General features: G+C 43.6%; 3 protein-coding genes across 8 annotated transcripts; all 3 read left to right on the top strand.

The window, feature by feature from the left end:
* Positions 1 to 2695: 2695 nt before the first annotated feature.
* Positions 2696 to 69272, top strand: PIR (pirin). The gene is made up of 10 exons (XM_058659232.1): positions 2696 to 2785; positions 4657 to 4778; positions 8678 to 8770; positions 19543 to 19626; positions 21430 to 21636; positions 44936 to 45020; positions 56218 to 56262; positions 60510 to 60592; positions 66733 to 66799; positions 68976 to 69272. Exons 2-10 carry the CDS (start codon positions 4683 to 4685, stop codon positions 69089 to 69091), a joined length of 876 nt encoding a protein of 291 aa, XP_058515215.1. The 5' UTR covers positions 2696 to 2785; positions 4657 to 4682; the 3' UTR covers positions 69092 to 69272.
* A 243-nt stretch (positions 69273 to 69515) lies between these two features.
* On the top strand, positions 69516 to 94323 carry VEGFD (vascular endothelial growth factor D). Of its 2 annotated transcripts, none has more exons than XM_058659230.1 (7): positions 69516 to 70035; positions 81777 to 81987; positions 84445 to 84635; positions 87766 to 87914; positions 89151 to 89251; positions 93114 to 93309; positions 93888 to 94323. In XM_058659230.1, the coding sequence occupies exons 2-7, from the start codon at positions 81792 to 81794 to the stop codon at positions 94012 to 94014; spliced, it is 960 nt and encodes a 319-aa protein (XP_058515213.1). In that variant the 5' UTR covers positions 69516 to 70035; positions 81777 to 81791; the 3' UTR covers positions 94015 to 94323. The 2 variants fall into 2 exon arrangements, with proteins under 2 accessions (XP_058515213.1, XP_004597569.1); XM_004597512.4 differs by lacking the exon at positions 69516 to 70035 and adding an exon at positions 70376 to 70528.
* A 7594-nt stretch (positions 94324 to 101917) lies between these two features.
* Positions 101918 to 115262, top strand: PIGA (phosphatidylinositol glycan anchor biosynthesis class A). 5 transcript variants are annotated; one of them, XM_058658377.1, is made up of 6 exons: positions 101918 to 102264; positions 104788 to 105567; positions 110105 to 110237; positions 111084 to 111216; positions 111361 to 111567; positions 114261 to 115262. In XM_058658377.1, the coding sequence occupies exons 2-6, from the start codon at positions 104850 to 104852 to the stop codon at positions 114525 to 114527; spliced, it is 1458 nt and encodes a 485-aa protein (XP_058514360.1). In that variant the 5' UTR covers positions 101918 to 102264; positions 104788 to 104849; the 3' UTR covers positions 114528 to 115262. The 5 variants fall into 5 exon arrangements, with proteins under 5 accessions (XP_058514360.1, XP_058514362.1, XP_058514363.1 ...); XM_058658379.1 differs by having other exon boundaries at positions 101924 to 102264; positions 104788 to 104868; XM_036497788.2 differs by lacking the exon at positions 101918 to 102264 and adding an exon at positions 102710 to 102918.
* Positions 115263 to 119815: the final 4553 nt, after the last annotated feature.

The raw sequence follows: 119815 nt of genomic DNA, 5'->3' as shown, positions 1-119815 counted from the left end.
CGTGGGAGACCCGGAAGAGGTTCCTGGTTCCTGGCTTCGGATCGGCGCGCACCAGCCCGTTGCGGCTCACTTGGGGAGTGAATCATCGGACGGAAGATCTTCCTCTCTGTCTCTCCTCCTCTCTGTATATCTGACTTTGTAATAAAATAAATAATTCTTAAAAAAAATAACTAACAACTATTGTATAGCAGGTAAAGCTACCACGTACTACCTGTAAGGAGTTATTCCAATACCCGTCGCCATTCCTTCTTCCTCACAGCTCATGAAGTTCGCGCCGGCCTAGCTATCCACCAATCAGATGTAACCTGGCTTTCCACCTGAATCCCACCTCCCAATCTTCCAGCCCCTTCCCCAAACCCGCCCACTTGCCAATCATCCCCAGGCATTCACCTGCAGGCACCAATCCCCTGGGGGCCTGGCCTCAATCCCTCCCCAATCCCCACCCCCTATACCTGGCTGACAAAAGGCTCCCCCAGGTGCGGCCCGCTCTCTTACCTCTCTTTTCCCGGCTCTTATCCCTCCCCCTCTTAGCCCGCTCTTACCCCTCTCTTCTCCCTCTCTTCTCTCTCTCTCTTCTCTCTTGCTTTTCTTTGCTCTCCCGTTCCCCTCTACCCATTCCTGCTCCGTTGGAATAAAACCTCCTAAGATATACCTCGTTGCGTCTGGTGTGTTTCAGCTCACGGTAAAGAACCAGGTTGTGGGAATTAGCTGCGCGTAATAATATCGGGATAATATCGTAATATTATATGAACTAGAACTCTCAAAATTTTTTTAAATAACTAACAGGCTCTGCCTACACGTCTGCTGGAGGAACATCCGGCTCACACACTGTGGAAGAAGAGTGTGTGAACTGGAAGACACTCTTCACACCTTAGGGTATGCAGTATTCCATAGGATAAACACTGCAACTGTGAAGTCATGTGTAGGTGTGCTGATTGCCAAGGCAGACCTCACCCAGATTGGAGGGAACAAGCCCTAGAGTGTTATCCAAAGAAGTGATATGGAAACGGAGAGCTAACTGAAAGATGAATGGTCCTTGAGCAAGCATGAGAAGGGTGAGGTAAGATCAAGGACACCCTAGAATTTTCTTCTGAGGATAATGAGAAGCCACGGAGGATTTCAGGCAGCTCTGATTCCATGTGCTATGATTTTGGACAACAGATGTGCCAGTGGCAAGCGTGGAGGCCAGATGACTGGGGTGGCTGTCAGAAGAGAGTGAGTGTGGCAGTCGGCAGGAGGACTGGCTGTGTTAAGGACTCAAGATGATGGGCTTTCCGGAGGCAAGGCTATGCATGCAGTGAACGCCTCGCTGTGGGAGGTTGAAGCACTTACCAAGGGCTGCACAGAGGGCCAGTCCAGGCTCCTGCTTCACTTGCAAACAATCGGGAGAGTGATTACATAAACACCAACACTTTATTATTCCATGGCACCTTTTTAAAAAGATTTATTTATTTTTATTGCAAAGTCAGATATACGGAGAGAAGAGACAGAGAGAAAGATCTTCCATCTGGTAATTCATTCCCCAAGTGACCAAGGTGCTGCTCCGATCTGAAGCCAGGAGCCAGGAACTTCCTCCAGGTCTCCCACGCGGGTGCAGGGTCCCAAGGCCTTGGGCCATTTTCCACTGCTTTCCCAGGCCACAAGCGAGGAACTGCATGGGAAGCACGGTTGCCAGGATTAGAACTGGTGCCCATATGGGATCCCAGCGCGTTCAAAGCAAGGACTTTAGCTCCTAGGCTACTGTGCCAGGCTCTCCATGGCACTTTTAATGTTCATGTGTACTATCTCATTTGGCCTTGAATCATCCAAATGATATGGAAAGGGTAGGTTTAAATCCCACTGATTTATGTGGAGTCCAAGGAAAGGTCTCTGGTCCTTACGAATCTACTGTCTCTTCAGAGCAGGTGTCTATAAATTAGACCTGCACCAACATGGATAGCCCATCATCTATTTTTGTTTAGCCTGAGTGAAAAGGATGCAAATTACAAATTCTCTGAATCATCCACATTTTCATTTTAACATCAGTAGTTAAAGTTGCATGGAGATACAGTCACACCCATTTATTTCAGTGTTCTCTATGGCTGCTTTCTTGCCACCAAAGCCAACCGGAACGTCTTTCACAGAGACCATCAGTGGTCCGCCAAGCTGGACGTGCTTAGAGAGTTGCCTACTTTCTTCTAGAGGCAGTACTCCTGTGCTTTCTTAAGCCCTAGTGTTGAGACAAGAGGCCCGCTGCCACATTTGCCTCTCTGCTTCAGCAGTCTGCCAATGAATCAGACCTGCTACTGGCTTGTAGCAGTTGCTCATTCTCCCGGGCAAGGTCCTCCACGTCTGCCCACTGTAGTCCAACAGCCGAGCTCTGGCCAACTGTTTTGCCCCTAGAGTGTGCTCTCTTCAGGCAGACCCAAGATGGCCTGGTTCAGTCTCCACAGCAGGCAAATAGCAGGCCGGAAACCAGCCCCCCCCACCCGACCCCGCTGAAGCTCAAGTTCACAGCAAGTGGCGCTACAGGACAAGTCGGAGTGCCTGCTGGAGCCCCAGCCAACCCGGGCCGCACAGCCCTCCCGGTGCCCGCCCGACGGCCCCCCAACTGGCCAGCATGGGCCCGCGGTGCGCGCGGGGCCGGAAGGGCAGCGAGGTGGGGAGGGCGGGGGAGCCGCGCGCACCGCGGGGCGTTCCCCGAGTGCCGCCCCGCCCACGCGCCTCCCGCGCCGCGAACGGCTGAGTCACGCCCGGCGCCCCGCCCAGCGTCCGAGCTTCGCTGCCGCCGCCGCTGCCGGAGTGAGTGCCTGTGGCCCCGCGCTGGTGGGCTGGGGGTGGGGGGTGGCGGCCAGCCACATCCCGCTGTACACAGCTAGCGGAGTGACCGAGGACGCCTCGGCCTTCCTCCGAGGCGATGTAGCCGGTGCCTCTTCTCCAGCTGTTCCCAGGACCCAGTTGATTCATTCTAGGAGTGGCGAAGGACACGCAAGTTGTCGCTGAGGGGTTACAGCAGTGCTTTTTCGTGTGTAGCTAGATAGCAACTTGCAGTTGGAGTATTGATGTCAATTCTGGGGCATCCCATCACTGCTGCCAGCTTGGTGCCATTTTGGGAGAGGCCTTGGCTACCAGGAAGCTATAGCTTGGCAGAGATGCACACCTGTCTTCATCCAGAGACTTATGTTCAACAACTGATTTAAGCCTTCCATCTTTTAAAGAACAAAACCTTTTTAAAAAGATTTACTTTTTTCTTGAAAATCAAACTTATACACACACAAGGAAAAACAGAGAAAGGTCCTCCATCTGCTGGCCCGTTCCCTAAATGGGTTGCAAAAGCCACAGATGGGTTGGCGAGAAGCCAGGAGGCAGGAGCTTCCTCAGGGTGTCTCAGGGAGGGCAGCTGCTCCAGGTCTTGAGCGTCCTCCACTGCTTTCCCAGGCCACCAGCAGGACTAGAATTGGAGTCCAAATGGGATACCGTCGCTGCAGGCAGATGGCCAGCTTGCTATGCCATTAAATGATCAATCATCTATTAATTATTTGAAAGAGGGCAGAGAGAGAGAAAGAGAGAGAATGAGAGACTGTGACCAGCTTCCATCTGCTGGTTCACTTTCCACATGGCCACAGTGGGCCCAGGCAGAGGGAACTCCATCTGGGACTGTTCCACACCCAACTCCCCACCCCCCACCCTGGGTGACAGGAGCTCAATTTCTTGAGCCAGCACTTGCTGCCTCAGCAGGTGTACGTTGGCAGGTAGTTGGGACTCTGGCATGGCATGTGGGCATCTTAGTTGCCTGGCCAAATGCCTACCTCGAGGGGTCTGCCTTTCTTAAAACAGCTCTCTTGACTCCGGCAGGGCTATTGGCAGGAAGTGATTATGTTTTGCTCAAAGAAGAGACTTAGCAGGTCAGGACTTCTGTGTGCAAAGAGTTGCGGTAGAAAAAAGGTTGATATATTTGTCTTGTGATAGTCCATTGGCTAGAGTTTCAACTCTCTGAAGAGGAAATGGGGGACAGGTGGATCCTGAAATACAGGCTGCATTGTCAAGGGAAGTTTGTCTATAGTTGTCTATACACTAGGAGATGTCATGGGAAAGCTCAAAGGTTCCTTGGCCGAAAAGTTGGCCTTGAACTTTTGGGCTAGAAGACGGCTTTCAATGACAACCTTCTCAGTATGTTCTGGTACGAGTCACCAACTTGAGTGTGCTCTGTGCTCACTGTGGTGACACACAAATCTCCCAGCCATGGACCTCATTGGTGACACTTACCCTATGGGGTGCTACTGGAGGCGGGGTTGTGGGGAGGTTCAGAATGTTCAGTGAGGTGGAGCAGATACAATGCTCACTGAAGGCCCTTAGTAGGTATCCAACAGTGTTTGTTGCTCACCCTTGTGGGAGGGTGGCTCCCAGATCACGTGAGAAAACAATTTTAAATAGTGAGTGGGGTACCAGGTGCCCACTAGTACTCAGCTTCACTGCTGCTGTTGTTCAATATCACTGTTATTGTGTGAAGGCACCAAACACGGGCCCTGTGTGCGGGAAGCAATCAGTGAGCTCCAGCTGAGACTGTCTGGGGTAGATCTCATTTTGATGTCCTTTGTTTTTCAGTCCTTGGACTCCCTTCTCTGTCACTTATTTTTGTTTTATTCCCTCTTTTGTCCTCCATCGTCTACAGCTCAGCATCACAACACTCTTTGGACGTTAACATGGCGTCCTCCAAGAAGGTTACCTTCTCGGTCCTCAGCTGGGAGCAGCCAGAAGGGGTTGGAGCACGCGTGCGCAGAAGCATTGGCAGGCCTGAGGTATGCTGCAGGTTGGGGGAGTCTGGTATTCTCTCTTGGCGGACATGGCTGGTGATTTAGGAAGAAAGGGCCTAGAGCTTGTGAGCTTCCTGGTGGGACTCCATGGGAACCAGCCCAAGCCTCTGGGGGGTTTCTGTGATGTGGGACCGAGGTTCTGGCAGCGGGCGCAGCTGAGCTTGCAGGCCTGTGTGCAGCTCTCTCCCAGCCTCATCCCAGCTTGGCCCGGCTTGCTTTCTGCCTCAGCATGCGCAGTGTCAGTGATGCCCATCCTGCAGTTTGTATGCCCACAGTTTGCAGCATAGGGAGCCACTACGTGAACTATTCCTCGTTCCTACGAGAGAATATGATGGGTGAGGCCTGTTCTTAGAATTGTATTCATAAATCACATTGAATCTGTTAAAAAAAACTAATTTGAATGAAAAAAATAAGGACACAGAGTTATTTATTCTAAACAATCCCCACGATTTAAAATATGCAGCTCTATGGAAGCCAAAGGCAACGTCCTCTCTTACCAGCTGTTAAGCTAGGAGTTTAGGGCTGCTGCTGCCCAGGGCTTTTTCCTTAGGGGAGAGTTACACTGCGACACAGGCGCCCGGACCTGCGCGACCAGGGCAGTGTAGAAGGAACAGACTTTCTGCCAGGGACTTATCCTTATAGACCTCAGTGAGGTGATAAACTTGGACTGGAAAAATGTTACATCACCAGTTTAACCCCTAATGAACTTTTGCCTCAATTTTTAAAACTGGTTTTCATGTGTATGTAGTTTGTATTTTAAGTGTAAAATTTATATTGAAAGCATTCTAAGTGTACAGTTTAGTGGCCTTGAATTTGTTAGAGTGCGACCCTAACCGCCACTGAAGACCAACCTTTAACATTTGCTTGAGCTCTGTGTGCTGTCCGTGAGCGGCAGCAGGTTACCCACATCTGTGCAGTCGCAGTGGATTGAGCTTGTGGAGAGGTATACACCTCACAGTTTGGAGATTAGGGAGTTAAGACAACTGCTGCCAGCTCTTGCTAGCTATTAAGTCACTAGCTTATGAATGGATTTTTTTTAAAATTCTGTTAACCACATTTAAGGAGAATTTTTTTTCCTTGTTAATCCTGTGTGTTTTATGTCATGTATATAAGAACAATATTTTGAGAAGGAATTGGTAGGTTTTTCCCAGTCTGTGAAAGGGGTTCACAGAACCAAATTCACAAGATGTGTCCTCGACAGATGAACCAATTAAAGTATTAGCCACCCTTGACATATAGTAATGATTTACCCACAGGTGTCTTTAGGGTCTTTGAATTCTTTCCAGTTACCCTGTTGCTGATGTCAGCCAGTTGACTATGACATCGTCCCCACCTGCGCTCGCATTTAGTCATTAGAACAAACCAGTTTTTGTGAATGCTTTGGAAGACAATGTTTGCCAGAGCCTGAGTGACATTTGGAAGTAAGCAGGCGGAAGTGATGGAGGCACATGCAGGGAGCTTGGTGGGGCTGCTCACAGGCTGCTGGCACTGGGTTCAAGTCAAAGAAGCTGGGCCACAAAGATGAACAGCACAGGATCTCCCTCACAGGTAAAACCTCAAACAGCAGGGGCGGAGAGAACAGTAGCTCCCAGGAGCAGAAGAGGCAGGAGAGATGCTGTACAAAGCATACAGTTTGTGACAGCTATGTTATTCTCCATTGTAGGAGCATTCTGTTTTGCTCCTCTACATAACCTTGCCAGAAAGGCAGGCCTCTTACCTTCTCATCCTGAGAGAGTGCAAGCATTTGTCTCAGAATTTCATTTATAAATCTTTTAGTTCATGGATCTGTAAGAAAAGTTTAATCGAAATAGATGCAATGTCATTATCATAATTAAAAATTGAAAGAATATCTTGATATCATGAAATAGCCTTGATGATGCTTGGTCTTCACTGCACTGGCCTCTGTAGATGGTCCTCACCATTTGCAAAGTCTGCAGATACTGAGCAGGGTAGAGGGGCCTGGAGTCATGGCTGCATCCCTACCTGTCTGGGCTTCGGGGCAGCAGGACCCTTTCCCCTTCTGCCGGGTTCTGCCTGGCACCCGGCAGTCTAATGTGGAGGGTCTTTTCTGCAGCTGTGTAGGCCTGGGGTAGTTGGCCTGACTCCAGGCTGCTACCACAGGTAAGACTGCCTTTGTGTTGGCCAGGATGCACTTCCACTGTGTGTGACAGAATGCATCTGCCCAAAGAAATGGCCAGTGGAAGTGTTTGGGTTTCTCTTTGCACAGCCCCGGAACAAGCAGTCTGGGCTGGACCTGGAGGCACCATACTTGCCAGAGACACACACACTCTCTCTCTGTCTGGGGTTATAATTCTTTGAATTTTCCTAGCATTACTGCAAGTTATTCACATGCACTCTCTCTGTGTGTCTGTCTCTCTCTCTCTCTGCCTCCCCTGCCTCTCAGCCTCTGCCCCCCCCCCCTCCGTTTGCTTTTCTATCTCTGGAGCAGGATTGCACATTATATGCATGGCGTCAATGAGTGCTGTAGGAAGACTGTGCCCCCTTTGCTTACTTAGCCATGTTTCGTGCTTTGACCAGTTAGTTGGGCACGATTAGTGATTGCACACAATTCTTTTGGCTTGTTTTTACTCTTGCCCTTAGTTAAAAGAATAGCATGACCTTGATAACTGTTTCAATTTGCTTCCCAGAATGAGAATGTAATCCACACAAGAGGAGTTGGAGGACCACCTATCTCCTTGGTAATCAGGAGAGAGAGTAATGTTTCCTCAAAGCTGTCCTTGAGGCCCAGAGAGGGAAAGCAGGTGGCAGAGAGAGCTGTTAGAGCTGCTTTTTATTTTTAGTTTGTAAGACCACCATGCACCACTTCCAAAGCCATAGCACCCCAAGCCCAAAGGGTGTGGCTATCTTCTACCTTAGGGAAAATGAACACTGCAGAGTGGAGGTACCTGGCATCATGTGTAGGGGTGGGCACAAGCTTGTGCAGGCACAGTTCAGAAACACGTGATGGTAGCAAGGTGTCAGCTCCTTCTGGGATCAGAGGTCTTGGCACTAACATTTGAGAAAGGTTAACTGGAACATTTGTACATACTCTGTTGTTTTGGCCGTGACCATGACTAGTTGCAGCTTACTGAACTGTGACTGGACTGCTCAGGCTTGTGCCCACTCCTATACATGATGACAGATCCACTCTACCTTCAACTTAAGTCCTACATCTATTTCAAGAGCAAGGTCAAGGGGCCAGCATTGGGCATAGTAGGTAGAACCACCTCCGTGACACCAGCATACCTTGTGGGTTCTGGTTTGTGTCCTGGCTTCTCCACTTGGGATCTAGCTCTGTACTAATGGCCTGGGGAAAGCAGTAGAGGATGGCCCAAGTGCTTGGACCCCTGGTACTCAGAGAGGAGACCCACCTGAAACTCCAGGCCTTACCCTAGCCTTTTTGGGGAGTGAACCAGTGAATATGAGATCTTTCTCTCTCTTTCACTCACTCAATCTCACTGTCTTTCTAATTCTGACTTTCAAATAAACAAATAAATCTTTACAAACAGCCAGGTCAAGTATGAGTCCTTGGGGTCTTCCCTGCTACCACCACACTCTGAGCATTTATCGTGATATACAATAAACTTTTTGGTGTGTTCCCCTTGAGATTATGGATCTGTTTAGAGTACAGATAATATCTTGTTTGCACTTTGCTGTTTCTATCTTAGATCATGAATGGTTGTCCAAATGTTAACTCTCTTGCATACTCAGTGAACCCCCATGTGTGTTTAAGGGCCTCTGACTGAAGGTGATTTTCATTGCAAGAAGTTTCCCACTGGCTATGTAATTTTCTATGAGTTTTGCCAGGTTTTTTCATCAATGTTATGCCTGGTAACATAGCTTCAAAAGTTTGTCTAAGCTGTTGGGTTTTATTTTTGTTTCAGTTAAAAAATCTGGATCCCTTTTTACTGCTTGATGAATTCAAAGGCGGTAGACCAGGTGGATTTCCTGATCACCCTCATCGAGGTTTTGAAACAGTGAGTATAATAAGTTGGCTGTAGAAGTGGGTGTATTATACCTTGCTTCTGACTTCTAATAGAATGTTCAAGTTTAAAGGCAATGCATAATAGGCTAAAATTAATTTATAAGTTACTGGATATAGGCTATCTACTATAATAGCATATCTGTTTTCCAACTATTATATTTGAGTTTGAATATTGGATGTTTTTAAATATTTTTTCCAATTTGTGCCCCCTGGAGATATTCCTTTTTGAGCTATTAATAAGGAATAAGAATTGACTGGTCAGATCATTATTTTTAAGACTTATTTATTTATTTTTATTGGAAAGTCAGATTTACAAAGAGAAGGAAAGACAGAAAAAGATCTTCCATCTGCTGGTTCACTCCCCAAGTGGCCGCAATGGCTGGAGCTGAGCCAATCCGATGCCAGGAACCTGGAGCTTCTTCCAGGTCTCCCATGCAGGTGCAGGATCCCAAGGCTTTGGGCCATCCTTGACTGCTTTCCCAGGCCACAAACAGGGAGCTGGATGGAAGTGGAGCAGCTGGGATGTGAACTGGCACCCATATGGGATCCCGGGGTATTCAAGGTGAGGATTTAGCCACTAGTCTACTGTGCCAGGTCCATTAATATTTTCAGAAGTAAAAAAAAAAATTGACTAAAACTGTAAAACTATTGAAGAGATCATTAGGATTATTTTATGTAGGAATCCTGTTTCTATGTGAGACTATTGAGAAATATTTAACCTCATATAACCCAATACTATCCTCTCCTGAAGGTTTATTGTAGAATTAAGGAAGTGAGTGATGACATGGCCACAGACACAGTGACTCAGCAGTCTGTTAAGGAAGATTAGAGACCCTGCTGAGCACTGGTGTGCAGTGTGAGTAGCACGATGCTATGCCACTGCAGGGATTTCCCCACGTACAAAGACTCTGCGAAAGCCCGGGGGCAGTGCCTCCTGAGCTAGCAAGTGCAGCCAACTGCCCCTGCCATGGGGATGTGTGAGGGAACCCATTTTCCGCCAAGAGTGCCCACACAGTATCTTTACCTACCTTTTGAAATCCATACCATTTTTTTTTAAAGATTTATTTTATTTTTATTACAAAGTCAGATATACTGAGAGGAGGAGAGATAGAGAGGAAGTGGAGCTGCCGGGATTAGAACCAGCGGCCATATGGGATCAAGGCAAGGACCTTAGCCACTAGGCCACGCCGCCGAGCCCAAAATCCATACCATTTTGACAAGTGAAAACAAACACCTCATCATGGTTTTTATTGATGTTTCTCTCATTTGAAGGTAGTTAGCTTTCAAACATTTGCTCACCAGGTTTATTGGCATCTTTAGCTATTCCCACCCTCCCCCATGGTGATACGTTATAGATAGCATGTGAATGCTAAGTCTTTTTTGTTTGGAATCTAAGTTTATTGTTCTTGATGTTGTTTGACAATAAACTTAGGCACAAACCAACAGAAGGGTGAGTAATGCAAGGTACAATAGGCCCTGTCGCTCAAGGGCCTATGCAATAGTATCGTTGGTCTCGTGTGGCATTGCCCTTCCCTACCGCCCAGCTGTGGCCTCAGGTCAGCATTTCAGCATTCCCGAATGATTGGCATGCACATTAAATGTGAGAAATGGGGTTTGGAGGACCTTGAGATAGAAATATTGAGCTTCTGTAAGACAAATCGGAGCGAGAACCTAGTTCTGCAGAGCCAATGGCCAATCATTGTTCTCGGCTGAACTAAAATCTGGCTAGCTGATACAGATGCCGTTAGAGACTTGCGTGGAAACAGGGGAAGAAAGCCCGGCCCTGGGGAAAGGAGGCAGAGCTGTGCACAAAACCCAGCAGCCAGGGCCCTTGGTGTTCCTGCCAGGAGTCCATTGTCTGCCAAAGCTCTTGTGGCCTTGCTCTGCCCTGTTCTGGTAAGGCCTCTCGTCACCATTTGTGGAAGTCATTAGAAACAATGAACGCTCTGAAACATGGACGAGCCTTGCCAAATTATAGTTTGGCTCACAAAACAGAGCTGCTTACCGTTCACACCCCATTGGTGAAGCCCCCACCTTCACCAGCACTAAGAAACGTGTTTTGTGTTGTTCAGAACTACCCTTCGCATACAGACTTGAGACCTTCCAGGTTTTAAGACTGGGCATGCCATGGGCCAGGGAACCTTCTAGGCCAGGTGGAAGGCGTGACTCTTCCTGTTTACTGACACTTGCACCCTGTTAACAGTTAACTACCAGGCCTGCTTTGCCAGGACATTTTAGAATGCTTTTGTCCATTCTGTTCGTGATTGGGCTGAGAAGTGTTTTTAAAGGGTTTCCACTGCAAGTCCCAGCAGGTTCTTTGATTTTGTTCGGGAGAACAAGCCTGTGCTGTTTCCAAGGGTGTGCCCATCAGAAAAGCCACTTTGCTGTTGGTTGGTCGGAAGCCAGCAGCACTTGCTAGCAGTGCCTGAACAGTATCGCAGAGAGGAAGGGAAAGGTCCTGGTGATTCACGCCTCAAGCTTGTGAGCCGATTCCTGCTGCTTCTCGCCTGCAGTGCGCCTGCTCCTGAAGGCAGACCTTCGGGACTGACGGCAGGAGGCTTGATGCCATTCAGCGTCCATTTGGGGAAGCAAGAAAACACCATAGGAGAAGTGCACATCGTCACGACCTTCCGTGGTTAAATGAGATTTAACACTGAGACAGAACCTGGGTGCCTGTTAGCATGAGCAAGAAGATGAGTCCCCAGTAGCACCCTCTGTCTGGCTCTGCAGGCTTGAGGGCTGTTAGTAAGAGCGGTAATGACTGGGAAGGAAGACAGAAATGATGCGGTGCTGGGTAGTATGATAGGAAAAGGCAAGCCAGTGGCTGAACCCAGCTTTGGTTGGTGATATGATTGGAGGAGGGGCAAGGGCAGTCGTGCTTGGTGTCCTGCCATGGAGGGACAGTGGGGCACATGGACGTTGGTGTGCATAGTGGCTTGGGGTGAAGGAGGTAAAGCCACCCCCGCCTCCTGCCTACTCTTTGGCACCACAGTACTAAACCTCTTAATGAATGGCCAGACATAAAACGTGTAAAACCCATCACTCTGCTGTAGAAAAGCAATAATCAGATGTAAGTAGGAACACATCACATTTGTAACGGCAGTCAGGACCGCTATAATTCCAGAGGAGAAGTTATTCCCTTTTAACCCAGTAATCCTGCTTCTATGAATGTGGTCATTTTCTCGGAGGGAAAAAACCAGGCTAAGAAGAAAGGATTATTAGCCAAATGTATTTTTGCAGTACATTTTTTTAAAAAGGACAAAGTATTTGAAATAATGGGGGCAATGACCTATCTGTAAATTATAAAGAAATTATATCTGGAAGCCAGAAGATTATTCAGCACTGTTTATAAAGACAAATATTGGAAATAATTTCAGTGTCACTGATCATGGGATGATTACATTGGAGCTTGTGTGGCTGAGCAGAGTTTGCCTCTTGAGTGGCGCAGTCCTAGCTGCAGGGAGCTGTTGCACGCGTTGGAGCCTCTCCAGCATGGCCCTGGCCCACAAGGCAAGCAGCACCTGCTCCTCCGCAGCAGGTCCCCTCCCAAGAAGAAATTAAAGCTGTGTGCACGCACCTGAGTTCCGAAGTAGGTAGGCAGAATCCCAAAAGTACAAATATCATATGTTCTCTCTGATATAAGGCAACCTCCATGCAAAATACATGATTAATAGCTAGAAGATTACATGTACATGCGGTTGCCTAGAGGAACTGGGTCATAGAGACGATTAGGTAGCAGTGTGTCAATGAAGATACACTGCAGTATGCATCTCTACTCCCAGATCAAAGATGGACTCCCAGTGAGACTGTTATCTTGACAGCAGGATGCTGGACTCTCTGCCATTGTCTATACCTATAATATCATGACACACTTAAATAGCACAATGATGGACTTGTGATTGTTTTCGAAGGACTTTACTATTAATAATATTTACTTATAAACTTTACTATTACTAGTAATAATAGAGGGGAAATTGGGGGGAAGGGAGTTGGGGAGGTAAGCTGGGAAATCCCAGAGCCTGTGGAACTGTAATCATAAACAAACAAACAAATAAACAAACAAACCAAAGTCGATGGGCAGGACCCTGCTTGAGCATTAGAATATGATTCATTAAGGCCGGCTGAGAGGTGTCCAGTAGGAGAAATTGCACATGCCGAGGGGGAGGTATCAGTGCTGAGGCGCCGAGAGAAATGTGGAGTGTTTGGTAGGCTGGAAGACATACGTGAAATTTGGAGAGTGGAGGTAACGGTGGAGGATAGGATCTGCGCATGTCATAGAAATGGGGGCTGGTTGGCCTGGAGGCCTGGATGTGGGGGTAAGATGGGAGATGAAATCTAAATGCACATCGGGCTATCGTGGGCAGGCCTTCACAGCTGAGTGGGAGCTCTGTTTATGAATGAGTGGCCCATGGTTTTCATCCTGAAACTCCCAAGAGAACACAGTTGTGTTAAGAAGCACAAGCCTTAGTCTAAACGTTTGGTTTTCAGTGATTACTGCCAGTGTCCCTTGCTCTCTCTTGAGGACGATTTTGCCCACCTGAGTCGTGCTAGGGGCTGGTTGGTAGTCACAGCCTCAGGGTGCTACTGCCATCTAGCGGTTGTAAGCCTGCCATGGGTAACCATCCTTCAACGCACATGCCAAAGAATTAAACCCTGGCCGTGGTCAACAAGTGTGGGTCCCATGTGCGAAGCAGAAGGTTAACCACATTTTCTTTCAAAGAAATAAATTCAGACATAATTTCTCCACTCACTCCACACAATTAGAATCTGTGTCTTAAAGACTACTTTCCTAAGAGAAGGGGAGACATTCCTAGGACTATATATATATATATATATGAATACAGTCGTTTAATATATATATTTAATATATATTTATATATATTTATATTTATTTAATATATATATTAAAAAACGTTTTATTTGAAAGGCAGATTTATAGAGAGAGAGAGATAGAGCAATGTCTTCCAATCTGCTGACTCACCTTCCAATCTGCTGACTCACCTTCCACATGGCCTCAATGGCCAGATCTGAACTGATATGAAGCCAGGATCCAGGAGCCTCCTGTGGGTCTCCCATGTAGGTGCAGGGTACCATTGTCTACTGCTTTCCCAGGCCATAAGCAAGGATCTGGATTGGAAGTAGAGCAGCCAGAACTAGAACTGGTATCCATATGGGATGCTGGCACTATAGTCAGAGGCTTAACCTGTTATACCACAGTGCTGGCCCTCTTAGAGTTCTTAAGTAGAATAATTGGGGATGAAGAGGAGTTGGTGCGGGAGTTAGAATCACAGTGCTTCCAAGACCTACAGCCCCTATGCAAACGCCCAGACTCCAGTCCCGGCTCTTCTCGAGATTCCAGCTTCTTTGTGATGTGCACCGTAGGAGGCAACAGGTGATGGCGCAGATCCTTTGGTTCTGGTCATCAGAGTAGGAGTCTTTGTTGTGTTCCTGGCTCCCAGTTTGCCTTGGCCCAGCCCTTACTGTTGCTGGTGCTTAGGGAATGAGCTAGTAGATGGAGGCCCCTGTTTATCTCTCTATATATTAAATTAAAATTTAAAAATAAATCAGGAAAGGGAAATGATGAGATTATGACTACAAACCAGTAATTAAAACATTATGTCATCTTCAGCTGTAGTTAATGACCTAGGTTACATTGTACCTAGGCAAGTGTTACACTGTTGGGAGAGGAGCAGCCAATTGCTGGTGGGCATCCTGGGCCTAGTTTTGCTGAATTTGTGTTAACAATATTATTGTGCTAGCATAGTCACCTGTTCTGGGGTTTTTTTTGAAGATATGTTGGGGGCAGACACTGGCACACCAACAGACAGGGTCCGGGGACCTGCACCTGAGTGTGCATGGGCCCTGGGTAGGCTGGCATGGCACACCACCGGAGGACCGGGCATAGAGAGCTGTGGATCGCTCAGGGAAGGGGGAATCTGCATATGTGTGGGAGGAAGGATTGTTGAGGGATGACATGACAAGTGAAGAGTGACTGCTAGGGTCTCCCACCAGCCTGGTGACTCAGTGGTTTGGAGAAGGGGAACCAGGGGACCTTTCAGGACAGAGACCTGAGCTGGGATTGTTGGCGTCAACCACCATCTACTAGTACATACAAAACCAAGCCTGGGGGTGGCTACCTGGCAGGGGTCGACCATAACATCTGCCAGTTGGCATGGGGGGGTGGGTCATGTTCGACCAGCCCATGACACTAACCAGCATGTGAGAGAACTGGGTCTGGGAGCAGAGTCTTTGGGAGATTTGTAGGTTTACTCCTGTGGAGCTACCGTACCAGCTGGTTTGCTCAAGGGCCGGGGTGGTGATGGGCTGAGCTAGATATGACCATGGAACTCACCAAACACTCTTCCACAAATCTTCAGTCCTATTCGTAATGTCCTTCAGAATTAAGCAACCAATAGACTTTTTCCTGGTGCAGGGCCCCAGTCGTCTGGGCTGTGCTCTGTTGCATTTCCCAGACGCATCAGCAGAAAGCTGGATCAGAGGTGGCATAGCAGGGACTCACACTGATGACCACGCATTTTTAGAAGTATTCTCGTATACCTGGTTGGGTGAGGTCTAGTTGCAGTGAAACAGTAGACGAACCTCATTTGGGCCAGCAGAGGGCTCTCTTAAGCAGCAGTAGTTCTCACAACCCACTTCCAAGCTGGATGCAGACAGAATTTTGCAGATGGGAAATTTGAACAGTCATAAAAGTTGGCAACCAACCCACTCCTTTGAGGTCCCTTCAATATATCATGAGAGTGACCCAGTGGATGGAAGATCTTCGTCTCTCCTCTCTGTAAATCTACCTTTCCAATACTATGAATAAATCTTTTAAAAATGAGGGAAGGGAACCCCTTGGCCATGGTTTTACAGATGGACGTGGAGCAAGTTAGGAAGCCAGGCTACCTGAGTGCGTGAGGAGCCAGGGATAGTTTGGCTGAAGAGAGTCACTATAAACTTGAATTTTGATCTGGGTTTGAAGAGGAAGTAGTAATTCCTGGCTCTGGGGTTCTAGAAGCAGCTGGTAAGTCTGAAGGAGTTGTACTTGAGCTCACAGTGTAATTAGGTGCAAGAATAGGATTATACAGAACCTGCTGTGTGTCAGAAACATCAGAATGAATGGAAATTGAGTAGGTTTGGGAGATTTTGAAAGTGAAACAATGTAAAAATTGAAGAGGAAAGTAAGTCAGCTCTTCTTTTGGTTGTTAAACACTGTAACTCCCCACAGTCTAACCAAAAAAAGCTCCCTTGATCACCTCCTCTCGGATCCTGTGACTTGCAATCCCTCCACCCGCCTCACTCCTTCCTCTAGGAATCATGCCTGGCAAATGCTGAGCCCAGGGTTCAAAGCTGGTTCCTGAGCCGAGGAGTTGCCAGACTGCCCTGCAGTGGGTGAGGTGCAGCAGGAGATCCTGAAGTGTGGCGCCTTTGCAGGCTGTCACAGGGAACTGGCAAGCCCGGATCCAGCAGAGTTTGAACTTGCTTGGATTTGTCCATTAAGTATGAGCCAAGATATTCTTTTCTTCCCGTTTTGTTAAAACTACCTTTGGTGCTCGTGAAGGTGTGTGTGTGAGGTCAGGAGTGGCTGAGTCACTTCCACGGGTCGATTGTTCAGATTGCTCAGTGATTGCTCAAGTTAGTCAGATGTTTTTGCAAAAGAACTTGGGGCTGTAACTATGGACTCGGACATTGTGTTTCTGTCCTCCAAGCGCAGTTAGCAGCCTCTATTGTGCAACACGCGCCTTGCTGGTGGCGCTCACTAGCCATGACCTCAATGCAGCTTTTTGTTTTGTTTTCCTCTTTTTCTGCTCAGCTCTTCTTAGAGGAAAAGAGCCACAATTTATAGGACAAATAAAGGAAAGCATCATTTGTTTTCAAGAATGTAAACTTTTTGCTTTAAAGAATAAATCTTGGGTCTTATTCCCGCTTATTTCCACTGAGGTATTCACCCTCTTTCTAAATATACGGCAGTAAGAAACAATAAGCACTTTATCCCATCTGTTGTAATTCTTCACAGTGAAGTAATAGCTTCTTTTTTTTTAAAGATTTTTTTTTATTGTTATTGGAAAGCCAGATATACAGAGAGGAGGAGAGACAGAGAGGAAGATCTTCCGTCCGATGATTCACTCCCCAAGTGAGCTGCAACGGGCCAGTACGCGCCGATCCGAAGCCGGGAACCAGGAACCTCTTCCGGGTCTCCCACGTGGGTGCAGGGTCCCAAAGCTTTGGGCCGTCCTCAACTGCCTTCCCAGGCCACAAGCAGGGAGCTGGATGGGAAGTGGAGCTGCCGGGATTAGAACCGGCGCCCATATGGGATCCCGGGGCTGAAGTAATAGCTTCTTAAGGTGTGTCTTTCCTGGGTCTCGCAGGGCAGGGGCCACTTCTCTTTCATCACTGTTCTAGGTTTCTGTCCTCCTGCTCTGCCAAACACAAACGCCCAAGGAATTACAAACTGACAAGAACGCAAAATTACTTACTAAAGACTTCATGGAAAGGATTAGAAGGAGCAAAGAAGGAGGTGGGGCCAAGAAGCACATCAAATGCTAAAAAAAAAAAAAAACCCACCTGTTTCAGATTATAATTTTTTTACTTAATTAGACGCATACAGCTCTTGAATTTGAATATAGCGCTCAAAATTTGTCAGCCACCCACGGCAGTTCTGCAGGTGTTTGCTATTATGGAGTGCCCTAACAGGCATCTGGATTGTGTCAACTCTCAGAAATACTCTGAGTTAAAAAAAAATAAAAGAAAAAGAAAACTACAAACATAAATTAATATGCAAGCTCTCAGTCTAGAATTTACAGTACTTAGCAAAAAAATTAACAAATTGAAATATTGTAATAAACAAAAGCTCAGTGGTTTCCAGTTTGCCCAGCCCAAAGGTTGAAAAGTATAGGTTCACTTTCAGTAGTGAAAGGTGGGCATTATACCTTCAGAGAAGCCAAACTTGTGTAATTCGGTTTTCACAGAGTTTAGGTTGGGGAAAACGATGCTTACTTTTCCATGAGCAGGAAAAAGAGAATGCCACACTGTCAGAGTAGGCAGAGAGTGAGAGCCATCTCCCCAGTCTCTCAGAAAGCCTGTTGAAGTCACTCCCTAAAACCTTTCAAAATAGCCCCTCATGACGTCTGATTACGTTTTCTTCTTTAAGTGAATCATGCCTCATCCCAATTGCTTTGTGGAGTCCCCTCATGTACTGTTAGATTGCTAGCAGCTTGGAAGTGGCCAGGTTTGGACAGCTAACCAATAGATGGGGATGGAAAAGAATATGATTTGAAAGGGACTCCTTTGAGAATACAGAGTGTACAATGTAATGGTTTGTTGTGTGTATACATTGTAAAAAGGTTGTCACCTGGCAACCTGTATCCATTTGTGTGTGATGAGACTAGATGATCTACTCTTAGCAAGGGCCAAGTGTGTGTGTGTGTGTGTGTGTGTGTGTGTGTGTGTGTGTATTGTGTTATTTGAAAGGCATACACACATGTACACATACGTACAGACACACACACTTCCCAGTGCCTGCCACAGCAGGGACTGCGCCAAGCCAAAGACAGGAACTGGAACTCTATCCAGGTCTCCCCCATGGGTGGCTAGGACCCAAGTACTTGAGGCATCACGTGCTGCCTCCCAGGGTGTGTGTTAGCAGGAGGTTAGGTTGAAAGTAGGGTAGACTTGAACCAGGTCCTCTGATATGAGATGTGGGGGGTCCTTGTGGCATCTCAACTGCTGTGCCAAATGTCTGCTCTTAGAATATGTTGCTATCAGCTCTAGTCACCATCCTGTACATAAGGGTCCCGCAAGTTATTCATCTTTTTTTTTTAAGATTTATTTATTCTTATTGGAAAAGCAGATTTACAGAGAGGAGGAGAGGCAAAAATATCTTCTGTCTGCTAGCTCACTCCCCAAGTGGCAACAATAGCCAGTTGCAGCTGAGCTGATCCAAAGTCAAGAGCCGGGAGCTTCCTCTGGGCCTCCCACATGGGTATAGGTTGTGAGGCTCTGGGCCAGCCTCTACTGCTCTCGCAGGCCATAAAGCCTCCACAGCCCACCAGGGAGGTGCAGGGGAAGTGGAGCAGCCAGGACGTGAAGCAACACCCATATAGGGTGCTGGCATTTGGATGTGGAGGATTAGCCGGTGGGACTAATGTGCTGATCACCACAAGTTATTTGTTTTACAGCTCCAAGTTTGTATCTTTTGGCCAACATCTCCCCATTTTCCATCACCAACTGATGGTAGCCACCATTCTACTGTCTGTTTATATAAATGATATTTGCAAGAGTTAGGTTAGGGAGTGTGTGTATAGACCCATGTGGACTTTCTCCTTTTCCTTATGAAGCCACCAGGGTTAGATCATGGAGCCCCACCCTCACAACCTGGTTCAGTCTAATGCTCGCATGACCCTACTTTTCACCACTGTTAGTTGGTGTCCACCCTCTCAGTACCATTAGCATAAGACCTTAAAGACCAAGCTCCTGCATTCCAAGGAACAGATATTCAAGCTGTAGCATGATCCTAACAGGAAGAGGTGATATCACACTGTGATTTTGATTTGTATTTCTCTGATGATTAGTAATGCTGAACACTTTTTTTTGTACATTTGTTGGTTCAACCTGGGGTAGGATAAAATATCTGTGAAGCATGTATCAATATGGGGTTAACATTCAAAATTTATAAGGAGGATAAACAATTGATAGAACCCCCCTCTATGCCAGACAAGTAATTCGGTGGGTGAAGAATCTACTTTTCATTCTGATTTTTAAAAGGTGTCCTACCTCCTGGAAGGGGGCAGCATGGCCCATGAAGACTTCTGTGGGCACGCTGGGACAATGAACCCAGGAGATCTGCAGGTATGTCCACTGCGGAGGACTTGCTGATGGTAGTAGTCTTGGATGTGCATGCTTGCTCAACCCATTTCCAGTGCATCCATTCTGCCTTCTCCGTCTCTGACCTCTCCCTTTCTTTGGCCCCTTCCACTCAGCCTGGACACCTGCACAAGTCCCTCAGATTCTGCTCTCACACTTTTCCTGGTCCCCAGGTAGATTTTAGCTCTCACTGATACCAAGCCTAGTCCCGTTGTCACTCCTTGCGGACCTTCTCTGGAGCTGTCCAGGTAGTCTCCCTTGCTGTCATGGTTGCCAAGGTCAGTGACTGCTTCAGCACTCTCCTTTCTGGACCTCTCTGCTGCGTTTTGAGAGAACTCATTTTCAACTCACTTGTAGGGTCAGGTGTTGTCACTTAAGACAGAGCCTGCCTTTTAAATAAATAAAAATAAATCTTTTTGTAGAAGATAAAAGACTCAGATCTCTCCACCATGCTAGTCTTTTCTAAGATGTGTTATAGTTCAAATCCCCAGGAATCACCTGGGTCTTTATCAGTTTCGTAAGTCCGAACTGTCTGTTGGGTAGTTTCTGGAATCTTGTGCCTGTGTGTATGTACGTGTGCAGGCAGACATGGTGGCAGGGGGAGCTGAGCATGGCAGTGACACGTGATGTCATAGACGCCGTCAGACTGCTGCCGCAGCTGTCCCTACCGGGTCGCCGTGCATGTGGACAAAGATTGGATTGTGCATTTCCGTTTAGTGTTGCACGATCTCTTGGAGATAAGTATTACTTTTTATATTAACAGTGAAGAAATGGAGATGAAAGGGTGTTACAACAAAAATGCTCAGAACAAATAAATGGTGATTGTGGACATAGAGCCCCATTTTCTCTCCCTTTAAATCCAATGAGTGGGCCATCTTAAGAAAGATGGGAGGGAGGGTCCTTCAAAAAAGTTTACAGAAAAATGGAATTGGAAGATAATTTTTGGTGCCAAAGTTTTTTGAATTCCATGTGTAATTTTTGCATAATATACATTTTGTGTGAACTTTTTCAGAATCTCCTGTATTGTGAAACTAGGGTATATCTAAAAAAGGATAGCCGCTGGCTTCCCACAGCTGTGTTGAACTGTCGATCCAGCAGAAAAATCCCGAAGAATGGGAGACCCCCTGAGGAACAGCAATGCTCTCACCAGACAGCAGACGTGCAGCAAGCTCAGAGTGTCTAGATCTGCTTGATATCACATTTGAATGAGGGCCAGAAAATTCTTTTCCATAATGTTTAGTAAATGTCAGGCTTTTTGAGCTAAATGCCTTCTGGTGAAACTACCCAATTCTGCCCTTATAGCATGACAGACAGTATGTCAGTGACTGGACTTTTCTCTGCTGAGCTCTCCTCCAGCCCACAGCAGTCCTGCTGTGCTGGGGATCTAACACTTGCAGGAAAACTTGGTCAGTGAAAGGTGGAAATTGGAGACTAAATGCCCCAGCTTCCTTTCTTCTCCCTGCAACACTTCTAAAGTGCATCTGCAGTTCCCAGCGGGACTGAGCCCTAGGGTCTGTGGAGGTAAGCTGCTGTGAATAGCCCTCTCAGACTTTCCCCCTTGACCCCTTTGCTCTGCCCCCTTCCTTGTGCTTTCTGCATCACTTTCCCAATAAGTCACCTGCAGGCAGGTCCCTGTCTCAGAAGGTTCTGTGGGGAAGCTCAAGGTAAGGCAAGCAGCAAGCATGTGCGCATGTTCAGTCCCAGGCGTGGAGCTTAGTGTCTGAGGTTCACCGTCAGGCTGCTGGCCGCCCTGGAGTGACAGTGTCTTTCTCGTTCTGATGACTGCAGTGGATGACGGCAGGCCGGGGCATTCTGCATGCTGAGATGCCTTGCTCGGAGGAGCCGGCCCATGGCCTGCAGCTGTGGGTGAACCTGAGGAGCTCCGACAAGATGGTGGAGCCTCAGTACCAAGAACTGAAAAGTGAAGCCATCCCAAAGCCCAGTAAGGACGGTGTGACCGTGGCTGTCATTTCTGGAGAAGCGCTGGGAATAAAGGTCAGCCATATTGTCACGTGTCTCTAAAAGCTGAGGTTGTACAGTGACGTGAGGCTGGCTGTCAGGGCGATCAGCTCTCGCTGGCTGTCATCATTCGTGTCCCCTGGGGAGGACTTGCTTCATAGTTGTGAAAATAACTACAACTGAAGGGACCCCACAGAAGTCTTTTTGGAATGGAAACTCATGCAGTTAGGTTAAAGGAAGCTGCAGGGAAGAATTTGGACAAAAAGCAACTTCACAGACATGTTTCCGTATCTTAAATATTTAGCCTAATTCTTTGTTTTAATGTACAGTGTAATTTTATGTTTTGAATTGTAGCTCCTTGGTACTCCAAGATCACCATCTTTAAGAAAGAAACAAAAAGCAAGAACAACTCCAGTTGGCAAGGTTATTTTTTTTGTTTGTTTTTTGTTTTTTATTTTATTACAGTCAGATATACAGAGAGGAGGAGAGACAGAGAGGAAGATCTTCCGTCCGATGATTCACTCCCCAAGTGAGCTGCAATGGCCGGTGCTGTGCTGATCCGATGCCGGGAACCAGGAACCTCTTCCGGGTCTCCCACGTGGGTGCAGGGTCCCAAAGCTTTGGGCCGTCCTCGACTGCTTTCCCAGGCCACAAGCAGGGAGCTGGATGGGAAGTGGAGCTGCCGGGATTAGAACCGGCGCCCATATGGGATCCCGGGGCTTTCAAGGAGAGGACTTTAGCCACTAGGCCACGCCACCGGGCCCTGGCAAGGTTATTAACGTATTCAGGCCCAACTCAGTGAGGAAAGCATACTTCTGTATTACAGAAAGGGTATTTTTTTAGAACCTATTTGACCCATTGAAAGCCTACTTGTACATTCTCCTGGACTGAGACTTCGTAGCACATATACTATTCAGGGTCCCATTGTTTTGACCAAGTAAGGTCAATGTAGGCGAAAGATTATGGGGCCATCTGGAGAGGGGGAAGGGCAGTGCCAAGGGTATACTAACGGCACCCCAGAACTGCTGCTGGCAGGGCTGGAATGCAGCAGGGCAGCCAGGTCAGGGCTGTGGCAGCTGAGTGCCTGCTTCCTCAGGACTCGGGTCCTCAGGCAAGGGATCTTCAAAGAAGTGCTCCCGCAGGGCAATGCAAGGAACCAGGATTGGGCTGTAGGGGAAGCCAGACAAAACCCTGAAGGGAGGGGCTTTAGGACCCCTCTGGAGGACTAGTGTGCCTCTTCCTGCGTTAGCCCACCCCAGGTGAAAGTGCTGAGCTTACCCTGATCCTCTTACCCAGAAGTCTGCTGTGGTGGGGGGATTAGCATGGTGATGCAGAATCTAAGGGGTGGACCAGGAGCCCTGACAGTGGGCTGTTCACTGAGAGCGTCAGGATACTGAGAGAACTTTGCTATTGTCCCAGGGGGGTGATCAGCACTTAAGACTATTTGAAACATGAATCCATGTACATTTTATTTTTTGTATGTACCCATAGGGATAATGGTTTGGTGGTGGCTACTGACTGTTAAGTCAGATGCATTACATACATGCATATGAACAGATTGCTTGAGATTATGGGCTAGGGCTTACTCGTTGTTTTGTTTTCCATGTGCTACAACCACATTTATTAGCCTAATCCAAGCCTAGGTGTGTGTGCATCCAGGGCAACCAGAAATAACTGGAGGGAAAAGACATCTCACAGGTTGCTCCCTCCAAAGCACATCTCACTTCTGTGCGTGCCCCTGCTGGGCTTGGTGCTTACTCTGCAGTTGGGAATGGCCCTTGGCTGTGTTTCTGTAACTCCTTTCTGCTTTTCCAAGCATTGGGCACTGCCCATTTCTGCTGTGTGGGAAGTTCCCTTCCCTATGGAAGCACGGAGGAGAGCTCGGGTCCTGTGAGTCTTCCTGGTGTCAGGCCAAAGGGCATTGCTAGCTCTGGTTTCAGGCGGGCAGGCCGAAGGGGGGCGGAATCTGGACATGTGAGAAGCTGCTTGCTGTGTGTGGTGCTTTCCAGTCTGGGTCCCATGGCACCCCTCCAGGGGCTCCTGGGGTGAAAGGTGGAGGACAGAGGATTCCACTTCCGTTCCAACAAAAACACAGACCTTTGCCTGGTCTCATGCGTTGGAATTACCCATAAGATTTCATTTAGAAGAGAGTTGGCTGGGCAGTGATTGACTAGATAAGCAAAGCCAGCATTATCACGAACCCCTGGAATTTACAACTGCTTTTCATTTATTGCAAACACAAGGCAATTTTAAGGTTGGAGCTGGTTCCAATTAGGAGCAGAAGGACATTTGAAAGTACCTCCAGGCAGCAGACCATGTGGTCTTGCAATCAAGGATTAGAGAGCAGGGGTGATGTTTGAACTTTCTCAAATCACATCTTGGTAGCTGCTGCCTGTTATTTCTTCTCCTCTGGTAAATCCTCTGAAGCGAATTATGTTCTCATAAGTAGATGATCAGTCCTTGTTGGGAGAGCATTCTAATAGTGAGTGCCACCTGGAACCTCAGGCAGTGTTCATTTAGACTTCTAGAGGCAGCCTGGTCCGTGGTTCCCAGGGTGGACTGGAAACAGACTGCCTGGGTTAGGACCTCCCCATGAGTCAGCTGGGTGGCCTTGGCTCAAGGCACTGAGTTGCGATGTGCCTCAGCTTCCCCCTCCATAAAACATCTCCTGGGTCTCTGAGGATGAAGTAGCTTGCTAGGTCTGGCACTCTCAGATTAGTGCTGGGTTGCGGGAGCAGCGTGTAAGTGGGAGCTGTTGGCGCGACATTGCTCTCTTTGCGTTAACTCAGACACATGCTGAAGGGACACCAGTGTGGGTCACTGCAGGCAGCAGCTGTCAGCCATTGCTTTGTGGGTGCCGAAAGGAATAGTTTTGCTACATTTGAAGATTTAATACCTTCTTGTCAAAGAACAGTTGGGTCTTCAAAGATCAAAATTTGCTATGGAAACAGACTGATGATTGTTTTGTATGAGGAAGATAATTTTAGATTGAATTACCATGTGAGGCTTAGAATAATATACCTTTCATGAGATGCATGTTTTTGTAATTAACATGGAGTCAACAGCTCCCCTTCCTGCAGCATGAATATCTAGAAAATGAAATTGGTGAGTGTGTGGGCACAGATGTGGTTCTCATGTTCATAGGGATTGCCTGTAGGGTCTTGAGCCAATGCAGATAGCACAGCAGCAGGTCTAACTGGCTCCCAAAGGTGCTCTGGGAAGCTCTGTGTACTACTTGGGCCAAGCCCAGCATCCGACCCCAGTGGGCTCCTGCAGAAGATACTCAGTGGTCCCAGTACTGTGGCTCTGGGTAAATGTGTTTTAATCTTTCTGGGCTCTAGTTCCTACACCTGCAAAAAAGGTTGAAGGGGGTTTGTGTGAGGTATCCCCAAAGGTAAATGTATTGCTGCTTCCTAGGTTGGTTTTGTGCAAACATTTCTTTAGTCCTCAGAAGGCCACTGCCAATTGCTATCCAGATTCTGTCAGGATAGCAGTCTAAAGTGAAAGCTGAAGAGGATAAGAGATAAAATAGTTTGAATATACCTGTCTCTTCTGGTAAGTCATAGTCTCTTTTTTTTCATGCAGTTCTCCAAAGCCCGTTGCTTCCTTATCAGTCAGCCGGTAGCGGCATGCATTGCCAGCTTTTTGTGGACTAGAATTCCTTTCCCCTAGTGTGCCTTCTTCTGCTTTAAATCCTATTGTCAGAAGCAGGCTTTAAGGAAGTCTGAGTCCCGCTGGGGACAGAGAAAGGCAGTCTGGAGCCAGGCGGTGTTCAAAGCCAGCTCCTCCCCTGGCTAACTTCGGAGAACTCACTCAAGTTTGCTCAATCTCAGTTTTGCCATCTGTGAAATGGACATGATTGTAATACCCTAGCTCAGAGAATCGTAAGAGGATTCAATTGGTTAAAATATGTAAAGAACTTGTAATAATGTCTGTTGCAGAGTAAGCTCTTTACTAACTGGTTGTTGCTCTTTTTACTTCGTTGGAAAATCTGAGGGCAATATCCATGTGGTGTACAGATACAGGCTGAGGAAGCTTCCTTCTGACGGGCAGATCGTCTAGTCATATATTGAATGGACAGGCACCTATTAAAATAAGTATATAGTTTGCTGAACCACTGTCTGATATATAGTTAAGTGTGTGAAATGTTCAGCTGCCCACAAGCTGTAGCAGTTTTTGTTTTCATCCAGAAAACTTTGAAGGAAATCCTTTTATAGTCCATGTAAAGTGCAGTGGGCTTTTAGCCCTCCTCGGACTGGATGGCCAGCGTTCTTTCATTCTGCCTACCTCTCTGTTTCAGGAAAAATTTTATTTCTTGGACTCTATTCAGGGAAGGCTCCCTGGAGCCCCCCCTGCCCTGGCTTGTTCAGCTTTCTTCTGCTGCCCCTGTGGTGTGGGCGGAGCTGGCCTCCTCCAAGGAGCTGCTCAGAGGAACAGTGTCACAAAGCGGCATTCAGAAACTAGGATCTCTTGAAAGCAGGGAGCATGTCCACACACCTGGTATGAGTTTTGTTGTTGTTGTTGTTGTTGTTGTTGTTTGGCCTTGAAGTGTTCCAACAAGTTCATGGGTTTAGATAAAGAAATCCGGGCCCGGCGGTGTGGCCTAGCAGCTGAAGTCCTCGCCTTGAACGCACCGGGATCCCATAAGGGCACCGGTTCTAATTCTGGCAGCTCCACTTCCCATCCAGCTCCCTGCTTGTGGCCTGGGAAAGCAGCCCAGGACGGCCCAAGGCATTGGGACCCTGCACCCACGTGGGAGACCTGGAAGAGTTTCCTGGCTCCCAGCTTCGGATCAGCGCAGCACCGGCTGTTGCAGCTCACTTGGGGAGTGAATCATCGGACGGAAGATCTTCCTCTCTGTCTCTCCTCTTTGTATATCTGACTTTGTAATAAAAGTAAATAAATCTTAAAAAAAGAAAAAGAAAGAAATCCAAGAGAGGGCCTGTTGCCGTAGTCTAGTGACTAAAGTCCTCACCTTGAATACCCCGGGATCTCATATGGGTGCCAGTTCTACTCCTGGCAGCCCCGCTTCCCATCCAGCTCCCTGCTTGTGGCCTGGGAAAGCAGTCGAGGACGGCCCAAAGCCTTGGGACCCTGCACCCGCGTGGGAGACCCGGAGGAGGCTCCAGGCTCCTGGCTTCGGATTGGCTCAGCTCTAGCGGCTGCAACCACTTGGGGAGTGAATCAATGGACGGAAGATCTTCCTCTCTGTCTCTTCTCCTCTCTGTATGTCTGACTTTGCAATAAAAATTAAAAAAAAAAAAAGAAGTGCAAGAGATCTGCTAATGGCAAAGAATTTGAATGGAGCGGAGGCTTGTGACAAAGGGCTGCAGCTGTCCTCAGCGAGCTGGCAAGAAGTGCACAGTGCATGCCCAAGCAGGACTTGCCCCTCCAACGGCCTCTCTTTTAATTTGTTTCATTTCTAACTCAAAAGCATTCTGTGATCGATTTAAAAACCGGATATTCAACAGTTGCTTCCTTTGTTGCAAGGATGGGGGATACAAATGGACATAAGACTCTTTACACTGCGTAGTTTTACTTTTTTTTTTAAGTATTTTCATTCTGTTTTTATTTGTTTTTTTAAAACACCTTTATTTGCTTTAAAAACATAAGACTTCTTGTCCAATAAAGCATAAGCATGTTTCATCTACAAAGTCAGAATATCTTCCTCATGGAACACGCAGGAAGAAAGGAAAAACACACACATGGCAAAGTAGTCACAGATTACCTCTAAAATAATTAAGACTTTCGGCCAGAAAAATTAATCTTTTGAAAACAAAAGTATAACAATAACAAAAAGCCATATTTCACACCTGGTACTAACAATAAACATTCATAGTTTAAAAAAAATAGTTAAAAAAAATGTTCTAGATATGAGAAAAAAAATGTCTTTGGTATTTTGAGATTGTAATAAGCTTGTAAATTGCTTTAAGTACGATGGGTATTTTGATGATATTAATACTTTCAATATATAGGAATTTGATTTTAACAGATAATTTTGTAGTTTTACTTTCGAAAGATGGAAATATTTTATTTCATTTTCAAAGACAAAAGAAGGCTTTGCTGGATATGTTATCCTAGGCTGACAATTTTTTCTTTTAGAATCTGGAATGTGTTGCTCCATTCTCTTCTTGCCTGTAGGGTTTCCTGTGAGAGGTCTCCTGTGAGTTTAATTGGCTTTCCTTTATATGTCAATTGATATTTTTCACGTGCGCATTTAAGGATTGTTTCCTTATGTTCAATTGAAGAGAGCTTGATGATCATGTGTCTTGGTGAAGATTGCTTTTGGTCAAGCCTGTTGGGAGTTCTGTGCCCCTCCTGGATGTTGTTTCCCAATTCTTTCTCCAGATTAGGAAAAAGTTCCTTTATTATTTCATTAAATACATTTGCAAACTCAGCTTCTCTTTCTATACCTTCTGGGACTCCCATAACTCTTATATTTGGCCTCTTAATAGTGTCTTTCAATTCTTGAATACTTTTATTGGCCTGATCCAGCTCTGCTTCCAGCTTTTTGTTTGCTTCCCCCTGATGACAGGAAATACCTTCCAATTCTGAGATTCTTTCTTCTGCTTGGAGACTCTCCACTGTACTTTTAATTTGCTCTACTGTGTTCTTAATTTCTGATATACCAGCCTTGATTTGCTTTATTACTGCTGTTGCTTGTGTAAAATATTCCTTAAATTCTTTGAACTCTTGTATGTGCTTCTCATTGTTGATCAGAGCTTTACAATGAGTTTTCTGAATTCTGTGTCCCCCATTTTCTTAATGTCTTCCTCCGTTAACTCTGAGGTTGGCATAGGGTTTTGCTGCTTTGCAGGAGAGTTTTCAGTAATATTCATTGTGTCTTCGTCTCTTTTTTTGCTCTTCCACAGTAAAGAAAAGTTAAAAGAATTTGCCTCTTCTAAATCTGCCCTACAATGATACTTCAAGATGTTCTCTTGACAGAGAAGAGGAATAGCACCTACCAAAACCAAAGGCAAATGGGAAGAACATCCCAGTAAAATGACAACAGAAGACTAAACCAATGAACAACCCATTCCTAAAATGACAGGACCAAAGTACCACCCATACATATTAACCCTGAATGTAAACAGCTTAAGCTGAATCAAACATCATAGATTAGTAGACTGGATTAAAAAAACAAAACCCATTTATTTGTTTTCTAGAAGAGACACATTGCACCAACAAAAATCAGCGGAAACTATATCGCATGGGTTTTCATGTTTTCTGTTAGTTTCATCTCTTCAAACACTTTCTTCTGATTAAATTCTTCAATGACTCATAGATCATACAGTAGCGTCATTTTCTGCAAGAAGGTTCTTGATTTTCATTTTTTCAGCTACACGTTAGTCATTTAATAGCATGTTATTTAACTTCATGTTGTTGTTAATTTCTTTTTTCTTCCTGATGTTATTTTGTTTTGTGGCTTTTCAATTAAGGGGATGTATAGTAGCTGTGTAATGGAGACTGTCATATCTAGTAACATGTCATTTAACTTCATGGCATTGTAAATTTCTATTTTTCTTTCTATTGTTGATTTTGTATTATGACTTTTCATTTGAGGGGATGTACAGTAGCTGTGAAATGGAGACTAACATCCAGATGTGAGGATGCAGTGTAGTATGCATTTCTACTTCCAGACAAAGATGGACTTACAATGAAACTGTTTACTATATATTGACAATAGGATGTTGGACTCTCTGCCATTGTCTATGCCTGCAATGATGGACATATGACTGAGTATGAACTAGGTGGGGAGTGGAATTGGGGCTGGGATAAGGGAAATAACAGGAGTCTATGGAACTGTATCATAAAATAATAATAATAATAATACTAAGATGTAAAATATGAAAAAAGAAAGATGGAAATATTTGCATATTTATAATATCAAGTTAAACCAGGAAAAAATAAGCTAAATATTAAAACACAGACCCAACTGAAGCAACTGAGGAACGTAGGATTGGTGTGAACCCATTGACAGCTTGCAGTGTGTTGGCACAGAGGCTGATGGTGCTTGTGTTCAGTCTGAGCTCGGGCTGCTGGCTCCAGTGTCCTGTGAGTGCGAGCCCTGGGATGGCTTGAATTGCTAGGCCTCCAACATCTGTGGCAAAGAGGCTTGGAGGCAGTTCCTGGTTCCTAGTTTTTGTTTAGGTATAGATGTGTGGAAGGATGGGGATGGTTATTTTTCCTTTCCTTTCTTTTTTTTTTTTGTCTTTGGTGTTTTTTTCCCTTTTTGAAAAATGATCCTTCCTGAGTTTGACCTTGATCAGCCTGTCTGTGGCAGGCATTTGAAGACTTGAACAAGTGTGTGGATGGGAGATCTCTGTCTCTCTGACCCTCAAATAAGTAATTGAAAAATATATATCAACAATATAAAATACTTATTATAAGCACTTTCAATCAATTTCAGTGGGTTATCTTCTGAAGATAAAAGAAGGGCATAAACATCTTAAACTTTATGGTTTATTTTGAATATTGGCATTATAATGTTGTAACAATTATATATAATGACCTGAAAAGAGTAACTTTGTTAATATCTTCAATAATCAAGATTTATAGTGTAATAAAAATAGATACAAACATGAAAGAAAAGAACTAACAAAAGTACAGTGATATTTAATCTTAAACATTAGATGGGAATTTTAAAGGATGTTTGTGTTCTATTTTAGGAGCTTATGGAAACCTAACTGTGATTTGATCAATTTTAGGAAGCCAAGATTTTTAATGATGAGATTGCTTTCTTTCTAATAATTCCCCTTCTGTGCTTTAGTCCCATCTATTTTAATTATCCATTTTATTTAGAAACTATGAAGAATACTTTTTTTAAAAAAAGGTTCTGCCTAAGAAATTCATGTTCACCCTAATGAATTCAAGTGCAAGTTCCCTTTTGCGACTTTAAGTGTGTGTGTTGTAATGGGCTGGTGGGAACAGAGGAGACAGGAAGTAACCACAGGGGCAGCGAGCTTCCTGGTCTCCTTTTGACATGGAGTGAGAGAGACACAATATTGGGGACAGGAATGTTGGAAAGCACTGTCACTGGAGGAAAATGAGTTAAGGGCTTAGTCAGCATGTTCTCCTGGCCGCTCTGTCCCAGATCTGAACCAGGTCTCTGCTGAGCAGCCTTCACAGCCTTCTGCCCATGGACATCATGACTTCTTCCCGGATCTGCTCAGCCACTCTCTCTTTATATTCCACGAAAACACTGAATGACAGTTACTATTTCATCTGTGTGCACCCTTTCCCCATTATCTTGGTCCATTCAGTCATTAGGCACTTGCTGTGTACCCATCTTGTGGTGCTGGAGCTATGTTACAAATAAGGTAGAACCATTATGTTCACAAAAGCTCACCTTGTGGCTGTGGAGAGGCACCCTTGAATCTTAGAAGTCTAGTATGGCACAGGAAAAAGGAAAACTGGTATGTTTAACTTCCTGATAGTCTGGAGGAGGGACCATTGAGTCTACCTGTGTGAACAAGGGAGGGAAAAAGAGCGGGCAAGGATTATGTCTTACAATGACTTGTATACAAGTAAATGACTTTCTAAGCAAGAGTGCAGTAACTATTTGGGGACCATGACAGGGAGGTACATAAACAACCAGATCCTGGTGGAGCTGAGAGAGGACAAGATGAAGGAAATGATGCCAAATGCTGGGACAGAGAGAAACCCAAGATCAAGGCCCTTCACTCTTGGATTTTTGCTCCAGGCTGAATTTGATCATACGTGTATACCTGCATCCCTGCTTCTCAAGATTTCCAACAGCCGGGCTTGAGGTGAAGGTGGCGTGCCGCCAAGCATGTGGTGCACGGTCACCCATCATCTGAAATTGGAGGAAGCAATTCATTCTGTAGGACCTTCCCAGCACAGGCTGTGGAGCCTGAGCAGATGAACTGCATCATTGTGCAGATAGTACAACCTGGTTTGCTTCAGCATTGAGAATAGACACTGTTAGCTTTAGTAAATAGCAGATCACCAATGAAGAAATGCACCCAACAACTTCATGGAACTTGTCCTACGGTCTGCAGCCATAGTTGGCACTTGGTTTGCAGTTAGGAATGTTCCGATAAACAGTGCTCAGATCAGCTGCACAAAAGGTTGCTCTTGCCCAGGGCAGCTCACTCACCCGAGAAATGCCATTCTTGGTGTTCAGAAAGAGTGCCAGATGTTTCTATTCCTTCAAGATGTCTTTATGACCCAGTCACATAGGAAGTACATTCCAGTGGTGTCAGCGTGCTGCCTCTGACAGTAAATTCAAGGCATATAGGTGCACTTTTAAAGCAGAAACTGCATCCCATGCCGTTCACACAGCTTTGGCCCTAGTAGTCAGGGTTGGAAATTCTCAGGGAATTTAGACTAAGAGCGTATAAAAACACAAAGATTTGTCTTCAGTAAGGTGAATGGATACTATAGCATATTATTGTGATGACTTCTATGGCTGTTAAGGCTTGTACTTACAGGATATAAGTAGTCTCCCCAGAAACACATTATATATTTTTTCTAACTGCAGCAAGAATAGAGAATAGAGTCAAAGAGCTATCTTTAAACTTGCACGTTGCTTTAAAAAGCTGAGCTGTGATGGCTATAAATGAACAGGGGTTCGGTGTCTTGAAAATGGTGTCATCATATATAAAGTTATGTTGTTGGTAGCTATAACCACAGTACTTCATTTTGACCAAAGTACAAATCTTGTGGATCTTGAGCTTTTGAATAATTTAACCAAACTCACATTAAATGTCATGAGCAAATTTGGTGTCAGATTTGGTTCTGATTGCTTTAGAAGTTTATAATATTATACCTAAGTACATATTTTGTTGTCATTTTTAAAAACAACTAATTCGAAAGACAGAAAATCTAATGTATTAATAAATTCTTTCAAATTAAAAAATGAAAGAGAACGAGAGATCGCCCATCTGCTGGTTCACACCCTAAATGCCTCCAACAGCCATGGCTGCACCAGGCCCCAGGCCATGAGTCTGGGACTCAGTCTGGGCCTCTTTTCTGAATGGCCTTGACCCCAGTGGTTGGGCCATCATCTGTGGCCTCCAGCATGTGCACGAGCAGGAAGCTGGGATGAGAAACGGAGCTGCTGCAATATGGGATTTGGCATTCCTAACCGGGGGCTTACCCTCTGTGCTGAGTTCCAGTCATGTTTTGTTTTGTTTCAAAGGATTCTGTTCCTGTGAGCTGCTGTTGGTACACCAAGATAGTGAAATACTTTAAAATTTCAACTCAAATTGGTTCTACATCATTGATAGCAACCAATCTACTAAAGGAAGGACATGTAGTGTTTAAACCACAGGGTATTATTGTCACCAATTCATTGCAAATCCAGGGCCTCTCTCTCTCTCTCTCTGTCTCTCTCTCTGTCTCTCTCTCTCTCTGTCTCTCTCTCTGTCTCTCTCTCTCTCTCTCTCTCTATTTTAGTTTTAAAGCAAGATTTATTAGAAGAAAGGAGAAAAGAAACTCCCGTCCTAGTGATGAGAGGGGGCTTCAAGAGAGAAAAGACCCATTTCTCCTGCCATAGTGGCAGAGCCTTTTTATTGTTTCTGTAGTTTAGTAAACCAAGATGAAGAAACTTTCAGGAGCTGCCATTCCTGGAAGAACTCTCACACCTGCCAGGGGGGATTAGGAGAACTTCCTGGGAAAGCATCTTGTGAAGACACAGAGTTCAGGTGAGCTAAGCAGTCATGTAGAGAGGCTGGCTGTGTGTGAGACTCTGCAGTGCTGTGAGGGGAAGAGGCGAGAGATATCTGGAAGCTGGGAGAACACAGCTCCATCAGCTGTCAGCATGGGTAGTTAGCACCCCATAGGGTCAGCACACTAGTCCACAGGGCAGGTTAAAGCGAGGACAGAATGGGAGCTTCAGGCCAAATTTGGAAGCTCCAGAGAAGCAGGCCTCAGTCTCAAGGGGAGAGCTGACCTGGCCGAAAGGATGGACAGTCCAGGCAGTGCAGGTGGCAGCACTAATGGGAGTGTCTCTGCTCCAAACCCATCACCCTATGAATGCCTTCAAAACACATGCTCGTTTTCTTAAGAGTGAAAATTGGCAAAGTTGATCATCTTTCCCATTTGAATTGATATTGGGTTATGTCTGTCTGTCTGTCTGTCTTTCTTTCTAACATTTATTTTTATTGGAAATGCAGATTTACAGAGAGGAGAGACAGGAAGATCCTCCATCTGCTGGTACACTCCCCAAATGGCCACAGTGGCTGGAGCCGAGCTGATCCAAAGCTGGGAGCCAGAACTTCTGCCAGGTCTCCCACATAGGTACAGGGTCCCAAGGCTTTGGACCATCTTCTACTGCTTTCCAGACCACAAGCAGGGAGCTGGATGGGAAGTGGAACGGCTGGGACATGAAGCAGCACCCATATGGGACCTTGGCTCTTGCAAGGGGAAGATTAGTCAACTGAGTCAGCACAATGGGCCCTTACTTTTTTCATAAATTTTCCAAGTTCATTCCTCATTGCCCTTGGGCATTTCTTGAATATACCAGTGAGGGCCCTCTTGGGGTAATTGCTCTACTGCATTCTTGGAAATTGCAGGATTATACAGATACTGTGCCCTCCTGCTGCTCTCAGAGTCTTTTATATTGGAACATAGCTGCTTCATTTGGACTACAGTGAAACCTGATGCAGGGCTGGCTCCTCCGGGTCACCAAGGAATAAAATAATGATAATTTGCTTCTTTTTTCAGGAAACTGTAAAACTCCCTTGCTCACTCTGCTTCCATATAGGTAGCCTTTTTCACCATCGTGGAAGGAAACCATGATGGAGCAAGTATCAATAGCTATAGAACAAATGTCAAAGTCCTTTCTAAAGGAAGCCATTCTGAAGTCCAGAACAAGGCTTTTCTGTTCCTAGTACCCTCAGACACCTGCTTAGTTTACTTCCCATTTCTAGACTCTGAGAACAGTGTGGACTTTCTGCACCTCCCCTCCACTGCCCCTTTCAGTTATTCCCAAGTTGTGATCTGCATGACTGAGGGAGAGCTGTGCTACTTAAGGAGGAAAAAAGTAAGGCAGTGTCTTGCCCCTTCATCTTGCTTCCCTGCTTACAGCCTCTCTGCCCACTGCCCGACTCCAGCTGCCCCAATGACAGGTTCTCCCGGGTTTGTGTTCCCGGTCTGAGGCTTTCCCTTAGCTGCCTCTGTTCCTGGCTCTGGCAATGCTGCTCGGCAGAACTCCCTGCCTTGGGAGATCCTGAGTAAGTACTGAGACTCGGCAGGTGGGCTTCCTTGGCATCAGATACTGATTTGGGACCATCTGTCATTTATCGCTTACTCCCCCCCAAGATTTTTGAGCAAGCATCTCAGCTGACTGTCACGAAATGTCCGTGTAACAAATGCAGATGAATGTATTGAGAAAGGCCTAGAATGTAGGGAACTGAGGTTGAGAACAGAACCAGCACTCCCTATCTTCCCCTGCCAAGTTCAGAGCTGAGGGCTAGACTCACAAATACTTGTGTTACCAGTAAAATCTGAATAGTGCCCACAAGTTGAATCTGAGATCTTTGGGGCTCCATACTAGTCGTCCCACTTCCTGAACCAAGTCCAGGCAGTGCTGAACAGTCATTGGCATCTTCTTCCAAGGCAGGTTTATTCCTTAGGACAGGCAGAAACAGACAAGAACAAACCAGAAAGGCCCAGAAAGGCCTGAGCTGAGCATGCTCAGTTCTGTGAATCACCTTCATAAACTGGAGACCACTTCCTTTCTGCCATGGCACCTCGGGATTGGTGAGGAAGCTGGAGACCAGCAGACAGTGTCTCCTCCTGGGGACAATGTTGGAGGCTCCCCCTGCTATTCCCAGCATTCTGTTCTATCAACAGATTAGATTGGCACTTGGAAGTGACTGTCCCCTAAGAGAAGAATATGTGACGTCTATCATTATGGGCTTTGTGCCACAGAAATGAACTGTGAAATTAATTTGAATTGTATTTTTATTGAATATATGATATTCAAAATATCAGTGCAACACATAATCAGTGTAAATCCTAACATGGTTTACTTTTTTTTGCACAGAGTCTTTGAACTCCAGTGTGCATTATACATTTACAATACCTAACTTCAGACTAACCACATTTCATGTGCTCAACAGCCATATGTGGCTAGTGGTAACCATATTGGACAGTGAAATTCTGAGTGTTTATATATTGGTTCTTTTGGTCCTGATTTAACTTAGGCTTGTGGGAAAACAGAGGGTTAGGCAAGTGTTCTGTGCAACCTTGGGGCATCAGGAGTGAGGGAGAAGAGACAGATACTGAGCTCTACAGGAAGCTTGTTCTGAGAACAGCTAACTTTCTAAGGCTAGAAGATAGATGAGCCATTTTTAAAGATCTTTCCTCATCTTCCATTCTCTTCAGTCCACATTTTCCCTTTAGGGAACTCATTACCTGCCCTTCTGGCCTTTCCAGGCAGATATCACTTGCTACATACCACATATCAGAGATGAACAGGCCACACATCACATCTCGTGCCTTGGATCTTCATCCAAGTCTGTACATGGAGGGCGATCCCAGGCCCTGGTTCATTGTCAGTCAGGCCAAGCCCAGGTCGAAGAGCTTCTGAAACCCCCACTGGGGAGATAGCTGAGGTCTTCAAAGAACTTGGCAGTCAAGAGGGTCCAAGACTTCTGGGCATGTCAACAGTGGTGACACGCAGGGATCTCCATCAGTGGCCAATAGCTCAGAAGACAGTGAGGTCCAGAGATTGAGGAAACAGATGGTGTGAGGAGCAACTGGCTGAGGGGCACACATCTGGGAAGTGACAGAGCTGGGATGCTAGCTAGATTGAGTGACTCCCAAGTTTGTGTTCTTAACCAGGAACTCACAGAGGTCTTTACCAGTTCAACATAAGGCAGCGTACGTCAGATTTTCTGTTGAGCACTGGTCTTGTCTGTGGAAAGACAGAGACATCTTCAAGGGAGGGGTTCATGTTGAAGAGTTCCAATGGAAATCTTGACTCGTGCATAATTTTGCTAAGGAGCTGACCACTTCTACCCACCCAGGAGCTCATGAAAAGTTCTCTTCCCTACGTTGGGGATAAATACTGACCCATTCCATAGTGCTCCAGCCCCTTGCTTTCTCTGAGTTGTTGTTGAATATCAGGGAACTTTTCTGTTGTTTGTGGCTAGTGGCTACCCTGGAAGCCAGATTTGATACTTGTGAGAACTATTTGAGTATCTATTCATGTGGGTGATTGATAAATTGGAGATTTGGTAGTGGTTGGTTGAGAAGGGACAGGTTAGTTAGAGGTGGTAACACAGAACAGTAATACAGACCTCCAAAGTGTAGTGGCATGGCAGTTCAGGCTCTTAGCTTATTTCTGTCTAGCAGGTGTTTGGATGCATCTTTGTGGGTAGATGGTTGGATGTAGTTTGGCAGGGCATGTGAAGTGAAGTAGGTAGGTTCCAAAGGGCTCAGACTAGATTTATCTGGAAAATATATATATATATAAAAAGTAGTTTGATGTGTCAGAATCAGAGTCTGGCCCCAGTGAGCACTGAGCTGATTGTGCTAGTTGGCTGTAAAGGAGTAAACAATACGGGGGACATTTTCACCTAATACACACAAACCGTCTCTGGCCCATTTATTTCAGGATTGTGCAGGAAACTCCTTTCATGAATCCCCTCCAGTGCTGTAACGGGATCTGAGGATCTAAGTGGAATTCTTAGGGTAGCAACAGTCTAGGATTCCTGAGAGCAGCAGGTGCTTTTCAGAGCCAGCCAAGATTTGCTCTCACATGTTGTTCTGGTCCTTCCTTTTGAATCAGAATATCAGGCAGCAACACACCTGAGCATTACAGCTCTCACATTTAGCCACTTTATAGGTGAGAAAGTTGGGCCCAGTGCAGTAGCCTAGTAGCTAAATCCTTGGCTTGCAAGTGCCAGGATCCCATAAGGTCACTGGTCACTGGTTTTTGTCCTGGCTGCTTCACTTCTCATCCAGCTCCCTACTTGTGGCCTGGGAAAGCAGTTGAGGACAGCCTAAGTCTTGGGACCCTGTGCCTGAGTGGGAGACGCGGAAGAAGCTCCCGGCTCCTGGCTTCAGATCAGCTCAGCTCCAGCCGTTTTAGGCAATTGGGGAATAAACCAGCAGACGGAAGCTCTGTCTCTCTTCTCCATAAATCTGACTTTCCAATAAAAAGTTGTAGCCCACTAGGCAAAAAGTCTTGCTCAAGTTCACATAGCTCATTGTGGATGTCAACTAGAACCAAATTCAGGTTTCCTGAATTTGGCCCCATTTTACTTGGACACTGTCACCTGCCTTGACATCATTCTGCCCTCGTGTCTAAGTTAGCTGGGTGTGTCTTCTCCTGTTTGGATATGCCGTTTCTCGTTTTCATAGTAGGAGGCTTCAAATTGAACACTCTTTTCTATGCCAGAAGGATATTTTTAGATCCATCTCTAACAAGCATGCGTTGCTGCCTGCCTGTGTCAGCACGTCTTGCAGGTACTCACGCAGGCGAAGCCTTCCAGCGTAATAAACTCCCCTTCAGTCAAGCATTGAAGAAGCATGTTTAGCAGAGGTATCAGCGCCAGTGTTCTCTGGAGTCTTATCTCTGCTGGATAGTTTTTCACATGAGATCTTGATGTACTTTCTTGTAAGAATTAAAAACATTGGAGCGAACACCAAGTGTAAGTAATAGACATTCAAAATACTACAAGACCCTGTGAGCAGTATGCTAGCATTGGTTAGTGCGTTTGCTGACTGTGTCTTGGACTACATTAGAGATAAAGGAGAGGAAGGTTACTTGCTGGCTTATTTATGGGACATTTATGGTTTTATTGTATTGTCTTTATAGGATTATGTATAGATTATTTAAACAAGATATGAGTGTTTATTCTTTTTTGGCTTTAATTTTCCAATAAATTAGATCAGCTTTAACTTTGGACAAGGAAGGATACAGCCTCAAAGAGTGAAGATATCAAAGTTCAGTTTGATAATAAAAATGTACTTCCTGCAATTTCTGAACTGAAAGCCCTGTCAGCATCTTGATTTCCTTCCCTCCCCTTTCTGCCCATCTCTCCAGAAGTAACAGGTGACAGGGAGAGGGAATAGGCTGTGCTAGTTGACCAAAGGCTGCTTGAGAAAGGAGAGCATAGAGGCCAGGCTGGGGAGTACGTTGACTACCTCGGAAAGTCTCAGTCAGTTGCACAGCTTGATACTCAAAACTGTCCACAATCCTTTGTGTTTGATGCAAGTGAAACATACCCTGCCCAACTCCCACCCAACAGAGTCATTGGCATTTTGCCCAAGAGTTGCTTCTCTTCTCTTTGTATGGCACTTCATGTATACGTCACAGTATGATTACGGGGTTTTGATCCTCCCCACAACACCTTTGGCACTGAGGATGGAAACCAATCTGTCCCACCCCTTATCGGAATTGTTTAAAATAATCAAGAATTCAAAAATCAGAGTGCTTTGGATTGGGGACAGAAGATATTGAAGATTATCAGCCTCTTTATTTCTAAACAATGAGACCTGGAATTGGCTTCAAATCCAGTGGTAAATATACTTTAGTTCCAGAAAGCCTTCCAATTTCTTAGCAAAGGAGAAGGTGTGGTCTCCCACGCAGGGCAGTGAGCGTGTGGGCGTGCAGAGCTCCGTGCTGATTCATGTTTCCATGCAATTCCAAGGCCACAGAGCCCAAGCAGGGGCTGGCAGTAAGAAGCAAACTGAGGAGCTTGGGAGCCATGGAAGCTAGTAACAGGAGCTGTCGGCATTGTGTTATTAGTCAGGGCTGTTAAGCCAGTTAGTGAGGTAGACACCCAGTTTTCCCCCATTGAAGCTGTTCCTCATTTCAGCAGCCTCTTGAGCGGTTTCCTCTCCTCTCACTTGCTTCCCGTTCTGCACATGGCAGCTTGGGGCACCTCCTTAGAGTAGCAGCATTCTCAGCAACATTGCTGTTGAGCCAATTTGCTTCTTGCCAAGTCGTCTAGAAATTTGGGCCCATAATTTCATTGTGAAGGAAAAAGTTAGAAATGTGATCAAAGCTGTACATGCAAAGATACCAAAAAAATCCTGTAAAACATAATGTCCAACATTAGGCAGACGGCCCACCACAAGACTGAGTTTCTAGGAATAGGGCAGAAGCACTGTTTCTTTTATAGGATATTGAGGGTTGGCACTGCTCAGACAGATTTGCTTAAGCAATATATGACTAAATCATAAAGAACTGGGAAAACACATGTTGCAGCTGTGACAGGTGGCCCTGCATTGCTGCCACTTCCCTTGAAGGAAGGCCAGTCTGGGGTGAAAGCAGCAGCCTCAGGAGTAAGTGGAGCAAAATTCAAGATACATCCTTTGTTGTGCTTCTGCACAGCAACTCGGCATGTTCTTTTCCTTGGGAAGGTGTTTTTCAGACACATGGCTTCCATGTGGAAGTAATTTCATCTCGTAATTAGGATCATATTTATGAATGAAAGCAGAGGAAGGAAGCCAGCTTGACAAGGGTATCATACCAAAAGCCAGGGGATGTGGGATGTCTTTGAAGGACAGAAAATGAAGGTAGTTGGCATCCAGAAGGAAGTGGTTTTATAGAGCTTGTTTTGTCTCGGTTGCTTTGGGGTCATTCTCGCAGTGGCGTATGAGGCCCAATGACGATTAAATTCTGACACATTTATAGAGAAGGAGAGAGCAGGCTTTCCGGGATAGACAAAGAATTCCATTACTTACCTTCTAGAAGCTTCCCTGCATGATATTTGAACCCCAGAGTTTTAAACTGTTAGTGTTTTCAAATGTAGGCTATAACCTTTAGAGGAATGTTTCCTAATTTAGCGGAGTTATGCAATAGGAAGAAAGAAGAAAGAGAAATGAGTTTGAATTTTCATGCTTCTGTAGGAATTCTTAATTACGACCCAAGCTGCAAAAAAAAAAAAAAAAAATGAAAAAAGAGAACTATCTACCCTGGTAGAATGGAAGTGTGTTAGTTCTGTCCTTCCTGAAACAGGTTTCTAGGGGAATATCTAATTTTGGCTTTTTATGGACCAATTTATGTTAATCCTGTAGAAATAGATACATTAGTAGCTAAGTTTTAATCACCAAAATTATGTAATTCTCATAAAAAATCTTAAAACAGAAAATATTTTGTTTCATGATGATACTTCATTGTGCTTAAAAATCAGCAACGTGTATAGTAGAAAAGTCTAGGTTTGTTTCCAGGTAAACGCGAGGCTGGGCAGATTTACATTTGCTATTTCAGCCAAGTTATTGGTTATCATTGATGGTGGCAATATTTTGTTTTAAATCTTCCTGTAAACAAAGAAGAATTACAGTATGCATCTGTACCCCCAAATAAAAGAAGGCCCCTCAATGAAACTTCAAAGTGCTAGGTTCTGTGCCATTAGCTCTACCTGCAGCGTCATGATGCATGCAAATAGCAGAATGTTGGGATCATGAACGTAGCTGAAGGAGCATATTACTGTCAAATACAGGGCAGGAAGGGCAGGAAGGAAAATAATAGGAATAAATGTAATGAAAAAATAAATATATCTGCATAGCAAAAAAACTCCCTGCTTTTCAAATAGTATGTGTGTATACATATATAACTATGGACACACAAAATTTAGTTTTCTCTCATTATAGATTAATTGAAATGGAATAATACATACTTAGTTTGGGGAAGGGTTAGGTAATTAGTTATTCAAGCTCTGCTATATTGAAACCCTTAATATTCTAATTTTAAGACAAAAATAATTAAAATTCTATTTTACGTTATGCATGTTGCCTAAAATGAATTAGGCATTTTTCTCTTTAGCCTTTTTCACACTGTAAAAAAATAGAATATGTTTGAGGCCTTAAAAAGGCTCTTACTAGTTTTTCTTTAAAAAATTTCAAGTAGCTGCATGAGTGAGTGCCGAGTGCCCTGTGTGTACGCACCCGGGGAGCTGCAGCCTTAGCAAGTCCCACTACTCGTATCTGAACAATATGGGTTAGTTTAAGAGTCCAGGGGCCAAATGACAGGAGAGAAAAGAGCTAACTGCAATATATTTTTTTTCAATTAAGATTTTTCTTTTTTTTTGAAATATTTTTTTATGATACAGTTCCATGGGCTCAGGGATCTCCTGACCGCCCCCCCCATTCCCCCTTCCTCCACCATATAATCGCAATGGAATGGTCCTTCAGCAACAGTCACAAGTCCATCATTCTGCTATTTAAGTGTGTCATGACATGGTAGGTATAGACAATGGCAGAAAGTCAAGATATATTTAACAGTTTTATTGGAAGTCCTTCTTTTATTCTTGAGTAGAGATACATACTGTAAGGTATCATTACTACACAGTATGTCAAGCTGCAATGTTTTCTTCAAAAATACTTATTTGTTTTTAAATGGAAAGGTGGATTTACACAGACAAAGGGGCAGTCTTTCATCCACTGTTCACTCCCCAAGTCGCCGCAACAGCAGGAACTGAGCCAATCCGAAGACAGGAGCCAGGAAGTTCTTCCAGGTCTCCAACGTGGGTGCAGGGTCCCAAGGCTTTGGACCATCCTCTGCTGCTTTCCCAGGCCACAAGCAGGGAGCTGGATGGGAAGTGGAGCAGCCGGGACATGAACCATCACCCATATGAGATTCCAGCACTTACAAGGGGAGAATTTAGCCACTGAACCATTGCATTGGGCGGCCAGCTACAATGTTGATGAGTGAGCTTAAGGGAAGAATAGAGAAAGTTAACCAGCAGCTGCCTACTTACCTCGTTCAGCACTAATTGCCCTCCCATCCTTTTCTATATCTCTAATCTGAGAAGTCAGAAGACACTTTTAAAATTAGGCTGAGATGGGCGAGTAGGGGATGGGTGTTTCACCTAGTGGTTAACTCACTGTTTCAGATTCTCATATTGTAATGGCTGGGTTCAAGTCCTGGCTCCACTTCTGACTGTAGCTTGCTGCTCATGTGCCCAAGCTCAAGTGCTTGCATCCCTAGCCACCCACGTGGGATTCCTGACTCCCAGGGGTATCTGAGTTCTTGGCTCCCAGCCTCCATTGAGGCTTCCAGGCATCTGGGGCATGATGGGATTTTGTTCTTGCCTACTCTCTTCCTCTCAAATAAATACATAGACGTAAAATAAGAAATGAGCGGGGAGGACAGCATCAGGTCCTGACTTACAATTTCAGCAGTTAAAGTCGGCTTAAACATTGGCAAGTGCCCATGCAAGGTTTTCAGCCTCAAGAAGCAGACCCAGCAGAGGATGGATGCTTTCCCAGTGAGCGGGGAAAGCACTAGCAACGTTCCGGGTTCTCGGGCTTTGTTTCAAGGTGGTTTTTGCAGCCACCTTCTAGGAGAAGCCTTGTCAAAATGAGAGCAGCAGCCTCGGTGATTAAGCTCTTCACTGTAGGCAGGCAGACCACCATGTGGGTAGCGAGCGGGAATCCTTTGTGTGAACGAGAGGCAGGGGAGTCATCTGATAGCATATAAAGTATACCCTTGATCTTTCTAGAAGAAAATGGAAAAGTCTTCATCAGATCAAAGCAGCCTCTTTCCAGATGGTGTCTAACACCTAATGATCAGGCCACTCAGTTCCCGGCTCTTACACACTGCACTTGCTCTGTGTGGGCTCCCGGTTCTTCAGACTGATTGTGAAGCTGTGGCCTCGGGTTGCACTGGATGTCACAGGTCCTCCTGGTTTCATTTCTGTGTGCACAGGGGGTTTGCTTTTACAGTCCTTGAAGTGAGGCAGCTTGACTTTGTAAGCTGTTGTGAAACTGGCCTCTAGACCACTTTTTTTTTTTAAAGATTTATTCATTTTATTACAGCCAGATATACACAGAGAGGAAGATCCTCTGTCCGATGATTCACTCCCCAAGTGAGCCGCAACGGGCCGGTACGTGCCGATCCGATGCCGGGAACCAGGAACCTCTTCCGGGTCTCCCACGAGGGTGCAGGGTCCCAATGCATTGGGCCGTCCTCAACTGCTTTCCCAGGCCACAAGCAGGGAGCTGGATGGGAAGTGGAGCTGCCGGGATTAGAACGGGCGCCCATATGGGATCCCGGGGCTTTCAAGGCGAGGACTTTAGCCGCTAGGCCACGCCGCCAGGCCCAGCTATTATGATTCTTAATACATGTTTTCAGGTAAGCATTTCTGTTAGGTATGAAACAGTGAGTTGTAATGCTGTGGCCTATGTTACACTCATTTCATCTGTACTGTGTACATCGAGATATTTTCCAAAGTGTTTGTATCAAGTTACAGCTATACCAGAATTGTATCAAAGCTCTAGTTACTCCACATCCTCACCAAACTTGATGTTATATGATTTTTCATTTTCATGAGCATTTTTAAGTTTAAAAATAGAATACAACTCCTGCGGCTTTGTGGCAATGAATGGGACATTATAAAGTTTATAGCAACAGTGCTAATCCTTCACATTTTGGTCTTTGCCAATGACTTAGGAAGATACTGTATTACATCACAAACTCTCCTTACTATTGATGGAACCACAAGCACTGTTTATAACAAAATCCTGCCAAAAAATGCCTTTCTTGCAATTGAAATTGTGTGTTTTGCAAGAGACCAAGTTAAAAATACACACATGCACACGCACACACATGTATGTGTGTTTGTGTACATATATATATATATATATATATGCCATTTTAAAAAAATTTCAAAATGGAAATAGCTCCTAGGAACCTAGGAAAGAAACATACATTTCAATATGAGATAACCTCCCACATCAAGTAGATGGGTGGAAATTAGAGAGTTGGAGCAACTATTGGCCAATAAAATATTAACATTAAACTCTATTTGAGAAAAGGCAATAGGCAGACAGCTGTCATCCTAAAGAAGCATGTCAGCTGTATTATAAATCTAGTAGGGTGGAGACAGCATGGTGGCATATCAGACTAATCGTACACCTGTGGTGCCAGCATCACATATAGGCACATTGCATGTCCCAGCTGTTCCAGTTCCCATCTAGCTCCCTGTTTATGCCCTGGGAAAGCGGTAAAAGATTGCTCAAGTCATTGGATCCCTACACCCATGCAGGAGACTCAGAGGAAACTCCTGACTCCTGGCTTTGGATTAGCCCATGTCTGGCCATTGTAGCCATTTGGGGAGTGAACCAGCAGACGGAACATCTCTATGTCTTTCCCTTTCTATATATAAGTCTGTCTTTGAAATAAAAATATTTACAAAAGAAGCTAGGAGGGCTAACTTCTAGAATATACTCATTAAGAGGGTTTGTCTTAGGTAGCCCACCATGGCTTTAGCAGCAGTTAAACTTAACAGTTGCCTAGAAAGGACTATAAATAGAATGGATCTAGGTCTACAGCTGTTATCAGAGGGTGCATCTGAGGCAAAGAACCTTATTCATAGCAAAATGCTGATGGTTTCCTTTTTGTTTTCAGTCCAAGGTTTACACTCGCACACCAACCTTATATTTGGACTTCAAGTTGGACCAAGGAGCAAAGCATTCCCAGCCTATTCCTGAAGGTATGAGGGCTTCTGGAGTTTAATAATCTTGTAGGAAGATGAGGGGGAGCAAAGGACTGCTTTGTCTGGAATGTGCTTGTTTCTGAACCTCAGCACAAAGTTCTTGAATTTTGTGTGTATTTGACAGTGCTTAAATTAACAATACTGTTGATGCCTTTCAAGTTAAGGAAATGAAGGAAGACTCACAATGTTAGGAATATACCTATTGGGCCACCTCTGTTGGTTTATAGGCTTGAACACGAAGGCCTAGCAGATTAATGACTTGCTCAAGGTCATGCCAAAGACAGTGGACAAGGCAGGACAGGTAACACATCCATCTCCTGACTCACAGTGTTCTTGAAGGCAAATGTAGACCTGTGCTGCTTATGAGCAAGCACAAAGAGGTTTGGCTTGATGTAGGTGTTGTAGAAACCTTTCCTTTAAATTGACATTTGAATCAAATGAAGAGAATAATCAGAAAACTCCCAACAATTCAAGGCCAATTTTACTATTATTTTTATTTATTTTTAAAGATTTCTTTTTTTTTAATTATTTATTATTTAACTTCAGTAATTACATTGTATTATGTGACACAGTTACATAGATACTTGGGTTCTCCCCACCCCTCCCCAAACCCTCCCACCATGGTGGATTCCTCCACCCCGTTGCATAACCACAGCTCAAGTTCAGTTGAGATTTCCCCATTGCAAGCGTATACCAAACACAGAGTCCAGCATCCCATTGTCCCGTCAAGTTCAACGGCTTCTTAGGTATACCCTCTCTGGTCTGAAGACAGAGCCAGCAGAGCACCATCCCAGTCAACCGAAAGCTCCAACATACCATCAGCAAAAATCTACATCATTATGGAATTAATTGACATAGTAATGAGTAACCAATATGTTAAAAGTAAATGCGAGTTCCCAGCCACCTTCTGTGACCACCTCATCTATACTTCAATTTTAGTTTATACACAACATATAACATTCAAAACATAACATGTTATACATAACATCATATCATCTTAAATCAAGGCAAACATGTGGTATTTAACCTTTTGGGATTGGCTCATTTCCCTTAGCATGATGGTTTCCAGTTTGGCCCATTTGGCCACAAAGAACTGTATTTTGTTTTTTTTAATAGCTGAGTAGTATTCCATGGAGTAGATGAACCATAGCTTTCTTATCCAATCCTCTGTTGATGGGCATTTTGGTTGTTTCCATGTTTTTGCAATTACTGATTGTGCTGCTATGAACAATTGGGACCTCATCAAACTAAGAAGCTTCTGTACAGCTAGGGAAACAATCAACAAAGTAAAAAGGCAACCCACAGAATGGGAGAAGATCTTCGCACACGACATAGGTGATAGAGGGCTGATCTCCAGAATATACAAAGAGCTACAAAACAACCAAAATGTCAAAACAAACAAGCCACTCAAGAAATGGGCACGGGAAATGGGCAAACACTTCACAAAGGAACAAACCCAAATGGCAAATAAACATATGAAAAAATGCTCAAGTTCCCTGGCAATAAGGGAAATCCAAATTAAAACATCAATGAGGTACCACCTAACGCCAGTAAGACTGGCCCACATGAATAAAAGCACCAACGACACTTGTTGGCGAGGTTGCGGGGAAAAGGGATCCCGACTCCACTGCTGGTGGGGCTGCAGGCTGGTACAGCCTCTATGGAAATCAGTATGGAGAATATTCAAACAACTCAAATTCAACATACCGTATGATCCAGCAATAGCACTCCTAGGAATATATCCAAAGATTTATTTTTATTGCAAAGTCAGTTATACAGAGAGGAGGAGAAACAGAGAGTGTCCAATGATTCTTTCCTCAAGTGCCCGCAACGGCCAGAGCTGAGCCAATCTGAAGCCAGGACCAGGAGCTCTTCCAGGTCTCCCACGCGGCTACAGGGTCCCAAGTGCTTTCCCAGGCCACAAGCAGGGAGCTGGATGGGAAGTGGAGCAGCCGGGATTAGAACCAGCATGTGTGTGGGATCCCAGCACTTACAGCATACAAACTGGTGTCCATATGGGATGCAGGCATATCAGGTGACAGCTTAGCTCACCTCACCACAACACCGACCCCACCAATTTTCTTTTAAAAATGGTTATACTTAGGATCATTAAGTATCAGCATTTTATTGTTCCTTTATTCCTTGTTTCTTTCATTCTGGCCATTTTTAAGTACAGAAATGTTTTAGACTAACTCACATACATGCATGCCTGTGCATAGGTGATCTTTTGTGGCAATGCATGTGTGAGCACATGCACATTGATTTTTTTTTTTTTTTTAATTGTTTATTATTTAACTTCAGTAATTACATTGTATTATGTGACACAGTTACATAGATACTTGGGTTCTCCCCACCCCTCCCCAAACCCTCCCACCATGGTGGATTCCTCCACCTTATTGCATAACCACAGCTCAAGTTCAGTTGAGATTTCCCCATTGCAAGCGTATACCAAACATAGAGTCCAGCATCTTATTGTCCCGTCAAGTTCAACGGCTTCTTAGGTATACCCTCTCTGGTCTGATGACAGAGCCAGCAGAGTATCATCCCAGTCAATTGAAAGCTCCAACATACCATCAGCAAAAATTTACATCATTATGGAATTAATTGACATAGTAATGAGTAACCAATATGTTAAAAGTAAATGCGGGTTCCCAGCCACCTTCTGATGCACATTGATTTTTCAGTGCAGTATTTTCTTCTTTGAATTTTGCTTTTTCTGCCTGGAAATTTCTTGTGTCCTGTATTCACCTGTTTCAGTTCTTCCTCTCTGTATGCCCCAGATCTAGGGTATAGCTCAGTTCTGTTCTTGAATTAAATCTTGCTGTATTTCTCCCCAGGTTGGTTTTTCCTTCTCACACAAACATTGTTTTCCTGAAACCATGAACATATATAGGGCTTTTTTGTCATCATGTTACCAAAATGAAATTATATGAGAAATACTTTGTGCATCTTAGTTTGTTAACTAAGCAGCGCCTTGTGGCGATGCGTCCCCGGGCACTTGGGCAGCTCCTTGTGGTGCTGATCACTGACGCCTGGGTTCCTACAATGTTTGTAGCTGTTTTCCATTGGAGGACATTCATACGCTTTGTACAGCTTGGCTGCTGCAGGCTGCCGTGGCCACCCTTGTGCATCTCTGTTCCCACCTGGGGATTTGTTTTGATGGGACAGGGTCCGGGGTGGTCATCACACATATATGCATATTTCATTTCCAAAAGCATTGTCAAATTGTCATTGTGAGAGGCAGTCACTTTCTGTCACCAGTGTAAGGGAGCACCACTTTCTCCATGACTTTGCTGTTAGCCTACACCTCTATTGCCTTTGGAGAGAATGTATTTCTGTTTGCTGTACTTGTGTTTTATTTGATCATTCTGAAACTTAAACTTGAGATTTGCTTTCAAAAATACTTTCTAAGGTGTATGAAGGCAAATCACTTAAAAATACACATTCAGTCTTCCATCTCTGTACTTTTAAACAAGTCTGTTGTAAACTCAGCAAGAGAATCTGTCTTTTCCAAGCTATTCCTGCTATAAGCTGTGCTCTCTCTTTTTCTCTTTCTCTCACTTTCTCTCTTTCTCCACTTTCCTCTCATCTTCCTTACACGTGTGTGCATCGTACTAGGTGAGAAATTCAGAGTTTGAGCCTTCTCTGTCCAGTGCCAGATAGTGAATTAATTCAGCTGTTATAGAGCATTTATTATTTGTGGATTTGAGAATTTTAGCTAACTATAGTCAGACATACTGGATGATAAAGTTATGCTGTCTAAATTTTACCATGAAACAGTTTAAATTAAGGTCACCATTAGTCCTTTTTAAAGCCAGCTTTCCAAGTCGAATGCAATCATAAACTCCAGGGACTGTCTTAATTCATTTTATTTGGGTGCTTTCTTGGCATCAGCTATTCTTTGAAATGTGCGGGCCACTGGCTGCATCCTGGACATAACTGATTTATAATATTTTGGTTGTAGTGTTACGTTAAAGGGATTTGACATGGATGTCTGCATGGTGTCTAGCTTTTGATGTAAGTTTTGCGGTGTAATTTAATGTTGACCTGCTTGTTTCACTACAAGACTAATTGGATAGAAATGGAAGCATACACAGCTAGCCCCCAATCCCTGATATCACGAAGATGCTTATCCCCCATGGGAAATCTACTTCTCATGACTTGGGCTAAGTTTTATCTGAATTCCTTTCCATAAATAGTATTAGAATAGCTTTCCCCCATCTTCCTTCAGGCAAGGCACATTTCTGTTGGGTTGTCCGTGCAGTGATGAGTTGAAAGACAGTTGCTCTCAGGACTTGAGCTGGATGCCGCATCACTTACAAAGAATCCAACTTGTCGAGTCCTGACAGTACCAGATTCCTTTCACATGTTGTTCATATTAGCTGTTGGCTAAAATATGAGTAGTAGGGTGATTTTTTTTGTGGTAACTTTTATCATCTCTTGCAAGGCAAGCTGATTTTTCCTGCAGTAAACTGATATACAGATTACACTGTTGTCAGTCATTCTGAAGGGCCTAAATCTGTATTTCTAGGAAATGCCAATCTTTGTCCAAGAAATGTGCTTTCTGGTCCTTGTCCCCTTTGTCTTCCGACCGACTGCATCCTATTTCTTTTCGCCATCCCTTTCATTGCACCTCTGCTCTTGGGTACTTCAAAGCAAAATCTGGGATATTAAAAATGGAGAATTGTTATGCTGTTGACAAAATGTGACTTGGAGAGCCTTTTTACTTCCCTCGTCTTATAACTGTCACTCAAAGTCCGTCTCAGTCAATAAGCAACATTGTTGAGAGGATAACTCAGCTAACCCTGGGGTATTCTTGTCCCAAATCTGTGGACATATTGTGTTACAAAGGGAAAGGGCTTTGCAGATCATGGCTCCTAGGATGGGAGGGGTAGTGTTACCTGAGTGCCTACATATGTGGAAAAGGGAGCTCAGGGAGTCAGTGTGAGGGACAGAAGTGTGACAGTTGCAGCAGAAGTCAGAGAGGGAAACTGGCTGCTTTTGCAAATAGAAAGGGCCACAAGGCAAGGAGACAGGCAGCCTCTGGGCGGGGCAAAGATAAGAGACGCATTTTCCTGTGGAGCTGCCACAAGCTTGCCGCCACCTCCGTTGAGACTCAGGACACCCACTCTGGGGCTTCTCACTTCCAGAGCTGTAAGAAAAGAAATTTGTGTTGTTTCTAAGTGCTGAGTTTTACGGAATTTGTTACAGCAGCAGTAGAAAACTAATACAGCCTCTTAAGTATTGGCAGCAGATTTTGCATCTGTGTTTACTTGAAGAGGAACAAGAGGCAAGGAGCCACATCTTTCTCATTTGATTAACAAAGTAGATTTGCCTGCCATGCATATGGTAACTATTTGATAAAGCCTGCTATGATGTATTTAAATAAATGTTATAGTGTTACGTATCAATAGGCCACAGAATACGTGACTCCAAGCCTTGGTACCTTGGCACACTGTGTCTTCTCGCTGTGCCTGCCATGCAGCTTAGCTGTCCCTCTGGCTCGAGGACTGGCACAGGCTGGAGCAAGCTGTCCTCGAGGGCTGACGGCAGCCCTGAGGCTCGGCTGAGAACACTGTGCTGCTGAGCTCACATTTCTGGAGTTTGCTTTCAGTGCCTGGCCATGTAAGCCGTGTAGGGCAGTTCCAACAAGCTGCTGCTTCTGGCAGAGCGAGCAAGAAGGCAGAAGAGACTGAGCAAGGTGGAGCCCGAGTTCTGCTCAGAGTTCCTGGCGGATAGCTTGGCAGAGTCATTCTCTGCTTTTAGGGAGGATGTCACAAATATGAAGGATTCATGGAGAATTTTAGATTTGGGGCTGTTTTCATGGAGAAAGCAACAGCTGCTTTTGTTCACTGCATGAAATGCATGATTTACTTCATGACTCCAACTTTTAAAATGTGAGAAAAAATAATGCATGTGTATTTTTGTAAAGCTCTGTACATACCAGTAGCACATACAAAATATTCATTCACGGAGCCATTGTTGTGGTATAGTGGGTAAAGCCGTCACCTGGGATGCTGGCATTCCATATGCATGCCCGTTTGGGACTTAGCTGTTTCACTTCTGATCCAGCTCCCTGTTGATGCACCTGGGAAAGCAGTGGGGGATGGCCTAAGTGCTTGGCCCCTGCAGCCACATGGGAGACTCCAAAGAAACTCTGGGCTCCTGGCTTCTACCTGGCAAAGCTCTGACATTGCAACCATTTACCTTTCAAATAAAGTAAAAGTAATAAAATACTCAGTCACAATTCCCGTCACTTAGAAAATATGCATATCAGTAGATCTTCAGAGCAGTGATGAACATGAGCCAGACCCTATTGTGTAAAATGATCCTGCAAGCAGTTGCAGCGGTTTCCCTTCTAGCGAGCTGTGCTTTTCCTATTGCTTTTCAGGAGCTCTCTATGTACTAACTACCAGTCATTTCCAGTTACCTGTGTTCCCAGCTGTAAGGTTTCTACTTCATTTTTTATACTTCTGTATTATCATGTGTTTTTATGTTACAAAAAAAGCAACTTCAATGTATCAATCTGTTCCCTAATGAAGGAGGGTGGTTTCTGCTGCTTCTTTAATAATCTTGTAACACAGGATCATGAAAATGTTCTTTTTTTTCAGATGTTTTCTTATTTTACCTCTCATATTGATATAGTTATTGCACCTGGAATTGGTTTTAATTTATTTAAATTACTAGCTAAATTATAGTTATAATGTACAGCATGATGTCTTGATGTGTATATACATTGTGGATGATTAAATACACAACATGTCAAGAACTATACATTAGGGGACCCACAGATCCTGCTGACCTCTGCTGCTTGGAGCATGCAGTCCTGAGTGGAGACTGCTCAGTGTCGAGAGTGTACAGTGGGGAACATGGGACCACGTGTAGTGATGACGCTTCTTTGGCCTTGGTCACAGCTGCATCTGAAGGGTATAGCTTTCTGAACTGCATAAATTTGGAGGGAAGAGGAAAGAGAAGGAAAGGGCAGAAATGGAAAGTAGTATTCTCTATGTAAGTGCCAAGCCATGTGTAGAGTAGGCTAAAAATCTAAGATACACTTGAAGATACAGATATGTATGTGTTCATTCTTCCGTGTGTATGTAGACATAGAATGTCACTTGACCGTAACAGTTGCTGTCTTGTGCATAGTCTTTCCCTATCTTAGAAACTAGGAAACAGACTTCAAGGGTAAGGGTCTGGTCCCAGACATCATAGTGAGTTATTTATTCACTGGTATTCAAACCTGTACTGTCTACCTATAATTGTTTGTGTTCAGTTTGGTTTCTGTTTTGTAGTTCTTTGGTTGGTTTGTTTACCAAGGTGCAAGAAAGTCCATTTATCTATCTATCTATCTATCTATCTATCCAGAAAGAGACATCTTCTATCTGTTGCTCCTCTGCCCAAATGCTTGCAACATCCAGAGCCGAAGCCAGGAGCCCAGAGCTTACTCCAGATCTCCCATGTAGGTGGTAGGGAGCCAGATACTGGAGCCATCACCTGTTGTCTTGCAGGGTGTGCACTAGCAGGAAGCTGGGAGCAGGACTCAAATGCATACACTTTGATATAGAATGCAAGTGTTCCGACTGGCCTCTTAGCTGCTATACCAAACACTTAGCATCAGATGCCTATATAAGATTTATTTATTTTTACTGCAAAGTCAAATATACAGAGAGGAGGAGAGTTAGAGAGGAAGATCTTCTGTCTATTGATTCACTCCCCAAGTGGCTACAATGGCCAGGGATGCACCAATCTGAAGCCAGGAGCCTCTTCATGGTCTCCCACATGGGTGCAGGGTCCCAAGGCTTTGGGCCGTCCTCGGCTGCTTTCTCAGGCCACAAGCAGGGAGCTGGATGGGAGGCGGGGCTGCTGGGATTAGAACCAGTGCCCATATGGGATCCCAGCACATGCAAGGTGAGGACTTTAACCAGAAAGTCTGTTTAAATGTGCTATTGCTCTGTGTTTCATCTACTCCTCAGGAGTGGTTTGCTGGGTTCAATTAAACATGGCGGAAGAGCACACTGAGGGGCAGTGATCCTGGGGCAGTACAGGACCAGACTGAGAACAGTGTGCTTGTCAGGGTGAGGAAAAACAGGAAGCCTAAAGTGAAGCTTCTAGAGATATCCACTTTGCGTGTATGGCAAACGGATTGGAGGGAGCCAGCCAAGGCCACTTCTTTCACTTGTATAATTTTATCAGAAAAGATTGAAATGAAATAACTGTGTCTGTATTGTCCATTAATTGCATCCTTTGTGTGCTTGTAAATTTAAAAATTAAAAAATATTGAAAATGAGTGAAAGATTTTCTTTAAATCTTGGAGGAAAAGGGACTAGTGAACATTTTGGTCAACTGATGAGGAATCTTCCAGGAAATCCACACTGCGGGTCGGTTTGTGAAATAATTGGTCTGTATGTTGTGGAAGAAAAACACTGAGGAACTGTTTGAGATGAAGGAAGATTAGATATGACAGCTGACAGCATTATGGGATCTTGGGCTAGAATTGTTTTTCTTTTTCCATAAATGGTATTACCCAGACAGTTGACACAATGCAGATATCTGTACATAGAGAAAAGTATAGCAGCTTTTATAACTGCTAAATTCATAGTTTTTGTAAGTAAGTTATGGCTTTCTAAGAAAATATTTGCTTTTAGGAAGCTTACACTAATAATTATTTAATGGTTAAGACTGTTTTGAGTTCAAGTTACTCTCAAAAGTTTCATAGAAGAAGAATGTCATTTTATGGCATGAAGATAAAACACATGTGATAACTTGGTAGTTTTTGAGGAATCTTTGTGAAAGTGTATAGTCATTGTTGATAGTAGTTTTGCAACTTCTCTGTATGTCTGAAATTATTTCAAAATTAAAACTATAAAATAATTTGATGGAGTGGAGGGGAAAGAAGGGAAAATCAGCAACCTGCCAAGGATCAACCCAACCTGCCAGAAGTTGGGTGCGGGCGCCTCTGAGGTGTGGATGCTGTTAGGAATCATAACCAGGATGACTCATTTGCATTCCGTCTTCTGTCCTGTTGCTCTCTCTGCTTTCTTAGGGATGTGATGTGTCTTGAGGCCCTGTTTTTCTACTTTTCCCCCATATATGTGTACAAGAAGCAGTTGGAAGTTCATTAGAATAATGAAGCCTAGGAGTGAGGATGAAGAAAATGAGCTTGATTAAAGCATGGGAAAGCTTAGGGAAGTTGTCCCTAGGTACATCTGTAAGAATTAGAAACCTCCCTGGAAATTCAAGCAAATGCCACAGAAAGTGATTTATGTAGTTAGAAGAAACATTGTACATGTCTTGTGTTTGGCTAGAGGAGATCTGACTTCACTGTGATGCTGACTTAACTGTCCTCAAGGGGGCCAAAAGGAAAAATTGTGGTCTCCATCCCAACTCATGTTGTCATTGCCCAAGGGAAGGGGAGGACTTCCCAGCTGCAAAGAGACAGTAGCTTGCAGACCATACTTGTGGAAGAAAAGTAAACAGGGTGTGTGATCTGTGAGAGCAATAAACATTTGGGAATGGCACAATTCCTGAGGGCATCACAATAGGAAGAGAGATGGAAGAAGAAAAAAGATGTGAGGCCCTAAAACTTTTACAGCCGAGCTCTTTGCTGATGTAATCCTGATCTTAGGAGAGAAGGAACTCTGATAAAATGTGGTTGTTGTTGAGCACATACTAAACACACAATTTGGCATTGTTTTCCTTTGTGGTAGCCTTGAAAAGCAATACTTAGTGAAAATTATGCAAGGGCTAATAGAAGTAAGTGCATATGGACATCATACTGAAAGGACTCCTGACCCTATCCTGTTACCTCTGACATGCTGTGTTTCAAACAGCCACGTGGACTGTATTATTACTGGCAGAGATGGACTGTCCTAATAGATGAATTTTGCAAGAAGCACAGATAAGTAGATGCACTTAATAAATTCACTTGGCCATTCCTTCGAGCAAATGTTTGGTCCTTCTGGATCATGTGAAAAAGATAAAAATGGAAAGAAAGCAAACCTAGGTAATTATGTGTGGACTCTGCTGATGGTAGTGGGGGCAGGAAGCAAAAATGGTGGAGGAGAAAGGTGATTAGAACAATCAAAATGATTCCAAATTAAAAAAAAATTGAGCAGTTGGGAGCTTTGAGATTTTGTAAAAAGCCAAAATTATTTTTAATAGCTTTATTCCACAAGAGGGAATTGATTATATAAATTATGGTGGGTCCTTACCATAGAATACTGCTCTTTCCCAAGGCTTTCAATTAGAAAAGTGTCCAAAGCAGAACATTGAGTTTGTTCTAGTTTCAAAGCAAATCATGTATAGTGAGTGCACAGGAGGGAAAGACTGTGGAAGCACAAATACCACACTGCACGCAGTGTTTATGTCAGGGTAGGTATGAATACCACAGATAGTGTTCCATGCTTCACACATTCACATCCTTAAAATATTTGAAGATCTACATGTCCTTTGAATTATCATAAAAAATAATGAGCATTTGCACCTTAAAAAGGTATTTCAACAATTTTCAATGGGAGAACATTTTAAAAGCAGAGGAGAAAGGAGTATATTGTGGAGTGTGGTTGTAAATCAGGCCAAATATGAATAGAAAAATTCAGCAGCCCCTGGAAGAGATGTGCTCCTTCAGAGTTAGTCCATCCACACCTGATAGCAGAAAGCAGCTTGTGTTTGAATATGAGAGACAGAGAAAGTGAATGAGTGTATGTGTGTGATATCTGAAACAGCCCACTTAATTGTAAATTACATATATTATTTTATTTGAAAGGCAGAGCAACAGAGAGAGAGAAAGTTTTATCTGCTGGTTCACTTATCTGATGACTGTAACAGCCAAGGCTGGCCCAGGCCAAAGCCAGGAACCTAGGTCTCCATTTGTGCTGGTGGCAGGGGCCCAAGCACTTGGGCCATCTTCCGCTGCCTTCCCAGGCACATTAACAGGAAGCTAGATAGGCAGTAATATAGCCCGAACTTGAACTGGTTCTCCAATGTGGGTAGTTGGCATTGAAAGCTGAAGCTTAATATGCTATGCCACAGTGCTGACCACTATAATTCACTGATTTTAAATATTAAAATATAAATTTAAAATAAAATTATGCTTTTATTTTCCATTTTATTTTTAATGTATGTGTGATAGATCTCTTTGTTCTTTTTTGGTGTTATTGGCACTGACATTTTACTATTGCTGATCCCTTTCCAGGGTGGACAAGCTTCATCTACACCATATCTGGAGATGTGTATATTGGTGAGTATGGGTATGCTAATTTGGGTTCAATAGCAATTCTATTTCTACTGCTGAGTGTGGAGAAAAGATGAATTAAAATCATTTTATGTAACTGAGCAGCTGGAGCCCCCTTCCCTCCCATAGCAGCCTCTCTCCACCCCAGCACAGGTATCGCCAGGCCAGGGTGCCTCTCAGCTTCCGGAATCTTCAGTAAAGGAGGAGAGTAGGAAACCAGAATTTGTTGGATGGTTGGCAACTGGCTTCCTGATAAAAGGATGGTGCTGCACTGGAATCCAGAGGGAGCAGCCGGGTATCTATCCTCTAGGAAGTGGAAGGAACTGAAATTGCAGTCTCAGATGCCCCTGACAAGTCACAAACTGGCCTTTCTCCTCTTCTGATGTGGAGACCCACCCAGCTTTTGATTTTATGAATGAGGAATGTGAACTCTAAAGAAAGCGGTTTAACTTTCGCTGCTTGTGCATTGGCAGACCTGGGAGGAGAGCCAAGGGCTCCTCAGGCCAACTCTCCACACCTTGCCTTGTACACTTGGTTCCTGATGCCACACAGCCTACTCCAGCACACATGTCTTCCAGATCTCTTTGCCTTAGGCAGCTCAGCAGCAGAAGAGCCCAGGAATGGGCACTCTGGAAAGAGCTGTGGGTGGGACACCACAGCTTCCACAAGAGCCATTTGCTGCCAGTCCCACAGACCCTTTTTCAGGATCCTATCACAGCTTTTCAGAGGAAGGGAAGGGTGGGAAGTGACAGACAGGAGCCAGCCTGCCCTGCAAGTCCCTGTTACCCCTCCATTCCTGGGCTCTTCTGCTGCTGAGCTGCCTAAGGCAAAGACTTTTTCCCCCCAAAATAGAGAGCCTTTCCCCAAAATAGAGAGCTTACTATTGAATAGCAGCTTTCAAAACTGTATAGGATGATCATGGGGTCACTAGGTGCTGATATTGTCAGATTTCTGGATCCAGGTTCTTGTCTCAGATGCAAGAAAGAATTCACTGATGAGACAAAGGTTAAGATCAACAGAAGAATAAGATTTATTTGCATACAAAGTGAAAGTGCTTGAAAGGCAGTGTAGGTTGCTCAGAGGTGAGCTGAGCTCAATGAAGTTTGGGGTCATCCTTTTATATCTTCTGGAGGTACAGAGGGTCATGTCTGGCATATGTTTTAAATAAATATTCATAGGGGAGACAGACTTTAGGGTGAAGTTTGAGTACTGCCCAATTTCCTCACAGTCTTTTGGAACTCTCAGAAGTGTCATAGTATAATGAGGAGTCAGCTTTAGCAACTTGACTGTGATGATAGTATGATTGGCTCAAGGTTATATGGGGCCGCACTTTGCAGCCCTGTTGGCAGTTTTGGCTCAGCACCGGGTCTTAGTGGCAGTTGCATAGCTGCAGTTTCCACTGTGTATAACGGGGGCGGGGGATTGGGCAGAGCAGGCAGCACTGCTAACCTCAGCTCCTACTTGCTACTACTTTTTTGCCTGCTTCCTTTGACAACAGTGTTTCGCTTTTTGTTTTTTTGCTGCGTGGAAATATCCTTTGACCACCTTCATTTGCAATCTGTGCAGCATAAATGAAAAATCACACGACCATGAACTTTACATGGACAGAAAAGCAGTAGTTTCCACAGACATTAGTACTGAATCTCTTCTCAGCAGCTGCGATGGAGATTACATTGCACATTGACACATAGATCTAAAAGGTAGAAGAGTTTATGTACTGTATCCTTGAAACTTGGAGTGTCTGTTAGTTTGAAGGTCTGTTCCCTAGAAGGATCTATGTTGGTTTACCATTGGTGCTTAGAAATATATTTGGCAAAATAAAAGCATTCGTCTGCAGTTATTCAAATGACAGCCAACTGGTTTGGGAAGGTAGTTAAATGTTTCAAGCTTATTTTTCAAAGTAGCTGTTCATGCTTAGTTTGGGCTCAACCTTTCACTTCTGGCAGTGATTGCTCTTAAGAAATTTGACATGATTCTACAGCTCATTATGTCCTGATTGCGATATATCAGCATGTGAACTGACACACCTACCTACTGTCATGACAGGGCACATTGAACCATAGTAGGAGTGAAAAGGGACATAACTAAATTCTGGAAACTCTATGTCTATTTTCCCCAAATACCATGAATAGTCCTCCCCTTTATTAGAAAGCACCTGCCCCTTTGTTGAACAATCCATGTAATGTTAAACACTGCTCTGCAATAGGACCAATCCCTTCAAGTGAGCCCACACTCTGTGGACTGTATCCTTTTGCTTTCTCAAGAAGTTGCTTGCTCCTTGCTGTGGGCTTTGGCATGACTCGCTGATGCTCACTGGATCTTGCAACAAGGGTGGGGGAACTTGTTTGCATACCAGAAGTCCTCTTCATTGGACCCAGCCTGCTCCCCTGGCTGGGTTGACTAGTGCCCTGCATTCTTTAAGGAATGCCTTGAGGGCGGAAGTGGTAGGACATCCAGGATGATCAGCTCCTCCTGGTCAACCTGCCCATTGCTGCTCATGCCAGCTGAGTTGTGGAGATGGTGTTTTTTCCTACACCACTGATTTTAGTTATGCATTTTTAACTAAAAATATGTTAATGGAATTAGCCTTGGAAAAGCATCAAATCAGAGGGCTTCAACTTTACATGTAAAATAGATGTTGTTGAAATCTGTGCGGGAAGTACTAGAATTGTGGGCCAGAGAGGAAGTGGGACAGCAGTTCTCAGAAAAGTAGAAAGAAGAAAGTATGGTGTATGCACACCCACTGCACAGCCGTGAATCACACACTGAAGATGCAGTGCTAACTTTAAGTGAATTTTAAGAGTTTGCCCTTTTATAGCTATATAGGCAAAAAAGCGTTGCAGTTAAATTGTCTTCAGTGAAATTTTCTTAACAGCACTATTAGATCTAACATTCTTGGCAGAGACTCTCCGTGGAAACTACTTATTATCCGATTTCTTTTTATAACTGAAGGTAGTCAGAAACAATAAGTTGCATTTTCTTTGAGACTTATTTTAAATTTAGGAGCTAACAAGATGAATGATCCATCATAGCAGTGACTTGGAAATGAAGGCAGAATCACAGTCTTTGCTTTCTGTGACCTCCCCTGTTAAACATTTCATATAATAGTGTGAAAGCTGAAGGTGCATTTAAACCTAGAAACCTGCAAGAAAAAAAAAAAAACGGGCAGAAATTGCATTCTCTGTGAAGTTAGAATTAGAACCCAGGACACATGAATTATTTATACGTGAATAAGTTGAGGAAGGCGCAGTTCATTGCTGCTTGGGGATTTTTGCAAAGCTCACTTGGTAAAGTGCTGCTCCTTGTTGCAGTCAAACCTGCCACCTAACTCTAAATGAGATTCTTTCTTACCTTCCAGAAGTATCTTTTAGTGCCATGTCCTTTGTTGAGCTGCATCTTAAGACTGAGACAGGCTCTTCAGTATTGACCAGGGCTGACTTGGCAGCTTATGGTGCTGCTCTGCGCCTGTTCCCTGCCCACCCCAGTGGGAGCATTTACACCCCAAAAACTGGCACACATGCAGACCATGATTGTACCCCCTCAGTGTGGAAAGCCACTTGTTAAACATTAATCAGCATCCTTTCATCTATGTTATGCTATCAACCTTTCTGATATCTGCCAAGAAGCAGCCCTCCCCTCCCCGCTGCCACAGAACAATGTTTTTTAGAAGTTTCTAAAACGGTCAAAGAACATATTGATGAATATGTGCTTGTCTGATGGCATTTGAAATAATATCATGTAGCAGCTATTCTCTAAGTTCTTACTAAAAAATCATCATAAACTATTTTGAGATATGCACAACATTGTACTATGATGTGAAAGTATGCGTTTTTGAATATAGGTGAAGTCATGAATGCAACTGATTCTACTGTTGTTCGTTGGTTACTTATTCCTGATCATAGGAAAAGCTACATTTCAATTAGGTATTAGTGAAAAGAATCTCTTTTTCATCTAAGTCTACGTATATTCCCCTTGGATTCTATCCACAGACCCTTGGGAGCATAGTAACTCCATGTTAAGAACTCCATTAGACTCTTGCTGCAAGTTTCAAAATGAGCCATGCTGTCTCACATAGGCTTTCTCCAAAGTGAAGATGAAAGGGGCTTCTCGAGAAAATATAGCTATTATAGTGTTTCTGAATTTGAAACAAATATTATGGTGTTGTGTGGTTAACCAACCATGATATAGCCATATAACCACATGCTAAATCAATTATAGTGAGCATTAAAGTTACTGTGTCATTGTTCTTGCAGGGCCTGATGATGCACAACAAAAAATTGAACCTCATCACACAGCAGTGCTGGGGGAAGGTGGCAGTGTCCAGGTGGAGAACAAGGTCAGTGTTAAAAACCTTTACTTCTTTTAAAACTTTCATTTTTAAAATATTTATTTTTTTATTTTTATTGGAAAGGCAGATCAGATTTATGGAGAGCAGGCAAGATAGAAAGATCTTCCATGTACTGGTTCATTTCCCAAGTGGCTGCAACAGCCAGAGCTAAGCCAATCTGAAGCCAGGAGCCAGGAGCTTCTTCCGGGTCTCCCACGCGGGTGCAGGGTCCCAAGGCTTTGGGCCGTCCTCGACTGCTTTCCCAGGCTACAGGCAGGGAGCTGGATGGGAAGTGGAACAGCTGGGACACAAACCAGTGCCCATATGGGATCCTGGCACTTGTAACGTGAGAATTTAACTATTGAGCCATCACACTTGATGCAAAAATTTTATTTTTCTAAAAATATCTTATTAACATGTATGAAACAGTGCACTGTTTCAACGTATATAGAGAGCATAAATTCATCACACAGGCAAATTTCTTTGTGTTTGGTTCTACCAGATCATCCCTTCTAGTTCTTTTTGCAATGAATAATCCTTCATTGTGATTTATAGTCACCCTAATGTACTATAGAACACTGAAACGTGTTACTTCTGACCATGTTTTGGGATGCACGTTCCAATTTCTCTCTACCTTTCCCCCTGCTCCCTTCCCAGTCTCTAATAATCATTATTCCACATTCAGATTTTAAATATCTGTATTTCTACTTATGACCCAGCTTCCTGCTGATCCATCTGGGAAGGCAGCACACGCTGGCCCAACTCGGGTCCCTGCCAGCCGTGTGGCAAACCTGGATGCAATTCTGAGCTCCTGGCATCAGCTTGGACAAGCCCTGGCCACAGTGGCCATTTGGGGAATGAACCAGTGGATGGAAGATCTCCCTGTCCCTCTGTCACTCTTCCTTTCAAATAAATATATCTTTGTTTAAAATTCAGCATATAATAAAGCTTTAATTTTGTTAACTTGTACTGTCTACATGTCCCCAGGAAAATGCCTAAATCTCCTTTATAGCTGGAAAGTTTTTTTTCTTCATTGAGAAAGAAATAAAGCAACAAATTTATCAACTTTTTGATTACTTTGCACTTTTGTTTTTGAAGTTTCATCTATATCGAATTCTCATCTTCAGGAATCAACGGAAGTCCCTGTTGGTTCACCCAAGAAATTTCAATCTGGAGACTATATGACTTATCTCTTAATTTCTTTCTTGAGCCAACTGATTTGTTTTTAGCATGAGTGAAAATGCATCAGCCCTCTGAAGTATGGGTATCCCACAGCATTCCCAGAGAGCATCTAGGAGATCATGCCCATTTTGAATGACTTTGCAGCCCTTTTGGGATGAGTCCCTGCTTTCAAAGTAGTTTTTGATGTTTTAGGGGACATAGCATGGTTTTGCTGCAGGGTTTCAAGTCTGGAGCTTTTGTACAAGAGTTCATGATGAGATGGATTTTGAAGATGGAGATAGAGACTTTCAGTGGGCAGGTGACTGGTGGAGAGGCAGCTCATCTCCGGTCCCTCCACCTGCTGCAGCCACAGAGTACAGGGAATCTGAGGGATTCTTAGACCTTCAGTCATTCTCATGGCAGCTGTAATTGTTTGCCAGAAACTACGGGGAAGTAAATGGAAGAAAAACCTCAACAGCACCAGAAAAACAAGCCTGTTGCATGCCCTCTGCCCTCTGATGTTATGTTGAACCATATAAATTGTCATATTTGAGCTATAAAACTGCAATTCCATGTGCTTCTACCCAGTACGAAAAGAGGTGCAAAAGCTACCCACAGATCAGCCTACTGACACCAGATTACTTTGTAGCATTATCTTACTTGACTTCTTGACAACTCCAGTTTTTCCATAATGGATCAGAGAGCACATTGTGGGTAGTAAGGGTGTGAAAGCTGAAATGAAACCCCAGACAGAAGTGATGAAGGGAGACACAAGGACAGGGAGCTGCTGGGAGAAAAAAATCATCATCAACCATTAGCAAGCTGTATTCCTGGCTCTAATTATATCACCCTGCTATGTGCAGTACTGTGGTTGTTGCTGTGTATATCCATGGTCTAAGCCATACAGACCTTAAGAAAGATTTCTATGAAAAACTTATTTTAAAATAAATAATCATTTAAAATGAGTCTGTGTCACTTGTATCTACAGGATAGTAGAAAATTCCCCTGACAAGGGAGATTGTGAGAGTTGGAATTTTGGTTTTGCCATTTGTTAGCTGCATCAGTTTACACACATTTATAAACTTTTCCAAGCTTCAGTGTCTTTTTTTTTTCATAAAACTCAGTAATGATGCTAACTGCATGAAATTATTAGAAAGAATATCCAAGATTATATATGTTAAAGATCTGCTCCAGATCTGGCACAGGGGACACAAAATGGTAGTTGATAGACTGAATCCAAACCTGTTTTCATACATTAAGTCTTAGAGGCTCACATTTCCAGATTGTCTATGGAACCTTTCATACCCTGCAGGTAGAAATGAATAGTTGTGACAGAGATGGATGCCCTTCAAACTCTGGGCTTTTGTAGAAAATGTTTGCCGGTCCCTTGTCTGGTGCATTGTAGGTGCTAGATAACAGTAGCTCCTAATTTACCAAATACCATCACACATGCGTATTACAGATGAGGACTCAGACCTTGGGCCTCAAGGCTTGGGGTACATAACAGTTTCTGCAGCTAGAAAAGGCCTAAGGCTCCATTGGCCCAAGAAATATAAATAATGCTCTAGTATTAACAATTGCGTACAGTTAAGGCATGTTAAACCTCAGTTTCTTCCTGACAGTTTTTTTGTCAAGTAATATCACTATGATAGTTGTTATTGAAGCAAAATCACGCTTTTACAATTATTCTCAGAGTTCTGTCTTGAGCTTTATATTTGTAATTGAACTGATTGGTACTCATAATTTAGATGTTATTGATGTGCTACATGAATTACAGAACTTTCATCTGTGCTTTGATCACTGTTGTTATCAGGGGACCTCAAGATGTAGCTTGACAATACTACTTACAGAATAACAAGAAAAATTTTGAAAGTAAGTTTTTAAGTAGATTCAGAACAACCAAACTAACCAGCAACCCAAGAATGTGTACCGAAGTAAAAGATATGGTGTGGACCCTCAAAGACAATGAATTTTAGTTATGGTGATTACATTAATTTAGCGCCACATAGGGGCCTGTGTTTGATCATGGCTTCTATTCTCTTGGTTTTTACATGACTTTCATCCTGTGACATTATAAACAAGCACTTCCAAGGAAACAGCAACAAAGACATTTTGCCGCAACCACACTGTACTATACAGAAGGATTATCAGATCTCATCAAAAAATGTTATTGGAGAAAGATACAAAGCATACCTTGTTGAGGTTTGAGAAGGGGCTACTCATAGGCTATGTTTCTAGAAAAGTCAGTAAAAGATGTTTGGAACATTCTCCAGGTCTCTGGAATGATAGAAAACTAAGCTGTCACATATCAATGATAGAAAACCAATTATCAAAAGCTCCCAGAATTTGATAATTTCTCATTGCAGACAAAATGCATGTGTCCTTTTATTCTAATGTCCAGATAATAATTTGATTTGATAGTACTAAAAGAAAAGCAGAGCTTTTCTTTCAAAAATGTGAAAATCAGATAGCATGCTTGTCACTTATAGAAGATGGATTTTCGGAATGGATAAGCATGCATTCTGAGGAATCAGCGCACACATAAAGTCGCCTTTCTGCTCTGCTTCTCTGATTCCTAGCCCTACACCTCACCTTTACCACTCCAGCATTCAGGCCTGTCTTTCTGCCTGCCAATAAAAGAACACCTCAAAAGTCTATTGAATCCCTTGCTGTTCTATAGCAACTTAAAATGATCTAGTGCCAATGATCAGAACTAGTTTTTGAGATGTTTTCTGTCAAATGTCTCTTGTTACACAATCTTGGCAAAAACCTTAAACCTTCTGTGGTAACTGAGTTTGTTTTTGCCAAAATTTTATTCCTTCAAGCATCACTTTAAAAAATCATTTCAATTAGAAACTTTTCCTTTCCTTTGGACTTAGATTATCTTGTGTGCATTTTAACTTATTTATAACCTTGGGTCATCAACATGTATGTTAATTGTCGTCCTGAGCTCTAAAGAATGGTGATGTTGTCAGGGCTTGCTTGTTCCTACTCTAAGTGGTTCCACACTCCTATACTAAATTTTAAACTCCTGTGCTTGGTTTTAAATATATATATTTTAAGTTTCCATCATTGTTATTGTCATTTTTGTATTATTATGCAGTAGTGTTCTCCTGCCTTCTAGCTATGAACCTCATGAATTTCATAACCACAAAACCTAATTATTAACAATTGTGTATAAAGCAAAAATAGAGATGCAGTAAGGCTGTGTGCTAAAAGTGAAGCAGTTGGGCAAGTGGCTAGCCTGCTTAGGAAGCTGGGGAAGATAACCAGACTCTGCCGTGGAGTGTCTGCAGGTGTGATGGCTGCCTCTGCTTCCTGACTCTGGCCACCTGCTAAGGCAGGCCAGGGAGGCAACACCCATGGCTCCAAGGTGCACAGCTTCTGTCGAGGACCTGGCCCAGGCCTCACTACTGCTAATATTTTGAAATATTTCTCCCCTAACTGCTCAATATGTGATTTTGCAATTTCACTAAAAATGAAAATCACAATGTTTATTTATTTGAAAGGCAGAGAGAGAGAGAGAGTGAGAGAGAAAGGCAAAGAGAGGTCTTCCATCTATTGATTCACTCTCCAAATGGCTTCAGCAGCCACATCTGGACCAGCCGGAAACCAAAAGCCAGTAACTCCCATGTAAATGGGAGGGACCCAAGCACTCAGACTGTCTTCCACTGCTTTCCCAGGCACATTAGCAAGGTGTTGTTGAATTGGAAACAGAGTAGCTTGACTGGAACTCTGGCAGTGTGATATGGGATGCTGTCATTGTGAGTGACAGCTTAACCTGATGCACTGCAACCCCTATGCCATGTCACAATGATTTAGCCAATCCCTCATTACTGAAGAACTGTTTTATATTTTTGCTGTGACAAAATAGTGCAGCTGTAAAGAAACTGTGTGAAACTTGGTGTTCCTTTACACTGTATTCCTAGGACTGGCGTTACTGCATCAGAGGACATCAGCTGCATTGGGGAGTTTGAGATATATTGTCAAGCTGCTCTCTGAAAAACTACCTGCACCAGTTTACAGTCTCCCAATTGATATATGAAAGTGTTTCCTTCCCTAGCTCTGAATATTCTAATGAAATGTTTTCCAATTTCAGGGCTGTGGTGGGGGAGGGAGAATTTTGCCTTAATTCTTAACCCAAAACTTCTGGAAAAGTTAATGTGATAGAACCCTTTTGGTAAGAGATAAACCTGAGCAGATGTCCCATGAACACTCCGGTGTTTGCTGCTGTTGCTGTTTAACATTATTTATTCATTTGAAAGGCAGAATTACAGGGAAAGGCAGACCCAGAGAGATTTGCTGTCTGCTAATTCACTCCCCAAATGGCTGCAACGAACAGCCAGGGTTGTTTCATCTTGATCGTCCACATGGGTGCAGGGGCCCAATTACTTGGACATCTGCTGCTTTCCCAGGCATATCAGCAGGGAGCTGAATTGTAAGTGGATCAGCCAGAATTTTAATGAGAACTTATGTGGGATGCAGTGTTGCAGGAGGCAGCTTAACCTGTTGTGCCAAAATGTTGGACCCATGTGCTCTACATTTCTAAGATTCTATTTAGTGCAATGTTTGAAGGAGCATATTTTACATTAATAGTAATGCCAAAATATAAAAATCTTGTATTTGGGGAGTTTCATATTAAAATCTTTCAATATTATATTGTTAGAGACTGTAAGCCCTATAGTAAGCCAGTGCAGTTGCATAGTTTGCCATCTGATGTATCAGATAAAGACAACTTTAATTTCTCCTTTCATTTGAAAACAGCAATATATTGGTGGTCTGAATTTGTTCTTGAACTCCATTGTTAGCAGATATCTTCAGGAAAAAACTATTTGCATATTGAAAGTTGCAGAAAAACATTTTGAGAACCTGTATTCAGAAACAGAAATTTCATCCACTTGGCTAGCAGCTCAACATCAAATTTAGGAACAGTTTGGTATTAAAGAATGAGAATGTGTATTGCTTGATGCTTTCCTTGTTAAATTTAGGATGCCAAGAGAAGCCATTTTGTCCTGATTGCTGGAGAGCCAATAAGAGAGCCTGTTGTACAACATGGTAAGCCACAGACTAAGATAAGCTTCTGGATTAGCTTTATTTAAAGTTATTACCCATATTGTGTTATTGGGAAGAATATCTGAAGTTCTGGCCTGTGTCTCCATCCACAATGGGAGGATTTTGTTTTAGTTTTCCATTGTCAGAGGAAAACATATACATGGCGTTTGTTCATATAGGACTTAGAGCCATGGGTAGGACAAAACTAGTGATTTTGTGTTGTGTTTGGTTTATTTAAACCGGAAATAGATATAGTTCACCAGGAATCTGAATGATCATTTTTAACTTTACCAAAAAGTAAGTTGTTTAGTTCCTGCCTTAGTCTCTTTTCTGTTTTTTGTGGTTTTTTTTTTTGAAGATTTATTTATTTTGTTTTTTACTTGGAAGTCAGAATTACGGAGCAAGATTACACATCTGCTGGTTCATTTCCTACATGACCACAGTGGCCAGGGCTGGACTGGGCTAAAGCCCGGAATTAGGAGGTCCAACCGAGTCTCCTATGTGGGTACAGGGGACCATGCATTTGAGCCATCTTCTGTGGCTTTTCACAGGTCATCAGCTGAGGGCTGCATTGGAAGTGGAACAGCCAGGACTCAAAACGGGTGCTCAGATGGGATGCTGGTGCCACAGGCAGGGGATTAGTGTGCTACAGCCCTGCTCTAGCTCCACTAGTCCCCTTTCTGTTACTATACCAAAATGCCTGAGATGGGGTGAGGTACCAAGAAAAAGATATTTATTTGGGCTCACCATTCTGGAGGCTAGAACATCCAAAAGTTTAGGGCCAATGGGTCCTTGTGCTGCTTCATCTGATTTCAGAAAGTGAAAAGCCCATGGCGGGTGGTGGTGGGTGGAGTATAAAAGTGGCACAACCCGCTCAGTGAGCTCACTTGGTGGGGGGGACTCGCTGTGTCACAGCCTGCTCTCGCCATGGTCGTGAGAACACCCCTGTGAGAACAGCATCAAGCCACTGCACTCCTAAAGGCCCCACGTTCAACACTGCCTTGGCAGCAGTCACACTTGACTGTGAGTTTTGGAAAGGCACAAACATAGTCAGACCACAGCAGATGCTGTCCTTGTCATCAGTTTTGTTCTTTGTGAAAACTATGAACTTCTTCGGAATAGTATTTCTTTGGTAGCTTCTACAATTTTTATATTATTCTCTTATTTTTAAAAAATGAATGGAAATAATTGCCATGTCTTATAAGTAGTGTGTACTTGGAGCACAAAATCCTGGCCTAAATATTTATGGCAGTGACTTCACCTTTTTAAGCCTCGACTTCCTCATCACATTGTTGTTTGGTTAAATTAGAAATGTCAAAATATTTAGAACTCAGCTTATTATTTAGGTAAATACCTGTGAAGCACAAAATATGTCTAGGTCATACTAAGTTATTCAATCCAACATGTATTACTTTGCCTTTCATGAGTTCCCAGCAAACCCAAAAGTTTCAGATAAACCCCAGCTAATAATGAATTTGAAGAACCAGGACTGCTTTTTAAAATATTCTTTTTTTGTTCCAATAGTAGCTAAAGGATAATTTTAGATCAGATCCAGACATCCTATAGCATTTGACATGCACACGGCATATTGTCAGTTCCTGCCTTAGTCTCTTTTCTGTTTGCTCTTTTCGTATAGCTGAACAGCAATGAAGTTGTTCTAGAAGCAGGTTGTGGACAAACAGAAGAAAATCATAATCTTGACTCATAGTGCCTAGGATTTCAGTGACATAGGAAAGGGGAGGCCTGCCAAAAGTCTGCCCCCACATGCTGCTTGAACCCCCTTGCTGTAGCTGCAGCCCAGGCACCCTGGCTTCCCCCGTGCCCAGGCAAATCCAGCTTACCTAGTCACCACACATTTCTGCTGGACACCGCAGTGACTTTGATGCTCATCGTTTTGTGCCATTTTGTTTATTTTGGTTTTTAACTTTTCAAATCTAGAATTTTAAGTTTCTCTTCTACCTGTACATGTTTAAAGATAGCCATGACCATCTCTCAACCATATGGGAAGCAGAATTCATTTCCTCAATTAGTAAACACCCTTGCTTCTCTTGTCTTATCTGCCAATTCCTTGTGCCAGGCTGTTCTGCTGTTCAGCTGTGCTTGAATTTTATTTCAAATTAAGAATTATAAATACACACCATGTCATCCAGGACTTCCTGAATGTCTCCTTCTGCCCTAGGTCCATTTGTGATGAACACAAATGAAGAGATTTCTCAGGCCATTCTTGATTTCAGAAATGCAAAAAATGGATTTGAAAGGGCCAAGACCTGGAGATCAAAGATTGGAGTCTTGTGAAGAGCACAGAGAAGGTCTTTCTGTTTAGGATTTTGCCATTTGTGACTTCCAGCCATTCAAGACGTTCATTTTTGGAAGCCGACTTAACTGGTACTTCTGAACAATTCTATGTGAGAGTGATGATTAGTTTTTGCAGCAATGCATGTAGGGTACACGTCAATAAACCTAATCATTGCTTCTTCAAAAACCAGCCTTTTTCAGTTTGACCTAAATTGCTAAACTTATATTAATGTTCTGAGAGCAGGCGTTTGATGCCCTCGTCCCCTAAGAAAGAGCCTGGCACTGAGTCTCTGGCTCCTGACTCCAGCTAACTACGGATGTGTACCTGTAGTTACAGAGAACAGAGAAAATCACTGGTCTCCCACATGGGTGCAGGGTCCCAAGGCCTTGGACCATCCTCCACTGCTTTTTCCAGGCCCATGCAGGGAGCTGGATGGGAAGTGGAGCAGCTGGGACACGAACCAGCGGCCGTATGGGATCCCAGTGCCTGTAAGGGGAGGATTAGCTAATTGAGCCATTGTACCAGGCCCTCTTTTTCTGACTCTTCCTTCCAAATAAATACAAATTTTAAAAATGGTCTTGGGAGTGTTTGCTGTTTTGTACATGCACATGGACGTTTTGTTTGTTTTTGTGCCTAAGTGGGGCTTTGAGGCCTCTTTGATTGCTTTCTGTGTGTCACTGGCAATAGACACTTGAGCATCTGAGGTCCCCTGCTAAGCGACGCTGTTGTTACACAACAGTGCAGACTGTGTGCTGCGGTTTCATGTTACAGGTTATCTGAGCATTGGAGGCCGTTTTTAAAGCTGCCCTGCCATGTGTGGGGACGCAGCAGGATTACAGCCAAGACTTCCCTGCACTCTGCCAAAATCTGTGGCAGATTGAAGACACATGCTTCTGCAAGCTTCCATGAAGGTTGTTAAAAAAAAAAAAGTTGTAATCCAGAGGTGGATAACAGCTTTCTGTGGCTGTGAGCGTTGGTGACCACACCACGTCCTTGCAAAGCAACTTGAACCTGAGGCTTAGGTGGAAAGACTTTTTAAAAAATTTTCCTGGATGTGAAATGAATTTAGACAACTTTCTAATTTCAGATGGAAGATGTGGCCATCTCTTCATTATTTTTGGAGTGTAAGAACATTGTAGCATTTTTTCATCTCTTCCCGTCCAGATTGTGCAAAAAAGTAACCTTGCCTAATTGAAATCATTTCATCGGATTGTGATCACAAGTGATTATTTGCTTTTTTTTTCTGTGTGAAGTTGGGAGTTTTGAACTTTCTGGAGAATGGTTTTTGAACCCTTTTGCTCTGCTTGATGCCAATTGCTTAGTGATCCAGGCACCTTAAAATATTCAGAATGAACCGAGAGTGGGCAGTGGTGAATCTCTGTCTGTTGTCTTACATCCAGCTGCTGCACGGCTCCACTGGCCACGCACCTTCAAAGGTAAGTGAGCTCAGTGACTCCTGCCATAACGTTTCTTTTATTGGGTTATGTAGAGGGCTTGCTTTCTCTGTTCTCTGTATTTCTGAAACAATGATAAAACTTAAGGACATGCATAGTAATGGACAGGATATTGACTGTTCTAATTCATAAACTTACTAACCTTCATGTTATGATAATTTGAAGATGCTTGCTTTGGGGTGTTTATGGAGTTCTAACACAATCTTGCTTTCAGCTCTATCTGTGCATGGCACAGTGGTTTCCTTGTGAGGCCCTGATTTGTTTTGATGACACAGATAACTGATTATTTGTGACCAGCAAAGGATGCTTCCTTTATTCTGTAAAACCGAAAGTTCCAGCGCCTTTAACAGATGTTTTTTATTTGGTTTTCCAAATTGCCAATTGTCACCATCTGAAAATACAAAAGGCCAGGATGTGCAGTCCTGCTGAGCACTTAGGAGTTGAAAATCTGGAAATACTTGGTGAATAGTATTTAATGACTGTCTTGTACAACTTTGGTCACTTAAATGCCTCTGCACATCTCTTTGACTATGGATTGTCAAAGCCATACCCTGCCTTACAACAGTGCCAAAGAATGAACTGGCTGAAGCAGAATAAGAGTAGAATAAGGAAAATCCATTGATTTCCATCATGCCTTCTTTAGTATATGGAGACCTATGCTTACTTTAAGAAATCAGCGTCCATGTTCTGAGTCACTATTGTGGGGATGTGGAATCACCATGATTGGGCATCAGAGTAAAGGGTGCTGCAGGAAGCCAGGCTTATTTCTGCTGTTTAGCAGGCTCCTTCTCCCTGGGTATAGGAAAGTTGTACACCTGTCGCACTAAACATTTGTAGAATGTCTACAGTGTGCCAGGCACATGAGCAGAAGTGATAGTTTAATAAAATAAAGATGTCTTAGTTATCTGCATATGTTATCAACAGCCAAGGAGTTCATTTTGGCCTACAGTAAGGATAATTTCAATTTCTGAAACTTTAAGTAGTATTATAAATTTTTATAATGAATTTCTTTCTGTTATTCACTGCATATACTAAATAAGTGTTGGAGATAAGCATTGCTTTCTTGAAATCTAAATTTTGCACAAATCATTTCTTTACTGTTCTGGTGAAGAGAAAATATGAAAGAGTATAATTCTGATTGAGTGAATACTCTGAATTCATCCTGAGAGACTGCACAAAAAGAGTAGAGTTGGATGAAACATAAAAGCAGGATTTACAGTGATGTGCTTGATTCCTAAGTACATTGTCATGATGAAACTGGATCACTGGGCATTTAGACACTGCAGAGGACATTGGTAAAGGTAGAGGAGAAAGAGATGAGTGAGTGTTGGTGGGGGGCCACTAGATCTTTCAGGAGAGCTGTGAAAGGGGGCTGCTGGACTGATCGCCAGTGGCACAGCAAGCTGATGATAATATTTTGCATAAAAATACCCTTCCCACCAAATAGATTTTGCTACCCTGATTGAAATAGGGGTATAGTGGTTGACTGTTGCCACTGTAGTGCTCTGTACCAGTAGTTTCTCTTTACTTATGTCTTTGTGGCTCAGCTAAGAGTCAGAATGTCAAGGCTCAAGCCATTGGTCTCCCATCCTCCTTGCCCCAAAGGCTGCAGGAACATATGCTTGCAGTGATGGTGGAACTGTGGAACCAGGCAATCAGACCTCTGCTTACATTATGTTCTGTAATGTAATAGAGTTAAAAATTACACTTCTCCCATAGAAGGCAGCCGAGGGCATGAAATTGCTTGGAACAATAATCATCATCACAAATGCATAAACTATTGGGTTTTCAGATAAGTACTAGAAAGGCTGTCATGGATATAGTCTTGGGCTTTTCAGAGCTTACTTTTGTAGAGAGCCCAGAGCTGGCATGTCACTCATGACCATCTCACACTCATCTGACCCTATATTTCCCAAGTACAGCTGTATCAAGTGGAAGCATGGGCATTTGAGTAGAGCAGAGATTTAACATATGTAAAGGTGTAAGGGGGGCATAGGCACCTCCCCAAATGCAGGGTGACTTGATAGGAGAGAAAATCATTAACAATCTTCATCAAACTGTAGGACAAGATCTCTGGCTTCTTGGTTTCCTAGTACCACCTTAACACACGTAGACAGCCACACTTGCATAAGTGTACACCTATGCACATTGTTCCTGCTTTTATAGTTTGTTTCCTCCAAGTCTAATCAGAGATCCTGAATTTCTTATCTACACATTTAAAGAATCACAGAGCCATCAGTGCCTTAATTCAGTGCCAGCTTGTTTTATTTTTAAAGTTATTAGATCATACAATGGACTTTTTTTTCCTTTTGGCATGTCATTCCACAAAGTTTGCCACATACATGGATTTCTGGAGCCACAACCACCGTCAGGACACAGAACTCACCTATGACTTCCCACATTCACTTCTCTTACCCTTCTAAAGTCAGAACCTCCTCCCAACCTCTGGCACCCACCGACCCATTCCCAGCCATTGTTTTGGGTTTTTGAGAATGCCATCTAAATGGAGTCATATGGGGTGTAACTTGTTGAGATTAGCTTTTCTTTCACTCATATCATCTGTAAGATCGATCCAACTTATTGCATATACCCGAGGTGCATTCTTTTTATTGCTGAATAATCCAGGAATTACTTAACCATTTCCCCATTGGATGACACCTGGATTGTTTGCAGATCTTTAACTGTTGTAAACAAAGTTATTATAAACATTAATATACATATTTTTGTGTGAGCATAAGACTTTATTTATCAAGGACAAATTCTCAGGAGTAGGACTGGTATAGCATATGGTAAGCATATGTTTATGAGAAACTACCAGCACATTTGCCAGAGCTTTACACCACGCACAGGCAGTTTGGGGCCATGTGAATCCCTGCTCCCACCTTTCCAATAAGCCGTCCAGACAGTAGAGTGGTTTATGATACTAGGCAAAGCTTCCTCTGGGTGGGGGGGGGATATTATTTCCCCTTGAGCTCTATGAGAGCCAAAGTCACAAAATCTCAACTCAACTTACAAGTCTAACATGGCCAATGCATTTTCCTTGATTGGTAGTGGGGGAAGAACATGTGTGGCAGATAGCTGGGAGTGAGGCATGACAGTGCACCTTGGACCTGAAAGTGAGAAAATCGGTAGTTTCTGCTAAGCCTTGACCTTCTAATTAAAGATTAAATATTGTAAGAATAAATTAAATTGACAAATTTAAATGTAAAAAAAAAGATTAAATGCAATTTTTTTTTCAGTGAAACACAAGGTGCTGAGAAGTTATGAGAACACTGAGCTATTTGTATTGTAACCTAATCCACCCCCAAACCCACTGCAAAGGGGTAACAGGAGAATGGAGACCCTAGGAAAGTTGTGTGGAATGTAAATCCTCTTTAAGTCACACCAATCTTCCTGCCTATTGCAAATGTAAGATGTTACACACCACCCTCCTTAAAACCAAATCTCCTGAATATACAGTTTCAATACAATTTGACAAAGAAAACAATGCCAATGACTTGTTAAAATTTGTTTGTGTAACAGGTAGGCAGGGAGTGCTGTGGGGCTTACATCTGCTGGCTGACTTCCCCAGATGCTCACAATGGCCACCAGCTATAAACTCAATCCAGGTCTCTCACATGGGTGGCAGAAACCCAACTACTTCTACTACCTCTGCTGCCTCCCAGGGTTGGCATCAGCAGGAAGCTGGAGTCAGGAGAAAGGAACTGAACCCAAATATTCCCATGTTGGCTACAGCATCATAATTGATGTCTTAACCACTAGGTCAAATGCCCACCCCACATCAATGTTGTTAAAAACTCTTGAATACAGTGAGAGAATTTTAAACCCAGTGGGAATTTAGCAAAGTTGGTCTACTTTTCCATTTCTGGAACAGGGATTCCTAGTAGCATAAGGCTGGAATGAGCCAAGAAATTCTTTTCAGCTCTTTGAGTAAAGTAACCAGGGTCCCCACTCAGAAATTCTTTGCTGATGACTTAGGTCCGGATAACTTCTATCCATGATCAGAACCCAGCCATGTCCACCCAGGCCAAACTCCTTCCACTTGCTATCCATGTTCATGGTCTCCTCTGTGCTTTCTAGAACTGCCTTTTAAAGATGATTATAATTTATGCTTCTCTCTTGAGTGGCAGCATATTAAAGCGGTACCTATTATCTTTTATTTTATTTTGAGAACTGGACTTTTTTGATTTTTATGGGAATTTGAAAGGCAGATTGGTCTGTCATTTAATATAGTTTCATGCAAAGCAGTAAATCTCATGCTGTGTAGGTAGGAATACAGTATTGTTGTTCTTCAGTGTTGAAAAAAGGACATTCAGCTTGGGGCCAGGCCAGCAATCATGTGACTTGAGTTAGGAAAAGTTTTCAAAACTCCAGTTCAGCAAGGTACTCATATATACCTTAGACCTAAGATATGGCTCAAAGAAATTTAAAGAGTAAGACTTAGTGTGAACGATAAATTGGCCATCCAGTCCCTGCTGAAGAACAGTGAACATGTCTGATGTTCAGGCACTAACCCAGGTTTTTCAAAATCAGCACGTGTTAAAGCTTCAAATGAGTGATTCTCATTAAATTGCTTGAGAACATTTTCTGATAATCTTTCTTCTTTGAAGTAATTTTAGAGTTACTGAAAAGTTGCAGAGAGAGCATGCCGAACTCCTGAGTACCCCTCCCCTGACTCTATAATGTGAACACTTGGGGAGTATGGACAAATTCTGATGACGAATCTGTGCAGGGTGGGATTCAAAGATCAGTATTTCCTCAAAGGCTCTTCCAAAGTGATGTAGCTTCCATACATGATTAATCTCAGGGTAAAATTTTCTTTAGCTTTTCATGAGTTAACTTGTTTTTTGAGTCAATTTAGTCATACATTTAATATAAACATTCAGCTCTTATTATCACTATGTGAATAAGATACTGTAACTGCTTAAGTGGCTTTCACAGCCTGTGGGGAAAACAAGCATAAGATAAATAATGACACCAACAGTTCATTAGTGTCACAGTGGTAAGCATGAAGAAAGTGACAGATGGCATGTTCAGAATCTAGATAACAGAAGAACCACCCTTGGCAGGGGTGGGAGTTGTAGAGAAGCTTCCCTGAGACAAGAACATCGAAGTGGAGAGAGGTTGAGCTAGACAGAGCAAAAGGAACCCCAAGTAGAGGGAACATGGGCTGAGGCCAAAGCAAGAAGAAATGGACAAAAGAACACACACACACACACACACACACGTACACCAAGGAAGCATGTGTTCAGTAATATTCCTTTGCTCAACTTACCAACATTTTCTAATGCATCGCAGATTAAGTACAAGTAGCCTGACCTTCCAGCATCCTTCATCTTTTTACATTAAGCTACTAGATTGATATGCAATAGTATATGCAATTGATAATAGTATAAAATTTATATAGAGTATAAAATTTACCCATTCACTCATTGTAAGTAATTCAATGACTTTTAGTAATTTACCATGTTGTACAATCATCATCTGTGTGAGATCCCTAAGCCCTTTTACAATTAACCCCCACTGCTACTCCTGGCCCCTCCTTGGAAGCCTGCTTTCTATCTCTTAGGGATAGAAATCCTTGAGTGCAATTGGTTGGTCTTCAGATACATTCATGTCTCTTCAGCAGCCATTGAACTTTTTACCAACCAGCAGTAGTACTTCCAGTCTCATCAATAGTGAGTGTAAGATCCCATTACTCCTTATCCCCAACAGTATTTGGTCCTGACAGTCTTTCATTATAAACGCCATCCTAGGTGTGAAGTGGTATATCCCTTCACCAGCGCCCCTTTCTCATCTTATTTGCCAATCTTGTCACTCTAAACCTATTCTGTGCCCACCAAAGAGAACCTCCTGCTTTTTCTTTTTTAAGTGACTCTCCTTGATATTCCAAAATCATGCCTTTGTTCACTTGTGAAATGTACTACTTGACGATGCTTTGTGGAGAGGAGGAACCAGAAATTGAGAGTTCCAATTTTAATAAGCAAAGACCTTCGGCTTTCACACAGCATGGATACTTCCAAGTTTCTCTTACAAATCCCACCGCCATACCTCTCCCAACATCTTACCTGGCATCTGGGCTGCACATGACCTAGATGAGTGCCACTCTGCAGAGAAGAATGCCACACAACCTGAGAAATGAACAAAATGAGAAACGATTGCCCTTCAAATTCTGAATTACAAGCCCAAAGACTAAGCCTCACATTTTAGAAACTGGCTTATGGTGGCCAAGAAATAAGAGAATGATTTGTTATTTAGAAATAACATTACTAATAGTCTTGGATTAAATACTGAAAGCAAAAAAAAAAAAAAAAGCAAGGTTGCTGCTTAATGAAAAGCAGAGCTCTGGTAACCTTTGTTTCATTTCCTTCCTCTTGCTGATTGCTTTTTGGTTGTTTTAATTTTGATTAGCACTTCCATCAGAAAACAGGAACAAATTATGAGCTACTTACTGGGCAAAGGGTTAGTAGCTAAAACCATCGAGATCAATCGCTGATGTATTTGAATCTGTATTAGCGCTTTTTTTTTTTTTTTTTTGCTTTTTTCTTGCCTGAACAGATAACAAAAATGAATTACACAAAAATCAGCCAGTGCATTCACTGTCAGATTTTGGTTTACGTTGAAATGCTAGTACTTCCACTTGAAATAGTGAAATGACATCTATTTCTAAGTTACTTCAAACTGGATTCTAAACTAGAATACAAAGCATGCTTAAATAACTGCGAGTAGTTGGATTAACAGTGAAGTCTTCATGGTAGGGCAAGGTACAGAAGCCATGTAATGACTTTGACCCAGTCTAGAGAGTTAATATTTTCCCTTGATTTCTCAAGGCTGGCTAGCTTACAGATATTCCTGTGATGGAATTGAAACCTGTAAGAACTATACATCAGTCTAGGTTTACAGATGCTATTAGATGAAATTACTTAATAAGTAAAAGTCATTTTAACGTGGTCCAATTTTAAAGCTTCAAAGAAGCTGTTGGTTTCTTTCATTGTTTTCAGGTGAACGCATTATCACAAAATTTTATCCTGAAGACTATATTGCATATGAAGCACTTAACACCATTTAACTAGAAAAGAGAATGAGTAACTAGGAAGAGAGGTTATTGACAAATGAGCCTCATTGGAAAATCTGTTTCAGAGTTGCCAGCTTCATTAGCAAGTATGCTATCACATCCCCAGAGTTCTTAGATGAAGAATCTGTGGCAAGTAGCTTAAATGTAATGCCAGATCCACAAACATGAGCTCTGCTTCCCGAGCTCACTCCTAAAAAATGTCCTGGATTGCAACTTTGCAGAGAAGTGAGAAAGCATAGCGATGAGCTCACTGAGCATCCCAGGCTGTCTTGTTTACAAACCCACGTTATTCCCTGTGTCTCTTCTGTTTGACAGGGTGACCCTGTCATCTATTCACTCTGTTCCTACTTATCTCTGAAACTCAGGTCAGGCCAACCCCTTTGGGTCCATGCGTTCTCTCTCCTGCACAATGCATTCACTTTCTTCTCCATGTTGACTCTTTCCTTCAGTTTATAATCACATTCAAGCCTCACTGCCTTTATTACACACACACACACACACACACACACACACACACACATAGACACACACACAAGATTGAGACTTTTAAGCAAGAGAACCTTGTAGATTTGTGGCAACTAGGCAATAGAAAATGGCAACAGTCAAGCTGGACCCCCTAAAATATTCTGACATGTCCATAATTTGATCCTTGCCACGACCTCAAGTTTTAGGGGAGTCTCTTGCAAGGGTTAGAGTGTATATCTCAAAAAGATCTATTCCAGGATGGGCTCTTTGTCTGGCAGAGTCTCTGAAAGTGACACTCTGTTTGACACAGGCCTCCGTGAGAGCAGAGAGATGACAGACACAGGAACGTCACCAATAGTCTTACTGTTTCTCCTAGCGGTGCCTGGCAGTTGGGTTGCAGATGCTGGACCTTCCTCTGATCCTCATTAGCATGCAGCTGCACTTTCCCCTGACATCCCAGGCCAAAACACATCTCCTTGGTGTGTTTATCCCCACCTTTGCCAGCCGGCTGGTTGGCTGGTTCAGAGCCTGGGAGGTCCCATGCATCCAATAAGACTCCAAGAATAACCCCAGGAGGGAAGAGTGCTCGACCTTGAGAAGACAACAGTTCCTGACAATCCCCTTTCGTCACAGTGCGCCAGTGTTAGCCTCATGGTTGGCTAGTCTTTTGTGCCCATGCCAATGTTAACTTAGTTGATTGGATAGTTTTTCATTCTAGTGTGAGCTGTTTGTGCTAACCATGATAACTGTGTGCAGAAATGGCATTGAATCCACAAAACTGCCAAAACTGTAAGACTGGTGTGTTGCAGGCTGGAGGGCAGAGGCCATCCAGAACTTGGCCTCAATAGAAAATGGCCTTGATGAATGTGTTGCATCAGACACATGAAAGAGGGAGGAGGGGTGACTGCTGCTAACCATGAAGCTGCTTCACTGGAACTATATGAGGAAGCACATAGTGCCTTGCCACCAGGATTTAAGTTAAACTAATCCCTGAATCAGGAAGATAAAGTAACACTGTGGATTCAGGGTCTATGGACATGGCGTACAGTGGGGTACAACTATAAGATTTCTAAATGATAAGGAAAGAAGTTAGAAAAAAAGTCTCCCAATGAAGATGAAGCTACTCTATAAAATTTCAAAGCACACAAATAATTATTACTAATAAAAAGTAGTAAAAAAAATAATATAGAAATCACCTATGAAGTTAAAATAAAAAATGATTTGGAAAAAATACTTTAAAAGTAAGCATTTTTAGGGTCCTCAAAGAGACAAAGCAATAGTATTAACGAAATAAGGATGATAAAGTAAGAGAGATATACAGGAACAAAGCAAAAATATACATAAAGAGGAATGAGGTAGAAGCACTTGAAATTGTAATTATTGTTATTTAAGTTAAAAAAAATAAACTTGGACTACACAGAGAACTGGTGATTGAGAAAATCAACTGATTGACCTGTAGAAGGCTCCAACTTATGTCTAGTAAGTACCTGAAAAAGAGAACAGAGACAATATTATACATGGGATCATGAAGAAAATAATGGATGAGACTACTAAAGAAACCAGGAAAAAGACAGATGGCCTCAGATTGAAATCATTGTGAGGATCTCTGTTACAACTTGTCAACTGCCATTGTAGCTTGAAAGCAATCAAAGCTGGGCTAGTCTGCTGCACATACTGGCAAGCACAGGAACCAGGGCTGGGGTTGGGCCTTGTGGGGGGTATTGGGGATCACTCCGACTAGGCTGCAGCTCCCACTGGTGTATGTGAGGGCTGAGTGTGTAGTGGATTGGGTCAGGCTAGGCCTCAGCATCCATTGGTTAGTGTAAGAGATGGGGCTGGAGGCAGAACTGACCTAGTGGTTGCAACTACCAGTGTGTGCGTAGGCTGATGTGGGTGACAGAGCCGGAACCCATACTGGCTAGCACACACAAGAGTCAGGTCTGGGATCACTTCAAACCAGGTTTCTTTGGGGATTCCCCCCAAGTGAACCACTGGAATCAGAACTTCAACCGTGGGGAGAGTTGCAGGATCTGTGGTTTGACATTGGAGTGTATGTGTCAGAACTGGGCCTCCTCAGTGGCTAAGACAAAACAGTGGACGGCATGCCCAGATGCCCATGGAGGATATGGCAGTTCTTTGGGGCCTGCAGAGGACATCCAGTACCATAGCAGAGGAAGGAGGGCAGAAAAATTTGGACAACTACCCCAGCCAAGTGTTGACAGCAAATATCTGGGCAAATGGAGACTCTAAGGTAGACTATGTCAACCAATGGACCTTGGAAGAATTTCCTGTACTCTGACCCAGGCACTCCAGTATGGGATGCAGGCATTTCAATGGGAACTTAACCACTGGGCCACAAATGTGCCCCTGTATGATTGATTTTGAAGATGTCATAATTCACTTAGTTGTGATTGTTCACATGAGCAAGAAGCTACATACTGAAAACCTCACTGAGATTTTTCTCTTCCCCCCAGCCAGTGCAGTCAATTATATCAACCAAGACACTCTACACAACTGTATGGAAAATAAATTTCAGCATAAATGCCAGTAGTGTATTTTATCAGGAAAAGGTCATGTTTTGGAAACAATAAGTAGGTTTTAAAAGAAAATTTAAAAGGACTCCAGAGCATTAAAGGTGTCACTGTGGTGTGACTGTAGGAGGTCACCAGGTCTTTGATAGTCTGTTTCTCAAATAAATAATGGAGATGAAGCAGTGGTCATTGGCTCCAAAATAGGTGTGATAACCATCTTCATTTCCTGCGGCTACTTAACAAATCACCACAAAATTGGGGGCTTCAAAATATGGGGAACAGGCCCGGCGGCGTGGCCTAGCGGCTTAAGTCCTCGCTTTGAATGCCCCGGGATCCCATGTGGGCGCCGGTTCTAATCCCAGCAGCTCCACTTCCCATCCAGCTCCCTGCTTGTGGCCTGGGAAAGCAGTAGAGGACGGCCCAAAGCTTTGGGACCCTGCACCCGCATGGGAGACCTGGAAGAGGTTCCTGGTTCCCGGCTTCGGATCAGCGCAGCACCGGCCATTGCGGCTCACTTGGGGAGTGAAAACATCGGATGGAAGATCTTTCTCTCTGTCTCTCCTCCTCTCTGTATGTCTGAGTGTAATAAAATGAATAAATCTTTAAAAAAAAAGATGGGGAATAATCTGAAAGAAGGGTTCATCTGGGCTGTGCCTGCCCCTTCTTTCCACTGCTCTTCTGGCTTCTGGTGGCTCTTTGCCAGCACAGGCCTCCCCTGTCCTCACACGGCTGTCTGCTCCGGATCTGTGTCTTCTCCCCCCACCCTTGTGAGAACACTTGTCATCGATTTAGTCTACGCACATTATCCTGGATGGTTCCATGTCGAGGTCCATAATACCACTGCATGTGCAGGCATCCTTTTCCCGTGTTAGGTTGTGTTTTATAGCTTTAGGGAGTCATGATTAGACATATCATTTTGCAGTCCACCATTCATTTGGTGCCTACAACATTTCTTGTGTTCTGAGAACCCAAGAGGAGTGAACCCTTTGAGTCAATCAGAAGTGAGCTAAATATGAATAAAACAATATTAGATGTCTTTTTCCTACATAGCTGGTATGTATTGGAAAAAATCTCTGTGTAGACTTTTAAGTCCTAGCAATGCAGATTATCAGGACACATTCAGTAACTTGTTGTTGAACTGGTATTTTTTTTTTAAAAGCAATCGCCCCAGTCAATGTTAGAATGGTCTGAACAGCAAATCAGGGCTGCTTCGAGCTTGGAGGAGCTGCTGCGCATCACACACTCTGAGGACTGGAAGCTGTGGCAATGCCGGCTGAAGCTCAAGAGTGTCAGTGCTGGGGATTCCCGCTCAGCCTCCCATCGCTCCACCAGGTTTGCCGCAACTTTCTATGACATTGAAACGCTGAAAGGTAGGTGTGTTAATGTGGAAGCAAGTTCTTTGTCTATCAGTGCATGAGAAATGTGCTAACTTTTTCCAAAAGTTTGAGTAGAGCAGGCTCATGCTCACATCAGAGGGAGAAGAAAGGGCAGAGTGTGGAGGGGTGCTTGGTAGAGAGATATATTCACTATGATCTTGAGATTAAAAAAAAAACTTGACCCCAAACACTTCAAAATAGTGACATAAATTTAATTCAGCAATGAGATTGGGGAAGACCACTCTTCATAGTACTGAATTCACTTTAAAAATAAAATAACTTGGGTATTCAGCAGAGTATTCTGGCATAGATCTGATAGTTGGGTCTGACTTGTTTGCTTCACAATTCTGTGATTCTTAGGAAAAGAAGTAGAAGCTGAAGCTGAGTCATAATACTAAAGCACTGGTATTACTAGGAGAGAAACGGAGGGAGAAAGTAATTTTTTTAAGATTTATTTATTTTTATTGGAAAGTCAGATTCACAGAGAGGACAGCCAGAGAGAAAGATCCACTGGTTCACTCCCCAAGTGAGCCGCAATGGCCGGTGCTGTGCTGATCCGATGCCGGGAACCAGGAACCTCTTCCGGGTCTCCCACGTGGGTGCAGGGTCCCAAAGCTTTGGGCCGTCCTCGACTGCTTTCCCAGGCCACAAGCAGGGAGCTGGATGGGAAGTGGAGCTGCTGGGATTAGAACCGGCGCCCATATGGGATTCCGGGGCATTCAAGGCAAGGACTTTAGCTGCTAGGCCACGCCTCCGGGTCTCCCACGCGGGTGCAGGGTCCCAGTGCATTGGGCCGTCCTCGACTGCTCTCCCAGGCCACAAGCAGGGCGCTGGATGGGAAGTAGAGCTGTCGGGATTAGAACTAGTGCCCATGTGGGATCCCAGCACATTGGAAGACAAGGATTTAACCACTAGGCCATCTCACCAGGTCCTGGGAGAAAATTCTTGAACAGAATAATGAGATCTGGCTAGAAAATGTACATCTAAAAGAAAGGGAAAAATAGGTTGCTAGCAAGGTGCGCGGGTTCTATGTAAGAAAATTACTGTCTCATAATGAAAGGAATGAACTGCTCGTGCAATAAAGCTGTCTACAAACAGACTTCCCCTAGGCCAAATCTCCCCGAGTGATAACCTGTGTGCTTGGAGCGGAGGCCCTCTCTGGTCATTCTGGAGGAAGTCTGTTTACAGATACAGGGGCACAGGATGCAAAGGCTTGAAGATGGCGTACACATGGAGAGGAGTTTGTCTAGTGCCGCAGAACGTACTCCCCTCAGACTTGGCTGTTCTTTGGCACTCTGCATCTGAGTCTATGGGTCAGCGGTGCAAGCCTGGCCTAGTTGGGTCTGCGGCTATAGCTGCCCCAAGGCTGCACTGCAGGTGGCGGCTTGAGGCTTGCACTGGGGCAGGATGTGCTTCCAAGTTCACTTCGCAGTTGTTTGCAGGGCTGATTCCCCACAAGCTGTTGTACTGCTACTCCAGTTCCTCGCTGGCTGTTGGCCAGAGGCCGCCCTCAGTCCCTGGCCATAGATTCTGCAAACCAGGAAGGAGGGCCCGGGAGAGAAAGCAGCTAGTGCAAGAAGGAGCTTGTAGTCTTTTCCTCACCTAATCATAGTAGCAATGGCGCCCCATCCCTTTGCTTCATAAGAATGCAGCAACTAGGTCCAGCACAAACACGAAGGGGAAGGGCGTGACTACCAGGAGGTGGAGATGATTGGGGGGGTCAGTTTCACCAGGAACCCTCAACACAAAGTCAGCAGTTTCATGGCAATGTAGAAGTGAGTGGTCCTTTTATCATGAAGTTGAATCTTTCCCCCACAAGGTAGCCCTAGGAAGGCTGTATAGCATTAAGCATCAAAGTGTCAAAATCGTACTTAAGGGAACAAATGAGGAGAGAAAAGCAAGAACCACTTTTAGGATAAAGTACAGAAGTTTTTACTCCTAGAGGCTTATCTCTGTATTTCTTCTTTCCCTTAAAATGGCTGGGACCAAAATCTTAAAAAAAAAAAGCTTGGACCAAAGGATTGCTCCATCCATTAAAATGAATGACTGATTTCATGGTTTTGTATAAACGCCAGTACTAGGTACTGCAAATGAGACAACTCTGATTTAAGGCAACACCAGATCCACTTAAGTTGTCCGTTTGTATGGGTGGTTCTTTATAGCCTCCATTGACTTCCTCATTGGCCAGCTTCTCAGTTCTTAGTGAGGCATGGGACATGCTGTTTGTTCCCAGCGGGAAACAAAATGCGCTGAGGCCACAAAGGTGTGGTGCAGACAGAAGAAAGAGGTTTCGCTTTTGCTTTACAAGCTCTATTGGGGGTAAGGGCTGGCAGGCATACCCATCCAGTCAAATCGTAACAATGTGAAAATGACTGCTCCGCGTGAGTCTGGCTCCCGGTGGCAGGTCAGGAGAACTTGGTTCGTGGGCCACAATGAGCTTCCTGTCTGCAGTCATAGATGAGGAGTGGCAAAGAACCCAGTGCATTCCCCGAGAGACGTGCGTGCAAGTGGCCAACGAGCTGGGAAAGAGCACCAACACCTTCTTCAAGCCACCCTGTGTGAACGTGTTCCGTTGCGGTGGCTGCTGCAATGAAGAGAGCCTCACCTGCGTGAACACAAGCATGTTGTATGTGTCTAAACAGGTAGGTTGCAGCAAGCATGTCCTCCCCAACGCGCAGCTTGTGGCAGTGCTAGCAGCTCCTGCCAGGTCCCATGCCCAGCACTGTGCCAAATACTTTACAGGCAAAATCTCACTTTGATCCCTCAAATAACTAGCAAATGGGCTATGATATCTTCCTTTGCAAAAGAAGATGGTGAGGTTCAGAGAGGTAACTGGCCTATCCAAAGTTTCCCAGCTGGCGAATGGCAGAGCTGGGACTCAAAGCCAGGCTATCGGACTCCATAGGCTGAAGTCAGTGACTAGCTTGTGCCTACCATGTTGAGAATCAGGAAGCCTTAAAGAAATTACTAGAATGGGATGTTAAAAGGAATGGCAATAAGTGTGTGGTCTTGTGCCTCTGTGACGTTCTGACTGAGGAGGTTGAAATGAAGGATGGGGAGGTGGGAGAAGGGGTATGGGATGGTGATGTAGCTGGGGCTAGCAGAGAAGAGCAGCTGTGCCCATCCATGGGCTGAAGATGCCAGAGAAGGGGGAAGTTGCAGACATTTAGGAAGAGGCTGGAGGAGCGCCTCTGGGATGGCCATTGCCGACTGTTAGTTGGTGTGGCATGGCAGCAGGGCCAAGAAAGGCGAGAGGAATGACAGCTGCAGTCAGTGGGGACCAGTGGCCTGGGCCATGCAACTTGGAGGGAAAGGGGGAGGGAGGATGGTATCTCTGCAGGGGCAAAGGGACAACATTCGGCTCCCTTCCCCCAAAAAAATCATTGAAAATAATTCTGAGGGGCAGAAGTTTGGCTTAGTGGCTAAGATGCCATTTTGGATGCCCACATCCAATACTGAAGTGCCCAGGTTCAAGTCTTGGCTTTCCAGTCCAGCTTCCTAGGAAGCAGCAGGCGAGAGCTCCATAGCTGCTTCTCTGCCACACATGTGGGACAACTGAGTGGAGGTCCCAGCTCCCAGCTGCTGCCTCGCTCAGCACTGGCTGTTGCAGACATTTGGGGAGAGAAACAATGGATGAGAGGCCCACCCCCAGGGCCTCCCACATAAATTAAATAAATAAATAGAAATAGTTTCCCTTCTCATTTTTACAAACTTCCCCCTTTTCATTAGTCAATATTTCCTTTCCATGGCATCCACATTGCTGTACAACATAATAAATGTTGCATATTGGAGCAGTAGTAATAAATTAGGAAAGTTGCAAGTAAAGCTGTGGATCAAGCAACATTTCTTTTGGTTCTATGTTGAAAACTCCTCAAGTATTGACATATCCATTTAACTATCACATCTTCCTCTTATAGTTATTTTCCTTGTGATTGTGAGAAGAGATAGTACAATAAAATTACATATGCACCGAACACATCCATGTTAGGCAACTACCTCTTTTTAGACTTAGATAGAGGAAAAACAGAGAAAGATCTTCCAACCACTGGTTCAGTCCCTAAATGGCTGCAATGGCCAGCGATGAGATAATCCGAAGCCAGGAAGCAGGAGCTTCTTCGGAGTCTCCCACACAGGTGCAGGGGCCCAAGGACTTGAGCCATCCTCCACTGCTTTCCCAGGCAATAAGCAGGGAGCTGGATGGAAGTGGACTAGCCAGGATACGAATTGGTGCCCATATGGGATGCCAGCACTTGCAGATGGAGGATCAGCCAGTTGAGCCATCATGCTGGCCCCTAGGTAACTACTCTAATATCAATTGTTTGTGCCAGTTGGTTAACTCGCCCTCCATTTTATACTTCTTAACCTCTAAACTGTTCTTAAAACTGAAGAATTCCCTTTGTTAATTCCTTTTAGATAATCTTGGAAGTTGTAAAAATTCTGGCCTGTACTAACTATTAGCAAAAATAATAAGTATGGCTAAGTATCAACTGTTCATAGAAGCAAAGCTTGCATAATGTAAGAGGATTTGATACTTTATCATGTTATTCCCTAGAGTGTAACTGAAGAATTGCACAAGGAGATAAAGTTTGCGCAAGACAAAAACCCTAAAAACACTCTTAGAAGTCCCACTCTTAGATCCATGGAAGTCCCATCCCACTTGGAGGAGTTAGCATAAGCACAACCTTAAGGGATGGCTTCCACTTCAGAGTTTAATATGTTGAATAAAAACTGCATGATGGCTTCGTATCAGTCTGATATTCATACACAATGTTAGTTAACAAGCACTGGAAAACTCCATGGCTTCACACGATAATGTATTGCTTTCACTCCTGTACCTGAAGCTCAGTTCAGGATGAGCACAGCTGGGCTTGACTCCAAGTTGCAGTGTGAACCCTCATCTTCCTGTGTTTCTCAGTGAGCCTGCCAAGTCATGCTCTTCTCATGACAACAGCGTAAGCAAAAGAAAACAAGTCCCACAGAATACTCAAAGTTCAAGTGTGTATCTGTGTCATTACTCTGGCCAGCAGAGCCAGTAACATGGACAGGGAGAGAGTCTGGGGATGAAGCACCAACAGGAGACCAGTGATGGTGGAAGTCTCTCTGCAGTCTCTATTGCTCCTTCACCTCTCCTTATATACTCTCCCCTCCTCCCAACATCCTAATTTAGCCAGGATATTGGATACAGATGAGTCCAATTAGTCTAGGTGTTTTTAGCCACAAGCCCAGTTCCTGTTCCTGCCCATTCCTACGAACACTAATCAACTCCTTAGCCCACAACATGTCATATCTGCTAACACCCCACTGACCAAAGCCAATGGTATGGCCAAGTCCAAAGTCGACAGGAAAGTGCCTTTCTTCAATAGGAGTGATATGGTAAGGGATAAGGAAAAAGTTTGGGTAATAATGTAATCTATCAAGATTTCAGAGAAACCTAATCACTTTAGTCTCATTTAATTTTTACAATGTGTGTTCAAATTTGATGTGGGAGCAGGAACCAAAAATGCCATTTTACGAGGATACCCATGATGCCAAGGAGTTAAAGCATTTGATCAAATTTAGAAGACCCTTCATCAAGTTGGATATGGCCCTTGTCTCCCAGTTCTCACCCCAGCATTCTTGTTGGCCCTTGCCATTATTAGTTCTCCAAATGGGCAACTTTGCTAAAATCACACCATAAGTGTCAAAGGCCAAAGTGCAGACTGCAGATATTCCTAAAAAGCAACGAATAAAATCAAGTGACATATGTCTTATGGTTATCTTTTCACACTATAGCTCTTTGAGATATCGGTGCCTTTGACATCTGTTCCTGAATTAGTGAATGTTAAAGTTGCCAACCACACAGGTTGTAAGTGCCTGCCAACAGCCCCTCGACATCCATATTCAATTATCAGACGATCCATTGAGACTACAGAAGAAGATGGGTAAGCATTTCTTGTGCTTGTTTTGCCTTTGCCAAAGCTATTTATGGAGAATACCTGATTAGTTATAGCTGTTGCCATCCCTTCAAGCTTTTCATCTTTTAGATTCTAATCCAGATTTACTGATAATAACTGACAAATACATTTTTATTAGGTGTGAGATGTACATTGTACTAGAACTCAAAAGCTTGCCGCTTATGTTTATGTAGGCATCTTTGTTCATATGCATATCTAAAGCAGTTGAAGAAGTGCTCAAGACACCAGTGTGTCGCTTGTCTCCTCATTCTGGCACAATGATGAAATGTTTGCATGCTTCAGTTGTAAATGAAGGAAGTTAAAAGATTCCTGGAGCGATTGGGAAGTCATTGGCCCAACTACCATTATTCGACTTTTGCAACTTTCTAGTCTTCTCACTTACTGTTGCCCAAGGGGAAGGTCTTATTTTAAACTGAAGTTATTTTGAGTGTGAAATTTTCCTGAGTCTAATTTTGTGAATTTGAGACAGATTATGACATTCTAAAGTGTTCTGGGACCAAAAGGAACTTAAATATAGAGAAACAAATGAGGAAAAATTGCAAATAGTGAATGAAGGGATTAAGTAACTAAGTCAGATACTTACAGTTTGCAGCCATAAAGTAATAAATGTTTGGTGACAATGGCAGGTAAAAGAGTTAGCTGATAATGTATGTTAATTAACCCTACGCCCGAAGGACACCTTGATCTCTCTCATTGGAGAGGACCGCTTACCCTCAACAGTGTTCTCATCACAGTTTCTTAGAAGCTATCTACAGCAATATTTACCTTTGGCAAGCAAACTGTTAATATAGCTATAATTGACACAGTTTTAACATTCATCTTCTTGAAGAGATTATAATTTTCCAAAATTATGATTTGTCTTTTAAAGGTTTTCAGCAAGGACAGCTGTAATTACAGAATTACTATCTAAAAGATGCAATTCATAAATATGAATTAAACTCCTTAAAATCAACTATTCTCACATGCTTTTATAGCAAAACAACTTGAAACGTATTCTCTTAGCAATTTTGAATATGCAATACATGATAATTAGCTGTAATCACCGTGCTATACGAAACAGTAGGTATCAGAAGTCTTCCTGAGATTAAAAATTAAAAATAACTTTAAAACAATCTTAACTGTTCTCCACACACAATGGTATTTAACTTTGCAAGATTGTGATTAAGCATGACAGCTTTTAAATCTGAGTGTTTTCTTTTGTAGCTGTCCACAATTCAAGAAACTCTGCCCGATTGACATGCTGTGGGATAACAACAAATGTAAATGTGTCTTACAGGAAGAGAACCCACTTGCTGCAACAGAAGGTAATGATGATGGAAGGGAAGCAATTATAGGGATAATGAAAATTGTAACAATAGCAATGAACTTTATGCAGTAATCACTTTGAGCAGACCATGCCATAGGTCTTTTGTATGTATTAACTCATTTATGCCCCACAACAACCATATAATATACTATTACCACCCCCATTTAATAGTTACAAAACGGACATCCCAAGATGGCTAGTGGCTTCCTCAAGGCTGACAGCACCACAAGGGATCAGATTCCAGAGCCCCTTTTTCCTTTAGCCATATAGAATGCACCATTCTGCCGTCCCAACTCAAAGAGAAGCCCAGTGATTAGATCATGGCAAAGCATTGAATTCTAACTTTAAACACTCAAGAAAGCTACTTTCAGAAACACTCCAAGCACACTTTGCTAATCCGTCTGCACACGTGTGGACCACGAAGGGATTTTGGACGTGGTTTCCATCAACTCCATCATGTGAACACATGCCAGTAATTTACTTTTGGGACTAGGGAAAATTAAAAGCCTAACATGATCAAAGAGGAGTTGGGGACAAAGTGAGGCAGACTTTCTTCATGGCTCATAATTCATACTGCTGTAGCTTTTTGGTGAGGAACATGTGGCTAAAAACTAACACAATTTTTACCTATTTCCCATAGAGCTTGACATGGTACCACTAAAACAAAAAAATTATAAAAAGTCATGTAACTTACACCTTGCTTGGTTTAAACTACGATCTACAAGCAGTAATAGTAAGGAGGAGTAAACTGTAAGAAATCTGTTTTGGATGCTGTAAACAACAATCTACTTCCCAATATTTTCTCTCAGATTTCTTCTCATGCAAGCTCAGCCCAGGGTGTGTAAGGGAAAGTTCAAGTTCATATAGTTTAAATGTCCATGCAGATCTTGACCATGTTCCACACCCTTTCCATCCAGGATTCATCTATCATCTGCTCGAATGTGCATCAGTTATGAGGAAACTTGCCACCTGTCCTGGCAACAGGGGGTGACGCACATACTCCTGTTGCTAAGCTGAACCCAAATAGTTTTCTCTGCAAAATAGACTGTATGCTGGAATATAATCTTATGTTGTTTACCTTTTCGAAAAGGTGAAAAACAGATGGAATTTAATTTTAATATACTTTACTTAATCTAACAGATCCAAATAGCATTTCACTGTGTCATCAATATAAAAGTCATTAATAAACTGGTTTACATTTTTCTTCTGCCTTAAAAACCCAGTGTATGTTTTACACCTACAGCACCTGTCACCTATAACTCTCCCTCTCACTCGCAGCCACATGCATCCCTTAGCACCCTTGTTGGGCAGTCCAGCTGCAGAGCATCAGCTCTTTAATTCAGATTTGACCCAGCGATCGTGCATGATGAATCAAATTCTTTTCCATGTGACTCATTTTAACAGCGTTGGAAAGTTATGGGACTTTGTATAGATAGAGCTCAAAAGATGTTATAGTGGAGACTTCCTGGCACGCAGCCAGGAAGTTTTAAATGTAGCTGCTTTGCAAGCAGGTGCAATGTTCATGCATCTGGGGAGGGGACAAGACCTTAGATGAAGCAGCTTTTCTCTGCTGGACTGAATTCCCCAGGAGGGACTCAAGCAGGTGCCGGTGCGTGGAGGGTGGCGCAAGCAGTGCGGAAGGAGAGAAATGGCCTGCGCAGGGAGAGGGATGCAGCCACGAGGCCGAAGGTGAGGAAACATAACCAAGCGGGGATGCCTGGAGATGTCCAACCTGATGGGGACAGAACAGGACAGAGCTGGCTGATGGAAGAGGAAACTGGGGGTTGCCAGGAGGGGGGAGGGGAGCTCATGGACACGGCAGAGAAATCTAGTGAGCTTTGAGCCAGAGCTTAGCTGTGATGCTGCATTTAGCGAAACCACGCAACTGGCTCTAGCAAAGGTGTGAGGAAGAGTGGGCCCAGGCAGAAAAGGAAGCAGGCAATCTGTTGGAAATGTACAGGTAGTCATCATCACTCCTAATTTTCATTTCCTATAACTCCCTAATGTGGACCAAGTTCAGTTTCATTTCTCAAGTGGCCCCATCAAACTAACAGCATATACAGAACCCACTAAATACCATTTTCCTGTATATCACTATTAATCCAACTGCCTTTTCTCTGATGGCTCCACTGCCCCGGATGAATGCACCTGGGTTGGTGAAGCCAAGTCCGATTTAATTCTCCTAGTTAGATTCATGTCGTTGTTACAAACTGTTGAAACTCACAGTGGAAAAAAGAAAAAGAAATTAAAAATCTGAGGTGATCCTAATTCTGTATTTTATGTGTCCCTTCCTTTCTCAAGAGACTCACAATTTCAAGGATTTATTTTTAAAAATGGCATTAGCTTATTGATGAAAATAGTAATGGAACAAGGCTGAGTAAAGAACACACGGGGAGCACATCAGCAACCTCCCTAGGGTAGAAATCAGGCTCTGAGACTTCAGGCTCCCACCCTTGGCTATGCACTCTTCCCGCCAGTCTCTATTGTTTTTAAAGCAATCTGAGGAGAGCTTCTGCCAAATAACCTGCTGAACTTCAACAGACACCTAGGAGTCCATGTTTTCTTAAGCAGCCCTACTCCTAGCCCCCTCTTCCCCGCCCAGGACCTGAGCGGAATCCTGTGAGTCTGCCGCCATCTAGTGATCAGTCTAAAGCTTGTAAGCATTTCTCCACTGTCGTTTACCAACCTGATCTCATGAGTCCTGAAATGACATCTACCTCGCTGGTGCATGGCTTCCTCAGCTCACCTTTTTCCTCTTTACAAAATTTAGAATAGTCTTGCAGGATTCAGCCTTCCAGGACTCAGTTCGTATAATTGTTCAAACACCACCAATTATAGAATGGTTAAGGCTAAGAGATTGAATGACATGGGAATTGAATGGGAGTGCTACTTTGTTGCATCAGATGTTGGCAAGAACATATGGTTTAACTCAATGTCTTAAAATGCTTGGTGAGATTCCTTAGTGTTTCCACACATCCACCTGCTAAAAAGGTCCTATTATTACAGCAAGTAAATCCAAGCAATGTGTGCCGAGTGTCTGTTTTATGCCAGAGCCACAGACCTGGTTCCCTACCCTTCAGCTATTTTACTTAGTAGGGAGAAAACATGGAAGTGACAGAGACATATACTCTGGTGGGCACTTCTGTGGGCTTGGAGAAGGTAGGAAAGATACCAGGTAGAAAAGGATGACTGACATCAAGGACAGGCCAGTGGTGTGGGTTTAGAAGTTGTGGCATGTTGAAGAAACAGAAAACACTGCAGTTGGGTACAGATGGGAAATAGGATGTTAGAGACAGAGGAAGGAGGGTGGAAGAGGAGCCTGGGGGATTTAGAGTGCATTTCATGAAGGGTCTAAACTGCTGCCTTACATGCCTACATGTTTCATGGCAATGTTGTAATTGGCAGTGAGGGAACATGTGTGTTGCCCCGACCCGGGATCTAGACAGTCTGAGATGGATTCTGCAACAACACTGCTTCTGCTGCTTTGTCCTTTTAATCTTCTACTAATAATGAGAGGACTGGACTCTTAGCTTTTACAGAGCCTACTTATCTGTTTTAATTATTAATGCTTGGTTGTGGAAGTTTACATTTTTTTACCAGTTTACCCAAATCTAAAATGTTTAAGAAATTAGCTTGTGACTTTTAAAAATCAGAAGCCTAGAAAATCACACCACTTCTGTGCTTTTACAGTGACCTCAGAGATTCTCCTTGACCTCATGAAAAACTTAGGGGCAAAAGTTGCTGGAAAATCAGGTGAATCCCTATTCCTTTAGGATACCGTAAAATCTGCAATCAGCTTTCATGACGACATTGTCTAGGCAGTGGCTATTTAAGTGGTAACCTTTGGGGTTTCCATGTAGGTCACTCTCATCTCCAGGAAGCTGCCCTCTGCGGGCCACACATGAAGTTTGATGATGAGCGTTGTGAGTGTGTCTGTAAAACACCATGTCCCAGAGATCTCATCCAACACCCAAAGAACTGCAGTTGCTTCGAGTGCAAAGAAAGTCTGGAGAGCTGCTGCCAGAAGCACAAGATATTTCATCCAGACACCTGCAGGTGAACCGCTGTTTCTCTTTCCTGGTGACTCAGCTCATTGGCATTTAAAGGAAATGCCATGCTGAATCAGGGGATTCTTTATTATGCAATTTTTCCCCTCAATGCTCATGGCTCCTTTTAACAGTAAAACAGATAAGCCAGAGTATGAGAATATAGAGGGTGATGATTAATCATGAAATTAAGACAATCTTAGCTGCTCTTACATATCTCAGGCAAAACCTAAACTTCTTTAAATAATTATTTTGGGGAGAGGAGTTTTAGATGAGCAAACTCTATTATTTAGCCTCTCTCTCACCATATATGTGCTTGCTTGTTTATTTGCTTATTCTTCCCTGATAAAAGATACCATCAAATTTATATAACAGGAAGTTCATTGGTGAATAAAACTCTTGGAGGTTGTCATTTAGCCTTAATAGATTTCAAATCCACATGGGATAATCAATCAGGATTTTTTTTTGACATGTTGAAAATATATCTAGAAAAGTTCCTTTGGAAAAAAAAGTTAAAGGAGAACAGAATTGTTCCTTTGGATTTAGCTCTTGATTCTGAGTTCTCCTCCCCACTTTGTTTTGTAACAGTTGTGAGGACAGATGCCCCTTTAACACCAGAACATGTGCAAGTGGAAAACCAGCGTGTGCAAAGCATTGCCGCTTTCCCAAGGAGAAGAGGGCTGTTCGGGGACTCCCAAGCCAAGAAAATCCTTGAGCTGACCACCTGGCTTCAAGTTCCCCAGCCCTGTCACCTTAAACAGCATGCTGCTTTGCCAAGTTTCTGCCATTGTTGCCCTGCCCACTTAACAGGCCCCCAGGTGTTAGGAAAAACAATCTGTCTTACATAGTGCCATGGTGAAGCCAGACTAACCTTCCAACATGCCCGTGGGGGAGTCCCTGCTTCAGTGACACATGTCATCTAGTTGTGAATGTCTGCACACAAAGGGGGCTCGGGGGAGAGGTCTGAAGAACCCGTCTTTGACTAACTGACAGACTGGCTTGGCATGGAATGGTAGGAGCCACACAGCTGTTACTCGGGGCGGCCGAGGAAAACCATAAGTCCCCGGGGCCTGTCGATACGTGCAGCCCTTTGATGGAGTGTTCCTATGCAGAGCTTGAGACTTCCTAATGCTGGCCAGTTTGCAGCTTTCTAGTTTAGTGCTCTACTGTTTGATGTTTCATATTTAAGTGTATTTAAAGAAAATAAACATCATTATTCAAGTTCTACAGTGTGTCCTTTAATATGCCTCCAATCTGCATTTTATGCTAAAGGAAAAAATAGTGAAAGGTGGGAGGTGCAGAGAAAGACTGGAACACAGCAAAACTTCATCTCCGCTTTGGAAATAGTAAGCAGGAAGAAGTGCATCAGACCTTTACAACTATAAACGAGAATAAACAAATGACCCAAGAATCAGCTAGCAGTCACCCTGTGCTTTGAAATGAAAGTGAACTTGACTCCATGCCGATCATATGACAAAGGGAAGCCCACTGATGCCCGTGACATCACTGAGGTTTTGTGCCACTGCTGGAGTCTGCTCTTGCTCCACTCTGACATCTCAGTCACATCTCAGCTCTCAAGGCGACATGCTTCCTTTCTGTTCCCCAGAAGGCGTTGTCCCCCAAAGTAGTCTTACATATAACTTTCTGGTGTCACAGACTTTGCTATAATTTTGGTGTAACAGGAGGATCTTAGCAGCATTACTTATCAAAACTGTGAGTTCCCTTCATGGTATCTTGCATTGATCCACACACAGTCTATTACAACACTGGGTCCTAATCAAGTCTGTATAACCCAAGTTTCTCAGGCCACACTACCATGGAGAAGTACAATCATAAAACAGGTGTAAGGATGAACACCCAGCCACTCAGTGGTGTTACTGGATGCCAACCCAAAACACTTCCCTGCCTCTGCAAGGTTACTGAGCTGTTCTGCAATTCTCTCTTTGGTCACCAAAGTTGTTTGAGGCCTCTGGCCCCAGACCCAATGACACCTTTTGGTTTTCAGTCTCAGCCTGTTTCCCAGGGAGGTGGGCTCGCCTGGGGGTAGATCTCCACTCTGCTGACACTGTCATCCAGCTATTTACTGGTGCTGGCCCAGTCTCTCTTCTGCCACTGTTTCTCTTGCCTTTCCCTTATGAACTGGATATCAATAGACTTCTAATTTTATTATTTTTAAATTCAGCTTTTCTAAAGTTCTTACACTTAATTTCTTAACCATATGTAGCATTCACCTGCTTGCTTTGTCCTTTTCATTCTGTTTCTACCACTCCCCTATCCACTATGATGTTTGCTTAAGTTCCCTTGAGAGCTCAGGCGGAAGAGCAGCCATAGGACATGGCCCAGTTAAAGGACCCATTTTGCTCATCTTCGACTAGAGAAAGCAGAAGCCAAAGCCCTGACAAGTAAAAAAGCCCTGGGTTTAAAGACAGTCTTTGCTACCAATTGCATTTTGAGGCTGAACACTTCCTCAAGCCTCAGTTTCTCCATCTATCAAGTGTGGTGAGGAGTTCATTTCCCTACATAATACAACTGACGAGTTCACTTGAGTTGCCACTAGTGGAACACTTGGAACAAGGGTCTACCCAAAGGAGAGAGGCAGGACCATGAGCAGATCCCAGGATTCTGAGACCTCTGGAAAGTTCTTAACTTTCTTTAAAAGGTTTATTATTATACTATTATTATCATTAAGGTAGATTTATGGAGAAGCAAAGCAATTTCCCATTTGCTGGTTCATTCCCCAAATGGTCACAAAGGTTGGAACTGAGACCATTGATAGCCGGGAGCTGGGGAGCTTCTTCTGGGTCTCCCATGAGGATACAGAGTCCCACAGCTTTGGGGATCCTCTGCTGCTTTCCCAGGTCACAAGCAGGAAGCTGGATGGGAAGTGGAGCAGCTAGGATTCAAACTGCCACCCATATGAGATGCCAAACACTGCAGTGCTTGACCTACTATGCCATGGTGCTGGCCAGAATTCTTGACTTTTATTCAGGATCCTTAGATCATGCCTATAACCAACTCAAAGCATATTTAGGCTAGCAGTGCCTCTGGGTTTCTAATAGTTGTTACAGAAAACCCTGGTTTGCTCCCTTTTCCTCCCTGAGTTCCAACAACCAGCAAGATAGCTGCCCGTGGGTCCCTGGAGTTGGATTCAGGTGGAGCTAGTTCTTGAGGATAGAAGTACAGTAACTGGTTTATTGCTATATCAGAGTCGCTCATCACCATACAGGAATATCTGTCATACAAATAGCCCTGGAATATAAGCTGAAAATTCTTGTTGCAAAATAATAAGTGAGAAGTCCGAAGAGCTCACATCAAATACAATAAATGCCACTGATGCATGATGTTACTGATTATCCAAGCGTTAAGGCCACAGAATGTCCTAACATAATAGCACAGATCATAAATTTGTAACTAAAATGGTATAGTGGGAGATCTGTTGGGGTGGAAACAGGTTGAACCATTTAATATCAGATTTGGATGACACAAATAATAAACTTAAAGCTCTTTAAGGAAAACCGTAATTCAATGAAAATTTTAACTTGATGGATTTGGTCACTTGATCAATAAGAGCCAGGATTTGTCTAATTCAATCCTCAGTGTAAGAGTAAACTCTACCATTCAGTGAATAATAACTTACTAAACAATTACCATGTTGATATTGCGAACAGTGGATTAAAAAAAAAAACCTCTGAAAAATAAAGTCCAGAATAACTTAATATAATTCATGATGCTCAAACTCAGCTAGAGTATATGCATATCACGATATTTACAAAAATTACAGAATTTCAAAATTACTGTGCTATTTGTCCTTGTAGTAGCTTAGTAAGCTATATTTTCGTTTTAGCCTTGTAATAGCTTAGTATACAAAATCGGCTTTGGTAACTTTATCACTGATAGTGTTTGTTCTGAAACAGAGGTCACTAAGCAATGGGCCACAGGCAGATTCTAGCTCACTGATGGTTTTTATAAATGTTCTCATACTGGAACCTGGTCATGTTCACTTGTGGATGCATTGCATGTAGATCTTTTTGTTGTTCAATAGGAGAGTGTAGTAATGACCTGCAATGCCTAAAATAATACTTAAAATAGTCCTTACCTTAGCAAGTATTATCAATTAACATCCAATGCTCTTTGAAACCTTACAGAAAGGGAGTCTGTCCCTCGGGTTGGATGGGTTACGAATTCTCCAGCTGGGATACCAGAGAGAGCCCTGGGTTGGGAGTCCCTGGTGCCCAGGGCAGCAAAGCACTGAGCCCATGCACAGAGGTTCGGGTGTGTGCACACTAGATGCAGGACTCACAGCTCTTGACCCTCTCTAGGCAAGCACAGATCTGGCCACTGGGCCTCTGCTTGAAAAGCACTTTCCTCAGGTGAGGGAAGGGGGGGCTACTCTGCCCAGTTCATTGAGAAACAGCTAAAATGGGCTGAGGAGGGGACATCCTCAGCAAGGCAGTCTAGTTGGTTGCCATGGGTCATTCTGGGGAACAGACTTTCTGATAGGCTCTTAGGCCCCTTACTTCTATTTTTTAAGATTTATTTTATTTTTATTTGAAAGATAGAGTTACAGAGAGGAGAGGGAGATACTCCCTCTGTTGGTTCACGCTCCAAATGGCTGCAACAGCCAGAGTTGAGTTGATCTGAAACCAGGAGCAGTAACTTCCTCCAGGTCTCCCTTGTGGGTGCAGGGACCCAAAGACCTGAACCATCCTCTGCTGCTTTCCAAAGTCATAACCAGGGAGCTGGATCAGAAGTAGGGTAGCTGGGACATGAATTGGTGCCCACATGGGATGCTAACACCACAGGAGAAGATTAGTCTGTTACGCCACCACACCGGCCCCATCCATTACTCTTAATTTTATAAAATATTTATTTTCATCTTCTTTGACAGGCAGAGAGAGACAAAGATAGTCCTCCCATCTACTCATTCACTCCCCAAATGCCCACTACAGCTGGGGTCAGACCAGGCAAAAGCCAGAAGCCTGGAATTCAATCCGGGTCTCCCATGTGGGTGGCAGGTCATTACCAGCTACCTCCTTGAGTGGGCATTAGCAGGAAGCTGGACCGAAGCAGAGGAGTTAGCACTTGATTGAGGCATTGGGATAAAGTTCATCAATGTTCCAGGCAGCAAGTTAACCATGGGGGCAACTCTAACTCTATCCTTTACTTTCCTTAGTGAGCAAGCAACCATGAAGAGATAGCTGGAAAATAATCTCAGACAAGAGTCTAACCAATAGTTAAAGGCAGTTGGGAGAAACAGAGGCAAAGGAGAAAGCAGAAAAGTTGAAACCAGTAGTATACCACCGGGGCGGGGGGTGGGTAGTGTACTCAGGGGATGATGGGAAGACCCTGCAAACAGCAAACAAGGCAGTGAACATAACGGAGTTCTGGGGAGTTACACCTGTTGCAATAGAAACAATTATTAAAGAGAATGCAATTGGAAGACACAATTGAAGAACTTTCAAAGTAGATCCTAAGGTAAAAATGAGGGGCCTGGCCAGACAGCTCAGTGGCTAAAGCCTCGCCTTGCAAACGCCAGGATCCCATATGGGCACTGGTTTGTGTCCTAGCTGCTCCATTTCCCATCCAGCTCCCTGATGATGGCCTGAGAAGCAGTCAAGGATGGCCCAAAGCCTTGGGACCCTGCACCTGCGTAGGAGACCTGGAGGAAGCTCCTGGTCCTGGCTTCATATCTGCTCGGCTCTGGCCATTGCAGTCATTTGGGAAGTTGGTTGGAAGATCTTCCTCTCTGTCTCTCCTTCTCTCCATAATTCTGATCTGCCTTTCCAATAAAAATTTTAAATATATTTTTTAAAAAATTTGTTGTTTTATTGGAAAGTCAGATATACAGAGAGGAAGATCTTCTGTTCACTGGTTCACTCCCCCAAGTGACTACAATGGCCAGAGCTGAGCCATTCCGAAGCCAGGAGCCAGGAACTTCCTCCGGGCCTTCCATTGGGTGCAGGGTCCCAAGGCTCTGGGCCGTCCTCGACTGCTTTCCCAGGTCACAAGCAGGGAGCTGGATGGGAAGCGGAGCTTCCGGGACCAGAACCGGCGTCCATATGGGATCCCAGCGCATGCAAGGCAAGGACTTTTAGCCACTAGGCTACCATGCCAAGCCCAAAAACTAAAACAAAAAATCTTTAAAGAGAGAAACAGAGAGTAAAAAAAAATGGAAAGGTAAAAGAGAAGGACGTGTACAATCAGATTAGTAACTATCCTAGGAGCTGAGAGGACATGGAAGATGTAATCAACAATTTAAATACTCAAGATGTTTTCTCAGGATGGAAGCACACCAGGTGACAAATGAAAAGCCTTCCTGGGTGCAAAGTGTGGAAGATGAAAACATCAGGGTAATTTTTAAAATTCACAAGAAAGGGCCCGGCGGCGTGGCCTAGCGGCTAAAGTCCTCGCCTTGAAAGCCCCGGGATCCCATATGGGCGCCGGTTCTAATCCCGGCAGCTCTACTTCCCATCCAGCTCCCTGCTTGTGGCCTGGGAAAGCAGTTGAGGACGGCCCAATGCATTGGGACCCTGCACCCGCGTGGGAGACCTGGAAGAGGTTCCAGGTTCCCGGCTTCGGATCGGCGCGCATCGGCCCGTTGCGGCTCACTTGGGGAGTGAAACATCGGACGGAAGATCTTCCTCTCTGTCTTTCCTCCTCTGTGTATATCTGGCTGTAATAAAATTGAATAAAAAAAATCTTTAAAAAAAAAAATAAAAAAATAAAATTCACAAGAAAGAAATCAGAAGTTAAGTTTATTTGGAGCTAAAATTCCTTGAAACCCATGCTTATTAGCGATTTTCAACAGTTCATGGAAATGCATATTATGATAAAAGCTGCAGATATTTAAATTTTCATTAACAAATGCTTTTAATTCATTGTGTATGCAGTTGTGTAAGTATCCTCCTATACCTGTAACCAAGACATAGACAATTGACCTACCAGGATGCAGGAGACTTAAGTAGCAATTGTAGAAGTCTCTAAAGACTCACAATAATTTCCTACAAAGTGTCAAGAAGGTACGTGGCATATTTCTCAAAATTGACACTGGAAGCCAGACCACAGCGATTCTACTGAATTTCTCAATGAATGTGAGGCCATAGTGGCTTTGATCCTGATCATCATTTTGCATTTTGGTTCTGCATCCGAAGCGTGTAATACCTATTTTTTTTTTAAATCACAGCTATGGCATTCAATTGTTCTCATTTATATTGCATCTCTTAGCTTTCTATTTGAAGCAAATGAGGGGTGGAAGTCTGGCTTACCTCCAAGTCCACCTTCCTTAGTAAATTTCGGCTCTAGCACACACCGACCTTCCCCGAGAGTCACATTGTTGTCTGTGTCCCTTCCTGCATGTGCACGGGACAGTCAGTACCCGTCTCTGTCTCTTGCTCTCAAAAGTTGCATGGACATCCTACACAAATTCTTCTAGCTAACTGCTGGCAGCCAGAGACTGTCTTTCCCTTAGAACTTTTAGAATCTTTCTTGTATTCGTATTTCTCTTACGGCATCCGCTATTTTCTTTTAACATGCCTTAACCCGGGCTTCATTTGTTGGGGGTTAAACTCCTGCCATATGCTCTCTGCATTGTGCCTTGCACACAGCTAGTATGCTGTCCGTATGCAGTTGCCTTATCTGCCCAAAACGAACCAAGGCAATTAGTTCACGTGTGAATTTGTAAAGAACTGCATTTCAAAGTGAGGAGACACCCATGTTTATTTTTCGTCTTTTTCCACCTTAGGCATTTACTACAACTCCTACTGATTAGCCTCAGAGCAAGTAGGCACTTCAGTCTAATGTCAGTGGTTGCTAAGAAAACTCCCTAAAAGCATAATCTGTAACCATACATCTAGGCGCAACATCATGATGAGACTTGCCCCCAGATTTGGAAGTTAATCCTGCTACACTTGTGATTTTTAGGAAACAGCCCTAAATGAATACCTTAGCATAATATTTAACCTACTGTTGATGGAGTCATGCACCCATGTGAGATTGTGAACACCTGAGAGGGAGAAGCACGATTTTTTAGCCTTTGAATTCTCAGAGCCTAGAGAAGAGGTTGAAGAATGAATACTCAGTGTCAAAGCATTACCAAGCATTCTCTGTGGCAGCTGGGGCAAGGCCCCAGTAGTGAGCTGAAACCTTCAGACAGGAGGAGGCCTAGCACAGGCTCCACAGGGGTGCTGGTGGTGCTGGCTGGTGCTGGCTCTCAGAAAAAAATGGCTCCTGAAAGCACTCGAATGGCAGGGCTGGGGATCTGCAAGTACCAACGGTAAGGGTGGATGATCCTTAGATGATTCGCACTGAGTGGGAGTTGATTACTGCAAATGAGATTCCCACCCCTCCCACACACAGCATCCCGTAGTGTAAGATGCCCAGTTAAATGTGCATTTCAGATAAACAACAAATAGTCTGTGCTGAAGACTGCAGTATTTGATATCATGTTACAATTTATTTGTTGTTTATCTTAAATCCGAAGTTGCCATATTTATTTAGTTGGACTTTTTGGTGGATTTTTATTGCATCTGGCAATCCTATCAGACTGTTAACTACTAGCTGTGAGGCCGATGATGATGTTAACTACTAGCTGTGAGGCCAAAATGCCACCCCGATCTTGCCTTTCAATAGCCTCCTCACTCAAATGTCTCTCCAACAGTAAGCAGGCAAGAGCATCGATTTCCAGAAAAGAGACGCTGTAACTAGGCAACCGAAATGTGAACTCGCCATACCTTCCGTAACGTCCAAGAGACCTGCGCAAGGGCGCGCTGACGTTAACATCCCGCGCTGAAGGGTGGGGCGAACGAATGTCGTTGATGCACGTGATCCCAGTGACTTGTTGTGATTGGCTGTCTTGGGGGCGCGGCGCTCGGGCGCGGATGACCCGGATTGGTGCTTCGAGGCGGCCGGGTGGGACTCCGGCGGCAGCCGCGGGAGGTCCGGACACTGGCGGCCATGGGACTTGGCGGTAAGTACGCGCCCGGCCTCTCCGCTCCTGGACTCTGTCGCTTCCGCATGGGGCAGCGCTGGCCGGTGGCTGCGCGGCGGGCGAGGGGCGGGGGACGCCGACCCGGCGTGTGGCCCCGAAGTCGACCCGGAGGCTCGCCGAAGTCGAGTGGGGCTGAGGGGCTTGTGGGCAGCCGCCCGGGAGCGGGTGGGGCTGGGGGCTCGGCCCGCCGGCTTCGGCCCCACGCCCACTCGCTGCCAGTTTTCCGCTTTGGGCCTGGCCGGCCTCGGCCGTGTTACCCCCTCCTTGGCCCTGGCGCTCCCCAGAGACTTCTAGGAAAGCGAAGGTTGGGCAGTGCTTAGGGGTCCCCGGAAGGACCGAGCCTCTGCTGCTGGGGAGTGTCGGGACTGGGTGGCCCAGGAGATGAATTCTACAGTCCTGTCCTGTTTGCCCCTGAAGGGGCTGGTGAGGACCTGAGCTGGGCTCCTGAGCTTGTGCGGTTTCTCATTTGCGCAGTGAGGGGAATATTCAGTTCTCCAGCCCTCTCTTCGGCCTTACAGTCTGGGATTGTGCGGTCTTCCGAACTCTCACGGCATAAAGGGTGGCAGGAGCGACAAGCTGAGTGGGGCAGGCAGACACTGCCCAGAACATCGCAGGTTCTTGAGAAAACTTCAGGTGATTTTACTTGGTTCATTACTGTTTTAGTTATCAGTTGTCTTTTAAAAATGAAATAGAACTGTTTGCTTTTAGGTAACAAGTGACAGTAAGCTACTATTAAGATACTTCAAAGTGCAAACTTTAGGTGTTTGGATATTTGGTGATGTTGGGTATTCATTCATGAACCCAGTGCTTCTGAGTATATTTAAAATACACACAGATTTGTGCGAGAGAACAGATAAGACTTCGCACGCACAATTAGTTTGTGTTTTCGGAGTTGACAGGTGCAATCTGAAAGGCAGAGCTTGCCCATTGCCACGTGGAGTTTCTGGAGTGCATTTGTAAAGCTGACAAGGATTCTTGCAGCTCTCTAAGTCTCTCTTTAGCTTGAAAGGTCTAGGAATCTGTAATGGTACTGACCGATGAGTGAGCCCTGCAGGTTGTGAGGACTTGAGGGAGCCCTTGAGGCGGAGAAAGTGGCCCCCATCCAGCTCCTTGCTAGTTTGCCCTTTAGCTGCGGACTCCGCACTGAAGGGGGTGGGGAGCCTCTGGTCAGTGAAGGAAGGGGAAGCAGTGTGTTGCTTCCTTTACTTCTCTGCTGGAAGGCCAAGAAGCGATTGCTGTGACCTGGAGGCAGGAAGGGGACACTGCACCCTCAGCAGGTGTGCTGGGGACACATTGGAAAAGGTGCGCTTGCTAAAACAGTGTCCTTTGGCATAAAGTACAGAGCTAATCCCAGGAGGTGTTGAGGAAATTGCCTGGGTGACTAAGCTGTAAAGCAGAGGTCAGCAGACTTTGTAGAGAACGTGAGGGTAAATATTTTAGGCTCTGTGGGTCATGTGGCCTCTGTGGCAGCCACGCCACAGGTGTAGCACGCAAGTAGCAGTTCACATAAATGCTTGGCCAAGTGTGTTCCTGTAAAACTATTTAGCAAGCCAGCAAGAGACCAGTATAATTAGGTTGGAATCCTGGCCTGTTTCAGTTATCCTTTATACTCAATCACTCCAGAATTTCACATGTGAAGCAGAGGGGAAGATGGTTACTGTCCGTCGGGCTGTGAAGTGCTGGGCTCAGCTCGTGGTTCCGCTGCTGGTGCAGCGTGTGCTCACTATCGAGCTTGTGTTACACTGGCCAGCCGGCTAGAGACTGGACCCAGGGGAAAATCTAGATGGCAAAGGCTCTGCCTGTGGGTGTGTTTGTCTCACAGCCCATCTCTCTGCACCTGTCTCCCCACCCCATCCCTCTAACCTAATAGTTGGACCTGTTAACACGATAGATTACAGCATTTAGGAGCAGGCAAGTGGAAGCCATGGGTATTTTTCACGGTTGAGGTAGAAAAAAAATCTACATGATTTCCACCAGGTCTTGGCGGTTAGACCAGGTCCAGACCTGCATATGGAACAGACCAGCACATTGCTACTTCTTAGTAGCTGAGGGATCGCAGCCAGGTAAGCTCTTTAAGCTTCAGACGTTATTAGATGGAGTGACTATCGTAAGATACGAAAAACTCCTCTCACACAGTTCCTGATAGATAGGCTGCACTTAGTAGAAGCTGCTGAAGTGATGGTAAGTGTCCAAGAGAAATGCGTATAGGGTGTGTATATTTAGTTACTGGTTTGTTAGCATGACAAACGCATCTACCGCTGCTACTAAATAAGTAGCAGACTTATTGAAAATTATGTGCAGCAGTATTTTAGGGCAAAATAAAGACATAGAATCCAGTTTTAGTTGACACGTAGTAAGTGCTAGTAAATGGTGTCAAATGAGTGAAGTGAGGACACACTTGTTTATTTGCGGAAGGAAAGCTCTTTTACGTACACATGGAAGTTTTCACTCTGGACTGTGCTTTGTCTTGGAACTGAGATATCCTGTTTTGCTCTTTTTCAGGTGATAGAGGACGTATATCCTTACAGGGTTGCTCTAAGAACTGATGCCTACTCCATCTCAGCATGGCCTGTCGAGGAAGAGGTGGGCTGGAGCAGCCTGCCTCAGCTGCGCTCTCCCCTGGTAGCTCTGCAAGTGTCCCCACTTCTCAAACCTGTACTCATTGTATATGCATGGTGTCTGACTTTTTCTACCCAAATATGGGAGGTGTGGAAAGCCACATTTACCAGCTCTCTCAGTGCCTGATTGAAAGAGGGCACAAGGTCATAGTTGTTACCCACGCTTATGAAACTCGGAAAGGTGTCCGTTACCTCACTAATGGCCTCAAAGTCTATTACTTGCCGCTGAAAGTCATGTACAACCAGTCTACAGCCACAACCCTCTTTCACAGTCTGCCACTGCTCAGGTACATATTTGTTCGGGAGAGAGTCACGATCATCCATTCACATAGTTCTTTTTCTGCCATGGCTCATGATGCTCTCTTCCACGCCAAGACAATGGGGCTCCAGACAGTCTTCACGGACCATTCCCTTTTCGGATTTGCTGATGTCAGCTCGGTGCTTACAAACAAGCTTCTAACTGTGTCTCTTTGTGACACAAACCACATCATTTGTGTCTCCTTTACTAGTAAGGAAAATACTGTGCTAAGAGCAGCACTGAATCCTGAAATAGTATCCGTCATTCCTAATGCAGTAGATCCTACTGACTTCACTCCAGACCCATTAAAAAGGCATGATAGTGTAATAACTGTTATTGTTGTCAGCAGATTGGTTTACAGAAAAGGTAATGAAATGATAGCTGTCATTGCAGACTTTAACTTGTAGAAAGCTACTGAATATTTGTGTATAATGATTGCTTGGCTTTTAATTCTGTCTTATGCTTTTATAAGTATTTCTACATTAAATAAACCAAAGAAAGGTCTACTATGGGTATCCGAGAAGAGAAATGTTTAGAATTATGGTGAATGCTGCCCCTCATCTCTGTGTCCTCATGGCTACTGACACATCAGACAGTGACCTGACTCCGTTTTCATCCATCGGGTCTTTTTCAAAATTCCCACGGCCCTACCCAAGTGGTGGGCAGGCAGGGGCACCACCCACCTTGTGCGATTCGCTGTCTGTAGAAGTCTGAGCTTTTCATTGCACAAGTTTTGAAAATGAAAAGCACAAAGTTGTAAAACTAAAGTCAGCTGTTAATTGTATTTTTTCCAGGTGACCCGAATGAACATTTTGATTTATAGCTTCCTTGTCTTTTTAATGCATGCGTCTGTATACTCAAAATGGATGAGTTTGTGTTGCATATTATAGTTGTGTAGCTTGCGTGTTTCATCTGATTGTATAAGACATTAATAACTTACTGGCAGGTCAATGCTGAAAAAAGGCTCTCCCATCGCATGGCAGAGGACAGTTGCTGTCTCTGCAACTCCGTGTTTGCACGTGTGTGCCCTAGGAACAGTGCATACCTGCTGAGGGCTCTCGTGGTTTTGTTTTTTTTTTTTTAAGATTTATTCATTTTATTACAGCCAGATATACACAGAGGAGGAGAGACAGAGAGGAAGATCTTCCGTCCGATGATTCACTCCCCAAGTGAATGCAACGGGCCAATGCGCCGATCTGAATCCGGGAACCTGGAATCTCTTCCGGGTCTCCCACACGGGTGCAGGGTCCCAATGCATTGGGCCGTCCTCAACTGCTTTCCCAGGCCACAAGCAGGGAGCTGGATGGGAAGTGGAGTTGCTGGGATTAGAACCGGCGCCCATATGGGATCCCGGGTCTTTCAAGGCGAGGACTTTAGCCGCTAGGCCACGCCGCCGGGCCCGCTCTCGTGCTTTTATAGCCTCTCATATCTCATGGGCTCAATTGCTAAAGGACATCTGGTTATTGAAAACATACGAATGGTCTTCTGAATGCTATTTGACGAACCCCTCTAATCATCAAAACTGTTATTTCAAGTAGGGAATGATTTTAAAAAATAACTCAGAAGCCCATGAGCGCTTTGAATTTAACTTGATACCCTGACACACCCGGAGTTGCCAGCGACCGGAAATAGGGCTGCAGGCTTTGCCCGGTGGCTTGCCTGCTCCAGCTACATCAGCTACCATTGGCACTTTTTTTGAGGGGCGATAGAAACCTGAAAGTGAATAATGCAGCGTGCTTCTGGATTTTTAGTTTATTTACTGTTATTTTCAGTGGTTTAAAATTCCCGATAACTGATCAGAACCTTTTTGTCTTGTCTTTATTGGATATTTCAAACCATTCAGCTGATTTTTTTAAATAGAAACTCATACGTTGATGGGATACTGAATTAAATTGCCTAGTACAGTGACAGAGACAATAGGCACCAAACAAATTCGTGAAGAGCTGCAGCTGAATGTTGGTAAACGTGACAGTGATGTGCCAGTGAACTGGGCAGTGGCCCCCAATCAAGATACAAGCCTTGGTGAGAGAGTTTACATGTGGCATGTGAAGCCTTGGTTGAACAAGGAGTTTGTTACGTGGATGTTGAGGCAAGGACTTCAACTGAAATATGTTTTGGAGTAATGACAGTGATGTGCTTCCATTTAGTGAAGAGGTAATGAACCAGCAAGCTGAATTATGAATCCCTCTAGATATTGGTGATGTATTTGTTGTACCTTAGAAAATATGTGTTGTTGATTTGTTAATAGCGTGCTTTGTGAACTAGCTAGTTAAGAAAGATTATGATGTGTGTGTGTTTGAGGATCAACAAAATTAACTACTTACATAAACCTGGTACATTTATGTCCCCATTGTACCGTTTTAACCAGCTGAGGTAGCCACCAAAGCTTGGTTAGAGCCTTGCCTGTTCTCAGGTCAATACTCAACAAGTATTTGTTGAGCTCTCTCTGTATGCTGGAAGGTGTACACCCCTGTGAAACGTATCAAATGAGTAGTTGGATTAATGGTCCGTTATTAACAAACATCAATTTCCTCAGGAGGTGTTCATTGGACTAGATATCAAAGGCCCACTGGAATGGACTAAGTAAGAGAAGACACATCCCAATTCTGCCGTCCAGGTGCCCTGACTGTTTGTTTCTGAGTTCTCTTCTCCCCAGCCTGTTGTGTCCTCTGTCAGGGTTTTCCGGCCCTCTGTGCGTGCGCACATACCCCCCACTTCCTGGTCTAGTGATAATGATAACTCATTTGTATTCTGCAGTTGATATAACCTGTGCATGATACAGTACCTCACATGACCCTCCTAACAGCTATAGGGTAGATGTTACCTGCATGTAACAGAGAAACTTGAGTCTCAGGGTAAGTAACTCGCCCAGGTTACACAGTAAGTAACACATATGACAAGCCTGAATCCAGCGCTTCTGGAGGCCTGTTGTCCCCCTAGCCCCGGGCCGCCTGTTGTGCTAGATTCAGGTCAGAAGTCTCCTTAAGATACTGATACTGAACTCTAAAAGCAGTGTGAAATGGGGATTGTCCTTGTCTGTGTTGTGTGAATGCGGCAGTTGAAAGCCCTTTGGTATGCTCCATATGTCAGACTCTTTCTAGACACACCAGAATAATTTTCTTTTCATGGTGAGATGGGAAACCTTGTGTTCTTAGAATACTGAATATTAAACAGTTCTGTTTCTTACCAGGTGCCTGTTAGGATTAAGTGACTTAGTGTTTGTAAAGCCCATTGCCTAACATAGTAAGCATTCAGTAATGTTAACTGCCATCAGCTGTCATGGTTATTGATCTGTGAAGGCTTTGTTTGAAGAATAGGCTTTGTATTAGAAAGGGAGAAAGATGGAAGGGAGGAAAGAAAACATGAAGGAATTGAAATGTTAATTCATAAAGCCACTCTCTGTGGTTTATCTAGAAATCCAGTCTGTAGACTTGGTAATAAGATTTGAAACTAAGGTTTTATTGAGAAGTCTCAGAAGTTGTATGTGAATTTATTTTTAGTATATGTGGTTGTATTTTGGCTCTATCAGCAGGGTTTACTTAATGGTTATGCCTTGTGCTGTTTAATAAATGTGACCACATATTTCCTGAGGTATTTACATATAAGAAAATGGATTCATTTGTTAAAGATTTATTTATTTGACAGGGAGAGAGAGAGAGAGAGATCTTCCAAATGGCCAGAGCTGGGCCCAAAGCCAAGAGCCCGGAACTCCATCCGGGTCTCCATGTGGATGGCAGAGACCCCACACTTGGGCCGCTCGCCACTGCTTTCCCAGGCACATTAGCAGGCAACTGGATTGGAAACAGTGCCTGGGACTCAGACCTGCCTTCCGATGTGAGATGCCAGCATTGCAAGTGGCGGTTTTAACCTGGTGTGCCATGATGCACCCCTGTTTGTATCCTGACAGTTGTGTGTCTGCTACCTTCATTTCATTTCATCTGGGGGAAGTGTACTGTGGCTGGTTTGGGTGGTCAGGTCGTTTGCTGGTATTGTAGTGTTCACTACAAAATTCTCTGTACAAACTATATTTGGAGCAAAGCTGAGGCAACAGACTGCTGCTTAGTCCTTTGCTGTGACAGGAAGTGGCATCACAGAGTGATAGAATTTTATAGTGGAAAGAGACCTTGGACCTTCAATGCGTGGGTTAATCTGTTTTATAGACCAACAGAATTTCCCATGGTCAAAGGGCTCACGTAAAAACCTTGACATCCTGTCAGCTGGGCCACTTTGCAGCAAGCTTACCCAAACTTTAGCCACCTTCAGTACCCTTCGGAAGCAGGGATGTGTAAAGAAGAATTTGTTGAAATGAAACAAAACTCTATATTTTAGGTGTGTGGAAGGTAGCAATACATGTCAAGGTCTGCATCTTCAAGAAATGCAATCTTTTTTAAAAAGATTGATTTTATTTGATAGGTATAGTTACAGAGAGAGAAGAGAGAGGGGAATAGACGGGGAGAGAGTGAGAGGTTCCCCAAATGGCCACAGACATCAGCTGGGGCCGAGCTGGATTGAGCCCAGAGCTGCTGCTTGTTTCGCACATGGATGCAGGGGCGCAAGTGCTTGGGTTCATCTGCTGCTGCTTTCCCAAGTGCATTATCAAGGAACAGGATTGAAAGTGGAACAGCCAGGAATAGAACTGGCGCCTATATGGAATACTCATACTGCAGGCAGCAGCTTAACGCACCACACCACGGTGCCAGACCTCAAAACTGCAGCTCTTCTGGGACCACTGGCAGGTTGTGAAGAGTTCCACTGTCCTGGGAAAGTTTAAAGAGTTACTTGGTCCACTTGAAGGAGGGCATAGCTAATACTTTTCAAAATGACAAGATTCTCAGTTCTGATGGTTTTTTTTTTCTTCAGAAGTTTAATATGTCCAACATTGAGATTTATTTTATATTTTCAGGGACAGATTTGCTTAGTGGCATAATACCTGAACTCTGTCAGAAATATCCTGATTTGCATTTCATGATCGGAGGAGAGGGGCCAAAGAGAATTATTTTGGAGGAAGTACGGGAAAGATACCAGCTACATGACAGGTACTGATGAATTCCATGCTGTGTTGGGTGAGAATTACCTACATTTGGGCTTGCCTACCTGTGCCTTGGATTTGCTGTCTCCTACACAGCATTGGTACAAAATGAATTCAAGGCTTAAGTGTCAAAAATTTGAGAGAACCTCGTTAAAGGGTTCAGAATTTATTTTTTTCTCTTCACACCATGTTGTTTGACTTGAGGGCTGGTTTTTTGAGGCACCATAGAAAACACAAAAAATTGGTTATTTAACTAACATGACTCAAGGCCTGTAAATTGCTTTGCACACACAGTGTGTGTAAGTGAAGCATTAGTTTTAAAGGGACCGTTCATTGGATGTTTAGAACTAAGGTACTTTAACCATAGTTCAAGTTCAGTTGAGATTCCCTCTTAGCAAGCATATGCCAAGATAGAGTCCAACATCTTATAGTCCAGTCAAGTCCAACTACTTATTGGGGAGACCCTCTCTGGTCTGAGGGCAGAACCAGCAGAGTATCATCCGGATCAAATGGGGGGAGGGTGTGGGGAGAATCCCAGTTCCTATGAAATTACAACACAATGTAATTAATGAATAAATTTAATAAAAAAGAAAGAACTAAGGTACTTTAACAACTTTATCATGTAGTGTGTTTAGTTATACAAACCAGTTTTAGAGGGTGGAATTTGATATGTACACCGAAAGTTAGAAATATTTGTTCTAACAGTGTTTGTTGTCGTTTTTGGATCCTGTTGAGGTGGAGAGCACTAGCAAGAGTAAGAATGCAGACGGGAGCAGCAGTGTGCTTCTCATCTTGAGCTCCTTTCTAGCTTGGTTTTTCACTCCTTTCTTCCCCTCTCATTTTCAAAAATCAGGGTGCATCTTTTGGGAGCTTTAGAACACAAGGACGTTAGAAACGTCTTAGTGCAAGGACACATTTTTCTGAATACCTCTCTCACGGAAGCGTTCTGCATGGCGATTGTGGAAGCAGCCAGTTGCGGTTTACAGGTAAAGAGCTTTGAGGGTTTGCAATGTTGGGGTTTCTGTGTTTGTATTTTAAAACTTAATGTCTTTCCTTTTTGATAATTTGTTTTGTTTTGTTTTCCTGTGATTTGATTATGGAGGATCGTGTGTTCTTTGTTCCTTTGTCAGGTTGTGAGTACCAGGGTTGGTGGAATCCCTGAGGTCCTTCCCGAAGATCTCATTATTTTATGTGAGCCTTCAGTAAAATCTTTGTGTGATGGATTAGAAAAAGCTATTCTCCAATTCAAGTCAGGGTTACTGCGAGCTCCAGAAGAGATCCACAACCTAGTAAAGACGTTCTACACCTGGAGGGATGTTGCAGAGAGAACTGAAAGGGTAGGTCAACTGCTCAGAAGAGACTGGGCTTTTAGGCTATTCGCATACAAGTTCAGTATTTCTGCTTTGGCTTAAATTTATAAATTCTATATGAAAGAAACACACTATTACTCAAGGTGCACATGCTGGGCTAAGTTTCCAGTGAAATCATTGAATTTGCTACCTAAGTGTAACAATAATGCAATCTTAATTCCCTTATTAAACTGGATATAAGGATATTACAAAGTTTTCTAGAAATCACAGCAGTTGAGAAGCAAAATTTGTATTAAAATCTGCTCTCAGGTTTTCTTTAGGCTGTTTGTCATTCTAAAGTATAAAGACCTACTAACAAATACACGAGTGTTTCTGTTGCGGTAACTTTTGACACGCAAATATTTAATTCAGGGTATTTTCTGAACCTTAGGAGTATGTAGTCGTAGGAGATGCTTTCTGATTTGGAGATAGGGACTTCATGAGGGCTTCTCAGCTTAGTCCACAAGTCTTTCTTCTGGCTTGTCTGCCTTGTGCCTTGATCTGGCTTATTAGTAAGTAGAAGTCATGAATCAGAAGGACCGCCAAGTGAAACACAGGAGGTCGGAGCTCAGTGCTTTACAGCAAGTGTCATTGTGTTCAGTAAGAAGTGTCTAGCCTAGAATGGATAGCAAGATGGAGCTGAGGAAAGAAGGGCGCTTTATCCTAAGGCCTTCTTACTTGGTATATGTATAATTGCCAGGGCATAATATGAGCCCTATTTTAATAGAAGTTCTAAAAATGATCATATACAATGTATTTTCCACTGAAACATGTAATATTCAAATAGACATTTATTTGACAGGGAGAGTTCCCATCTGCTGGTTCATTCCCAGAGTGGCCCAAGCCGAGGGCCAAGGTTTCCCATGTGGCTAGCCCGAACCTGCTCCTGAGCCTCACTGCTGCCTGCCAGGCTTTGCCCTGCTGGGAAGCTGGTGTTAGGAGCCAGAGTTGGCACATGAACCCAGCCATTACCTGATGGTATGCAGGCATCTTAACCTCTGGGCTAACCCCCTGATCTCCAGTCAGTCGTATTTGATAGACATAGCTCTAAGACATTCTGGCCTTCTAGAAGTCTTGTAGGACCTCCATCCATATTGAAGTAGCTAGCTTCTTTGGCAGTTGGAGTGTGGCAGGGTTCCTTTGATGGCCTTTTCAATCTTCCTCGCTTGCTGGCCTCCGTAACCTGCCTAGATTATAGCGCGCCCTTGAGGGCGGAGAGGGAATTGCGGTATGACTGGCAGATACTTGGCTAGGTACTTTTTTGGGGTGATAACTTCCTTGATCTCTACCTTGGTTGAGAACACAGCAGCTATAAATTGTGACATGACCTCCTTGGATAACAAAATATGATCCTCAGAAGCCTGAGCTAGTGTAAGTAATTTGGAGCAAAGAACTGAGGTGACAGTTTGCCAGCATATATTACTGGAGCTAATTAGAATTTGTTCTGTAACCACATGTTTTCTTTTAGCTATGCTTAACATAATAGTAAAACATGTGTATGTATGGTTTTCTAATACTGGTCATTTATAATACATGTTTAGGAAAAAAATAAATTGTCTATAGCACTTTGTCACCCCTAACCATCCTCTCCAGCAGTGATTGTTCCTATCACTTAAAATAATGAATTAATTGACCTGACGTAAAATTGGAAAAGCAGATCAGTTTGAAGTTGCTCTTTTAACTCTAGGCCATTTTGATCTTCAGCTCCTTTCAGTTTAACCATGCTATTCAGAAAATTGATTGCAAAATTAAATTGGACTTCCTACCGTAAACTTTCTATTTCAATTAAAATTTGTCAATCTCTGTGTAGTTTGATTGACGTGATTGTGTTCAGAATGTCCTCAGGGCAGAAGAGCTAGAGTTAAAAAAAACCTCCCATCCCTTGAAAGGCCATTGCTCTGTAGATGTTGGCACTGTATGTTTTAACTGTCTTGAATTTGAACAGGAATGACTTTCCAGGTCTGATAACTGAGACTTAGCACAAAATACTCAGCTCTGATTAAAAACAGCTTCTGACCCATTTGATTAAGCGGTTATGCTTACAACTTTGTTGTTTTGTTTTGTTTTCTTAGTGTTTTGTAACACTGAGGCATGTTTAAAACACAAGCTGTGTACTGCTGAGCCTCAGGTGAACCTGATTGCATTGGGCGGAGTCTGAGCTCTACCGTCTGTAAGAACTTAGCCCGTCTTCCTCCCCTTTTATATTGATGTCCATGATTTCTGTCTAGCCTCAGCCAGCTGGTGAAAGAAGCGCCTGTGCCCCAGAAGCCCATTAGCTTATAGTGCTCTGGTTCTGCTTTCATGACTGCCAGGTGCCAGCGAGCTTTGGTCCAACCCGGGCAGGCCTCTGGAAAGGGAAGTCACTGCTGAATGAAGCTCCGCCCTTGTGGTGGTGAGAACTGCAGAAACTGTTGTGACTGCCTGTGACAGAATTCCGGCAGTTGCCTAAAGCTGGCGGTGCTCCTAGGGGAGAGATGTGACTTATTCGTTATGGTACAGCACGTAGCCCTGGGTGTAGCCCAGATGAAGTACTCAAGTAAGCATTGAATCAAATGGCAATACTTACTGTGATTACAGCAACAAAACAGGAACAACTTGATTGCTTTTGTTTCTAAGATGTTGGGGGTCGGTGTGGGTTGTCAGTCAGGGTCCTTATTTCTCGCCCTTCTTTCTTGTACCAGGTGTATGACCGGGTGGCTGGGGAGGCTGTGTTGCCCATCGACAAACGGCTGGACAGGCTCATCTCTTGCTGCGGCCCAGTAACAGGCTACATTTTTGCCTTATTGGCTGTGTTCAGCCTTCTCTTCCTCATTCTCCTGAGATGGATAACTCCAGATTCCGTCATTGATGTTGCAGTAGATGCCACGGGGCCAAAGAGCTCGTGGACTCTGCAGCATCCTCGCAGAGCAAAACTGGATGAGGATGATGGCAAGTCTGAAACCAGGTAGAAGAGAACCAGCGCTGTAAAGATCTGAAAATTTTGTAATAGTTGAAAGAAGATTATATTGAAAATGACCTTGCGTTTTTGTTTTTTAAGTTAAGTTAGTAAGTTATGCTACCTCTGTATCATTCAATGTTTTATTTTGAGGAAAGATAGAAACTTATGCAATTCCTGAGTGAACAAACTCCTTGCACTTACTTACAATTTAGGAGAGAAGATTTAAGCCACTCAGGTATGAAATTTTTCAGATTACTGAAATCCTTCTAGCAGAAATGTTTTAACCTTATATTTTGAGAGCTTTGGGTGCTGAAGGGCCAAACGTTTTCTGGGCACTTTTTGGCCAGTTTTTAATGTCAGTCCATTAATCAACACTCACCAAATGTTTACAAGTTTTCTTTTGGAAAGTACAACAGCTACATGAACTATTTTAAATCATATTCACAGATATTTGTTATTAACTTTTTAAGTCATGCTCTTGCACATCCGTTGGGTCTACTCAGTAAGTGTTGCGTGCATGTAAATAGCAGGGTTCTGAAGTAACACGGTCTCTTAGCTACCAGCGTGTTCTGAGCACCTGCTATGTATAGCATGTCAAACTAGGCACTTCCGCCATGAAGGACAAGGGGTACATCTGTTCTTTATCATTCAAATGGCTTCCTTCATCGTGTCACAGTTGACACGATATGATAAAATGCTCAACATGCCAAAAAGGCTCATGCTAATTTAATGCCAAGAAGAAAAACACCGCCAGCATACTCCAAGTACTTCATCCCACTGTGTTCTCCTAGTGGGATCTTCATCTTCCTGTTACTTTGCGAGGATCCTTTTTGCTTTTTAAATACTAGGGACCGATATCACTGTTGATAGTACAGAGAAACTTTCCACATTTTCAGTGCATAATTTAGTCCTCTGTGAATGCCTTCGTGTTTCCTGACTAGAATGTACGAGGTGTGCCGTCTCTAAACCAGCTGCTACCTTGTCCTTTCGATGTGTCACTACCCTTCACTGATATCTAACAAGCATTGTCAGTGTGCAAAAGGCTTTACTCCCCACTGTGGTATTTATAGCAAACTGACTCTGAAAATGTCAGGAACACGGTCCCTGTTTGGGTGCTGGTGTTATCTAGTCCTTTCCCAGAGCCCTGGGGTTCTAACCCCAGCTTATCCATATGGTGTGTAGTAGTAGTTCTTCCGACTCTCTAAGTCTGTGTGAGAGTGACTGTGAACGCGGCAAGGCGCTGGAGCAAGGCTGTCAGTATTGACTCTACAGGATTTTCTAGAGACATCACTCACAAAGCTGCTTTGGAAAAAGCATCAATATGCCTATTAGCTGGTTGCCACTGTTACAAAAAAAAAGTGTTTTGTTCATATTAAAGCGCAAATGCAAGCGTGTAACTTTTCAAATGTAGATGTTAGGGTTTCTTTTGCTGGAGAAAAATGAACACAGCATTTCAGTTTTACTGGGATTTGTGTACGTAAAAACCGCTCTGTAGGTGTGAGGCCGATAAAAGCCAGTATTCATGGCAAAAGGGACAAACATTTGGTTTTGTTTATTCTACTCCGCAATTTTTAAAGGTACCACACTTTTTTGTACTTTTTCTTCTTAAATTTTCCAGAATTGTCATTTAATTCTTAAATTCTCTTTATTGAAGATGGAAATAGAATTTGGAGTTAATTACCTTTGCATGTAAAATAGAAAATTTACAAGTTAAAATTGTTTTTCTTATTTTTAAAATAAATATAGGTAAATATATATCATACTTAAATCTTCATTTTCAGCTTTCCTGGATACCTAACTTGTAACTGACAGTATTACACTGATCAGTGTGTCAAACATGTTGTTCTACCCTGCTATTTAACATTTATTGAAAAGTAAGCAATGATAAAGAATTTATGAAAAATAATATTGTGTTTCTTTTGGTGTTAGGAAAAGTTACACATGTAAAATTGATTTGTTAAACATACTATATGTCTAAAAATAAAGAACTGAACGGCATTTTGACAGTTTGCTTTATGAACTGATTTTTTTTTTTAAATCACTGGATCCTCACCCTCTCAGTTGCTTTCGTCCTCCATGAAATCTGATGTGTTGATTGGCCTGTTGGTAAAACAGGAAATGTTCGGAAGGTGACAAATTATTGTCATCTTTAGTTTCTGTGGTTTTTTTTTTTTAAGATTTTTAAAAATTTTTATTGGAAAGGCAGATTTACACAGAGAAAGAGAGATCTTTCATTCACTGGTTCACTCCCAAAGTGGCCACAGTGGCTGGAGCTGAGCTGATCTGAACCAGGAGCCAGAAGATTCCAGATCCCCCACATGGGTGCAAGGAGCTGGATGGGAAGTAGAGCAGCAGGGATACAAGCCGACCCAGTATGGGATCCCAGCGCATGCAAGGCAAGGAATTAGCCACTAGGCTAAGGTGCCAGGCCCATGTCATCTTTTTTTTAAAATGATATATTTATTGTCCATATCAAGAGAACTCACCTTAAAAATGGATGAATCATTTATTTTATTTTTATTTTTAACATTTTATTATTATTATCATTTTATGATACAGTTCCATATTCCCTTATCCCCTCCCCAATTTTCCCCCACCCCCACCTAGTTCCTCTATATCATTACTAACATATAGTTCTTCATACACAGCCATATGTCCATCATTGCGGGCATGGACAATGGCAGGAGTCCAGCATCCTATTGTCAAGATAGAGTAAACAGTTTCATTGTAAGTCCATCTTTGTCTGGAAGCAGAAATGCATACTACGCTGCATCCTCATATCTGGATGTTACTCTCCACTTCACAGCTACTGTACATCCCCTCAAATGAAAAGTCATGATACAAAATCAACAATAGAAAGAAAAATCGACATTTACAATGCCCTGAAGTTAAATGACATGTTGCTAGATGTGACAGTCTCCATTACACAGCTACTATACATCCCCTTAAATGAAGAGCCACAAAACAAAATCAACATCCGGGAGAAAAAAGAAATTAACACCACCATGAAGTTAAATAACATGCTACTAAATGACTAACGTGTAGCTGAAGAAATGAAAATCAAGAACCTTCTTGAAGAAAATGATGCTACTGCATGATCTATGAGTCATTGAATGATTTAATCAGAAGTATTTTGAAGAGATGAAACCAACAGAAAACAACAAAACCCATGTGATAGAGTTTCCGCTGATCTTTGTTGAAGTGTCTTCTCCAGACAATAAACAGATGAGTTTTGTTTTTTAATCCAGTCTACTAATCTATGGCATTTGATTGAGCTTAAGCCATTTACATTCAGAGTTTAATATGTATGGGTGGTACTTTGGTCCTGTCATTTTAGGAATGGGTTGTTCATTGGTTTAGTCTTCTGTTGTCATTTTACTGGGATGTTCTTGCCGTTTGCCTTTGGTTTTGGTAGGTGCTATTCCTCTTCTCTGTCAAGAGAACATCTTGAAGTATCATTTGTAGGGCAGGTTTGAAAGAGGCAAATTCTTTTTTCTTTACTGTGGAAGAATTTTATTTCATTTTCAAAGACAAAAGAAGGCTTTGCTGGATATGTTATCCTAGGCCGACAATTTTTTTCTTTCAGAATCTGGAATATGTCACTCCATTCTCTTCTTGCCTGTAGAGTTTCCTGTGAGAGGTCTCCTGTGAGTTTAATTGGCTTTCCTTTATATGTCAATTGATTTTATGCACATTTAAGGATCTTTTCCTTATGTTCAATTGAAGAGAGCTTGATGATCATGTGTCTTGGTGAAGACTGCTTTTGGTCAAGCCTGTTGGGAGTTCTGTGCCCCTCCTGGATGTTGTTTCCCAATTCTTTCTCCAGATTAGGGAAATTTTCCTTCATTATTTCATTAAATACATTTGCAAACTCAGCTTCTCTTTCTACACCTTCTGGGACTCCCATAACTCTTATATTTGGCCTCTTAATAGTGTCTTTCAATTCTTGAATACTTTTTTTGGCGTGATCCAGCTCTGCTTCCAGCTTTTTATTTGCTTCTCCCTGATGACAGGAAATACCTTCCAATTCTGAGATTCTTTCTTCTGCTTGCTTCATTCTGTTTTGGAGACTCTCCACTGTACCTTTAATTTGCTCCACTGTGTTCTTAATTTCTGATATACCAGCCTTGAGTTGATACATTGCTTCCTTAAATTCTTTGAACTCTTGCATGAACTTCTCATTTTTGATCAGAATCTTTAAACTGAGTCTTATGGATTCTGTGTCCCCCATTTTCTCGATGTCTTCCTCAGTTAACTCTGAGGTTGGCATAGGGTTTTTCTCCTTTGCAGGGGAGTTTTCAGTATTATTCATTGTGCCTTTGTCTCTTCTTTTGCTCTTGGTCATTGTACCTCTGGTTAGCAGAGTCTTCTTGGGGCAGGTTTCTAAGCTGTGTCACCCACAGGTCTACAATGCGATTTTACTTATTGCAGTTGGTACACACCTTTTTGCTTGCAGCCACTTGTGCCACAACCTCCAGCGAGTTCCAGGTCTGGGTTCTTATGTCAGATTTCCACCGTGGTCTCCACAGCCCCAGCTCTTGGCTCACCACTCTCCTCCTCCTGTCCCATGTCATCTTTTATGTCTAAAATATATTGTCTGTTACTCTATGGAAAAGCAAGTTTAAATGTGTCTTATTTTCTGAACCAAACCCCTTGTTTTTTTTTTTTATTTTATTTCTTAGTGCACAAAAACATGAGACAAGTGAATACAGCTGCGCACAGTTATGTGCAAAGTATGTCACAGTGCTTTGTCTTTTGCCAGCCATTTTAAGAGAAATTTGAGTTTTGACTTGATTGACCAAAGCCCAGCTTTCCTTCACCGCTTGGTTGGAATGAGATATATCACCTACAATCAGCTTGGAGCTTTTTTACACTAGAAGTTATTTTTGGCAGAGTTTGGGTATCATGGATCTCTATTTACTTTCATAAAGTGGGGTGTTTTTTGTTTTTTGGGTTTTTTTAGGATTTATTTTTATTTGAAAGGCAGAGCCATAGAGTCGCTCATTCTCCAGTTCGTCACAACAGCCAGAGTTGAGGCTGATCAGGAGCCTCAAACCTGCCCTAGGTCTCCTACAAGGGTGCAGGGTCCCAAGGCTTTGGGCCATCCTCCGCTGCCTTCCCAGGCCACAAGCAGCGAACTAGATTGGAAATGGAGCAGCCAACACTCAAACTGGAGCCTGTGTCGGAGGGATGTCAGCACGCCAGGCAGAAGCCTGATACACTAGACCATGCCACTAGCCTCCATAAAGTGGTTTGTTTGTATATTAGGATTTTTTTTCTTGGAAAAGCAAATTTACA

This window comes from Ochotona princeps, chromosome X (assembly GCF_030435755.1).
Source record: "Ochotona princeps isolate mOchPri1 chromosome X, mOchPri1.hap1, whole genome shotgun sequence".
Classification (NCBI taxonomy): domain Eukaryota; kingdom Metazoa; phylum Chordata; class Mammalia; order Lagomorpha; family Ochotonidae; genus Ochotona; species Ochotona princeps.
The sequence above is the reverse complement of the archived record's forward strand: the minus strand, read 5'-3'. Positions and strand labels throughout refer to the sequence as shown.

Coding starts and splice junctions, on each gene's coding strand:
- PIR (XM_058659232.1), top strand. CDS start 4,683: ATGGCGTCCTCCAAGAAGGTTACCTTCTCGGTCCTCAGCTGGGAGCAG. Junction 21,637..44,935: donor GAGAAGCGCTGGGAATAAAG/GTCAGCCATATT, acceptor TTTTGTTTTCAG/TCCAAGGTTTACACTCGCAC. Junction 45,021..56,217: donor TTCCCAGCCTATTCCTGAAG/GTATGAGGGCTT, acceptor ATCCCTTTCCAG/GGTGGACAAGCTTCATCTAC.
- PIGA (XM_058658377.1), top strand. CDS start 104,850: ATGGCCTGTCGAGGAAGAGGTGGGCTGGAGCAGCCTGCCTCAGCTGCG. Junction 105,568..110,104: donor CAGATTGGTTTACAGAAAAG/GTAATGAAATGA, acceptor TTATATTTTCAG/GGACAGATTTGCTTAGTGGC. Junction 111,217..111,360: donor CAGCCAGTTGCGGTTTACAG/GTAAAGAGCTTT, acceptor TTCCTTTGTCAG/GTTGTGAGTACCAGGGTTGG.
- VEGFD (XM_004597512.4), top strand. CDS start 70,442: ATGAACCGAGAGTGGGCAGTGGTGAATCTCTGTCTGTTGTCTTACATC. Junction 89,252..93,113: donor CCCACTTGCTGCAACAGAAG/GTAATGATGATG, acceptor GTTTCCATGTAG/GTCACTCTCATCTCCAGGAA. Junction 93,310..93,887: donor TTTCATCCAGACACCTGCAG/GTGAACCGCTGT, acceptor GTTTTGTAACAG/TTGTGAGGACAGATGCCCCT.